The sequence below is a fragment of the Rhinichthys klamathensis genome, unplaced genomic scaffold, assembly GCF_029890125.1.
Source record: "Rhinichthys klamathensis goyatoka isolate OS25496 unplaced genomic scaffold, OSU_Roscu_1.1 h1tg000189l_1, whole genome shotgun sequence".
Classification (NCBI taxonomy): domain Eukaryota; kingdom Metazoa; phylum Chordata; class Actinopteri; order Cypriniformes; family Leuciscidae; genus Rhinichthys; species Rhinichthys klamathensis.
Genome location: NW_026606716.1, coordinates 1,124,531 through 1,268,709, shown reverse-complemented (window position 1 = coordinate 1,268,709; position 144,179 = coordinate 1,124,531). Strand labels below are relative to the sequence as shown.

At 38.4% G+C, this 144,179-nt stretch overlaps 6 protein-coding genes and 1 long non-coding RNA gene across 8 annotated transcripts in view; 3 read left to right on the top strand and 4 right to left on the bottom strand.

Moving 5' to 3' along the window:
• The window catches only part of LOC130095234 (coiled-coil domain-containing protein 106-like), a 3,943-nt gene extending 3,613 nt beyond the window's left edge, over window positions 1-330 (bottom strand). The window contains exon 1 of the mRNA XM_056261921.1: window positions 135-330. Within this exon, the coding sequence (XP_056117896.1) occupies window positions 135-330 (196 nt within the window). The remainder of the gene's footprint in view (window positions 1-134) is intronic.
• A 66,722-nt stretch (window positions 331-67,052) lies between these two features.
• Window positions 67,053-102,627, top strand: LOC130095233 (5-hydroxytryptamine receptor 3A-like). Its single transcript, XM_056261920.1, has 10 exons — window positions 67,053-67,118; window positions 70,838-71,043; window positions 71,127-71,171; window positions 75,605-75,714; window positions 94,849-95,021; window positions 95,145-95,311; window positions 100,000-100,210; window positions 101,856-101,987; window positions 102,365-102,513; window positions 102,619-102,627. Exons 1-10 carry the CDS (start codon window positions 67,079-67,081, stop codon window positions 102,625-102,627), a joined length of 1,242 nt encoding a protein of 413 aa, XP_056117895.1. The 5' UTR covers window positions 67,053-67,078.
• LOC130095260 (uncharacterized) lies at window positions 86,721-91,773 on the top strand. The gene is made up of 3 exons (XR_008808071.1): window positions 86,721-86,976; window positions 89,961-90,288; window positions 91,703-91,773. It is a non-coding gene; the product is annotated as an uncharacterized LOC130095260 (long non-coding RNA).
• A 10,697-nt stretch (window positions 102,628-113,324) lies between the features above and the next one.
• On the top strand, window positions 113,325-114,275 carry LOC130095268 (aerolysin-like protein). The gene has a single exon (XM_056261960.1). The coding sequence runs from the start codon at window positions 113,334-113,336 to the stop codon at window positions 114,273-114,275; it is 942 nt and encodes a 313-aa protein (XP_056117935.1). The 5' UTR covers window positions 113,325-113,333.
• Window positions 114,276-118,172: 3,897 nt separating this feature from the next.
• pycr1a (pyrroline-5-carboxylate reductase 1a) lies at window positions 118,173-128,211 on the bottom strand. 2 transcript variants are annotated; one of them, XM_056261958.1, is made up of 8 exons: window positions 128,067-128,211; window positions 127,782-127,854; window positions 126,502-126,572; window positions 126,251-126,430; window positions 125,337-125,558; window positions 123,998-124,090; window positions 123,726-123,889; window positions 118,173-118,596 (listed from the first exon to the last, which is right to left on the bottom strand). In XM_056261958.1, exons 2-8 carry the CDS (start codon window positions 127,846-127,848, stop codon window positions 118,431-118,433), a joined length of 963 nt encoding a protein of 320 aa, XP_056117933.1. In that variant the 5' UTR covers window positions 127,849-127,854; window positions 128,067-128,211; the 3' UTR covers window positions 118,173-118,430. The 2 variants fall into 2 exon arrangements, with proteins under 2 accessions (XP_056117933.1, XP_056117934.1); XM_056261959.1 differs by having other exon boundaries at window positions 127,782-127,857; window positions 128,067-128,208.
• A 3,732-nt stretch (window positions 128,212-131,943) lies between these two features.
• LOC130095266 (myeloid-associated differentiation marker-like protein 2) lies at window positions 131,944-133,663 on the bottom strand. Its single transcript, XM_056261957.1, has one exon. It carries the CDS (start codon window positions 132,949-132,951, stop codon window positions 132,040-132,042), a length of 912 nt encoding a protein of 303 aa, XP_056117932.1. The 5' UTR covers window positions 132,952-133,663; the 3' UTR covers window positions 131,944-132,039.
• Window positions 133,664-137,849: 4,186 nt separating this feature from the next.
• Window positions 137,850-144,179, bottom strand: part of notum1a (notum, palmitoleoyl-protein carboxylesterase a) — a 10,523-nt gene continuing 4,193 nt past the window's right edge. Inside the window, exons 3-11 of the mRNA XM_056261952.1 lie at window positions 144,128-144,179; window positions 143,542-143,602; window positions 143,351-143,409; window positions 142,381-142,483; window positions 142,108-142,299; window positions 140,116-140,213; window positions 139,879-140,026; window positions 139,726-139,773; window positions 137,850-138,580 (exon numbers count right to left, since the gene is read on the bottom strand). The exon at window positions 144,128-144,179 is cut by the window's right edge and continues 44 nt beyond it. Coding sequence (XP_056117927.1) covers window positions 138,274-138,580; window positions 139,726-139,773; window positions 139,879-140,026; window positions 140,116-140,213; window positions 142,108-142,299; window positions 142,381-142,483; window positions 143,351-143,409; window positions 143,542-143,602; window positions 144,128-144,179 — 1,068 coding nt within the window. The 3' untranslated portion in view covers window positions 137,850-138,273. The remainder of the gene's footprint in view (window positions 138,581-139,725; window positions 139,774-139,878; window positions 140,027-140,115; window positions 140,214-142,107; window positions 142,300-142,380; window positions 142,484-143,350; window positions 143,410-143,541; window positions 143,603-144,127) is intronic.

The following is a 144,179-nucleotide window of genomic DNA, read 5'->3' as shown; positions in this document are numbered from 1 at the left end:
GGTAAAACCTAAAGTGTGGTCCCGTTTCTGTGTACCAGTTAAAAATCTAAGGCACATATCTATATTTCAAAATTTCAATTGAGGAATGCTTGCATTCTCAGAATCAAGACCGAATACAATGATTAAACTCTTACCACTGGACAGAACCATCTCATCACACTGTACACTCTCCTCGCTGGACACATTATCTTCATCTAGCATGATCTGGTCTTCTCCATGCTTCTCTACTTGTTCAGCAACTTGTAGATCTTCTGTCACATTTTTGGGGCTCTCTACAATCTTTACATCCATACTTTTTTTCATTTTCTTTTTCCCTCTTTTGCTGGCCATGGTGGACCTGGGTCAGAATAAATAGTGATCCACACAGCAGATATGATATAAACCACATCATTAAAAATGTTTGGCTATGGTATTTAATATTAAAATCAGTGAATGTACTTTATTTTTATTAAAAGTAAGTATATGTATATATCTATCAAGATAGAGAGAAAGAGATAGATACATAGATAGAGATACACACACACATATATATATATATATATAGAGAGAGAGAGAGAGAGAGAGAGAGAGAGAGAGAGAGAGAGAGAGAGAGAGAGAGAGAGAGAGAGAGAGAGAGAGAGAGAGAGAGAGAGAGAGAGAGTCTGACCATTGACTGTAGTGGTTATCTGACATTGCCTATTGTAAAGTTTATAGTAAAGCAGTCAAATGAGACAATCCTAAACATAATTTAATACATCTCACATCAATATATTATCTAAATATGTACTGTATAGCAACAAAAACACTTATACCATACCTACAGTATCTTCTCGACTAGTACTCGTTTTGCAAGCGTCTCCAGACTCCAGACGATTCCTTTTTTTAAACGTTATTGTGTCACGTGGCAATGCGGTTGACCTACAGAAACCGCGCACGCGCAGGTTGGCGGCTAGGCGCGGCAGCGCGGGATTTCAAATATGGTGTCTGTACCATTGCCACAGCACAAACAAAATGACAAGATAAAGCTTATTAAATGGATGCAGCGAAATAAATTATTGGCCCCAAAAATGCGATGTGGACACTGCAGAAGAAAAATGAAGTTCGTGAAAGACAACAGAAAAGATGGATATACCTGGTAAGTGGTTTGAAAAAAAAAAGAGTCATTTATTTATTTTTAATTTACGGATCACTTTAGTACCATTAATCTTTTTCTATCTTTTTTTTAAAAAAACAGGGTGTGCAATCGCAAACAGAACCACACCCAAAGGAAGAAAAAATCAATCCGGACCGGATCAATTTTTTCAGGATCCCATAAAGAACTTCATCAATGGTTGATGTTTATTTACAGGTAATTCACACAATTATATATATATATATATATATATATATATATATATATATATATATATATATATATATATATATATATATATATATATATATCATTAAACTCCACAACATGCTTTAGAAGTCATCAGACATGTTTAGGATTTCCGTGGTTCTGTTTGATCAGATTTAAGGCCATATAAAGAGGATAAAATAGCTTAATTATTATAGCAAAATTCTTAATTATAATATTAAGTGTTATTAATTTTTCCTGCCGATGGAAAAACAGAGAAATGTCGATACATGTGATTTCCAAGTCAAAATGCTGCGATGTTGCACATTGTACTGGCTCGTGGAATTGTGTTCCCGTTTTTTTATTATTATTGTAATATGTTATATGGTTGTAAAAGGGCATATTTTATGTCCCTCGATCATCTGTGGTAAAAAAAAAAAAAAAAAAAAAACACGAAGAAAAAAAAGAAGACCATGTCAAAATAAGAGTCCCAGTGAATTTCTGGCTTGTTTACAATTATGCTTGCAGGTTTTTTTTTTTTTTTTTTTTTTTTTTTTTTTTTTTTACTGGATATTCTTTTGTTTATAAAATAAGCTATTTCTGTGGCTCCTCCCTGAGCCACCCCATTACAGGAAGGAAATACAAATAACATTATCTAACAAATTCAATTATATACAGTAGGTATAGTAGTATCAACAAAATAATCTATTTGTTGTGTTTCTTTAAACACAATTTTATACTAGGAAACTAAAATATCATCAACCTCTAATTAGTATGTATTGATGTGTTAGTACATAAACCAAGTTTATTATGTAAAAATAGAATACAAATGTCTTGAGTTACTTGCATTTACCTTGTTCTGCAGTTGAATGTATGCCCCAACCATAGACCCCAATCTGAAAGAATCTGATATATATGATTTATTTCCTTATTGTATGGGTTTGCTCTGTATGAACATGTGGTATTTATTTGTGCAGGCTTAAAAACACTGATGTTCTTGCTCAAATTAATTTTGGAACATTTAAAAAAAAAAAATCTAATAGTTTTTTTTTTTTTTTGCAAGCATGACAAAAATCTATAAATATATAACATGCCTCATAATTTAGGTTATTTAAAGGTACCATTGGCCTTTTTCAGTCATTTTATTATTGTTAATTTAAATATAAAATTAGGAATAAAGAAATTTCATTATGTTACTTGTGTGATTTTAACTGCTGTGTAAATGCATTTATGCAACATCTGGGCAGCATTAAACAATTTGCCACTACTGATGCAATTTTAAGTATTTTGTTTTTATATAAAAGATGGGACAGATACATTATATAATGTTAGTAAAAACAAATCCCCTGGAAATAATTTTCATTGGGAAAATGTCACAAACTTTAATTTATGACATTGGTAAGGTTTTCAATTTTGTAAATACTAACTTTGTTGTTTTATAGGTTTGCTCAAGGATTGAGACTACGCCAGATTGACATGATGGAAGATGGAGTGGCATCCAGTTCAACAACACTCTCAAAAATGAACAAAAAGCTCAGAAAGGTAAGCTTAAGTGTTAGTTTTGATTTGATTAGTTTTGGATTCTGTTCTGTTATCATGTAAATTCCCATTTCGTTGAATACAACTCTGGTGTGCATCCTGGGATTGTTGAAAAATTTGTAAACAAATCAAGTTTAGAGTACATATGCTTGAAACTAAATATGATGTTAATAGTTTGCTTTTTATGCTTTCTAACAATGGTTTTTAATTAAAAGGTGTGCACAAATGCATTGAGAAGGATGAAAAGAAAGCACCAATTCAAAATTGGAGGGCGATCGAGACATCGTTTCGTTGTAATTGATGAGTCAAAATTCACTCATAAAAGAAAGGTAAAAAATAAAAAGTCAGCTCAAATCTAGTTAGTAATTAGTAATTACTAGTAATTTAGCATAGCAGAACTGCATTTGGTTAAGATTTTATGTGTAAACGATTAAGATGTATTGTGTATTTGTGTATACATAACTGAAATTATGTATTTCTTATAGTATAACCGTGGACGTTATGGTGGTACTTGGGCAAGACATGGATGGGTGTTTGGCCTGTTAGAAGTACACCACAGTAGCCGAAGGCCTGTTCTTAAGCTGGTCCCTTCACGAGCACGCACAACTCTGATCCCAATCATTAAACGGCATGTTAGAAGCGGTTCAACAATCTACAGTGATTCCTGGCGGGCATATGTACAGTCCCTCACTACAGAAGGATATCATCACTATCCGGTAAACCACAAGAATAACTTTGTGGATCCACAGACTGGCAGCCACACTCAACACATTGAGAGATACTGGCAAACAATTAAAGGACAAGTGTGGAGATTAAGGGGGAACCGTACTGAGAAAATGCTGAAGAGCCACTTGAAGTTTATTGAATGGACATATTGGCTAGGAAAGAAAAGCAAGAAAGGCATCTTTGGAAGGCTCATTCACGACATAAGTCAAAAATACAGAGTATGAGTCCATTAGTTTTGACTTCTGTCCACTGACCTCAGTGGACTTTCAAGAATACACTTTAGAGTGTAGATTTCATTTATAAAATATGTGTTCTCATTAATGTTTGTGAAACATTGTACATTTTAGCAGTTAATTATATGTTGTATTTGAAGGGGGAAAATAAATTTAGAATTTGACTTGTAATTTTGATAATGTCACCTTTTGTGTGCAGGCAGGTGGGTGGAAAGGGTAACACCACATCAATTCAACTCTACACTATTGAGTTAAAATACAGTATTCTGTAATTGTAATGTAGTTGGGAAGCTACTGCTTGTATTTATGCTGTAAACTAGTGAGTTTACCCAAACGAAGGTACATATGAATAAGGTTAGATAGAAATGAAGTCCACTTAAGTACAGTCTTGATAAACTTTATTTTACGTAGCTTATACCTGTGTAATATTCTGTAGTTGCAATGTAATTAGGAAGCTATTGCATGTATTTAAGCTGTGAACTAGAGAGTTAATTCGAAATAAGGTACATATGGATAAGGTATGTAGATACACATGAAGTCCACTTAAGTACAGTCTTGATACACTTTATTTTACGTAGCTTATACCTGTGTAATATTCTGTAGTTGCAATGTAATTAGGAAGCTATTACATGTATTTAAGCTGTGAACTAGAGAGTTAATTCAAACTAAGGTACACATGGATAAGTTATGTAGATACACATGAAGTCCACTTAAGTACAGTCATGATACACTTTATTTTACGTAGCTTATACCTGTGTAATATTCTGTAGTTGCAATGTAATTAGGAAGCTAATGCATGTATTTAAGCTGTAAACTAGAGAGTTAATTCAAACTAAGGTACATATGGATAAGGTATGTAGATACACATGAAGTACACTTAAGTACAGTCATGATACACTTTATTTTACGTAGCTTATACCTGTGTAATATTCTGTAGTTGCAATGTAATTAGGAAGCTAATGCATGTATTTAAGCTGTAAACTAGAGAGTTAATTCAAACTAAGGTACATATGGATAAGGTATGTAGATACACATGAAGTACACTTAAGTACAGTCTTGATACACTTTATTTTACGTAGCTTATACCTGTGTAATATTCTGTAGTTGCAATGTAATTAAGAAGCTAATGCCTGCATTTAAGCTGTGAACTAGAGAGTTAATTCAAACTAAGGTACATATGGATAAGGTATGTAGATACACATGAAGTACACTTAAGTACAGTCATGATACACTTTATTTTACGTAGCTTATACCTGTGTAATATTCTGTAGTTGCAATGTAATTAGGAAGCTAATGCCTGCATTTAAGCTGTGAACTAGAGAGTTAATTCATACTAAGGTACATGGATAAGTTATGTAGATACACATGAAGTCCACTTAAGTACAGTCATGATACACTTTATTTTACGTAGCTTATACCTGTGTAATATTCTGTAGTTGCAATGTAATTAGGAAGCTAATGCATGTATTTAAGCTGTGAACTAGAGAGTTAATTCGAAATAAGGTACATATGGATAAGGTATGTAGATACACATGAAGTCCACTTAAGTACAGTCTTGATACACTTTATTTTACGTAGCTTATACCTGTGTAATATTCTGTAGTTGCAATGTAATTAGGAAGCTAATGCATGTATTTAAGCTGTAAACTAGAGAGTTAATTCAAACTAAGGTACATATGGATAAGGTATGTAGATACACATGAAGTACACTTAAGTACAGTCATGATACACTTTATTTTACGTAGCTTATACCTGTGTAATATTCTGTAGTTGCAATGTAATTAAGAAGCTAATGCATGTATTTAAGCTGTGAACTAGAGAGTTAATTCAAACTAAGGTACATATGGATAAGGTATGTAGATACACATGAAGTCCACTTAAGTACAGTCTTGATACACTTTATTTTACGTAGCTTATACCTGTGTAATATTCTGTAGTTGCAATGTAATTAGGAAGCTAATGCATGTATTTTAGCGGTGAACTAGTGGGTTATTTAAGATGGATAAGGTATGTAGATACACATGAATTGCACTCAAGTACAATCTTGATACACTTTATTTTATGTTACATACATGTAATGCTACAAAATGTACACATTTACCATGTGTAACTGCAGACCTTAGTAGCCTAATATATTTAAGTACTTCTTGTTACATTGTGTGGTACTAAGTACTTTCTTACATAATTACAGTGTACCAAGTTTGTAACACATATGTAACAGACTCGGCTTGTTACATATGTGTAACAGTAGCTGCCTATTACATGTGTGTAATTACAATCTGTAAGTACAGGCTGTACCATAACTTAGTTACATGTTAATTACATTTTGGTACATGTAATTACAACGTTTATTACTAAGTAATTAACTAAGTAATTACTCTGTATCAAGGACACCGTAAAATAAAGTGTTACCAAGTGTTGTTACCAATGTCCTGTTACACTTTTGTACTTACACATACCTTTCCGTGGGTTGTTACATATGTGTAGTTACACAAATATTACAGTTTTAAATACTATGTACCAATGTGTATTTACACTGTAGTTACATACTAAGTACATATCTAGTAACCATGTAAGTACACAGGTATTAGGGCCACTTAATATAAAGTGGGACCTTTAATTCTCCTCTGCTGAGATCTTCAGAGATTTAATGTCGTATTTTATCTTCAGTTGATTTCATCTAAGGCTGTGGCTGAAGTCATGCCCCATTTACACGAAGGGAAGACGCAGATATTTCCCTGCGGTTTGGCCTCTCATCTACACACACACAAAAAAAACAGTTTTTATCAGAAAATTATTATTTCTAAAAACTCCGGCCAAAGTGGAGATTTCTGAGAACGCCGGTTATGTGTTGCCGTGTCAACTGGGAGAAACGGGGTTTTAGGTTCTCAAACGTCACATTATGTGCCAGAAAATGCTTAACGTCATGTGAGCGCTTCTCTAAATACCCGGCTGTGTGTAAATGTGGCCTCAGTTGTAGTTCTTGTGTTTCTACTCATCTCTTTTTCTGTTCTCTTCAGAGGTGTAAACTCCAGGTTCAGAAAGTAAAAGTCCTACTCAGTATTTTGTTCCAATCACCTGGATTTGCTAATTAGCAGGTTTTCAGCCAGGAGACAGAAATCAGCTGACTGAGGTCATGGGTGGAATAAACATATGGCAGAACTTCTACATTCTGACCCCTGGACTGGCAAGGCAAGGCAAGGCAAGGCAAGTTTATTTATATAGCACATTTCATAGACAATGGCGATTCAAAGTGCTTTACACAGAAGAAATTAAAATAATCAAAACAAATAAGAATAATTAAAACAGTTTAGAATAAAAAATCTAATGAAGTAGTACTGGTCCACCCCTATCTGAGATGGAAGAGATTGAGCCGGTTTACGGTGCCACTGGACCTCTAGCCCAGGGACGTACTCTGCTGGGGTGGTGCTACACCAGTAATGCCCAGCGAGGCCCCCACAGAGCACGCTTCGTGTGCGCTGTCTGCTGCCGTTACCCTTAACGACGCTCTCAGCGACTTCTTATACAGCAGTATAACTTACTCCTTCACTCGCCTCATCGGAGTGAAGACTCTCCCGCTCTCCTTCAAAATCTCTTCCAGAGATTATAAAAATAAGTAAATAAATAAATTAGAAATTAGAAAACAAACAGACAAAACCAGAACAGTAAAAACAGTAAAAACTATAAACCTCTGAAAACAAAAGGACTACTAGACTCTCACTCCTAAGCAGATTTGGAGGTTTGGCCGATCACTCACTTGACACGCACACACAAACTTATCGTGACTGCTCTGTTTACTCAGTTTAACATCAAAAGGGTGGCACCGGAACATTTCTGGAAACACACATAACAATACATTATGGGAAATGAAGACCTGTTATTCTGTTATATTAAGGTTTATTCATTCTGCAGACAGTTTTATTCAAAGCGGTTAATGAGGAACATTACAAGCAATCTGTTGTAAGAGCCAATAGTATTAATAATAAAAAATGGCAAGTTTCAAGAGTAAGGTTAAATAATGCACAAGCTAAGATTTGCTGCCATTTTTTTGGAGTAACATACAGTAGCCAATAGTTAAAATGAAGATTAGTCTACAAAATGTATTACACATGGACAATTATATTCTGACCATGACGTTTTTAAACCAAATGAACATACAAAAATATTTCAGTTTAGTGTATAAAAACCTGTCAGAAATAACCTAAAAATAAGATTAGAATCTACCAAACAGATGTCTCATGATGTTTTACAAAAACAGGAAAATACAAAACCTGGACTCCCTAGAAATTGAATCAAGTATCAAGCATGTGTTTCACATATCATCAATGTTATTTTCCTAATGTCAAAATCAAAAACATTTATTTGAAGTTTACTAGATCTTTAAATGACCTCTTGCTCAAACAGGAACTGTGAGTTGAGATTACAAATTTCTGCTTTTTATTTCCACCAACTTTAATAATAATTTCTAATTATTATTAGAAATTATTATTAATTAATTTCTAATAATAATTAGAAATGAATTAATAATAGCCGACGGCTTGCTTTGGCTTGGTTTGCTTTTCCACTGCAATTTAGTATCGCTTCAAAAAAGTGGGTGGGATTATAGACTGATCGTTAAAGTTGCTGATAAACTTTTTCATTCCTCGTCACAATATCCATCTCCGCTCCTCGGCTACCAATGAGAGGAACGTCTGCACCTCGTCTGACCAGTCACCACGATTTAGCCATTTATTTTTTTAAGTTTATTATTGTATTTTTTCAAGCAAGTCGTTTAATAAAAAATGTGCGAACAAATAATACTGCAGTGGATTTTTTTGTGACTATTTAAATCTAGCGGGTTTGGTGTTGTAAATCCACTGCGTTCTGTCTACGTAGGCACGCGGAGCGTGTACTGGACAGAGCAGTGCCAAGGCTGGGTCTGCCTCCTCCGAGGGCAGCGCTTGCAGGTTCACCACCTGGTCCCGAAAGGGAGTGGTAGGAACCTTGGACACATATCCAGGCCGGGGTCTCAGGATCACGTGAGAGTTAGCCTGCCCGAATTCCAGGCACGCTTCGTCAACGGAAAATGCCTGCAGGTCCCCTACACTCAAAAAAATGATATGTTGCCATTAATTAACTTTTTTATGTACAAAAAAGGTTCCACATAACTGGGTTACGTTAAACAAACATAATGTGTTCATGTAACTTAAACATGTAGTTAAGTAATTCTAAGCGACCTAATTAAACTGAGCTGAGTGTTAAATGAACACTGAAGCGGTGTTAAAGTTAATGAGATAATTAAGTGAATAATTGAGTTATGATTGAGCATTATTGAAGACACCTGATGATAACAAGCAGAATCACTGAATGAGAAAAACAGAATTTAAAGTCACCATTATGGAGATCAGTGTGTGTTTTAGTTGGGCTCTTGACCCTCACATTGTTATCTTTAGAATTTGTATGGTTGCTGTACATGAGTTATAACAGCCAGATGAACAAATTAAAAAGATGATCTGGTGGTGTTGGTTGTGTTTTGACATAATCATTATTTCACAATCATTTTACCTGAACTCATATATAACCCAATTTCTGAGTTAAGTTTACCTTATTGATTATAGCAGCACTGCCATTATAGAGCATACCATTTTTAACCTTTTCAATGAAATCCAAATGATCAAATCTATAAAAAAATAAAAAAAAAACATTTGTATGCAAGCACACACAGACATCAATATTTAGCGTATGAATCTCAGCAATGGTGACAAACAGATCACCTCTAACCATAAGCTCATTATTTATTCATGCAGAAATGCATGATGGGAGCCATGAATGAGTTTTGATTGGTGGCACCCAGAATGCACTGCAACATGCTTTATAATTGTCACTATTGTTGAGATTCACAGTCTGATTCTTGATGTCAGTGTGTGCCTACATGATTTTCTTTTTTATTGATTTGATCATTTGGATTTCATTGAAAAGGCTAAAAATTGTATGTTCTACAATGGCAGTGCTGCTATAATCCATAAGGTAAACTCAACTCAGAAATTGGGTTCTGTATGAGTTCAGTGATTCAGGGCAAATGATAGTGATATAATGATTATGTTAAAACACAACCAACACCATCAGATCACCTTTTCTAATTGATCATCTGGCTGTTATAACTCATGTACAGCAGTCAAACAAAATATAAAGTTAATAAAGTGAGGGTCAAGAGCCCAACTAAAACAAACACTCATCTCCATAATGGTGACCTGATATTCCGGTTTTCTCATTCAGTGATTCTGCTTGTTAACATCAGGTGTTCATGATTAATGCTCAATCATCACTCAATTATTCACTTAATTATCTGCTTCACTGCTTCAGTGTTCAGTGTTTGTTCAATGTAACCCAGTTATGTGCATCCTGTTGACATAAAAAAGTTAATTAAAGCCAACATATCAGAACCTGTTGTCATAAAAAAGTTAACTAAAGCCAACATATCAGACCCTGATGACATAAAAAGTTAATTACAGCCAACATATCATTTATTTGAGTGTGTTGAAGTTACATGACCAAATTATGTTTGTTTAACGTAACCCAGTTATGTGCATCCTGTTGACATAAAAAAGTTAATTTATGGAACCTGTTGACATAAAAAAGTTAATTTATGGAACCTGTTGACATAAAAAAGTAATTTAAAGCCAACATATCATTTTTTTGAGTGTAGCCTCTTGATGGAGGCCAATGCAATCAGGAGCGATGTCTTCATCGACAGGAACTTAAGCTCCACTGACCGCAAGGGCTCAAAGGGAGCACTCCGCAGGGCAGTTAAAACCACTGAGAGGTCCCAAGAGGGAACGAGAGGAGGGCGAGGAGGATTTAGTCTACTCGCTCCTCTCAGGAACCTGATGACCAGGTCGTGCTTTCCAATGGACTTACCTTCAACTGCATCGTGATGTGCGGCGATATCGGCGACATACACTTTCAGGGTGGAGGGAGACAGCCTTCGCTCCAACCCGTCTTGCAGGAAGGAAAGCACGACACTGATCGGGCATATCCTGGGGTCTTCTCGGTGAGAAGAGCACTAGTTGATGAAGAGGTTCCACTTCAACGCATGGGCATGTCTCGTGGACAATGCTCTAGCGGAAGTGATGGTAGCCACCACCGCTGGTGGTAGGGTACTCAAACCTGCCTCGTCCCGTCCAGGAACCACACGTGGAGGTTCCAAAGATTGGGAAAAGGGTGCCATAGGGTGCCCCGTCCCTGAGAAATGAGGTCCTTCCTCAGAGGAATTGGCCAGGGAGGGTCTGTCGCAAGGAGTACAAGTTCGGAGAACCAGGTTCGGGTGGGCCAATGAGGCGCAACAAGAATGACCTGCTCATCGTCCTCCCTGATCTTGCACAGGGTCTGTGCGAGAAGGCTCACTGGGGGAAACGCATACTTGCGGAGGCCAGCTGTGCGCCAGTGCATCCGTGCCGAGCGTGCCCTCGGTCAGGGAATAAAACAGGCTGCAATGGGAAGAGTCGTGGGAGGCAAAAATATCTACCTGAGCGTCCCCGAACTGTTCCCAAATCAGCTGAACCGACTGGGGATGGAGTCGCCATTCGCCGGAGAGAGGCTGAATCCGTGAGAGCTCGTCGGCTGCACAGTTCAGGTGTCCTGGAATGTAAATAGCATGAAGCAACCTCAGATGCTTCTGACTCCATAGGAGGAGGTGGCGGGCGAGTTTCGACATACGGCGGGAGCGTAGACCATCTTGACGGTTGATGTTCACTACTGTCGCGGTATTGTCTGAACGGACTAGTACGTGTTGGTCCTTGAGCAAGGCATGGAAGCGGTGCAGTGCCAACCGTACTGCCAGCAACTCGAGGCAATTGACATGCAGAAGGTGCTGGGGTCCTGTCCAGGAGCCCGCGGCAGCATGTCCATTGCACTTGTCACCCCAGCCCGTGGTGGAGGCATCTGTTGAGACAACAACATGCCTGGAAACTCGATCTAGGGGCACACTGGCCCGTAGGAAGCTGAGGTTCGACCACGGGGTGAAGGTTTGACGGCAGGTCGGAGTAACTGGTACTCGGAGCGTGCCCTGTTGCCATGCCCACCTCGGGACTCGATCACGGAGCCAGTGCTGAAGCGGTCTCATATGAAGCAACCCGAGCGGAGTGGCTGCCGCTGCAGATGCCATATGCCCTAGGAGCCTCTGAAATAGTTTCAGTGGAACTGCACTCTTGCTCTGGATTTGACACAGGCAAGTCAGCAGTGACTGCGCGCGCTCGCTCGTAACCGAGAAAAGAGATCCTCTGCACGGGGCAAAGTTTGCTCTTCTCCCAGTTGACCCGAAGGCCCAGACGAGCTAGGTACCGGAGCACTAGGTCCCTGTGTTCGCAAACCTGGTCTCGAGAGTGAGCTAGGATCAGCCAGTCGTCGAGATAGTCCAGGACGCGAACCCCGTGTAGCGAAGCAGTACAAGGGCTGCCTCAACGACCTTCGTAAAGACGCGAGGAGACAGGGCTAGCCCGAAGGGGAGAACCGCGTACTGATATGCCTTCCCTCTCGAAAGCAAACCGAAGGAACGGTCTGTGTCGAGGAAAAATAGAGACATGAAAGTAGGCATCCTTCAGGTCGATCGCTGCAAACCAATCCTGTGGCTGAACACATTCGAAAATGCATTTGGGGGGGGCGCATGCAGCCCCCAAGAACCAGTCATCCAACCGCGAGCGCTCAGGACAGGGTGGAGGGTTCCATGCTAACCCGATGCTCGCGGCGGCCCGTGAGAGCATAGCTGTCAGTTCCGGGTCAGACTCGGACAATGCTGAGACGCCAGAGGGCGGCAGCACAGCCGAGCCTTCATCCCCAGAAGATTCCAGCTCACCTTGTGATGCAGCGATCGACATCACATCATCCTCTGGAGCCCCGAATAAGACGCGAGGCACATCAGGAGATGGCCCCGCGGCTGCACCCGAGGAACTCGCAGGTTGCTGCACTGGTGAGGGGGGTGTGGCCCGAGGAAGTATCGTCGGGGCAGAACTCCACATGGTCACCCTCAGATCACCCTGGCCACCAGCCGAAGTACCAGCTCTCGAGGAGGGGGGTAGATCGAGGTGTGGCAGAGGGGACTCTACCTCTTGTAAGGTCATGGAGTCTCGATCTCAGCGCAGCGATGGTCATGTTCCCACAGTGAGAACATGATTCATCCATGAAAGCTGCCTTAGCGTGATCTAAGCCCAAACACGCAAGACATCTTTCAAGCCCATCAGAAGATGAAATAGAACGACCGCACCCAGAAATACAAGAGCGAGACATCTTGAAAAAGACGTGCCCGTGCAAGCTCTTTTGTGAGAGTACGCTCAGCTGCCCGTGCTAAAGCGGCCAGGGAGAAACACACACGCTGGATGCAGACCACTGCACAGAACAGCAGGCAGGAATGTGAATCTCGCTGGAAAATCGCCTTTGCACCAACACAGACTGGAGAGCTGCTCGTCTCGAAGACACTCAATGACAGTCAGAGAAATCAGGCTTACAGGAGTGAAGAGGACCTCTTGGCTCCGAAGCAAAAACATATCTGCATGTTGCCAGTGTCCTTTGCCATTGGCTCGTTTTTTAACACTTGAAGGTGATAGGCTTCTAAGCGAAACCCCCATTTCGTCGTCATCCGACGTAACTCGGAGTGACTACGAAAGGGAACTATAATTCCCTGCCATGCTGGCTCACCTTCTGGCAAAATGTGTCCAATCAATAAGGGAAGAAATCTGAATATGGCCCAATTTTCATGTGCATTTCCACCTATAGTATTGCTAGTTTTGAATAAGCGTGATATTGGATGGGGGCGATTGGTTTTGTCCCCCCATTTGTACGGAAATGTCTGGATCAATTTGTTAAGGCCCTCAAGAGTGAAGTATTTTTTTGGAAATCAACAAACTGATACAGCGTGCTAGTTCAATGGGAACAACACCCTCAAAGAAGTCGTGCACAATATCAGGAGGATAGCCAGTGCTTACATGAAAATGAGAAAGGTGGTCTGTTAAAACACACTGTTTTTTTGACACCACAGCAAATAGTTGCATTTTCCTGAGCAGACTGGACATGAATATCATGGAGGTCTCTGGTTCTGAGTGTGAAAGCACCTGATTTGACATCTTTAGTCTGAAACTCTGATTTGTCTCCAGTACAAAACCTGCATATGGACCCACAAGAAAAACTCTCAACAAATCCACCTATTCCGTGGGCTCTGAGATTGTCAGCGCTTACACACTGAACAGTACCTTTAACAAACTGATCAAGCTGAGAAACAAAGACACCATGCTGTTCTAATGTACCCAAATCTTGCAAGAGAGGCTCTAAAACTTTTTTAGCCATAGGCCTTCACATCATCTGATTTGCATAAAACAGCCAAATAGATTGAGTTTAGTGTTGAATGGGAACCTGGTGGCAAATTACCTAAAACCCAGTAGACACCACAGAGTTTGTGTTTCTTTCGAGATGTCCCAAGAGGGTTACAAATCTCAAAATCATCCACATAAAGATTTAGTGCTATTCTCAAACCTTCATCAGACAGAAACGGATTTTGTTTATAGTACTCACCATCTCTTATGGTTCTGTACTCTTTTTGACCATATAATAGCTGGTTTTGTTGAGTTTTAAGATGTTCAAGGACAGCTTGATGAGAGAGCAAATTTTTGCAAAGATTGTAAAATAGGGCTGTATTGAAATGTCCTATTCCTCTGGGCATCTCTGGGCCAAATTCCATGATGAGCAAGATGGCGCCAGTGTCTATGGCCTGCCGTCTGTCTCTACGCACTCTGTTTGTATTTACGTTATTTTTGTCAATCATTATTGCAAATGTCAACTCTCTATGACCGCCAAATACTCTTAGACCTTCGACCCTTGATAAAAAATTCGGTGCCATTTGAGCATGATGGCCAAAAAACCTTCTGTCCTCCGTTTCTTACGGGAATACCAGCTCACCTTTGCCGTGTGTCAGTTCCCCCTTTGCGCAGAGCGCGCCGTAGACGTCGGGGAAAACGCGGTGGTTGGCTGGTGAAACTGAGGACCTGGCTGGCGTCTTCCACCATGACTTTGCATGAAAACCGGTTGAAATTACGTCGCCTCGCGCCGTGGCGTTTTGCGGACCCGATCGACTCTTGTTTGGTTCCAGTGGCTGGCTTGGATGTGGGGCTCCCTGCTTGCCGTGTTCAGGCTCCTCACCTCCGCTGGCGCGGGGTGAATTTGCAGAATCTCCGGCCGCTTGCTCGGACTACACTGGCTGAAAAAGCCCCGAATCCAGCTAGGTTTGCCCTGGTGAATGCTAGATCGCTAGCAAACAAAACTTTCATCTTGAAGGACTTCTTCGAGTCGCGTGATCTGGATTTTCTCTGTGTAACGGAAACGTGGATTCCGGTGGGTGAGTCAAGTGCTTTTTGTGAACTCTTACCGTTTGACTGTTCGTACTTTAACTCCCCGAGGACGTCAGGTCGTGGAGGAGGACTGGCAACAGTCTATAAAACAAATTTTAAGTGTAAACAGCTCGCACTCGCTGTATCCTTCCCCACCTTTGAGGTGAATTTGTTTGAACTGAACGGTGTATATCCAGTGCTGTGCGCACTCGTATATAGGCCACCCAAATACAACAAGGATTTCATCACTGACTTTTCTCAATTTTTGGCCGAGTTTGTGCCAATGTATGACTGTCTCCTTATTGTAGGGGATTTTAACATTCATGTGTGCTGTCCTGAAAAGCCAATGGCAAGAGCCTTTTTAAATGTCATTGAGTGTTTTAATCTTGTACAGTGTGTATCTGGCCCCACGCAGGAACGTGGGCACACTCTTGACCTGGTTTTAACCCATGGCTTAACTGTTTCTAATCTTGAAGTATGTGATGCTTTTTTCTCTGATCATATGCCTGTTGTATTTGAAATTTCCCTCTCTGGTGTCGTAGTTAAACCGTGTGCTCCTGTGCACCGTGGTCGGATAGTTAACCTTTCCACTGCTGATCAGTTTTCCTCTGTTTTTAATTTAAATCATGTCGCTCGTTGTCCTAATACAACTGTTGAAGATCTGTGCGCTGGTTTTAATGCTGCTTGTAAAGCAGCATTAGACACGGTAGCCCCCATAAAAACCAGGCTGTCAAAACCGAGACCTGATCCTTGGCTGAACGATGTCACTCGCGCTGCCAGACGCGAGTGTAGAAGGGCAGAAAGAATGTGGAAGAGGGATAAACTCCAAGTGTCATTTCAGATACTTAGAGAGAGTTGGTGTTCTTATCAAAGAATTGTAAAAGCTGAAAAGACCAAGCATTTTTCTAAAATTATTTCTTCAAATGGTCACAATCCTAGAGTTCTTTTTAATACCCTCAAAATTGTTCTTAATGTTCCACAAATTCAGTGTTTGGAAAACCCATCAAAAATGTGTGAGGAGTTTCTTCACTTTTTTATCCACAAGGTGGAGAGTATTAGGGCCCTTATTGGTCCACCTTTGAATGACCCTGGCATTTCTGTAACCTGTTCTGCTGTTTTGAACCAGTTTGAGCCTGTTAGCTTGCCTTTTTTAGAAAAAATTATTGGTAACATGAAGATCACTGGCTCCCCCAATGATGTGATTCCTCCTCGTCTTTTTAAAGAGGTTTTTCCTACAGTGGCGCACTGTATTCTTGATATTGTTAATGTCAGTTTAATTACTGGAGTCGTACCTATGAGTTTTAAACATGCAGTTGTTCAACCCTTGTTAAAGAAACCTGGTCTGGACCGACTTGAGCTCTCAAATTATCGGCCTATCTCTAAGCTCCCTTTGCTTTCCAAAATTATGGAGAAAGTTGTTTATCTGCAGTTAAGCACATTTTTGAATGACAATTGTATTACTGAAATTTTCCAGTCTGGGTTTAAGTCAGCCCACAGCACTGAGACAGCTCTGCTGAGGGTTTTTAATGACATTCTTCTGGCTTCAGACTCTGGTGATACTGTTGCTCTGCTGCTACTGGACCTTACGGCTGCGTTCGACACAGTCGACCACAGAATTTTATTGTCTCGGCTGGAGAACTACGTGGGCATTAAGGGGTCGGCCTTAGCATGGATTATGTCCTATTTGGAAGGCAGAAGTTTTTCAGTTCAGGTTAGTGATGCTATGTCCTCTTCGGCTCCTTTGTTGTGCGGAGTTCCCCAAGGGTCTGTCCTTGGGCCGCTACTTTTTTCAATATACATGCTGCCTCTTGGGTCAATCCTTAGAAGTTACAAGGTTTCGTTCCATTTTTATGCTGACGACTGCCAAATATATGTGCCGCTAAGCCAGTCAAAAACCCTTTTAGAGTGTCTGAATGAAGTGAAAGCATGGATGGCTATGAATTTTTTGTATTTAAATGAGAGTAAAACTGAGTTTGTGTTATTTGCTCCTAGTGACTCAGTTGCTACGGTTCCTGTTGATCTGGGTTGTCTAACTCGAGACAGTAGCTCTGTGGTTACAAATCTGGGAGTCAAGTTGGACGGTCGTTTAAAGCTTGATGCCCAGATTAATGCTGTGGTGAAGACCAGTTTCTTCCAGCTGAGGCAATTAGCTAAAGTAAAACCGATTTTATCTCGACATGATTTTGAAATATTAATCCATGCTTTTATCACCACTCGTTTAGATTATTGTAATGCACTTTATAGTGGTCTTGGCAAATCACTTATTGCACGATTACAGCTAGTTCAAAATGCAGCTGCTCGCCTTTTAACTGGAACTCGAAAGTTTGGCCATATCTCACCGATCCTCCGAACCCTCCACTGGCTCCCTGTGCACTTTCGTATTGATTTTAAAATTCTTTTATTTGTTTTTAAATGTCTGCATGGCCTGGCCCCTCAGTACCTGTCTGATCTGCTCGTGCCTTACACCCCCATTCGTTTGCTCCGGTCAACTGATCAGGCATTGCTGGTCGTCCCCAAGACAAAACGTAAACTTAGAGGTGACCGTGCGTTTGCTGTGGCAGCTCCGAGACTATGGAATGAGCTGCCTTTGGACATCAGATTGGCTGAGTCTCTTTTTGTTTTTAAATCCCGTCTTAAAACTTATTTATTTTCTTTGGCTTTTAATACAGTTTGAGGGTTGACTTTCAGTTTTGTATTACTGTTTACTGTTATTGTTTTATTATTTCTTTGTTGTGCCTTTGTTGTATGTTATTGTTTATAGATTGTGTTCAGCACTTTGGTCAACAGTGTTGTTTTTAAGGTGCTTTATAAATAAAGATTGGATTGGATTGGATCTAATATATACTCAATTGGCTCTAAAACACCAAAATGAGAGGTATAGTACTGTGCACGTTTATACGCAGTAGCAAGAGGGACATCCTTTGCAATAGCTATTCCCAAAGGATTGGATTTGCATAGAGCAGTTGAAACCTCATCCACTACTGACTCTTCAACTTGTAATTTATGACTCTGGAATACATCCGAAACAACAGATTTTATGACAGGCAAAAGATGCTATACTTAAAATGTAGTGCAGTTCAGAAAGGACCTCATCAATAACCACCTTTGGAATGTGAACAATATTTTCTCATTTTAATAAAATGCAACCAATTTTCTCGTCAATAAAATTTGGCTGGAATTCTGCAGCATCACCTGTTGTGAACTTTTTCTTCTTAAGTGTAGAAAAACTCAGAAGCGAAGACCAGGAGACTTGGGTGTATCTTTTAAGCAGGATTCTTTATTTGCTGTAGTCTGCTTCGTCCAAAATCTTACCCTAATCTAACTAAGGGAATTTTACATTGTAGTTTATATACATTTCAAGGGGGAGGGCTTAACATTGTGATGAACAAAGCATGTAAATGAGCTGAGACATGAGAACAGAACGGGCAGGATTTCCCGCACCGAGACAGAAACTCCAAGACAAATGGTCTCAGTAATAAAATAGCAGGTGTTCAAACTTGCTCAGCATGACTCTTCACCCGGTGAGACACAAGAACAAGAAAGGCATGGCCTTCTCGTACTGAGACGGGACAGTCAGGAATATCCCGCTGGGAACCCCTACCGTTTGCAGAGATTTCCTGGTCTCATCATTTATAAACTTTCTCAATATAAAATACTGTTGCATTGGAAATCTAAATTAAACATTTAAATAAAATTTGTAATCCTACACACCACAACTTAATGTTACATTTTATTATCTGCATCCACAGACTCTGTAGGCTCATATGCACAATTGATTGATTGACGTAACTGACTTGTATTGATGACATTGGCTTTAAAATCTTTCAATGAATGTTGGTTATGTTTCCTGTTTTTGTGTGTGTTGAATGTACTATGAACATTAGTTTTAAATGTGCATCCTACAAACATACAAGGAACCGTTTCATCATGCCTGAGATGTCCATTTATGTGTTGGAAAAAAGCTCTTTCAGTTGCTAGTTCTCTGCATGAGCACACGTGACACTGGAATGTAGACCCTTCTACTGGGTTTGGACATTGATGTTTTCCATGACTTTTAATAGCTTACTCCATGTATTAAAGGTACAGGGGCAACCCAGCTAACAAAAATAAGTTGTCAGAACTTTTTGCTAACATTCCCATTAGGTTAGGAAAACGTTATTTCGGAATGTTTTTTAAACATTGAAAACGTCCAGTTTTTTTAATGTATTAAGAACGTTTATGCTTGGTTAGTGTGAACGTTAAAGGAACATTCCATTCACTCATTCTGAAAATGTTATTGAAACGTTATTTCGGAATGTTTTTTAAACATTGAAAACGTCCAGTTTTTTTAATGTATTTAGAACGTTTATTCTTGGTTAGTGTGAACGTTAAAGGAACATTCCATTCACTCATTTTGAAAATGTTATTAAAACGTTATTTCCGAATGTTTTTTAAACGTTGGAAACGTCCAGTTTTTTAAATGTATTAAGAACGTTTATGCTTGGTTAGTGTGAACGTTAAAGGAACATTCCAATCACTCATTCTGAAAATGTTATTAAAACGTTATTTCTGAATTTTTTTTAAACATTGAAAACGTCCAGTTTTTTTAATGTATTAAGAACGTTTATTCTTGGTTAGTGTGAACGTTAAAGGAACATTCCATTCACTCATTTTGAAAATGTTATTAAAACGTTATTTCCGAATGTTTTTTAAACGTTGGAAACGTCCAGTTTTTTTTTAATGTATTAAGAATGTTTATTATTGGTTAGTGTGAACGTTAAAGGAACATTCCATTCACTCATTCTGAAAATGTTATTAAAACGTTATTTCCGAATGTTTTTTAAACGTTGGAAACGTCCAGTTTTTTTAATGTATTAAGAATGTTTATTCTTGGTTAGTGTGAACGTTAAAGGAACATTCCATTCACTCATTCTGAAAATGTTATTAAAACGTTATTTCTGAATGTTTTTTAAACGTTGAAAACGTCCAGTTTTTTTAATGTATTAAGAACGTTTTTTCTTGGTTAATGTGAACGTTACAGGAACGTTTCATTCACTAATTTTAAAAATGTTATGTAAATGTTAGTAAAAAACCTTCCTGAAATAATGTTTTAGGAACGTTCTTATAATGTATATAGAGTTAAAATACATTCTCGTAACGTTGAGAGAAAAACGTTCTTAGAACAAAGTTTTAAGAACGTGCTTGTAATGTTATTTGTTCTTGACTGATGTTCTCATAATGTTGAGTGAAAACGTTCTGTGTGGATGTTCTTCTGATCTTGTTTGGGTTCTTTTGTTTGCTGGTCTACATGGTTACCGGTCTGTCCGGTTACTAGTCATGGCTTCTCCATGAATTCTGTAAATTTGTTTTTGCGAACAAATTCACAAACTAAACCTCAACCCAATTTAACAAAATCTTCTACTAACTAACTCGCTTTTTCGGGTCCTAAGATTTTAAACTCAATGTTTTGTCCAACCTCTTAGATGAGTTCTGACCAATTAGGCACTGTCTTTATTTGCTAGGTGGCATTCTCTTCACCTCTCATCGTAAATCATGCGTTATCTGTGATCTCCTTACTCTAGCAGAGAGTTAGGAGGGAACAGTTTATACATTATTCCTATTATAAGAACACGAAACATTTTACACAGATCTTCTTAATTAAGAACGTATGATCGCACTGATAGGAAACAGGACACACTTTCATTCAAACATCTAATAGTTATAACAATTACATGACTTGTATGTGATAGTAGTAATAGGATACAGCAACTGTCAATTTGATTGATTGCAGGTGGGCGTGTCTATCCTTTGATCTTCCCCCGCCCCTTCCGGTTCCTCCCCTTCCTGTCCCGCCCCTTGCCCCGCCCCTTCCGGTTCCTCCCCTTCCGGTTACCTTTGACCTAGTTTCCGCCCCTTCCTGTTACAGCTTCTGTCAAAATGATGGATGATGACCTTAATCTAGTTCCGCCCCTTCCTTTTAAACTTTCTGTCAAAATGATGACAGTTTGTTTAATCGTTTGAAGTTAGTTTGAGATGTATTGACCTTGAATGTTAAAGTTACAAAACGATGGATTGTTACCTTTTATCTAGTTCCGCCCCTTGCGTTTACAGCTTCTGTCAAAATGACGGATGCTGACAGTTTGTTTAATCGTTTGAAGTTTGTTTGATATGTATTGGACTTTGTTGTTACAATTACAAAGCGATGGATTGTTATTTTTTAGCGCATCCCCCCGCTATGCCTAAGCTTATCATTGCAGGTGTGTGTGAAAGTGATAAGAAAAAACTGTTATAGTTTATCTGTTCTTTAAAAGAATATAAAATAAAATCTTACATGTTTAGAGAGCAGGGGTTTTCTTCCCACACGGTAGCGCCGGATCTCTCTGAAAACTATCTCCAATTATAATTTTTTTTGGACCGTAGGGAGTCGTTTGTGTGTGTGTGTGTGTGTGTGTGTGTGTGTGTGTGTGTGTGTGTGTGTGTGTATATGTATGTGTGTGTGCACGCGTATGTTGCAGGGGCATGGATCTCCTCCCCTCCCTCCACATTGCTGGGGACCTTGAAAGTTTATCTCACACAGAAGTTGAAAAAGCATGTTGTTCATTTAAAATCTTACTAAATTACTGAAGTTGAAAAGCATTCTGCTCTTTAAAAGTATATAAATTAAATACTTCACACTAACTAAGGTTGAAAACCATTCTGTTTATTTAAAATAAATATTTTACAAATTTACTGTAGCAATTATGTTAGATAAAAATAAAATCATCTTACATTTTTACCAGGGTTGAAGTAGCTCCTAGCACATAGATGTACATATTGACCATTTAAAGTTGAAAAGAACCCCCAGATTATTTCTCTCTGTCTCACACCAGCGTTTGACAGGTGTGTTCAGTGATCAGAATGAGACTGTGAATGTTTTGCTAAATTTATTTTCATAGTGTATAAGCATTAAAAGTTTTAAATAGACCCTTTTAAAAATATGATTTTAATTAAATTCAATGAATTCATAAAAAACAAATATGCTATATCGATGGTCTCTGGCGAAAACTTGACTATATATATTTATTTATCAGGCTGCATGTAAAAAACTTTGAAATGTGCGGCTCTCACAACTTATCACACACATTGTGTGAAATGTTTAATAATTCCTCAAGTAGTATCTGTGAGAAAATCCCCAACATATGGCTATAGTGAGAGAGCTACAATGAAGACTTTTAGAATCTGTGATGCCTCAGGCCGAGCCCCATTGATAGCCTGCTTATAAGCTCCTTCCGATCACCAGCACATCTTCAGAGAAATACGTTACTTTACAATAATGTTAGCTTCAGGATATAGGGTGACAGAGCAGATGAGCCTCTGTTTATCATGTAATGTTAGTCTGCTAACGCCTTTCCAGAGCCAAAGTTTTGTTCGTACTAAATTTATTTCAAAGCATAATCGGAAAAGTTTAAATATGATCTTTTAAAAATGAAAAGATTGTTTAAATTAAATCTTTATAGGTTTAATACATTCGTATGTTTTAGAAGATTACTGTAATGATTTTGTTTAACGGCGACCTAAAGTATAATTGTTATTAATATAGCCATAATGATTTTTGAACTGTAACAGTATATTCTACCCCGTACACCTAAACACGACCATCACAGAAAACTGCATTTTTTCATTGTTTTTTTTACATACTGTTTTGCACTGTTTCCATAAAATCAAATAAAGTATATAACTCAATGTATTCAAACAATTTAACCTTAGTTTTAGCTAAATTAATATATATAAAAATTATATATATAAATATAAAATATAAAAACTCCCTACATTTTCATAGAACTGAAGAAGTAGTAGAAACTAACAATTAGTTTTAGATGTCATAAACAAAAACCCTCCCAGATCCTTCAGGGATAAACTACAGGGTGAGATGAAGCTTCACACCCTCACAGAGACGAGAGGAGTGACAGTCCAGATGAGCCTCTGGGGTCACAATGCCCCAGCATATGCAATGCTAGTCTGCTTTTCAGAGGTTTATTCATATTAAACTCGTTTAAAAGCATAATCTTAAAAGTTTAAATGAGATCTTTTAAAATTGAAAAAACTGTTTAAATCAAATCTTTAAAGTTTTATTAAAATCGTATCTTCTATTTATCTTCTTAGAAGACTTCTGTATGATATAAATGATTTTCATAAAGCTATTATTTTTACTAAACATTGTTTGTTCAAAAAATAAAAAATGTTATAAATCAAGAACTGTGCTTAGGCGTCTTAGATCTTATTTCAAATAGTTTTTGTCCATGCGACATGAAACATGTTGTCAAAGTTTGTCACAAAGTTTTTGTTGTTTTAAAAGAAATCCCAGGACTCTACATTGCTCTTATTTAGATTAAGTTGTATCATTTAGAAAATCACCACACATTTTCAGAGACGCAATGTGCCTCTGTGCTCCATGACGTAGCATAAGTTTGTCTTGAGCGAATATTTAATTTTACTCGTCTTAATTCAAAGCATGTTCTTACTTTTTCTGCGGTAGCTACGACCTATTGTACGTATAAGATATATCATATTTACTTTTCTTGCATCTCTCAAACTATCCTTATTCATTGTGGAAGCACACAGGGTGAAACCCTTCACTGAGAATATACTATCGGTTATCTACTCAAAATATATGTAGAAGTTTAAAATGTTAGCATTTGTTGATGCGACAGGCCACATGAACAGACTTTGGGGAGAGCTGATGATACTATAGCAGGAAACATGCCCCTTTAACCTCCTCCATTTTTGTAGGCTTTTTGTTAAATACCCTATAGCTTAGTCCTTAAAAGGTACGCTGTGTAGGAATTCCCCCATCTAGCGGTGAAATTGTATTTTGCATTCAAACGCATAGTGCTCTCTAGCACTTCGCTTTTTCAAATGCATGTTGCAACTACGATAACCGCTATGTGCCAAGAAGCTACGACATGTCGTCCAATTGCACTTCATCGAGTTTAACTATACACGTTCTACCGTTATGTTGCCTATATAATGAATTACACAACCACGGAATGAAAAAGCTTGTAATTTAGACCATAACACTGACTTAACTGTCGACGAGAAAGCAGGACTTCAGTGTCCCTTTCAAAGTCTTTCTCCTTCATTAGCTCTATCCCCCTGGGAAAAGCTATCCCGATATTTACCGTCGTTTTGAATTTGCCGGACACGTTTCACTTTAAATTAATTTTTTAAGCTTTACCATGGCTACGAGGAATGCATTATGAAGTGCCGTGCAATCTTTCAAATTTGCCGGGGGAGTGACAAGCGCCTCTCACTGACCTTCTTGTGTCCGTTTCAGATGGTTTCAGTCAGCCGGCTCTAAACGAAAACGCGTTGAGGTAGCCTAGTGCTTTTTGTACCCCTCCGCTATTATAGTTTTTTCAAGATGGCGGAACGACATGAAGGCCTCCATGGACTTACCCGTCAGAACATTGGCAGAGCTAATTTTACACCAATGAGGTCATATTTATGAATAAAGCCATTGAGCTATAAAAATACTTTTTAATTCCCCTTAAAACCAAAGATTAAGTTTAATGACACAACGGTCCACCCAAAATCAAATACTTTATACGATTTGTATTACACTTTTCAAAGGGTAATCTTACTTTAAAGTTTGAACAAAAATGTAAAAGCGCTTCTTCATTTTTGCCGTGTTCTGACACAATGTCATTAATTGGTACTTTTTTCCTTTAAACTTCTTTTAAAATATACTTTTCTTATTTATACAAAGGTTCAATTTCAATTCATTTCCTAGCAAGTATAAAGTAAAAAATATGAAATATGATATGTCTGATGCAAAGTTTTTTGCAAAAGAAATATGTGCCGCAAAACACCAAACAGTTCAACTCAGACTAAAAATTCCCTTGGCTAGAAAAAATCTCTACAAAAGATCGTTTCTTCCTATGGCAGTGATTATCTTAAATCGTACAGTGTTTTAATTGAAACAATAGAGCAACTGTTTAACTATGTTATTTTTTGTATTTGTGTTGTTGATATGTGATGTGTCTTATGGTACAATGTCAAAGAAAAATTTCCACTCTGTGAAAACAGACTGGACAATAAAGTTCAATCAATCAATCAAACGTAAGGTGGTTTTCCAGATTTTCCGCCAAAAATCAAATACTGTATTAACCTTTTCAAAGATTAATCTAGCTTATAAAGTTAGAATAAAAAACCAAAGATATCTTCATACCTGTTGTGTTCTGACACAAGGCCATTAACCGGTTCTTTTTTCTTTTATAAATTTACTGTCTACAAATATCAGCCTGATAAATATGTACTTAATACACGATTAAACAAGATAATCATGCTACCAAATACGTCTGACACAATGTTTTTAAGAAAAAGCAGTGTTTTAAAATGCAACTAAACCAGATGATTTTTCTTTTGACAAACCTACAGAAATGCCTGTTGATTACTAAGTTTCAGGCATAGCTCAACCATGCAATGTTTGAGAAAGCTAATATTGGTGTAATCTTTGCTCGGTCTCACCCACAAACGCAAAACTTTGTGTTGGGTGATTCGGGCATAGCTTTTTACTAAAAGAAAATATTATGGAAGTCATTATCAAACTATTTTATTTATTAATATTAGGGTTTCCTGCTGATTTAAAGTTTTTGTTATTAACTAATACCTTTATTTTTTTACATCCAGCACAAATTTTTTCAAAAATTGTTCTCTGACCCCAAATAAACAGATAATGGAATGTTCACAAGTTACAGTTAGATATTCTCCTGCTTAGTATGTGTGTAAATAGTGGTGCTTAAATGTTTGGCTGTATTTTGTCACACCGTAGTGATGCAAAGTTTCACACTCTTGTAAAGACTATGGTCTAACTGTAAAACATAATCTTTATACATGAATTCAAAAGACCAAATCAATAAGAAAAGCACCGTTTATAATAATACATACACAAAAGTTCAAAAATGATGGTTTTATTACTATTACTATTCAGATACCAGACGACACTGGTTCACATTTTGAATGTGTGTCTGTTTTAGGTGTGACTTTTCTTTGAGAGCCGTCAACATTCATTGTTTATAGGAATAAATGACCATTAATTCCCCAGATTAATTAGTGTTTGTACTCTGATGTATTTCTGTTTGACTAAATTGCAACTTATCTACGATGTGGCATCACACAAAGTATTAACATGCTGTTAATATAAGCAAGTATTACTTGAGTTACTTACTTATAAGTAACTATTAACACGAAAAGCAAGCGCATGCTGTTTTACACGTAAACTATTACAACAGAATCACATATGACTATTGCACTGAGAGAGGCGTATTCATTAAGACTGTTAAACAAAGTTCGGTGTTTAAAATTAAAATTGCACAAAAGTAAATGCTAGTGATCAACTTGCTAAAAAGTAAATTCAGCGTGACCCAACAAATACGAAAAGCCATTCGTGAGCAGTTTTGAAAGTTTGTAATTGACATCATGTTTCTTTTTGTTTTTGTACAGTTTGCAAAAACTATAGTCTACGAACGTGGTCAAACATAGGAATTTATGAAAAACATGAACAGATATTTCTACATGAGATATTTATTTTAGAACATCTTTCAGCTATGTCTACGAAACATCGACATGAAAGATGAGTATTTCTGTTTTTCTGTTACCTATAAAACTATTATACTTCAAACTCGTATAGCTATTGCCCATTTCACAGCACAGTCATAGATACATCGTTATGTTGTGTATGTCGCTAAACAACGGTTAAGCTAATGAATAACCGTTGAAAGGCGGGATGATTCATTTTTTTTTTTTTTTTTTTTTTTTTTATCCATCTACACCGATACTTTGACACAAGAGTTTTAGGCAAGGGTCTTTTAGGAAAACAGACGTTGTGTTTTATGTCTTAATAATCGTTCTTCTTTTAATGAAAAGTAAGCAGTTTTGTGGCCTCATCATCAAAAATGTTTTAACATATTGTAAATATCAATTGTTATATAAATTATATGTGAAACACGCTCAGTCGCATTAGAGTCGGATTCTTGTTTATATTGAACATTGCTATTGAACCGCTAGTGTTCTTAAATTTTTTACCACGGTTTAATTTTTAACAACACTATCGTAACACTTTTTCGTATTTTGTACGATGTTTTCTTTACACCCATGGATATCCGTTTCCTACGGTTAGCTGTAATGTTAGTGAACTCTAGGCCTTCTCTTTTTTCATATACGACAGTATTTGCATGAATTGGCTTGATTTAATAAAATGATGGTTTAAACCACAGTGTAATTTTATACCATCCTAGTTTTTAAATATCTCTTACATTTTTTATTTTAACCCTTTATGCGAATGCGAATATAGAATACTGCACAAGGATCTCTGAAATATTTTTTTCGTGTAAAACATCTATGTAGGTCATAGATCTATCTATGTTTTTAAAAATACAAATACATCTTTCTCTAAGTGACCCTCAAAATCTGGGGATAGCTTCCGTGTAGCTATGATGATTGATCAGAAAATTACTTTTGTCGCTTTGTTTGAAGAAACACTTCAATCAGCTTGTGCTTGATAATTATTAAACAACCCTCAATTCGGTAATGACGTGTTTTACGCGATATTGATATCGCGTTTTAATTTAAACTCAATGAGTTAAAGTTCTATAACTAACTTAATATTGGGTAAAGTTAACTTAAAGCCTTGCTTTCTAAATGCTTTTTACAGAACTTGTCGCAAACAATTCATCCCCCTTTTTTAACCTCTTAATCTTTAATGAAAATATCATTACTGGATCAAGAGAAAATATTTGTCTTTGTCAGGAAAACAATGTTTCCTACATTTAGCCGTGATGCTAGCAAACTCTTGGTTTTCTCGGCATCTCTTTGCTTGTATACAACACTTGATATGCATTCATTTAAATAGTTTATTATCCTACTTTATTACTATAATTATATTTTGGGGCGGTAAGTGGACATCTCTCTGGCGGGAGGGTCTTTGAAATATTTTAAATGCAATTTAGATGTAAGGTTTTAATGAGATCGGACATGACTATAAAATGAATAATTTTTAAGTCATTTATTCATAAGTCATTTTTTTTATTTCAACGTTATACTTTTGAGTATACAATCATATATATAGAAGTAGTGAAGAAAATGACTGACCGGCATTACATCCTGTACATAATGTAAACACTAACGACATTTACAGGTGATCCAGCCACAATATAAAGTCGCGACACGCAATCATGTTTTGCTCCAGGGCATAGCTCACCATACATTCAACTATTTCATCAATATCTGTTTTAAAATTTTTTGACAGCAGTGACACACAGAGATCTGTTACAAACGTACACATACAGAGTAGTTCGTCGACTTGGAATTCCTCACGAGATTCAAGCATCACATCCAGAACTTTTCTGAGGATTACGCCGATCGGTTCTTTGCCGTTTAAAAACATGGGCGTAACATCTGTCCAGGATCCAACCAAGCCTCTTATGACATCCATTTCTTTTTTGAGATTTTTCACACGTTTGGTATCCCTCGCACAATCGTTATTCTCATCAAACGCAGCCTCGATAATCCTGTGCATCAAGCTAACCATCGGGCCTCTAAAATGATCTTTAAACATAGAGTCTAGCGTAGCTCTTAAACGACACTCTTTCCCTGTGGCGCACTCACACGCCGGATGACGCAGTGTCCCCGCTACGCCAGAACTCAACGGGGCCTCCATCAGCTTTTGCGTCGCCATTTCCGAAGTTTACAGATTTTTCGGTCCCCTATTCGATGGTGAAAGATTCTGTTAGTTCCTGGAATCTCCTGGAAGTCCTTACAACACAATCGTATAGACTTTGTGCGTTAACAAAGTTTTTGGGTCAGAAGTGTGAGTCGAAAAAGTGTACTTTGCGTCTGACAAACAAGAAGGTTGAAGCGGGGTTTTGACAGTCCATGTAACAACCAGACAATGTTCCTTCGACTTTTGATCGATGTTGCAGTAGCACAGCAGTCCGCGACTATTAGAGCTAGAGCCAGGGGTTGTGTGCGAAAAAAGAGGCTGGGCTCTGTGTAGAGTTTATCAGGACAACTGATAGTGCTCAGCCCGCCCCGTAGGAGGAGTTGTATAGGGGTGTTATCGTCATGACGTCGTAAACCGCTACGTAGGATTAAAGCCTCATTGAATCATAAGTAAAGTCATGGAGAAGTTATGCATATGCCGCCAGAGAGATGTCCACTTACCGCCCCAAAATATAATTATAGTAATAAAGTAGGATAATAAACTATTTAAATGAATGCATATCAAGTGTTGTATACAAGCAAAGAGATGCCGAGAAAACCAAGAGTTTGCTAGCATCACGGCTAAATGTAGGAAACATTGTTTTCCTGACAAAGACAAATATTTTCTCTTGATCCAGTAATGATATTTTCATTAAAGATTAAGAGGTTAAAAAAGGGGGATGAATTGTTTGCGACAAGTTCTGTAAAAAGCATTTAGAAAGCAAGGCTTTAAGTTAACTTTACCCAATATTAAGTTAGTTATAGAACTTTAACTCATTGAGTTTAAATTAAAACGCGATATCAATATCGCGTAAAACACGTCATTACCGAATTGAGGGTTGTTTAATAATTATCAAGCACAAGCTGATTGAAGTGTTTCTTCAAACAAAGCGACAAAAGTAATTTTCTGATCAATCATCATAGCTACACGGAAGCTATCCCCAGATTTTGAGGGTCACTTAGAGAAAGATGTATTTGTATTTTTAAAAACATAGATAGATCTATGACCTACATAGATGTTTTACACGAAAAAAATATTTCAGAGATCCTTGTGCAGTATTCTATATTCGCATTCGCATAAAGGGTTAAAATAAAAAATTTAAGAGATATTTAAAAACTAGGATGGTATAAAATTACACTGTGGTTTAAACCATCATTTTATTAAATCAAGCCAATTCATGCAAATACTGTCGTATATGAAAAAAGAGAAGGCCTAGAGTTCACTAACATTACAGCTAACCGTAGGAAACGGATATCCATGGGTGTAAAGAAAACATCGTACAAAATACGAAAAAGTGTTACGATAGTGTTGTTAAAAATTAAACCGTGGTAAAAAATTTAAGAACACTAGCGGTTCAATAGCAATGTTCAATATAAACAAGAATCCGACTCTAATGCGACTGAGCGTGTTTCACATATAATTTATATAACAATTGATATTTACAATATGTTAAAACATTTTTGATGATGAGGCCACAAAACTGCTTACTTTTCATTAAAAGAAGAACGATTATTAAGACATAAAACACAACGTCTGTTTTCCTAAAAGACCCTTGCCTAAAACTCTTGTGTCAAAGTATCGGTGTAGATGGATAAAAAAAAAAAAAAAAAAAAAAAAAAGAATCATCCCGCCTTTCAACGGTTATTCATTAGCTTAACCGTTGTTTAGCGACATACACAACATAACGATGTATCTATGACTGTGCTGTGAAATGGGCAATAGCTATACGAGTTTGAAGTATAATAGTTTTATAGGTAACAGAAAAACAGAAATACTCATCTTTCATGTCGATGTTTCGTAGACATAGCTGAAAGATGTTCTAAAATAAATATCTCATGTAGAAATATCTGTTCATGTTTTTCATAAATTCCTATGTTTGACCACGTTCGTAGACTATAGTTTTTGCAAACTGTACAAAAACAAAAAGAAACATGATGTCAATTACAAACTTTCAAAACTGCTCACGAATGGCTTTTCGTATTTGTTGGGTCACGCTGAATTTACTTTTTAGCAAGTTGATCACTAGCATTTACTTTTGTGCAATTTTAATTTTAAACACCGAACTTTGTTTAACAGTCTTAATGAATACGCCTCTCTCAGTGCAATAGTCATATGTGATTCTGTTGTAATAGTTTACGTGTAAAACAGCATGCGCTTGCTTTTCGTGTTAATAGTTACTTATAAGTAAGTAACTCAAGTAATACTTGCTTATATTAACAGCATGTTAATACTTTGTGTGATGCCACATCGTAGATAAGTTGCAATTTAGTCAAACAGAAATACATCAGAGTACAAACACTAATTAATCTGGGGAATTAATGGTCATTTATTCCTATAAACAATGAATGTTGACGGCTCTCAAAGAAAAGTCACACCTAAAACAGACACACATTCAAAATGTGAACCAGTGTCGTCTGGTATCTGAATAGTAATAGTAATAAAACCATCATTTTTGAACTTTTGTGTATGTATTATTATAAACGGTGCTTTTCTTATTGATTTGGTCTTTTGAATTCATGTATAAAGATTATGTTTTACAGTTAGACCATAGTCTTTACAAGAGTGTGAAACTTTGCATCACTACGGTGTGACAAAATACAGCCAAACATTTAAGCACCACTATTTACACACATACTAAGCAGGAGAATATCTAACTGTAACTTGTGAACATTCCATTATCTGTTTATTTGGGGTCAGAGAACAATTTTTGAAAAAATTTGTGCTGGATGTAAAAAAATAAAGGTATTAGTTAATAACAAAAACTTTAAATCAGCAGGAAACCCTAATATTAATAAATAAAATAGTTTGATAATGACTTCCATAATATTTTCTTTTAGTAAAAAGCTATGCCCGAATCACCCAACACAAAGTTTTGCGTTTGTGGGTGAGACCGAGCAAAGATTACACCAATATTAGCTTTCTCAAACATTGCATGGTTGAGCTATGCCTGAAACTTAGTAATCAACAGGCATTTCTGTAGGTTTGTCAAAAGAAAAATCATCTGGTTTAGTTGCATTTTAAAACACTGCTTTTTCTTAAAAACATTGTGTCAGACGTATTTGGTAGCATGATTATCTTGTTTAATCGTGTATTAAGTACATATTTATCAGGCTGATATTTGTAGACAGTAAATTTATAAAAGAAAAAAGAACCGGTTAATGGCCTTGTGTCAGAACACAACAGGTATGAAGATATCTTTGGTTTTTTATTCTAACTTTATAAGCTAGATTAATCTTTGAAAAGGTTAATACAGTATTTGATTTTTGGCGGAAAATCTGGAAAACCACCTTACGTTTGATTGATTGATTGAACTTTATTGTCCAGTCTGTTTTCACAGAGTGGAAATTTTTCTTTGACATTGTACCATAAGACACATCACATATCAACAACACAAATACAAAAAATAACATAGTTAAACAGTTGCTCTATTGTTTCAATTAAAACACTGTACGATTTAAGATAATCACTGCCATAGGAAGAAACGATATTTTGTAGAGATTTTTTCTAGCCAAGGGAATTTTTAGTCTGAGTTGAACTGTTTGGTGTTTTGCGGCACATATTTCTTTTGCAAAAAACTTTGCATCAGACATATCATATTTCATATTTTTTACTTTATACTTGCTAGGAAATGAATTGAAATTGAACCTTTGTATAAATAAGAAAAGTATATTTTAAAAGAAGTTTAAAGGAAAAAAGTACCAATTAATGACATTGTGTCAGAACACGGCAAAAATGAAGAAGCGCTTTTACATTTTTGTTCAAACTTTAAAGTAAGATTACCCTTTGAAAAGTGTAATACAAATCGTATAAAGTATTTGATTTTGGGTGGACCGTTGTGTCATTAAACTTAATCTTTGGTTTTAAGGGGAATTAAAAAGTATTTTTATAGCTCAATGGCTTTATTCATAAATATGACCTCATTGGTGTAAAATTAGCTCTGCCAATGTTCTGACGGGTAAGTCCATGGAGGCCTTCATGTCGTTCCGCCATCTTGAAAAAACTATAATAGCGGAGGGGTACAAAAAGCACTAGGCTACCTCAACGCGTTTTCGTTTAGAGCCGGCTGACTGAAACCATCTGAAACGGACACAAGAAGGTCAGTGAGAGGCGCTTGTCACTCCCCCGGCAAATTTGAAAGATTGCACGGCACTTCATAATGCATTCCTCGTAGCCATGGTAAAGCTTAAAAAATTAATTTAAAGTGAAACGTGTCCGGCAAATTCAAAACGACGGTAAATATCGGGATAGCTTTTCCCAGGGGGATAGAGCTAATGAAGGAGAAAGACTTTGAAAGGGACACTGAAGTCCTGCTTTCTCGTCGACAGTTAAGTCAGTGTTATGGTCTAAATTACAAGCTTTTTCATTCCGTGGTTGTGTAATTCATTATATAGGCAACATAACGGTAGAACGTGTATAGTTAAACTTGATGAAGTGCAATTGGACGACATGTCGTAGCTTCTTGGCACATAGTGGTTACCGTAGTTGCAACATGCATTTGAAAAAGCGAAGTGCTAGAGAGCACTATGCGTTTGAATGCAAAATACAATTTCACCGCTAGATGGGGGAATTCCTACACAGCGTACCTTTTAAGGACTAAGCTATAGGGTATTTAACAAAAAGCCTCCAAAAATGGAGGAGGTTAAAGGGGCATGTTTCCTGCTATAGTATCATCAGCTCTCCCCAAAGTCTGTTCATGTGGCCTGTCGCATCAACAAATGCTAACATTTTAAACTTCTACATATATTTTGAGTAGATAACCGATAGTATATTCTCAGTGAAGGGTTTCACCCTGTGTGCTTCCACAATGAATAAGGATAGTTTGAGAGATGCAAGAAAAGTAAATATGATATATCTTATACGTACAATAGGTCGTAGCTACCGCAGAAAAAGTAAGAACATGCTTTGAATTAAGACGAGTAAAATTAAATATTCGCTCAAGACAAACTTATGCTACGTCATGGAGCACAGAGGCACATTGCGTCTCTGAAAATGTGTGGTGATTTTCTAAATGATACAACTTAATCTAAATAAGAGCAATGTAGAGTCCTGGGATTTCTTTTAAAACAACAAAAACTTTGTGACAAACTTTGACAACATGTTTCATGTCGCATGGACAAAAACTATTTGAAATAAGATCTAAGACGCCTAAGCACAGTTCTTGATTTATAACATTTTTTATTTTTTGAACAAACAATGTTTAGTAAAAATAATAGCTTTATGAAAATCATTTATATCATACAGAAGTCTTCTAAGAAGATAAATAGAAGATACGATTTTAATAAAACTTTAAAGATTTGATTTAAACAGTTTTTTCAATTTTAAAAGATCTCATTTAAACTTTTAAGATTATGCTTTTAAACGAGTTTAATATGAATAAACCTCTGAAAAGCAGACTAGCATTGCATATGCTGGGGCATTGTGACCCCAGAGGCTCATCTGGACTGTCACTCCTCTCGTCTCTGTGAGGGTGTGAAGCTTCATCTCACCCTGTAGTTTATCCCTGAAGGATCTGGGAGGGTTTTTGTTTATGACATCTAAAACTAATTGTTAGTTTCTACTACTTCTTCAGTTCTATGAAAATGTAGGGAGTTTTTATATTTTATATTTATATATATAATTTTTATATATATTAATTTAGCTAAAACTAAGGTTAAATTGTTTGAATACATTGAGTTATATACTTTATTTGATTTTATGGAAACAGTGCAAAACAGTATGTAAAAAAAACAATGAAAAAATGCAGTTTTCTGTGATGGTCGTGTTTAGGTGTACGGGGTAGAATATACTGTTACAGTTCAAAAATCATTATGGCTATATTAATAACAATTATACTTTAGGTCGCCGTTAAACAAAATCATTACAGTAATCTTCTAAAACATACGAATGTATTAAACCTATAAAGATTTAATTTAAACAATCTTTTCATTTTTAAAAGATCATATTTAAACTTTTCCGATTATGCTTTGAAATAAATTTAGTACGAACAAAACTTTGGCTCTGGAAAGGCGTTAGCAGACTAACATTACATGATAAACAGAGGCTCATCTGCTCTGTCACCCTATATCCTGAAGCTAACATTATTGTAAAGTAACGTATTTCTCTGAAGATGTGCTGGTGATCGGAAGGAGCTTATAAGCAGGCTATCAATGGGGCTCGGCCTGAGGCATCACAGATTCTAAAAGTCTTCATTGTAGCTCTCTCACTATAGCCATATGTTGGGGATTTTCTCACAGATACTACTTGAGGAATTATTAAACATTTCACACAATGTGTGTGATAAGTTGTGAGAGCCGCACATTTCAAAGTTTTTTACATGCAGCCTGATAAATAAATATATATAGTCAAGTTTTCGCCAGAGACCATCGATATAGCATATTTGTTTTTTATGAATTCATTGAATTTAATTAAAATCATATTTTTAAAAGGGTCTATTTAAAACTTTTAATGCTTATACACTATGAAAATAAATTTAGCAAAACATTCACAGTCTCATTCTGATCACTGAACACACCTGTCAAACGCTGGTGTGAGACAGAGAGAAATAATCTGGGGGTTCTTTTCAACTTTAAATGGTCAATATGTACATCTATGTGCTAGGAGCTACTTCAACCCTGGTAAAAATGTAAGATGATTTTATTTTTATCTAACATAATTGCTACAGTAAATTTGTAAAATATTTATTTTAAATAAACAGAATGGTTTTCAACCTTAGTTAGTGTGAAGTATTTAATTTATATACTTTTAAAGAGCAGAATGCTTTTCAACTTCAGTAATTTAGTAAGATTTTAAATGAACAACATGCTTTTTCAACTTCTGTGTGAGATAAACTTTCAAGGTCCCCAGCAATGTGGAGGGAGGGGAGGAGATCCATGCCCCTGCAACATACGCGTGCACACACACATACATATACACACACACACACACACACACACACACACACACACACACACACACACACACACACACAAACGACTCCCTACGGTCCAAAAAAAATTATAATTGGAGATAGTTTTCAGAGAGATCCGGCGCTACCGTGTGGGAAGAAAACCCCTGCTCTCTAAACATGTAAGATTTTATTTTATATTCTTTTAAAGAACAGATAAACTATAACAGTTTTTTCTTATCACTTTCACACACACCTGCAATGATAAGCTTAGGCATAGCGGGGGGATGCGCTAAAAAATAACAATCCATCGCTTTGTAATTGTAACAACAAAGTCCAATACATATCAAACAAACTTCAAACGATTAAACAAACTGTCAGCATCCGTCATTTTGACAGAAGCTGTAAACGCAAGGGGCGGAACTAGATAAAAGGTAACAATCCATCGTTTTGTAACTTTAACATTCAAGGTCAATACATCTCAAACTAACTTCAAACGATTAAACAAACTGTCATCATTTTGACAGAAAGTTTAAAAGGAAGGGGCGGAACTAGATTAAGGTCATCATCCATCATTTTGACAGAAGCTGTAACAGGAAGGGGCGGAAACTAGGTCAAAGGTAACCGGAAGGGGAGGAACCGGAAGGGGCGGGGCAAGGGGCGGGACAGGAAGGGGAGGAACCGGAAGGGGCGGGGGAAGATCAAAGGATAGACACGCCCACCTGCAATCAATCAAATTGACAGTTGCTGTATCCTATTACTACTATCACATACAAGTCATGTAATTGTTATAACTATTAGATGTTTGAATGAAAGTGTGTCCTGTTTCCTATCAGTGCGATCATACGTTCTTAATTAAGAAGATCTGTGTAAAATGTTTCGTGTTCTTATAATAGGAATAATGTATAAACTGTTCCCTCCTAACTCTCTGCTAGAGTAAGGAGATCACAGATAACGCATGATTTACGATGAGAGGTGAAGAGAATGCCACCTAGCAAATAAAGACAGTGCCTAATTGGTCAGAACTCATCTAAGAGGTTGGACAAAACATTGAGTTTAAAATCTTAGGACCCGAAAAAGCGAGTTAGTTAGTAGAAGATTTTGTTAAATTGGGTTGAGGTTTAGTTTGTGAATTTGTTCGCAAAAACAAATTTACAGAATTCATGGAGAAGCCATGACTAGTAACCGGACAGACCGGTAACCATGTAGACCAGCAAACAAAAGAACCCAAACAAGATCAGAAGAACATCCACACAGAACGTTTTCACTCAACATTATGAGAACATCAGTCAAGAACAAATAACATTACAAGCACGTTCTTAAAACTTTGTTCTAAGAACGTTTTTCTCTCAACGTTACGAGAATGTATTTTAACTCTATATACATTATAAGAACGTTCCTAAAACATTATTTCAGGAAGGTTTTTTACTAACATTTACATAACATTTTTAAAATTAGTGAATGAAACGTTCCTGTAACGTTCACATTAACCAAGAAAAAACGTTCTTAATACATTAAAAAAACTGGACGTTTTCAACGTTTAAAAAACATTCAGAAATAACGTTTTAATAACATTTTCAGAATGAGTGAATGGAATGTTCCTTTAACGTTCACACTAACCAAGAATAAACATTCTTAATACATTAAAAAAACTGGACGTTTCCAACGTTTAAAAAACATTCGGAAATAACGTTTTAATAACATTTTCAGAATGAGTGAATGGAATGTTCCTTTAACGTTCACACTAACCAATAATAAACATTCTTAATACATTAAAAAAAAACTGGACGTTTCCAACGTTTAAAAAACATTCGGAAATAACGTTTTAATAACATTTTCAAAATGAGTGAATGGAATGTTCCTTTAACGTTCACACTAACCAAGAATAAACGTTCTTAATACATTAAAAAAACTGGACGTTTTCAATGTTTAAAAAAAATTCAGAAATAACGTTTTAATAACATTTTCAGAATGAGTGATTGGAATGTTCCTTTAACGTTCACACTAACCAAGCATAAACGTTCTTAATACATTTAAAAAACTGGACGTTTCCAACGTTTAAAAAACATTCGGAAATAACGTTTTAATAACATTTTCAAAATGAGTGAATGGAATGTTCCTTTAACGTTCACACTAACCAAGAATAAACGTTCTAAATACATTAAAAAAACTGGACGTTTTCAATGTTTAAAAAACATTCCGAAATAACGTTTCAATAACATTTTCAGAATGAGTGAATGGAATGTTCCTTTAACGTTCACACTAACCAAGCATAAACGTTCTTAATACATTAAAAAAACTGGACGTTTTCAATGTTTAAAAAACATTCCGAAATAACGTTTTCCTAACCTAATGGGAATGTTAGCAAAAAGTTCTGACAACTTATTTTTGTTAGCTGGGTTGCCCCTGTACCTTTAATACATGGAGTAAGCTATTAAAAGTCATGGAAAACATCAATGTCCAAACCCAGTAGAAGGGTCTACATTCCAGTGTCACGTGTGCTCATGCAGAGAACTAGCAACTGAAAGAGCTTTTTTCCAACACATAAATGGACATCTCAGGCATGATGAAACGGTTCCTTGTATGTTTGTAGGATGCACATTTAAAACTAATGTTCATAGTACATTCAACACACACAAAAACAGGAAACATAACCAACATTCATTGAAAGATTTTAAAGCCAATGTCATCAATACAAGTCAGTTACGTCAATCAATCAATTGTGCATATGAGCCTACAGAGTCTGTGGATGCAGATAATAAAATGTAACATTAAGTTGTGGTGTGTAGGATTACAAATTTTATTTAAATGTTTAATTTAGATTTCCAATGCAACAGTATTTTATATTGAGAAAGTTTATAAATGATGAGACCAGGAAATCTCTGCAAACGGTAGGGGTTCCCAGCGGGATATTCCTGACTGTCCCGTCTCAGTACGAGAAGGCCATGCCTTTCTTGTTCTTGTGTCTCACCGGGTGAAGAGTCATGCTGAGCAAGTTTGAACACCTGCTATTTTATTACTGAGACCATTTGTCTTGGAGTTTCTGTCTCGGTGCGGGAAATCCTGCCCGTTCTGTTCTCATGTCTCAGCTCATTTACATGCTTTGTTCATCACAATGTTAAGCCCTCCCCCTTGAAATGTATATAAACTACAATGTAAAATTCCCTTAGTTAGATTAGGGTAAGATTTTGGACGAAGCAGACTACAGCAAATAAAGAATCCTGCTTAAAAGATACACCCAAGTCTCCTGGTCTTCGCTTCTGAGTTTTTCTACACTTAAGAAGAAAAAGTTCACAACAGGTGATGCTGCAGAATTCCAGCCAAATTTTATTGACGAGAAAATTGGTTGCATTTTATTAAAATGAGAAAATATTGTTCACATTCCAAAGGTGGTTATTGATGAGGTCCTTTCTGAACTGCACTACATTTTAAGTATAGCATCTTTTGCCTGTCATAAAATCTGTTGTTTCGGATGTATTCCAGAGTCATAAATTACAAGTTGAAGAGTCAGTAGTGGATGAGGTTTCAACTGCTCTATGCAAATCCAATCCTTTGGGAATAGCTATTGCAAAGGATGTCCCTCTTGCTACTGCGTATAAACGTGCACAGTACTATACCTCTCATTTTGGTGTTTTAGAGCCAATTGAGTATATATTAGATCCAATCCAATCCAATCTTTATTTATAAAGCACCTTAAAAACAACACTGTTGACCAAAGTGCTGAACACAATCTATAAACAATAACATACAACAAAGGCACAACAAAGAAATAATAAAACAATAACAGTAAACAGTAATACAAAACTGAAAGTCAACCCTCAAACTGTATTAAAAGCCAAAGAAAATAAATAAGTTTTAAGACGGGATTTAAAAACAAAAAGAGACTCAGCCAATCTGATGTCCAAAGGCAGCTCATTCCATAGTCTCGGAGCTGCCACAGCAAACGCACGGTCACCTCTAAGTTTACGTTTTGTCTTGGGGACGACCAGCAATGCCTGATCAGTTGACCGGAGCAAACGAATGGGGGTGTAAGGCACGAGCAGATCAGACAGGTACTGAGGGGCCAGGCCATGCAGACATTTAAAAACAAATAAAAGAATTTTAAAATCAATACGAAAGTGCACAGGGAGCCAGTGGAGGGTTCGGAGGATCGGTGAGATATGGCCAAACTTTCGAGTTCCAGTTAAAAGGCGAGCAGCTGCATTTTGAACTAGCTGTAATCGTGCAATAAGTGATTTGCCAAGACCACTATAAAGTGCATTACAATAATCTAAACGAGTGGTGATAAAAGCATGGATTAATATTTCAAAATCATGTCGAGATAAAATCGGTTTTACTTTAGCTAATTGCCTCAGCTGGAAGAAACTGGTCTTCACCACAGCATTAATCTGGGCATCAAGCTTTAAACGACCGTCCAACTTGACTCCCAGATTTGTAACCACAGAGCTACTGTCTCGAGTTAGACAACCCAGATCAACAGGAACCGTAGCAACTGAGTCACTAGGAGCAAATAACACAAACTCAGTTTTACTCTCATTTAAATACAAAAAATTCATAGCCATCCATGCTTTCACTTCATTCAGACACTCTAAAAGGGTTTTTGACTGGCTTAGCGGCACATATATTTGGCAGTCGTCAGCATAAAAATGGAACGAAACCTTGTAACTTCTAAGGATTGACCCAAGAGGCAGCATGTATATTGAAAAAAGTAGCGGCCCAAGGACAGACCCTTGGGGAACTCCGCACAACAAAGGAGCCGAAGAGGACATAGCATCACTAACCTGAACTGAAAAACTTCTGCCTTCCAAATAGGACATAATCCATGCTAAGGCCGACCCCTTAATGCCCACGTAGTTCTCCAGCCGAGACAATAAAATTCTGTGGTCGACTGTGTCGAACGCAGCCGTAAGGTCCAGTAGCAGCAGAGCAACAGTATCACCAGAGTCTGAAGCCAGAAGAATGTCATTAAAAACCCTCAGCAGAGCTGTCTCAGTGCTGTGGGCTGACTTAAACCCAGACTGGAAAATTTCAGTAATACAATTGTCATTCAAAAATGTGCTTAACTGCAGATAAACAACTTTCTCCATAATTTTGGAAAGCAAAGGGAGCTTAGAGATAGGCCGATAATTTGAGAGCTCAAGTCGGTCCAGACCAGGTTTCTTTAACAAGGGTTGAACAACTGCATGTTTAAAACTCATAGGTACGACTCCAGTAATTAAACTGACATTAACAATATCAAGAATACAGTGCGCCACTGTAGGAAAAACCTCTTTAAAAAGACGAGGAGGAATCACATCATTGGGGGAGCCAGTGATCTTCATGTTACCAATAATTTTTTCTAAAAAAGGCAAGCTAACAGGCTCAAACTGGTTCAAAACAGCAGAACAGGTTACAGAAATGCCAGGGTCATTCAAAGGTGGACCAATAAGGGCCCTAATACTCTCCACCTTGTGGATAAAAAAGTGAAGAAACTCCTCACACATTTTTGATGGGTTTTCCAAACACTGAATTTGTGGAACATTAAGAACAATTTTGAGGGTATTAAAAAGAACTCTAGGATTGTGACCATTTGAAGAAATAATTTTAGAAAAATGCTTGGTCTTTTCAGCTTTTACAATTCTTTGATAAGAACACCAACTCTCTCTAAGTATCTGAAATGACACTTGGAGTTTATCCCTCTTCCACATTCTTTCTGCCCTTCTACACTCGCGTCTGGCAGCGCGAGTGACATCGTTCAGCCAAGGATCAGGTCTCGGTTTTGACAGCCTGGTTTTTATGGGGGCTACCGTGTCTAATGCTGCTTTACAAGCAGCATTAAAACCAGCGCACAGATCTTCAACAGTTGTATTAGGACAACGAGCGACATGATTTAAATTAAAAACAGAGGAAAACTGATCAGCAGTGGAAAGGTTAACTATCCGACCACGGTGCACAGGAGCACACGGTTTAACTACGACACCAGAGAGGGAAATTTCAAATACAACAGGCATATGATCAGAGAAAAAAGCATCACATACTTCAAGATTAGAAACAGTTAAGCCATGGGTTAAAACCAGGTCAAGAGTGTGCCCACGTTCCTGCGTGGGGCCAGATACACACTGTACAAGATTAAAACACTCAATGACATTTAAAAAGGCTCTTGCCATTGGCTTTTCAGGACAGCACACATGAATGTTAAAATCCCCTACAATAAGGAGACAGTCATACATTGGCACAAACTCGGCCAAAAATTGAGAAAAGTCAGTGATGAAATCCTTGTTGTATTTGGGTGGCCTATATACGAGTGCGCACAGCACTGGATATACACCGTTCAGTTCAAACAAATTCACCTCAAAGGTGGGGAAGGATACAGCGAGTGCGAGCTGTTTACACTTAAAATTTGTTTTATAGACTGTTGCCAGTCCTCCTCCACGACCTGACGTCCTCGGGGAGTTAAAGTACGAACAGTCAAACGGTAAGAGTTCACAAAAAGCACTTGACTCACCCACCGGAATCCACGTTTCCGTTACACAGAGAAAATCCAGATCACGCGACTCGAAGAAGTCCTTCAAGATGAAAGTTTTGTTTGCTAGCGATCTAGCATTCACCAGGGCAAACCTAGCTGGATTCGGGGCTTTTTCAGCCAGTGTAGTCCGAGCAAGCGGCCGGAGATTCTGCAAATTCACCCCGCGCCAGCGGAGGTGAGGAGCCTGAACACGGCAAGCAGGGAGCCCCACATCCAAGCCAGCCACTGGAACCAAACAAGAGTCGATCGGGTCCGCAAAACGCCACGGCGCGAGGCGACGTAATTTCAACCGGTTTTCATGCAAAGTCATGGTGGAAGACGCCAGCCAGGTCCTCAGTTTCACCAGCCAACCACCGCGTTTTCCCCGACGTCTACGGCGCGCTCTGCGCAAAGGGGGAACTGACACACGGCAAAGGTGAGCTGGTATTCCCGTAAGAAACGGAGGACAGAAGGTTTTTTGGCCATCATGCTCAAATGGCACCGAATTTTTTATCAAGGGTCGAAGGTCTAAGAGTATTTGGCGGTCATAGAGAGTTGACATTTGCAATAATGATTGACAAAAATAACGTAAATACAAACAGAGTGCGTAGAGACAGACGGCAGGCCATAGACACTGGCGCCATCTTGCTCATCATGGAATTTGGCCCAGAGATGCCCAGAGGAATAGGACATTTCAATACAGCCCTATTTTACAATCTTTGCAAAAATTTGCTCTCTCATCAAGCTGTCCTTGAACATCTTAAAACTCAACAAAACCAGCTATTATATGGTCAAAAAGAGTACAGAACCATAAGAGATGGTGAGTACTATAAACAAAATCCGTTTCTGTCTGATGAAGGTTTGAGAATAGCACTAAATCTTTATGTGGATGATTTTGAGATTTGTAACCCTCTTGGGACATCTCGAAAGAAACACAAACTCTGTGGTGTCTACTGGGTTTTAGGTAATTTGCCACCAGGTTCCCATTCAACACTAAACTCAATCTATTTGGCTGTTTTATGCAAATCAGATGATGTGAAGGCCTATGGCTAAAAAAGTTTTAGAGCCTCTCTTGCAAGATTTGGGTACATTAGAACAGCATGGTGTCTTTGTTTCTCAGCTTGATCAGTTTGTTAAAGGTACTGTTCAGTGTGTAAGCGCTGACAATCTCAGAGCCCACGGAATAGGTGGATTTGTTGAGAGTTTTTCTTGTGGGTCCATATGCAGGTTTTGTACTGGAGACAAATCAGAGTTTCAGACTAAAGATGTCAAATCAGGTGCTTTCACACTCAGAACCAGAGACCTCCATGATATTCATGTCCAGTCTGCTCAGGAAAATGCAACTATTTGCTGTGGTGTCAAAAAAACAGTGTGTTTTAACAGACCACCTTTCTCATTTTCATGTAAGCACTGGCTATCCTCCTGATATTGTGCACGACTTCTTTGAGGGTGTTGTTCCCATTGAACTAGCACGCTGTATCAGTTTGTTGATTTCCAAAAAAATACTTCACTCTTGAGGGCCTTAACAAATTGATCCAGACATTTCCGTACAAATGGGGGGACAAAACCAATCGCCCCCATCCAATATCACGCTTATTCAAAACTAGCAATACTATAGGTGGAAATGCACATGAAAATTGGGCCATATTCAGATTTCTTCCCTTATTGATTGGACACATTTTGCCAGAAGGTGAGCCAGCATGGCAGGGAATTATAGTTCCCTTTCGTAGTCACTCCGAGTTACGTCGGATGACGACGAAATGGGGGTTTCGCTTAGAAGCCTATCACCTTCAAGTGTTAAAAAACGAGCCAATGGCAAAGGACACTGGCAACATGCAGATATGTTTTTGCTTCGGAGCCAAGAGGTCCTCTTCACTCCTGTAAGCCTGATTTCTCTGACTGTCATTGAGTGTCTTCGAGACGAGCAGCTCTCCAGTCTGTGTTGGTGCAAAGGCGATTTTCCAGCGAGATTCACATTCCTGCCTGCTGTTCTGTGCAGTGGTCTGCATCCAGCGTGTGTGTTTCTCCCTGGCCGCTTTAGCACGGGCAGCTGAGCGTACTCTCACAAAAGAGCTTGCACGGGCACGTCTTTTTCAAGATGTCTCGCTCTTGTATTTCTGGGTGCGGTCGTTCTATTTCATCTTCTGATGGGCTTGAAAGATGTCTTGCGTGTTTGGGCTTAGATCACGCTAAGGCAGCTTTCATGGATGAATCATGTTCTCACTGTGGGAACATGACCATCGCTGCGCTGAGATCGAGACTCCATGACCTTACAAGAGGTAGAGTCCCCTCTGCCACACCTCGATCTACCCCCCTCCTCGAGAGCTGGTACTTCGGCTGGTGGCCAGGGTGATCTGAGGGTGACCATGTGGAGTTCTGCCCCGACGATACTTCCTCGGGCCACACCCCCCTCACCAGTGCAGCAACCTGCGAGTTCCTCGGGTGCAGCCGCGGGGCCATCTCCTGATGTGCCTCGCGTCTTATTCGGGGCTCCAGAGGATGATGTGATGTCGATCGCTGCATCACAAGGTGAGCTGGAATCTTCTGGGGATGAAGGCTCGGCTGTGCTGCCGCCCTCTGGCGTCTCAGCATTGTCCGAGTCTGACCCGGAACTGACAGCTATGCTCTCACGGGCCGCCGCGAGCATCGGGTTAGCATGGAACCCTCCACCCTGTCCTGAGCGCTCGCGGTTGGATGACTGGTTCTTGGGGGCTGCATGCGCCCCCCCCAAATGCATTTTCGAATGTGTTCAGCCACAGGATTGGTTTGCAGCGATCGACCTGAAGGATGCCTACTTTCATGTCTCTATTTTTCCTCGACACAGACCGTTCCTTCGGTTTGCTTTCGAGAGGGAAGGCATATCAGTACGCGGTTCTCCCCTTCGGGCTAGCCCTGTCTCCTCGCGTCTTTACGAAGGTCGTTGAGGCAGCCCTTGTACTGCTTCGCTACACGGGGTTCGCGTCCTGGACTATCTCGACGACTGGCTGATCCTAGCTCACTCTCGAGACCAGGTTTGCGAACACAGGGACCTAGTGCTCCGGTACCTAGCTCGTCTGGGCCTTCGGGTCAACTGGGAGAAGAGCAAACTTTGCCCCGTGCAGAGGATCTCTTTTCTCGGTTACGAGCGAGCGCGCGCAGTCACTGCTGACTTGCCTGTGTCAAATCCAGAGCAAGAGTGCAGTTCCACTGAAACTATTTCAGAGGCTCCTAGGGCATATGGCATCTGCAGCGGCAGCCACTCCGCTCGGGTTGCTTCATATGAGACCGCTTCAGCACTGGCTCCGTGATCGAGTCCCGAGGTGGGCATGGCAACAGGGCACGCTCCGAGTACCAGTTACTCCGACCTGCCGTCAAACCTTCACCCCGTGGTCGAACCTCAGCTTCCTACGGGCCAGTGTGCCCCTAGATCGAGTTTCCAGGCATGTTGTTGTCTCAACAGATGCCTCCACCACGGGCTGGGGTGACAAGTGCAATGGACATGCTGCCGCGGGCTCCTGGACAGGACCCCAGCACCTTCTGCATGTCAATTGCCTCGAGTTGCTGGCAGTACGGTTGGCACTGCACCGCTTCCATGCCTTGCTCAAGGACCAACACGTACTAGTCCGTTCAGACAATACCGCGACAGTAGTGAACATCAACCGTCAAGATGGTCTACGCTCCCGCCGTATGTCGAAACTCGCCCGCCACCTCCTCCTATGGAGTCAGAAGCATCTGAGGTTGCTTCATGCTATTTACATTCCAGGACACCTGAACTGTGCAGCCGACGAGCTCTCACGGATTCAGCCTCTCTCCGGCGAATGGCGACTCCATCCCCAGTCGGTTCAGCTGATTTGGGAACAGTTCGGGGACGCTCAGGTAGATATTTTTGCCTCCCACGACTCTTCCCATTGCAGCCTGTTTTATTCCCTGACCGAGGGCACGCTCGGCACGGATGCACTGGCGCACAGCTGGCCTCCGCAAGTATGCGTTTCCCCCAGTGAGCCTTCTCGCACAGACCCTGTGCAAGATCAGGGAGGACGATGAGCAGGTCATTCTTGTTGCGCCTCATTGGCCCACCCGAACCTGGTTCTCCGAACTTGTACTCCTTGCGACAGACCCTCCCTGGCCAATTCCTCTGAGGAAGGACCTCATTTCTCAGGGACGGGGCACCCTATGGCACCCTTTTCCCAATCTTTGGAACCTCCACGTGTGGTTCCTGGACGGGACGAGGCAGGTTTGAGTACCCTACCACCAGCGGTGGTGGCTACCATCACTTCCGCTAGAGCATTGTCCACGAGACATGCCCATGCGTTGAAGTGGAACCTCTTCATCAACTAGTGCTCTTCTCACCGAGAAGACCCCAGGATATGCCCGATCAGTGTCGTGCTTTCCTTCCTGCAAGACGGGTTGGAGCGAAGGCTGTCTCCCTCCACCCTGAAAGTGTATGTCGCCGATATCGCCGCACATCACGATGCAGTTGAAGGTAAGTCCATTGGAAAGCACGACCTGGTCATCAGGTTCCTGAGAGGAGCGAGTAGACTAAATCCTCCTCGCCCTCCTCTCGTTCCCTCTTGGGACCTCTCAGTGGTTTTAACTGCCCTGCGGAGTGCTCCCTTTGAGCCCTTGCGGTCAGTGGAGCTTAAGTTCCTGTCGATGAAGACATCGCTCCTGATTGCATTGGCCTCCATCAAGAGGCTACACTCAAAAAAATGATATGTTGGCTTTAAATTACTTTTTTATGTCAACAGGTTCCATAAATTAACTTTTTTATGTCAACAGGTTCCATAAATTAACTTTTTTATGTCAACAGGATGCACATAACTGGGTTACGTTAAACAAACATAATTTGGTCATGTAACTTCAACACACTCAAATAAATGATATGTTGGCTGTAATTAACTTTTTATGTCATCAGGGTCTGATATGTTGGCTTTAGTTAACTTTTTTATGACAACAGGTTCTGATATGTTGGCTTTAATTAACTTTTTTATGTCAACAGGATGCACATAACTGGGTTACATTGAACAAACACTGAACACTGAAGCAGTGAAGCAGATAATTAAGTGAATAATTGAGTGATGATTGAGCATTAATCATGAACACCTGATGTTAACAAGCAGAATCACTGAATGAGAAAACCGGAATATCAGGTCACCATTATGGAGATGAGTGTTTGTTTTAGTTGGGCTCTTGACCCTCACTTTATTAACTTTATATTTTGTTTGACTGCTGTACATGAGTTATAACAGCCAGATGATCAATTAGAAAAGGTGATCTGATGGTGTTGGTTGTGTTTTAACATAATCATTATATCACTATCATTTGCCCTGAATCACTGAACTCATACAGAACCCAATTTCTGAGTTGAGTTTACCTTATGGATTATAGCAGCACTGCCATTGTAGAACATACAATTTTTAGCCTTTTCAATGAAATCCAAATGATCAAATCAATAAAAAAGAAAATCATGTAGGCACACACTGACATCAAGAATCAGACTGTGAATCTCAACAATAGTGACAATTATAAAGCATGTTGCAGTGCATTCTGGGTGCCACCAATCAAAACTCATTCATGGCTCCCATCATGCATTTCTGCATGAATAAATAATGAGCTTATGGTTAGAGGTGATCTGTTTGTCACCATTGCTGAGATTCATACGCTAAATATTGATGTCTGTGTGTGCTTGCATACAAATGTTTTTTTTTTATTTTTTTATAGATTTGATCATTTGGATTTCATTGAAAAGGTTAAAAATGGTATGCTCTATAATGGCAGTGCTGCTATAATCAATAAGGTAAACTTAACTCAGAAATTGGGTTATATATGAGTTCAGGTAAAATGATTGTGAAATAATGATTATGTCAAAACACAACCAACACCACCAGATCATCTTTTTAATTTGTTCATCTGGCTGTTATAACTCATGTACAGCAACCATACAAATTCTAAAGATAACAATGTGAGGGTCAAGAGCCCAACTAAAACACACACTGATCTCCATAATGGTGACTTTAAATTCTGTTTTTCTCATTCAGTGATTCTGCTTGTTATCATCAGGTGTCTTCAATAATGCTCAATCATAACTCAATTATTCACTTAATTATCTCATTAACTTTAACACCGCTTCAGTGTTCATTTAACACTCAGCTCAGTTTAATTAGGTCGCTTAGAATTACTTAACTACATGTTTAAGTTACATGAACACATTATGTTTGTTTAACGTAACCCAGTTATGTGGAACCTTTTTTGTACATAAAAAAGTTAATTAATGGCAACATATCATTTTTTTGAGTGTAGGGGACCTGCAGGCATTTTCCGTTGACGAAGCGTGCCTGGAATTCGGGCAGGCTAACTCTCACGTGATCCTGAGACCCCGGCCTGGATATGTGTCCAAGGTTCCTACCACTCCCTTTCGGGACCAGGTGGTGAACCTGCAAGCGCTGCCCTCGGAGGAGGCAGACCCAGCCTTGGCACTGCTCTGTCCAGTACACGCTCCGCGTGCCTACGTAGACAGAACGCAGTGGATTTACAACACCAAACCCGCTAGATTTAAATAGTCACAAAAAAATCCACTGCAGTATTATTTGTTCGCACATTTTTTATTAAACGACTTGCTTGAAAAAATACAATAATAAACTTAAAAAAATAAATGGCTAAATCGTGGTGACTGGTCAGACGAGGTGCAGACGTTCCTCTCATTGGTAGCCGAGGAGCGGAGATGGATATTGTGACGAGGAATGAAAAAGTTTATCAGCAACTTTAACGATCAGTCTATAATCCCACCCACTTTTTTGAAGCGATACTAAATTGCAGTGGAAAAGCAAACCAAGCCAAAGCAAGCCGTCGGCTATTATTAATTCATTTCTAATTATTATTAGAAATTAATTAATAATAATTTCTAATAATAATTAGAAATTATTATTAAAGTTGGTGGAAATAAAAAGCAGAAATTTGTAATCTCAACTCACAGTTCCTGTTTGAGCAAGAGGTCATTTAAAGATCTAGTAAACTTCAAATAAATGTTTTTGATTTTGACATTAGGAAAATAACATTGATGATATGTGAAACACATGCTTGATACTTGATTCAATTTCTAGGGAGTCCAGGTTTTGTATTTTCCTGTTTTTGTAAAACATCATGAGACATCTGTTTGGTAGATTCTAATCTTATTTTTAGGTTATTTCTGACAGGTTTTTATACACTAAACTGAAATATTTTTGTATGTTCATTTGGTTTAAAAACGTCATGGTCAGAATATAATTGTCCATGTGTAATACATTTTGTAGACTAATCTTCATTTTAACTATTGGCTACTGTATGTTACTCCAAAAAAATGGCAGCAAATCTTAGCTTGTGCATTATTTAACCTTACTCTTGAAACTTGCCATTTTTTATTATTAATACTATTGGCTCTTACAACAGATTGCTTGTAATGTTCCTCATTAACCGCTTTGAATAAAACTGTCTGCAGAATGAATAAACCTTAATATAACAGAATAACAGGTCTTCATTTCCCATAATGTATTGTTATGTGTGTTTCCAGAAATGTTCCGGTGCCACCCTTTTGATGTTAAACTGAGTAAACAGAGCAGTCACGATAAGTTTGTGTGTGCGTGTCAAGTGAGTGATCGGCCAAACCTCCAAATCTGCTTAGGAGTGAGAGTCTAGTAGTCCTTTTGTTTTCAGAGGTTTATAGTTTTTACTGTTTTTACTGTTCTGGTTTTGTCTGTTTGTTTTCTAATTTCTAATTTATTTATTTACTTATTTTTATAATCTCTGGAAGAGATTTTGAAGGAGAGCGGGAGAGTCTTCACTCCGATGAGGCGAGTGAAGGAGTAAGTTATACTGCTGTATAAGAAGTCGCTGAGAGCGTCGTTAAGGGTAACGGCAGCAGACAGCGCACACGAAGCGTGCTCTGTGGGGGCCTCGCTGGGCATTACTGGTGTAGCACCACCCCAGCAGAGTACGTCCCTGGGCTAGAGGTCCAGTGGCACCGTAAACCGGCTCAATCTCTTCCATCTCAGATAGGGGTGGACCAGTACTACTTCATTAGATTTTTTATTCTAAACTGTTTTAATTATTCTTATTTGTTTTGATTATTTTAATTTCTTCTGTGTAAAGCACTTTGAATCGCCATTGTCTATGAAATGTGCTATATAAATAAACTTGCCTTGCCTTGCCTTGCCTTGCCAGTCCAGGGGTCAGAATGTAGAAGTTCTGCCATATGTTTATTCCACCCATGACCTCAGTCAGCTGATTTCTGTCTCCTGGCTGAAAACCTGCTAATTAGCAAATCCAGGTGATTGGAACAAAATACTGAGTAGGACTTTTACTTTCTGAACCTGGAGTTTACACCTCTGAAGAGAACAGAAAAAGAGATGAGTAGAAACACAAGAACTACAACTGAGGCCACATTTACACACAGCCGGGTATTTAGAGAAGCGCTCACATGACGTTAAGCATTTTCTGGCACATAATGTGACGTTTGAGAACCTAAAACCCCGTTTCTCCCAGTTGACACGGCAACACATAACCGGCGTTCTCAGAAATCTCCACTTTGGCCGGAGTTTTTAGAAATAATAATTTTCTGATAAAAACTGTTTTTTTTGTGTGTGTGTAGATGAGAGGCCAAACCGCAGGGAAATATCTGCGTCTTCCCTTCGTGTAAATGGGGCATGACTTCAGCCACAGCCTTAGATGAAATCAACTGAAGATAAAATACGACATTAAATCTCTGAAGATCTCAGCAGAGGAGAATTAAAGGTCCCACTTTATATTAAGTGGCCCTAATACCTGTGTACTTACATGGTTACTAGATATGTACTTAGTATGTAACTACAGTGTAAATACACATTGGTACATAGTATTTAAAACTGTAATATTTGTGTAACTACACATATGTAACAACCCACGGAAAGGTATGTGTAAGTACAAAAGTGTAACAGGACATTGGTAACAACACTTTTTCCACTACAGTAAGTACACATGTGTAACAGGCATTATGTAACTACATTTTGTAACAACAATATGTATTCACACAAGTTGTTCCACTTCCACACGCAGTCTTCCATACTGTAGTTACCAGTTAAGAACACACTGAAACCATGATGATTCCTATGTGTATACCATGTATTTACTATATGACCGGCAGGGCTTATGTTGAATTACAGCTAAAGTTTTCCCTTGTGGTACCAGTGTACATACATGGTAACTCCTCAGGAACTCTGCACTTGATACAATGTGTTAAACTGTCATAACTTACATGTATTATGCAAAACCCAAACCTCTGTGCAACTGTACTAACAGTGTACTAACATGGTAACTCCTCAGGAACTGTCCACTTAATATAAAGTGTAAAATGGTCATAACTTACTGTGTATTATGCAAAACCCAAACCTCTGTGCAACTGTACTAACAGTGTACTTACATGGTAACTCCTCAGGAACTGTCCACTTAATATAAAGTGTAAAATGGTCATAACTTACTGTGTATTATGCAAAACCCAAACCTCTGTGCAACTGTACTAACAGTGTACTAACATGGTAACTCCTCAGGAACTGTCCACTTAATATAAAGTGTAAAATGGTCATAACTTACTGTGTATTATGCAAAACCCAAACCTCTGTGCAACTGTACTAACAGTGTACTAACATGGTAACTCCTCAGGAACTCTGCACTTGATACAATGTGTTAAACTGTCATAACTTACATGTATTATGCAAAACCCAAACCTCTGTGCAACTGTACTAACAGTGTACTAACATGGTAACTCCTCAGGAACTGTCCACTTAATATAAAGTGTTAAATGGTCATAAATTACTGTGTATTATGCAAAACCCAAACCTCTGTGCAACTGTACTAACAGTGTACTTACATGGTAACTCCTCAGGAACTGTCCACTTAATATAAAGTGTAAAATGGTCATAACTTACTGTGTATTATGCAAAACCCAAACCTCTGTGCAACTGTACTAACAGTGTACTAACATGGTAACTCCTCAGGAACTGTCCACTTAATATAAAGTGTAAAATGGTCATAACTTACTGTGTATTATGCAAAACCCAAACCTCTGTGCAACTGTACTAACAGTGTACTAACATGGTAACTCCTCAGGAACTGTCCACTTAATATAAAGTGTTAAATGGTCATAACTTACTGTGTATTATGCAAAACCCAAACCTCTGTGCAACTGTACTAACAGTGTACTAACATGGTAACTCCTCAGGAACTGTCCACTTAATATAAAGTGTAAAATGGTCATAACTTACTGTGTATTATGCAAAACCCAAACCTCTGTGCAACTGTACTAACAGTGTACTTACATGGTAACTCCTCAGGAACTGTCCACTTAATATAAAGTGTAAAATGGTCATAACTTACTGTGTATTATGCAAAACCCAAACCTCTGTGCAACACTGCATTAACAGTGTACTTACATGGTAACTCCTCAGGAACTGTCCACTTAATATAAAGTGTAATTGTTAGGGTCATTGTTGTGTACCACAGTAAATGCAAAACACAAGGTTACGTAGTTGATAGTAAACTCTGAAATATAAATGTGATAGTTATGCTTTGATAGATTCTGGGATATTACGGCATAAGTTAGCACTTTTAAAGATTTATTCTTTAATTTAGATTTTTTGATTTGACATTGTGGTGACCTATTTGCCTTTACAGTAAATTACAGTGTTCTGTAAACAATAAACAAGAATAGCCTACACTTTAAAACCTTAAAAATACCTTGTTTAATCGTTTAACCATTTTGTAGTATTTAGTTCATTTACCGTGAGACACAAAAAGCGTTTTCTCCAATAAAACACAACATAAATTCACAAAAAAAACATCAATTGTATTAGCCTGATGTAATCCAAATCTTTAGAATCCATACGTTGTTTGCAAGAAACAGATCCAAATTCAGCCCTTTATGATCTTCATCTCCATTTCTCAGCAGCGACCGCAAACGTCAAATCCCGCGCTCAGGCGCGCTGGTGAGTGGTGATGAATTCAAATTCAAAAAATGCGCCTTCAAGAAGCTTTACGACATGTTTTACGGCCGTGATATCAAACGCTCATTGGCTCTCGCCTGCTTCGTCACAGATTGCGACATGCCGTGTTTCAGTCGGTGTTGTACATTTGAAATGGAGAAGCGCGCGCGCCTTCACAGAGCGAACCGAAACCGGATTAACATTTTCATGGATTAATAATTTATATTCTGATCTGTACCTCATACACAACTATTATAATACTGCCAGAGAGGACTGCGGCTGCAACGCATCATCATGTGAACGACTTTTGGTACCGGTTTTGACATTTTCGCAATAAACAAATTATTGTGAAATGTATAACGTTACTTGTCTGTCTGTTATGTTTTTATTTTCTTCATAAGTGTAGCCTACGTAGTTTTAAGGAATGGTTATGGGTAGGTTTAGGGGTATGAGTAGGATTAGTGGCTCAAAATATATTTTAATGCTATTGTTAATAAAACTATGAGAGGTTTGGGTTTGCTGAGATGGTCTCTGTTATGACCGTTTTACACTTTATATTAAGTGGACAGTTCCTGAGGAGTTACCATGTTAGTACACTGTTAGTACAGTTGCACAGGGTTGGGTTTTGCATAATACACAGTAAGTTATGACCATTTTACACTTTATATTAAGTGGACAGTTCCTGAGGAGTTACCATGTTAGTACACTGTTAGTACAGTTGCACAGAGGTTTGGGTTTTGCATAATACACAGTAAGTTATGACCATTTTACACTTTATATTAAGTGGACAGTTCCTGAGGAGTTACCATGTAAGTACACTGTTAATACAGTTGCACAGAGGTTTGGGTTTTGCATAATACACAGTAAGTTATGACCATTTTACACTTTATATTAAGTGGACAGTTCCTGAGGAGTTACCATGTTAGTACACTGTTAGTACAGTTGCACAGAGGTTTGGGTTTTGCATAATACATATAAGTTATGACAGTTTAACACATTATATCAAGTGCAGAGTTCCTGAGGAGTTACCATAGTACACTGTTAGTACAGTTGCACAGGGTTGGGTTTTGCATAATACACAGTAAGTTATGACCATTTTACACTTTATATTAAGTGGACAGTTCCTGAGGAGTTACCATGTTAGTACACTGTTAGTACAGTTGCACAGGGTTGGGTTTTGCATAATACACAGTAAGTTATGACCATTTTACACTTTATATTAAGTGGACAGTTCCTGAGGAGTTACCATGTTAGTACACTGTTAGTACAGTTGCACAGAGGTTTGGGTTTTGCATAATACACAGTAAGTTATGACCATTTTACACTTTATATTAAGTGGACAGTTCCTGAGGAGTTACCATGTTAGTACACTGTTAGTACAGTTGCACAGGGTTGGGTTTTGCATAATACACAGTAAGTTATGACCATTTTACACTTTATATTAAGTGGACAGTTCCTGAGGAGTTACCATGTTAGTACACTGTTAGTACAGTTGCACATAGGTTTGGGTTTTGCATAATACACAGTAAGTTATGACCATTTTACACTTTATATTAAGTGGACAGTTCCTGAGGAGTTACCATGTTAGTACACTGTTAGTACAGTTGCACAGAGGTTTGGGTTTTGCATAATACATGTAAGTTATGACAGTTTAACACATTGTATCAAGTGCAGAGTTCCTGAGGAGTTACCATGTATGTACACTGGTACCACAAGGGAAAACTTTAGCTGTAATTCAACATAAGCCCTGCCGGTCATATAGTAAATACATGGTATACACATAGGAATCATCATGGTTTCAGTGTGTTCTTAACTGGTAACTACAGTATGGAAGACTGCGTGTGGAAGTGGAACAACTTGTGTGAATACATATTGTTGTTACAAAATGTAGTTACATAATGCCTGTTACACATGTGTACTTACTGTAGTGGAAAAAGTGTTGTTACCAATGTCCTGTTACACTTTTGTACTTACACATACCTTTCCGTGGGTTGTTACATATGTGTAGTTACACAAATATTACAGTTGTAAATACTATGTACCAATGTGTATTTACACTGTAGTTACATACTAAGTACATATCTAGTAACCATGTAAGTACACAGGTATTAGGGCCACTTAATATAAAGTGGGACCGAATTAAACAACTCCACAAACAGCATTTCCAGCTTCACTTATTACTAACCAGACTGACTTTGTTTCTGTCAAAAGTTTTTATTGAGAGTTAACATAGGTTTAACTCTAATGTGTTTGTTAAAATCTTCTAACTGATTGTTTTAATATTGCTGGATCTCATGCAGCAGAAACACAGGATTTGTGGTGTGAATATATTTATGGAACAACACAACTGAGAGTTTTAGATTATATCAGTGAACCAGTCTATTTCATGATGACTATAAAACCATAGCCAGGTAACCATCACCTTCTGATCTGATTTCACTTTAGCTTTCTTTGCTGCTGCAAATGTGTTTGACAAACACACCATCACAGCAGCCATAAAGATAAAATGTAGAAGAAGAGTTAAGAGCCCAACTAATGGAAACACTAATCACTGTTCTGGTGACTTCAAATGAAACAGAGTTAAACCTCTGTTAATTCTCAATAAAACCTTTTGTAGAAGTCTGACAGAAATAAAGTCAGTCTGGTTAGTAATAAGTGAAGCTGGTAATGCTGTTTGTGGAGTTGTTTAATCCTCCTCTGCTGAGATCTTCACAGATTTAATGTCTTCTTTTCTCTTCAGGTGATTTCATCTAAGGCTGTGTCTGTTGTCAGTCGTAGTTCTTGTGTTTCTGCTCGTCTCTTTTTTCTGTTCTCTTCTTTCCTTCAGTGATTCTGCATGTTAACAGGCTTATTAAGGCTGAAATGACTCCATATTTAATATACACAGATTTTGTGGCTACTAGGTCCAGTTCAGGTTTATTTCTTTGCTCTTGGCTGGCATGTGGCATATGCAGAGGTGTGAAGTCCAGGTTCAGAAAGTAAACGTCCTCCTCAGTATTTTGTTCCAATTACCTGGATTTGCTCATTAGCAGTTTTTCAGCCAGGAGATAGAAATCAGCTGACTGAGGTCATGGGTGGAATAAACATATGGCAGGACTTCTTTCTGACCCTTGGACTATACACCTCTGTTTGGTTTATTACCAAATAAAAGTTATAACTGAACCGTGTAGTTGTCTTAAGGTGATGATACACAGGGCAACTTTTTGAGCAATGTTGCTGGGCAATCTTGACGAGCGATTGTTGCTTGGGCACTTTTCCATTGAAAATGGGCAATACATTTCTATCTGGATAATTTAGATCGGTCGTGGGCCCTGTGTCTCATCTGGTTGCCCGTTGACGGCAACATTGCCCAGCAACATTGCCCAAAAAGTTGCCCCGTGTATCATCACCTTTAGAGCTCTACTGAGAAGCAAAATGGGAAGCATCTGGAAGAGGTATAACAGTCGTGGTATTAGTTCATCTTGACGAGGTGAATACGCCCTATCAATGATAACGGTATACTGCACCATCTATCCATGTCATCAATAATAGATTTGATAGACAGGGTACATTTTGTAAGGATTCAGGGCGGATCTAATCCGTGGGGAATTTGCATAAATTAATTAATAATTGGTAATTAATAATTATTCATACATGTTTGGATTAGATCAATCTTACATTGAATTTACTCTCCCTCTAAGGGAGGATCTATCATTTTACCTGCATGCATACGTGTATCCTTGCATTTTAACTACAAGTTGATTGCATAGATCACGTTTTACAGACAGGTAAAATTTAATTAGCTCAATTGTCAGATTAATATTGGGGGAATCCCACATATCATCTTACTTCATAGGATTTCAGGAAACGCAATTCTCTGGCCAGAAGAACTGGGTTTTCTGCCCTATAAACACATACTCTATAAAGTATTTTTAATTTATAAAGCCGTAGCTTGATCTATTCATTTCAGAGACCTGGAGTATGAGCAGACACAGTAACATCAATCAAAATGAATATAATGGATTTAATAAAGGCATGACTACTTATGTATTTACTACGGTTACATGGGATATATGTATTTACAAACACATAGACAACAATGAACAATACAATAAGACATCAATGAACGAGAAATGCATAAAGTTTGGACAATGGATAACGTACACGCGTGAGCGAGTAAGAGAGAGAGGAAAGGGGATGGGGAGAGAGAGAACAGAGAAATTGGGAGAATTTCATTGGCAGGAAGACATTCACCTCTCTGATAACAACACGAAACATCATCTTAAAACTTCTTAGAAGCTCTATAAAGAGATATACTTGCGCAAGTTTCTTGGTCTCTCTGTATCGCGGAAATCCTGCGCGGCCTTGTCTGGCCGCGTGCGTGAGAGGATTCCTTTGTGTGTGAGGAAGCATCACGTGGGCTGCTTGGCGCGCGTGTTGAACGGAGGTTCACAGTCTTTGGGGTAACATTACCAAAGGGAAATAGTTCGGCTGAGTTCGTTTCACTTCGTAGAACGGAGGAATCACGAGGAGTTAATGTTCCATCTGTGCATGGCTGGCGAAGAAGCGCGTGCTTCGCTCGGTCCGGCGCGTCACGCGGTCACGTGCGCGTGTTTCTCCTTCAAAGCGAGCGCGCGCTCGTTTAAAGGTCCCTTGTAGATGGATTTGCTGAAGAGATATGTCACAGGGTTTTCTTTTCAATCGTCGATTGGAATTAAACACAGAGACTTATCTACAACTGAAAAACACAAACTAAACTAGAAACAAATAAAAGAAAGGCGAAGAGCTCGCCCGGAGGCGAGACGTTACATCATGACACGGCAGGAAGAGAGCGAGCGAAGGGGAGAAGCGTCATTTATCACTTTCTGAGAAATCCAGCCTCTTCCTGTTGGCTTGGCCAATTAGAGGGTTGGAAGTTTACAGGCGGGACTTTGGGTTTATGGCCCTTTGTCTCCAGAGAGAGACATCTGAAACCCTAATCTCGTCGGTTGTTTAAGAGAAGAATCTTCACAATTCTTATAATACTAATGTGTCACAAAGTTTAGCAAAATGTAATGTCAATTAACAAATGGGGAACGAAGATTGGAGTTTATCGAGACCAAACTTGCCACAAATGGATTTGGTTAAACATTAGTTGGCAAAGTTTGAACATTATCCAATTAAGAGTTGTCGAGAAACATAGACCAAACCACAGAAAGGCAACTCATGAAATAGGGAACTTAGATACATCGTTCATACAATTCTCAAGTGGATATATAATAGCATATATATATGAATACAGGATTCATTTCTCCTCCTTGGTTAGAATTCAGAGAGAGAGAGAGAGAGACATACTTCTCTGACATTCCTGGTGCGGTCGTAAATGCTGTTATCTAAGGCCCCAGGCTCTGACAGCATGTTAAGTTTTGGTTCTTACTGTCCCCAAAAGCTGGTGCACATAGAATCATAACTTTTACTGTAATTTCTTGTATCTGATTAATTCCGCTGGATCATGAGAATTAAAACAAGACCAAGAACGACGTATAACAATACTGGGAATAGACAGTTAAATGTAAAAATGCATAATGATAAAGTCACAGTTATTCCAATGTGACATGGGCAAATGGACACACATAAAAACACATCAAATATATCTGGTTGAATGTCTTTTAAAGAAAAGAAGTTCCTTTGAGACATTCCAAAAATGTCATAAAATGTCTTAATGTCTTGTAAGCGGACACCACGCTCTGTCCTGAGTGTGGGTGTCAGCTGTGGGGGAGGTGTGTGTGTGTGTGTGTGTGTGTGTGTGTGTGTTTTTTCAAGTTCCAGGCCTTTTGGGGCTAAAGGCTTTGGGATTTTAGCACGAAGGTATTTAGTTATTCAGATTCACCCTGGCCCAGTCCTTACAATTTTCATTTGTAAAGGCAATCCAAATTAGGTGAAATCTTTATTTAGATATGTAAACCCAGAAAGAGACCGCCTAAAAGGCAATGATACTTCCAAGCCCAAAGAGTGAGTGTCGTTTAGCGGCACCCCAGCTAACAGGGATCGTTCTCATGGCTAACCTTCTACACGGTTCTCTCAAAGTTATGAGCAAACGTTCTTCTACAAACATTAATGTTTTTTTCAATTTTATCTGGTTTTTAAAAATGTTCTCAAAAGGTTTGCACAATATATTTTCAAAATTTTATACATTGTTTGTAGACATTTTTTTAAAAAAAATGTTCTCCTCTTGACCCATTAAACAAAAGTATTCCTCAAGTTAAAACAATCTAACACTGAAAATAGATTTTGCCACATAACCCCATCCAGTGCCCTTCTTGACATCTGATGAAATGACTACACCCCCTTTTGTGCAGAGACCTGAGTAGTTAATAATATTTAGTAACCATCTAATATTATGGGATGAAGATCTCTTAAAGCTATGGTATACGATTTAAAAGATTGTTCATTATTAATATCCTCGTTTAGATGCTGGTTATGGTTATGTAGTACAATCCTAACAATATGAATAGAAAAAAGAATGAAAAAAATCCATTCACTCTATTGGCTGTACAGCTGCAGAGAAGTTGACCAATGTAAGGGGTGTGTGTGTGGAGGGGCGGGATGAGTTTTTTAAAACTTCCCTAACGTCTCAGGCTTTCTCGACCGATTTTTAACATCGTGTACTATAGCTTTAACGAAGCCCGTCTGATCTATATTAATAATAGTGGGAAGCACCAACTCGAGTTGAGTCTCTAAAATATTAGCTCGTATTTAAAATTCTACATTAAGTAAAGAAATAGGGCGATAAAACCCACATTCGTCAGTGAGTTTACCTTTCTTTAAGAGAACACAAACATTAGCTTCCAGCAAAGAACTAGGCAGATTGCCAGACTCAACATACACCGTAAAAAGTAAACATATGCAGTTGTTGCTTTAAGGAGGTATTTCTACCTGATTCTAAGTTCTAAATTTGTTGTTGTGACCTACTTCAATCAGTTTGATGTAACATATAACAAGGGAATATTGTTTTAACTTAGTTGAGTTACATTGACCCAGCAGACAATGTCCGTTCAAGCTCAAGATGGACACATGCACACCTGCTCTTTGCAATTACAATGAGAAATTGTAATTTGGAGTGATTAAACTCATTAAGATGCATCAAAGTATAAATCACAAACAGCACTACTCTTCAGCACAATGGTAACCAAAAAATACAATAACAGAAACCCCTCTAAATGTCCAACTGAACATTAAACATTAACATACCAAAAGCTTTCCCTTTACTGAAAAACACATAAAATAACACGTAATCCCTATATTTACTCTCCTAATGCAGTCCCCTTGAAAAACAAACATACATAAAGACTTTATTCAACAATCTTCGAACTCTGAAACGCGTCTGTTTTTACTACACGAATAGCGTATGAGTGACGTGGAAGCGAAGAGATTGTTGGATAAAGTCGTTATTTTTGTTTGTTTTTGTGCACAAAGATGCGGCGTTTAGCACCGAGGCTTCGAAAATTTCACATTGATGCAGTGTATCGGAGCTTGATTCGTTTTGCCATAACCATCTGTGACGTCCGAAGCTTCGTTTCCACACACAATCACGTGACTGCTTCGTATTCAGATTACCCAAAATAAAATCTCAGCTCCCCAGTTCACAAGCATTTTGATTATATATGCCTACATGAGCCTTGCCTATGAACTCGATTAGGACTGAGGCTAAAGTTTATGTGAATGAGGCTGTATTTGTTGATCAAAGCAGATTCATAAGAATTGTTTATTTAGGCCTACAAGTTCATTTGTCCCATTTATTATTTTTTTCCCCATAAATTCATTCCTACAGTTGTTGTGTAATATCTAACCCCAGATAGCAACATTGTTTCGGCCCAGATCCGGCCCACATGCAGCGTGGAATGACGGGCGGACCGCTTCTCAGATCTGGGCCATAGCAATTCCACATGTCAGCCAAGAGCAAAGAAATAAACCAGAACTGGACCTTATGTGAGCCACAAATCTGTGTATTAATATGGAGTCATCTCAGCCTTATTAAACAAGCAGAATCACTTAAGGAAAGAAGAGAACAGAAAAATAGACGAGCAGAAACACAAGAACTACAACTGACTTCAGACACAGCCTTAGATGAAATCAATATACACAGATTTTGTGGCTACTAGGTCCAGTTCAGGTTTATTTCTTTGCTCTTGGCTGGCATGTGGCATATGCAGAGGTGTGAAGTCCAGGTTCAGAAAGTAAACGTCCTCCTCAGTATTTTGTTCCAATTACCTGGATTTGCTCATTAGCAGTTTTTCAGCCAGGAGATAGAAATCAGCTGACTGAGGTCATGGGTGGAATAAACATATGGCAGGACTTCTTTCTGACCCTTGGACTATACACCTCTGTTTGGTTTATTACCAAATAAAAGTTATAACTGAACCGTGTAGTTGTCTTAAGGTGATGATACACAGGGCAACTTTTTGAGCAATGTTGCTGGGCAATCTTGACGAGCGATTGTTGCTTGGGCACTTTCCCATTGAAAATGGGCAATACATTTCTATCTGGATAATTTAGATCGGTCGTGGGCCCTGTGTCTCATCTGGTTGCCCGTTGACGGCAACATTGCCCAGCAACATTGCCCAAATGTTGCTGGGACACAGCCTTAGATGAAATCAACTGAAGAGAAAAGAAGACAATAAATCTGTGAAGATCTCAGCAGAGGAGGAATAAACAACTCCACAAACAGCATTACCAGCTTCACTTATTACTAACCAGATTTACTTTCCAGATTTACTTTATTTCTCTCAGACGTCTAAAAAGATCTTATTGAGAATTAACAGAGGCCAGATCAGTATTCCACAAGTGCCAGATGTGGGCCGGATCTGGGACGTCAAAATGTTGCTATGTGGGTCTGGAGTGTGGTGGCATAATCTAATAATTAGAAAGGGGGCTGGGTGACTCAATTTAATCACTAGCATAACTGAGGGGGCTGGATTTCGAAACTACACTCTGGAAAAGGATAGTGAAAGTGGGGCTTATTTAAGAGGAGGGAATGAATGTTTTATTATTTAGAAAATAAGTAATTTTGCTATAAATGTGATGTGTACAGTATTATTTCTGCTGGGTGTGACTTTGGTTTGACTTTTGTAAGCCTGAAGAAAGGCCTGGAACGTTTCATGCAGCAGAAAATTCTATTCTGAAAAGTCACATGGTACAAGACCTTTACCCAAAAATATCTATAGGGTGTTACCATTCTTGGAAAATGATGTATTGTATATGTGAGCTGAGCAAAGCTTTGGAGTAATCTTCTGCAGAAGATGCTCGGCTTTGTTGTAAAATAAAGTCTAATATTTCTGGCATCAAAGATCTCTGAGAAGTGATTTCACAAAAGAGAGAAACCACAACAATGGTTGCTATCTATCTGGGACCCTAATCAAACAAACCTGAACCAGCTAATCAATGTCTTCAGGATTAGAAAGCTACAGACAGTATAGTTTATCAGAGTTGGAGCTACACTCTGCAGGACAGTGGTCCTCCAGGACCGAGTTTGGACACCCCTGCTCTTGAGTGTGGAGTCAAACATACTCCCAGGAGAGTTCATTTGACACTGGAGTTTTTGCTGTGTAGAGAGAAAACGTTGCAAGAACAATGAATGTCCTTACACTGTTATTTTTACTTGATGAACATTCTCATAATATTGAGAGAAAACGTTCTTAGAACAACATTCTCGGAATGTCTTTGTGATGTAATTTATATTTGCTAAATGTTTTTTAGAATGGTTTAGTTGGACATTCATCTAACATTATTTAAACATTATTACTGCTTGTTTGATCATTAAAGAGAATTGAAGAGCACATGAAGTCACAAGACACGGTAAGGAACGACCAATAAATGCAAGTTGCATATAAAATATACAGGCAAGCAGAAATAATACACTGACATTTCAGCTAAAAATATGTTCTTAGAATGTTTTGCTAACATTCACATTCAGCTATGAGAACGGTATTTCTGAAGGATTTCTAAAAGTTAAAAACATCAATTTTTTTAATGTATTAAGAACGTTTTTACTCAACATTATGAGAACATCAGTCAAGTACCAAATAACTTCACAAGGACGTTCCAAGAACGTTGTTATAAGAACGTTTTCTCTCAACGTTATTTGTGTATTCTAATATTTAATGCGCTTACTTAGTACTCTGGAAAAATGTGTCTTAATACAGTTTTTTGTACTTAAAAATGGTTACTTAGAAATCCATACCTGTGGCCGTAAGAATTAATTCATATACATATAAAAAGAGTGCAGCACAGTGGCTCAGTGGGTAGCACGGTCACCTCACAGCAAGAAGGTCCCTAGCTTGAGTCCCCGGAGTGAGCAGGATCACTGCGTTTCAGTGTGTCTTTGTCAAAGGCATGCAGCAGAGGTAAATTAGCGATACTCGAGTGTCTGTGTGTGAGCCCTGTTCAGGTTGTTTTGAACACTCAGAAAAAAAAATTTCCTAACATTTTCAAAATGATAGAATGGAATGTTCCTAGCGTTCACATAAACCAGTGGTTCTCAACCCTGTCCTGTCCTATTCTGTTTGTCACCATTGTTGAGATTCATACACTGAATCTTGATGTATGTGTGTGCCTAAAACAAAGATTATTATTTATTTATCAAAACAACGTGTAAGATATCATTTGGTTTATTTTGAAAAATCTGGATATAATGTTATAGAATCACTGTGATGCTGTTATGATCATCATACATTTAAGTCAGAGAGTAGGCTTTAAATGAGTTCAGTGATTCAGGTCAAATGATGATTATGTCTAAACATGATCTACAACATCTGATCTGATCTCTTTGTTCATCCAGCTGTTAAAACAGCCAAACAAAATATTTAGTTAAACATTTAAAGGTCACCTGCCCAACTAAAGCAAACACTGATCACCATAACGGTGACTAAAATATAGATTTTCTCCTTCAGTGATTCTGCTAGTTAACATCTGGTGTCTTCAATAATATCTCAATCATCACTCAATTATTCACTTAATTATCTCATTAACTTTAACACTCTTGAGTCTGGATCCAAATAAACTCCCAGTAAAGTTCATTTAACACTGGAGTTGTTGCTGTGGGTGGAATAAAAATATGGCAGGACTTTTACTTTCTGACCCCTGGACTTTGTGATGTCCACGTATGTGGACAACCAGGTCTGAGGAGGCTACTACATTAATATATATATATATTTTTAAACTTGACGTTTTCAACATTTAAAAAACATTCAGAAATATCTGAAAATCGTTTTCATAACTTAACGGGAATGTTCGTAAAAAATTCTAAGTACAAATTTTTGTTAGCTGGGTAGTTCATCCAGTCCAGTGGTTCTCAACCCTGTCCTGGCGTACCCCCAACACTACACGTTTTCCTTGTCTCCCTAATCAAACACACCTGATTCAACTCATCAGCTCATTATCACATGGGTTAATGAGCTGATGAGTTGAATCAGGTGTGTTTGATTAGGGAGACAAGGAAAACGTGTAGTGTTGGGGGTACGCCAGGACAGGGTTGAGAACCACTGATCCAGTCTGTGTTTCCCAAAACCATAGTTCTAATGAACATGCGCAAACATCATCTCAAAGTTGTGTGGTTAGAACGACGGCTTTCGTCCTGTGGGTAGAAGCAGAGTTTCTTGTTTGCATGACATGTGGACTCAATAAATCCTTATCTGAGTTTTCTGACTAAAGAACTGTGCACTGAGCCTCCTGCAACATATCTCTTTACATTTTTTTTTTCAAATGGAAAACAAGTGTTATCATTGGAAATTTGCATTAATCAAGGTCCCAGACTTGGGCAGTTTAAGCTTTTTGGGGACAAGGGCACTCCCACCACAGTGAGCAAAGTATCTCTAAACTCTAAAAACCTTTATTACATTTGACATTTGTACCAGTCGCATTGAGACATTTCAAATGATACCAAACAAGTATAGTGATTTATGAATATTAGCTTTCCTGAGTGTAGCTCAAACAGCTGAGTGTTGGCGCTTGCAACGCCAAGGTCATGGGTTCGATTCCCAGTGAAAGCAAGAACTGATAAGAATTTAAATGTGTTCCCTGAAATGCAATGTAAGTCACTTTGGATAAAAGCACTTGCATAAATGTATTGATGATTGTTCACATTAAACCATATAGAGTTTTTTCAGGACATTTCAACATGTGCAGAGGAGAGATGGGAAATGAGATGTAAATTTAGACAATACTTGGGTGATCAACTGATTGTGTCTCGGATGGGAATGCTATTTTTGCGAGAGAGTTCAAATGTTAATTTCCTTTGTTTTCTCAGAGAGTCACCCTCTCTTCCAGTTTTTCCAGTTTCTACAGTCTTGCGGTCTGTAAATATCCATACCTTGTTTCCACTGAAAGTCAAACATTGATCTAGTTTTGAAGTCATTCAACCGCTTCAGAGTGGGGTGTATCATGGGATGCATAGGAAGGCAGGAAGTAAGACAGGAAATCCTCCACGCCGCTTATTGTTTGATGAACTTGGTGCCTTCACATGCTTTGTGTTGATTCATCCTCCCGTCTGTCTTCATCAGTTTTGATGATAGGTACCTGGAGGTCCAATTGGGTCAGCGTGTTTAATTGGCTCCTCTTCATTCTCAGAGTCTTTAGCATCTGATCACGTTTTCCCTAGGGCCTAGGCGCTCTTCTCTTACCACTTTGGTCAAAATGTGCAAGAAATGCTCTCCAGCTTTTTTCTTTCTTTTTGTCTCACACAGAATCTGAACACACGAGAACGAGCATCTCTACAACCTGAGCCACACCAGCAATGGCTTTGGGAAACTCAAATTTGACAGACAAATAGCCATCATAAGGCATTTGAGTACTTATCCCCATATTTCCAGTTAATCCACTGGTTGCAGTGGGCAGTGCCTCAAGTATGTGTCATAAAAATCATGATACACACACAACTGTAGTGTTTGAATTAACAAGGGGAATTAAACTTTTTCGAATTCAAGTGTCTACCATTTGCAGCTTTTTTTCACTCTCATTAGTTCATCATTTTGGTAAATTTTTACAATGCAAATTTTCAAAACTGTTACTAATATCCAAACTAATAACCAAAAAAGTCAACATATTTTTTCAAACGTTTAACCATACTGTAACATCAGACTTACTGAAACATGAGTTATTTTCACAGTATGGCTGATCATACATGTAAACGTTTTTGTAGGCATTTGTAACTTGGTAGGCACAATACCCAAAGGGTGGGCATGGGCACTATAGAAGTGAGTATTAGAGAAATGAATGAGTCTGATGTGTTGACTGAACAATATCAACAACACACAGACGCATCAAGATTCAGCATTTGCATCTCAACAATGGTGACTTGCTTCAATCAGCAATGCATACCTGAGGAGATTCCCCCTTCCATGTAAAGCGCTCTGAGTACCCAGAAAAGCGCTATATAATGTAACAAATTAGTATAGTATTATTATTATAATGCATGGTGGGAGTGATATATGATAATATGGTGGAAAAACTTCTGTGGTGTAGCCAAATGCCTATTTGTTCTCTTCGTATTTTATTTACCTTATTATTATTACTACTTTCATCTGCTTTTACATTTTTGTTATTCATGGTGCTAACACTCTAATGAGAATTAGTAGACATGAAGGTGCAACATTACTTTAAGTTAACAGAATGTGTGAAAGGGTCCATCAAAATAAAGTCAAACCAAACGTTTTAAAGAAAATGTGAATGGCATGAGAGGCAAAAAGCAAAAATGAAAATATCCTGGCTCCGCCTATGATTGGGTGTGAGAATGTGTTGCTCACTCGCAGTGTATAAATATGAACATATGATTGACTGTTCAAGAGTGAATCCTCATCCTATACAGGAGAAGTATCTCAGACACTTGGAATTTTTCCACTATTGAACATGCACCTGCACTGGCTAATAGTTTTTCTTGTCTTAACGGGTAAGTAAATATTGCTTAATGATAACACTTTACTATAAGGTTCAATTTGTCAACAGCAGATAATGCAATAGGCATCACAAATGATTTTTTTTTTTTTACAACACTTGTTAATCTAGATCAGTGTTTCCCAACGCTGCTCATGGAGGCACACCAACACTACGCATTTTGGATGTCTCCCTTATCTGACCCATATATTTCTGGTCTGAGCTGATGAGTTGAATCGGGTATGTTTGATTAAGAAGAGTCCAACAAGGTGTAGTGTTGGTGTGCCTCCATGAACAGGGTTGGGAAACACATATCTAGATAATATTAATTAATGGAGATTGTTCATTAATGTCTGTTAATAATATCTTAGTAATATATCTTAATAATATATAATCAATGCTGTTTTTACAATTTTAAATGTAAAAAATGTATTAGAAACCATTGTAACAATGTTAATGGATCAACGTTAACTGCATTGAATCAACATCACTGTTATACCTGCAATTAATGCTGAAATAGTGTTGAACTTTCATTTAAAAAATGGCTATTAAATCAATGTAACATTGTGATGTTGGTTCAGCATCATGCTTGCACTCTCAGAAAATGAAACACAACTACAACTGTGTACAACTACAACTAAAACACCACGCAGCATGAAATCAGCTGCAAATAAAATACTTTAAATCTGTGAAGATCTCAGCAGAGGAGGATTAAACAACTCCACAAACAGCATTACCAGCTTCACTTATTACTAACCAGACCGAGTATTACTATTACTGTCATATGTGTACAAAAACTTTTATTAAGAATTAACAGAGGTTTAACATTAATTAATTTTGATGTTTGATTAGATGTAAGCTTTGTTTGAAGTCACCATAATGGTGATCGATGTTCCCTTTCAAAAGCTACTCTCGAAGCTGCTGATTTATATTCAATGAGAACAACCTTGGTTTGACCAGTTGTGAAGTATGTGTGGCAAACATGCCACGCATTTGGCTTAAAATTATGTCTCTTCTTGTTCCTGCTTTCCTAACCTAGCTTAATGATCTGTTAACATACATGTGGAGAACGTCTGCCTGTCATAACGTCTAAACTAACAATGTGCATAGATGTGCATGTGACATGCGTGTGGGGAATGTCTGCCTGTCTTAACATGTTATTGAACTGTATTGAATCCACACTGAAGTGACTGAAAAAAATCACTTTAATGTCTTCTGTAGATCAGCTTTATATCAGAATACGTCTTATATTTGTTTGGATCCTTGATCATTATTTTCCTGTTCATTAGCCTTTTGTAAAGCCGTTTCTTCATGAAAAAAAATATCCCTTTAACCTTGATTTGTTAATAAATCAAACAAATAAAATAAAGAAACACAATATACTCTTAAAGGTGCTGTATGTACGTTTTTGACTGTACTAAAGCATAAAAATACCATAATATGTTTGCAGATATTTAGGAAACATGCTGAGTTCACACAATCATTTATCTGATAAACAACACTACAGCCAGTTATATTACTTTGAAATGTGTCCCGTGTCGGAATATCTGTCTTTGTTTTGGTCTTTGCGAATTCCGACCGTTGCCAATTTACAAGTATTTTGCCACCACAGGTTGCCAGTTAGCGGAAAACACAGTGTATTGCAAATATGGAAGTCAGTGAACTAACTGGGTCAGAGATCACAGATTCTACCCGACCTAAAAGGCCTCAGCACCCTTCTAAAAATCATTATGAACGGGAGCATATTAAAACGCGATATCAACTCATAAATCAAAAAATCAACTCATCAACTTACGGCTCCTCGGCTTTCATTGTCAATTGCGCTCGCTCCTGTTGCATGTCCTCGATCTGACAACCAATGTGAGTGTTGAGCAAACAACTCTCTCCAATATTTAGAATTTGGACTGCAGTGCCTATTTCAATGCTACATACTGCACCTTTAAATCTTAAAGGGGTCATTTAATGCCATTTTTGTACAAGCTAATATGATTCTTTAGGGTCTAAATTAAAAGTTTGTAATATACTTTAATTAAAAATTCTCATTAGTATTGTAAGAAAACACTTATTTTACCTGGTCAAAAACAGCTCTGTTTTCAGCACGCCGTTTCAGTGCATATGCCTTTAAATGATAATGAGCTTTGCTCACCCCGCCTCTCTGTTCTGTGCGTACACCGTTTGTAACTCAATAACACAATAACCAAAACGCGTTGTTCAGTATGAACGTGGGATTATGAATTATATTGAGAACGTCATAGAAAACATGCCGTAATGTACCCTGAGTGTAAACCTTAGACGCATTCATTGTGAAGCGTGCAGCTAGCAATTTGCAAAGATTAATATATTAATATAAAGTTTAATAAAACGTGACACTCACTTCTGTTCTTCTGGAGATTCAGCAGGAACACGAATATCTGGTACCGATCCTTTTTTCATGAGCAGCTTCTTAGCAAAACCAGCTTTATACTGATCCTCGTTTATAAAGCAGTCTGGTGTGTGAAATGATTCGCGCAAACATGAGAGCATTGACGTTGCTCGTGGGGAATATTCCCTTCGAAAACAAACTCAGCCACTGCGTCTTCGGCGGTTCGGATTTAGGAACATTAAAATGACTGTGTTCGTTATTACACCCAAGAACAGAACACCACAATCGCTTAGACGCCATTCTGCTCATAGACAGTGCTCCAGCATATCAACAATGACCGCGCCGGTCCGCGCAGACTATGATTGACAGCTGGCTCACGAGCGAGGGCGGGTCTGTGTTGAAACGCTCCTGTCAATCAACAATCGTGGGAGGGGCGTGCGAGCTTGTGACGTCACAGGCTCGAACGGCTCGATTTGTGGCAGGGGAAAACATATAAGGAGATTAAAACAAAACCACTGGATGGATTTTTATCATTATATGATGGTTGTGTACAGACACTGCCAACACACATTTCAGTACAATCAACTTGTAAAAGTGCATGTACCATTATATGACCCCTTTAAATGTCACAGATGCGGTAAAGAAAACTTTGTGACTCCATTCTATCTCCTAGAATGCACCAACGCATCACTTGCAGTCGCAATTCTCAAAGGGTGGTTGATTATGATTTCACTTTTCTAACTTTAGTTAGTGTGTACTGTTGCTGTTTGAGCATAAACATCATCTGCAAAGTTACAGCGGTCAAAGTTCAAAGCAAAGGAAGATATTTGCTTTTAAAGAAATCGTTTTTTGAGGACTGCAACAAATGGCTGGTAGGGACTACACGACATTCCTCCCGGGTTAGTGACATTACTAACCCTTAAATTTACATAAACCCCATCCCCGGGAACATGCAGTCCATGCTGAGAAGAGGAGTTGTTGTAGTAGAGCACATTTGTGAGTCTGCTCAAGCTGTTCCATTCGTCTTTTCACATTCAATACAGTATGTAACACAAATGCAAGAGCATGTCACTCTGTAGGCATAACAGTTCCCACACAAGCTATTTATAGATTATCATGACAGAATATGCTAATTGAAGATAGTGAACTCCACATCAGCAACATAACGAAACAACGCGTTTTTACTGACCCTCAAAAAGGGACGATTTTATCATGCTTTAAAAAAGTATCTGTGGGGTATTCTTGCAATATGTTTTTATTGAAGAGACATGGAATGTGAAATGTAGAAAGTAAATGTTTAAACATGAAATTCTTTTTCACTGTGTGCTTTGAGAATATATTCAGATGTGTTACTGAATGTCTCATATGCACAGGGCAGGAGTCTGATGCTGAAAACTGCAATGATACAGAAACAGCTAAAGCTAAAAAAAGACTTTTTGATCGTCTCAGCCTGAACGAGAATTACTCTCAGAATACTAGAATGTGGCCCTTGACGTTCCATGACGACCCCTTAGATGTCAAGTACTTCGACCCTGCCACCATTTTTGTGGACATATATGTGACCTCCATCACAAATGTGGTATGTGTCCAGAATGATTCAGATCATTATGGGATATCAAGCAGTTGTACTGTCATCTCTCAACACTTCTTTTTTATCTACAGAATGAAAAAGCCCAGAGCATCTCGACACAGGTCAAAATGATAACTGTAAGTGTTTTAAAAACCTATTTCATTCTCATCTCACAAAGTGTTACTCAATTTACAGAATTTTGTAATTAGAGGTTTTATTTGATTTTCAAGCATTTACACAGTAAAATCCCCGGTGTTGAATTAACACCGCTCTGTGTTCATATGGGAAAAAAACAGCATTGTGTTAAAGTAACACTGAAACAGTGTTAGAGTTAATGAGATAATTAAGTGATTAATTGAGTGATGATTGTTTGATTATTGAAGACATCTGATGATAATAAGCAGAATCACTGAAGAAAAGAGAAACACAAGAACTCCAACTGACTTCAGCCACAGCTTTAGATGAAATCAACTGCAGATAGGGCTGGGCGATATATTATGCGCATCTCATCAGTAAAGCCGGTTCCTTGATTAGTAGTAAATCACCTTCACCTGCTTTCAGATGGAGCGGCATTTACAACGCTATCTCACGACCAATTAGTCCGAATTTGACGAGTGATTAAAAGATGGCTAATTCGTAACAATTCGTACGACCTCATTCGTACGAATTTGTACGATTTGTCTAAACCCACGTGATGGGTAGGTTTAGGGGCGGGGTCAGGGGCAGGTCATTCGTACGAATTCATACGAATTGGGCAACTCGTCAAATATGTACTTTTTAGCAAAAATCGTACTAATTCGTACGAGTGAGGTCGTACGAATTGTTACGAATTAGCCATCTTTTAATCACTCGTCAAATTCGGACGAATTGGTCGTGAGATCGGGTTGGCATTTACTACAAAGAGCCGTAGTTAACTGACAAGCTGAGCCATATCGCATTAATATCGCGGACGTATCGCCAGCGATATTTAATGCGATATGGCTCAGCTTGTCAGTTAACTACGGCTCTTCGTACACAGCAAAAACTCCATTGTTAAATGAACACTCCTGGGAGTGTATATGAGTCCTCACTCAATATTGTTAAATATTGAGGAAATTTAGTGATTAATTGAGTGATGATTGAGCATCTGAAGAAGGAGAAAATCTAAAATTGTAAGCCACCGTTATGGCGATCATTGTTTGCTTTAGTTGGGCTCTTGACCCTTAGATTAATAACTTTAGATATTGTTGGCTGTTGTTTCTGAGTTATGACTGCCAGATGAACAAAGAAAAAAAGTGATCTAATGGTGTTGGTTATATTATGACAATCATCATTTGATCTTTATGTTTGTGATTTATATTGTTGGTTACAGCATAACTGTGATTCTGCATAAGTATCCAGAATTTTATATATGAATATAATAAAGGATTTCTTTAAAATTGTTTTAAAAAAAAAAAATCTTTCTATTAGGCACACACAGAGATCAAGATTCAGTCAATGCATCTCAACAATGGTGACGAGCAGAATATTCAATTAGGAAAAGTAAATTACATAGACAATTCAGATCATAATTTATTCATACCGCAATGCATGATGGGAGCCAATAATGAGTTGTGATTGGTGGCAGCCACTGCAACATGCATTATTATTGTCACCATTCTTGAGATTTACAGACTGACTATTGATATCTGTGTTTCTAAATAAATTCCTATGGAAGTGTACTGATCAGAACAATGATTATTAAATATTTTGGATTATAAGAAAAATACTGATAATAATATGCTGTAGAATCACAAAGCTGTTGCTAATGATTTAAACCAAACATTCTCAATACGTTTCATTTTTCAGATCACAGCATGATTTTGCCAAAACATAACCAACACTATCAGATCACACTTTTATTTGTTCATTTGACTGTTATAAACCAATAACAGCAGACAAACAAATTTAAAGAAGAAAGTATAAGGGTCAAGAGTCCAACTAAAGCAAACACTGATCGCCATAATGGTGGCTTACAAATTGTGATTTTCTTCTTCAGTGATTCTGCTTGTTACCATCAGGTGTCTTCAATAATGCTCAATCATCACTAAATTAATCACTTAATTATCTCATTAACTTTAACACACTTGCGTGTTAATTTAACACTCATAGATCTGCATCATATCTTCCATCTGAAAGCAGGTGAAGGCGATTTACTACTAATCAAGGAACCGGCTTTACTGAAGAGATGCGCATAACATATCGTGCGATTAATCGTGCAGCCCTATATATATATATATATATATTAGGGCTGGGCGATATATCGCACGATATTGTTATGCGCATCTCGTCAGTAAAGCCGGTTCCTTGATTAGTAGTAAATCGCCTTCACCTGCTTTCAGATGGAGCGGCATTTACTACAAAGAGCCGTAGTTAACTGACAAGCTGAGCCAAATCGCACTAATATCGCGGACGTATCGCCAGCGATATTTAATGCGATATGGCTCAGCTTGTCAGTTAACTACGGCTCTTTACACAGCAAAAACTCCAGTGTTAAATGAACACTCCTGGGAGTGTATATGAGTCCACACTCAAGAGTGTTAAAGTTAATGAGATATTTAAGTGATTAATTGAGTGATGATTGAGCATTATTGAAGACACCTAAAGCAGAATCACTGAAGAAGAAAACCGGAATTTCAGGTCACCATCATGGAGATGAGTGTTTGCTTTAGTTGGGGTCTTGACCCTTATATTATTAACTTTAGATTTTGTTCAGCTGTTGTATCCGAGTTATACCTGTCAGATGAACAAAGAAAAACAATGATCTAATGGTATTGATTATATTATGGCATTCATCATTTGAGCTAATTGTTTGTGATTTGTGCTGTTGGTTACAGCATAACTGAGATTCTGCATATATATCCAGAATTTGTGATATAATATAAAAGATTTCTTAAAAGTTGTAAAAAAAAAAAAATCTTTGTTTTAGGCACACACAGATATCAAGTTTCAGTCAATGCATCTCAACAATGGTGATGAACAGAATATTCAATTAGGAAAAGTAAATTACATAGACAATTCAGATCATAATTTATTCATACCGCAATGCATGATGGGAGCCATTAATGAGTTGTGATTGGTGGCAACAAGGATTATTATTGTCACCACGGTTGAGATTTACAGGCTGATTATTGATGTCTGCGTTTCTAAATAAATGCATTTGAAAGTGATTTGATCAGAACAATTTTTATTAAATGGTTTGGATTTTAAGAAACATACAATTATCATATGCTGTAGGACCACTAAACTGTTGCTATCAAATTAAACAAGATCATCTGAATGAGTTTCATTTTTCAGATCACAGCATGATTATGTCAAAACATAACCAACACTATCAGATCACACTTTGCTTTAGCGATCGGTGTTTGCTTTAGTTGGGCTTTTGATCCTTATACTTTAAGTTTAAATTTTGTTTGTCTGCTGTTATTGATTTATTACAGTCAAATGAACAAAAACTCATTTGACTGTAATAAATCAATAACAGCAGACAAACAAAATTTAAACTTAAAGTATAAGGATCAAGAGCCCAACTAAAGCAAACACTGATCGCCATAACGGTGGCTTACAAGTTTAGATTTTCTCCTTCAGTGATTCTGCTTGTTAACATCAGGTGTCTTCAATAATGCTCAATGATCACTAAATTAATCACTTAATTATCTCATTAACTTTAACACTCATATCTGCATCATATCTTCCATCTGAAAGCAGGTGAAGGCGATTTACTACTAATCAAAGAACCGGCTTTACTGAAGAGACGCGCATAACAATATCGTGCGATATATCGCCCAGCCCTAATATATATATATATATATATAGATATATATATAGATAGATAGATATATAGATAGATAGATCTATATATATTACAATATAACTGTGTTACCTGAACAAGAACCTAGCAGAGTATTGTACTTATTTTAGCACAGATACCGATCGCTATACAGAGCGCACACACTCGGTAGCGCGGTCTTGACTTCAGCTGCAAGTTATTATGGCCCTTCCACCGAGCGAAAACACTCTGTCTAGCGACCAACACAATACCAGGAAAACGAGAACGAACCCCCAGCATACATGTAAACAAACTCACCAGCAGAGTTATTGTTTCCTGATTGTCAGCTGTTGCTTTCTTTATTTTTTATTTCAATGGAATTCCAACTGAATCCGCTGCAGCCTCTGGACGACGCACAGTCACGAAACACCAACAAATGTTTTTTTTTTGCGAAGCTGTGAAGAACGGATTCCAAAGTTTTTTTTTCTTTTTTTTTCACATAATCTACAACCTGCAATATGTGCATGCGAGAAGGTTATAAGGGGAGCAGTCTGCAGGAAGTCACGGGGTTAAATAGGGAAGCAAACAAAGTCATCCTTGTCACGAGGGACAATGTTTGTATTAGACTCAACCTATGCATGTGCAACGAGAGATAGAATCCAGTGTGAAGCACTGCCTCTGGCGGTCAGGAAGAACGAAATAGAAAGGTGTTAATTCAACACTGGGGAATTTACTGTGCAAAATCTGTCTTATAATCACTCTGAACTTTATCTAATTTTCCAGGGTTGGCCAAATTCCAATATGACGTGGACTCCTGGCCAATATTGTGGAATCAAATCATATGCAGCCCCTAAAAATATGTTTTGGACACCAGACATTTGTATAATGGAAAGGTATAAAAACATATTTCTGTCAAAACCTTTTATTTAGCTGTTTTTACCTTTTAATGATAGATCAGAAAGATTTAAAAATTATGTATAAAATAAGGGTAATGGTATGACAGCGGAAATGACAGGGAATTTTAAAACCGATTCAAAGGCTTTGTTTATAGTGCACATAAAACAGCCTGAGATAAGTCTTGGCTGGTCCCTGGAGCCTACGATCACACAGGTGTGATTAGAATGTTTAATGATTCATGTCATCAGCTCAGCACTGTCATATATCAAGTTGGAAATCCACTGTCTCCTCAAAAGAGTCCGTTTGCAAGCAGCAGAAGTCCACCTTATGTGACACACGCACAGTAAACCTGTAGTGTTCACTCAACTGTGCATAATAGCAGCGAATTAATAAAAAAAAAACACAATATTGACCCACGTTCTGTTTTCTATCATGCGCCGTGCACGTTTGCGATGACGTCATATGCACGCAAACGCACCAGGGTTCGATATAATCAAGTTGTGTGTGAAACCAGACCAACGCTGCGGGGGGCGCCGGGAACAAACGCGCTCGGGCTCGGACCGCAGCAAACGAGCCCAGTGTAAAAGCCCCCTAAGTCTACCTTCTTTCACCTTCGTAATATAACGTGCTTAGGTTAGTTTCTGAATATCAGCAATGCTAAGACCCTAGTTCACGCTTTCATCACTTCACGGCTTGACTACTCTAATTCTCTTATCTATGGCTTACCCATTTCATCAGTAAATAAGATTCAATATATTCAGAACTCCACAGCTAAGGTCCTCACGTACACAAATAAATCTTGCCACATTGCTCCTATTCTACACTGTTAGACCGTACCAGGCCTTTTTACAGTAAAAGGCCTGGTACAGTATAGTACTGATAATTGCATAGTTCTTTAATGTAATCTACAGTATGTTACTGTTAAAATACCATGCACTAAATTAACATTTGAGTGAACTAATTTCACTTGCAGAAACCGACTGCTTTAAATTGACCAACTGTTGTTTTAAATGTATTGACTAAAATTTGCAATGCACTAATAATGTGAGCAAAGCATTGCCATGAAGTTTCATTTGAGACCACTAAAGAAATATTTTAAATAAAGAGAATTCAGCTGGATCAGCAACTACACAGTCACCGCCCATTAAATAAAGCAACACACAGCTTAACATAAATGTTTGTAAATTTTCTTCTGGACTGAAGCACAGGCTCTCCTCTTCAGCACAATGGTGGCCAAAAAAACTAAATTTTACAGTAAACTACTAACAGTGTTGCCACTATATACCTGTTTTATAACTTATAGTTTATTACTGTTAAAATACAATCAGTGGTGTGTCTTTTTATCTTACACTGTTAACCCTACAGGAAAATTCACACTACAAAGAGTAAAAAGTAACATTTATTCAGTGAGATATTGCTGTGTTGCAGTGAGATAATTAAGTGAATAAGTTAGTGATTGTTGAGCATTAGTGATGAACACCTGTCGTTAACAAGCAGAATCACTGAAGGAAAGAGGAACACAAGAACAGAAAAAAGAGAAACACAATAACTACAACTGACTTCCAGCCATTACACATTATTACACTTATTATTGACCAGTATGACTTTATTTCTGTCAAAGATCTACAGAAGTTGTTATTGAGATGTGTAGCCTCCTCAGACCTGGTTGTCCACATACGTGGACATCACAAAGTCCAGGGGTCAGAAAGTAAAAGTCCTGCCATATTTTTATTCCACCCACAGCAAAAACTCCAGTGTTAAATGAACTTTACTGGGAGTTTATTTGGATCCAGACTCAAGAGTGTTAAAGTTAATGAGATAATTAAGTGAATAATTGAGTGATGATTGAGATATTATTGAAGACACCAGATGTTAACTAGCAGAATCACTGAAGGAGAAAATCTATATTTTAGTCACCGTTATGGTGATCGGTGTTTGCTTTAGTTGGGCAGGTGACCTTTAAATGTTTAACTAAAGATTTTGTTTGGCTGTTTTAACAGCTGGATGAACAAAGAGATCAGATCAGATCAGATGTTGTAGATCATGTTTAGACATAATCATCATTTGACCTGAATCACCGAACTAATTTAGAGCCTACTCTCTGATTTAAATGTATAATGATCATAACAGCATCACAGTGATTCTATAACATTATATCCAGATTTTTCCAAATAAACCAAATGATATCTTACACGTTGTTTTGATAAATAAATAATAATCTTTCTTTTAGGCACACACAGACATCAAGATTCAGTGTATGAATCTCAACAATGGTGACGAACAGAATATTCAATTATGAAAAGGAAATTACTCAGACAATTCAGATCATAATTTATTCATACCGCAATGCATGATGGGAGCCATGAATGAATTTTGATTGGTGCCACCCAGAATGCACTGCAACATGCTATATAATTTTCACCATTGTTGAGTACACAGGCTGATTCTTGATGTCTGTGCGTGCCCCTAAAGTAATTAGAATAGAATAGCTTTTAAGAAATCTTTTGGATAATATTTAAATTTCTGAAAATGTTATACTGTGTAATCAAAAGGTTAAACTCTACAACTGATGATTATGTCAAAACATAACCAACAACAGCACATCAGCTTTCCTTGTTGTTCATCTGGCTGTTATAACTCATGTACAGCAGCCAAACAACTTCTAAAATTAAAGAATAAAGGGTCAAGAGCCCAACTAAAGCAGACACTGATCACCATTATGGTGACTTAAAAAATGTGACGTTCTCCTTCAGTGATTCTGCTTGTTATCATCAAGTGTCTTGATTAAGGCTCAATCATCACTCAATTACTCACTTAATTATCTCATTAACTTTAACACTGGAGTTTTTGCTGTGGGTGGAATAAAAATGTGGCAGGACTTTTACTTTCTGACCCCTGGACTTTCCACCTCTGACCAAAACTCGGGTCTTAGGAGGTTAATTGAAAATTGTTGGTTTAAAGCAGTGGTTCTCAACCCTGTCCTGGCGTACCCCCAACACTACACGTTTTCCTTGTCTCCCTAATCAAACACACCTGATTCAACTCATCAGCTCATTAACCCATGTGATAATGAGCTGATGAGTTGAATCAGGTGTGTTTGATTAGGGAGACAAGGAAAACGTGTAGTGTTGGGGGTACGCCAGGACATGGTTGAGAACCACTGGTTTAAAGTTACCATTGTAGAGATCAGTGTTTGCTTTAGTTGGGTTCTGGACTCTTGACTCGTTAACATTCCAAAACCTGAAATAGATTTAAATATATTGGAACTAAAAAGCGAATGGGAAGAGAGTGGGATAGGAAATTTGGTAAGTCAGTACATAAGTAGCAAATATTACAGTTACTTAGACATGTATACAGATGGATCTAAAGATGAAGAGGACAAGGTAGGAATATGAATATATATACCAACAATGAATATAGGCATTGGGAAAAGATTACCTGATCAGGCTTCAGTGTATATGGCAGAGATGATGGCGATTATTGACAGCAGTGGGTTGAGGAAGTAAAACCAGACAGAGTGGTGTGTTGTGTTGATTCCTTAGCAGCCCTTTATAGTATTCAAAATATGAAATGTAATAGAGAAGATTTAATGCTAGAAATACAACAAAGTTTATTTAGATTACAGAGACTATGGATAGATGCGAGATTCTGCTGGCCTGCCCACGTAGGTATTAAAGGGAATGAGGGAGCAGACAAAATAGCACAAAAAAAAATCAACCAGGATAAACAATGTCATAAATATACGCCTTGGAAAAGGAGAAGCTAAGGCGATAATCAAAAAAGAAATGATGAAGAAATGGCAGGACAGGTTAGCCTGACTTCGTCATACTCATTTTCTAGTCAGAATGTGAGTCTGATACTGCTCCATAGGGCTTTGATTATGAGGCGTGTCTTAACCGAACCAGGAAAAAAAAAACTCTGCATTCAATTGGATAGACCTACAACCAATCAGAGCAACGCAGTAAGTCAGCTACATAGTTGCATAGCATAATTTCAACAGAACTCAACTGCATGCACGCTGGAAGAAGTAGTAAAATAATGAGTGTTGCTTCTTTTACTTGGTCCTCCATGAGTGCGAGTGTGCGACCAAAGGAGAAACCACAATGACCGCAGGGTTTTCATTGCGTCCCATCTTCTTAGCGACCATTGGAGCCAGCTGATAAAATACTAATATCTCCAAAAAGTCCAAGGTTAAAGGCTAACGTTAGCTATCAAAATATTTTCGGGGGGAAGAGGGCGAAAAAACATACATTAACGGCTCAAATCTTGTTACAAACTATCTTTACAAATATTAAATGGACTATTCATATGTTGTATCGATGAGCTAAATTAGTTTTATTAAAAAATAAATCAAACGAGTAGGCTACTACGATTCGTTAAATAAAATTGAAGATAGCCACGTTTTGGCTTAAGTTCTTCACATGTTCTTCACATGTTTATCCGATACAATAAAGATGACGATAATGTCATCTTTACAACATATTGTTAACAGGTTTTCTCGTGCACTAACAAATGTGCTTTATAAACACAATGTTGGAGCAGCCAGAGAAAACATAACTATAAAAAATGAAAAGGAGCCCAACTACAGCAATCACTGACCACCATAATGGTGGCTTGAAATGAAAAATTCCATAAAACATTGCCGTCTAAACTTCTGTTGAATCTCAATAACTTTTGTAGATGTATGACAGAAATAAAGTCACATTGGTAATAATAAGTGCAATAATGTGTAAAGGCTCGAAGTCAGTAGTTCTTGTGTTTCTCTTTTTTTTCGTTCTTGTTGTTTCTCTTTCCTTCAATGATTCTGCTTATTAACATCGGGTGTCACCACTGATGGCCAATCATCACTTAATTAATCACTTAATTATCTCATTAACTTCAACACTGCTTCAGTGTTCATTTTTAACACCCTGTACAGTTGTGGTCAGAATTAATGGCATCCCTGGAGAAAAACAATTATTTCATAATGTGATTTCCCCCTCACTTTCAATTATTTTACTTCAATGAAAGGATAGATTTTTTTGAATGAAAGATCAAAAGGATAAACAATGCAGATTTATTTTTTTACAACAATTTTTGATCATACTTACCAAGGGTGCTATTAATTCTAACCACAATACAACAGCCAATCAAAATCTAAAGTTAATTACTTAAGGGTCAACAGCCCAACTAAAGCAAACACTGATCTCCATAATGGTAACATACAAATTACGATTTTCTCCTTCATTAATTCTGCTTGTAAACATCAGGTGTCTTCAATAATGCTCAATCATCACTCAATTAATCACTTAATTATCTTATTAACTTTAACACTCTTGAGTGTGGACTCATATACACTCCCAGGAGTGTTAATTTAACACTGGAGTTTTTGCTGTGTACAAAGAGCCGTAGTTAACTGACAAGCTGAGCCATATCGCATCAATTATCAGCGGTGATACGTCCGCGATATTAATGCGATATGGCTCAGCTTGTCAGTTAACTACGGCTCTTTGTAGTAAATGCTGCTCCATCTGAAAGCAGGTGAAGGCGATTTACTACTAATCAAGGAACCGGCTTTACTGACGAGATGCGCATAACAATGTCATGCGATATATCGCCCAGCCCTACCCTGTAGTTGGACCTATGTACACCGAGAGTGTTAATTTAACACTGGGAATTTTGCTGTGTACATTTTCCCACTCCTCAAAGTCACCTGCAGCTTTCTTGGGCGCGGGTCCTCCTGGAGAAGGTTGTCTCTCTCTGAGGAGGACAACATTCGGAGCTGGCTATATTTAGGCCAAAGGAAAGTTGCAATTTTTTGGAGTTCTTGGATCTCCACTTTACGCAAAATCCAACTGAGATGCTGCTCGCGGATGATGGCTTGATAGGGGCTGTCAGTCGTTTTTTTGTTGCAGTGACGCTTCAGTCGCTCAAACCACAGAAACACCAGGTTTATGGTTGGGTACTGGTCCCCTTCAAGTTCACGCTGGGCATCATAAAATGGTTGCAGGAACTCGACAAGAAAGTCAAGGACATCTGGAGATATGGTATCGATCCGCCAGCCCTCTGCACGATCATTTAGTTTTTCGCGTAGTTCTTGATAAACCGAGCGGACAGAATTTAAGGTCAGATATATCGTGCTAAACCTCGTGTCTGCCATTTGGATGACTGTTTTTGACAGCAAAGCTGCCATGCCCGACTTTTTGACATATTTGACCAGTGCCTTGGTAGCTTGCAGAGTGTCTGCAACAGTTGGAGCATCTTGGGCCAATTGTGTGGGGTCTAGGGTAGGGCTGGGCGATATATCGCACGATATTGTTATGCGCATCTCGTCAGTAAAGCCGGTTCCTTGATTAGTAGTAAATCGCCTTCACCTGCTTTCAGATGGAGCGGCAATTACTACAAAGAGCCGTAGTTAACTGACAAGCTGAGCCAACTCGCACTAATATCGCGGACGTATCGCCAGCGATATTTAATGCGATATGGCTCAGCTTGTCAGTTAACTACGGCTCTTTACACAGCAAAAACTCCAGTGTTAAATGAACACACCTGGGAGTGTATATGATCCCGATGAGGAGTGCATTGCAATAGTCCAGCCTGGAGGAAACAAAGGCGTGGACAAGTTTTTCTGCATCGGGGAAAGTGAGCATTGGGCGGAGTTTTGCAATGTTCCTGAGATGAAAGAAGGAGGTTTTACAAAGATATTTAATCTGGGCCTCAAAGGTCAAGTGAGGGTCCATTCTGCGCGAGACTACAGCTTGCCGTCTAAAAGACTATTTAGGTGAGTTGAAACAATGGCTAAGTTGCTAAACGCATCTTGTTCACATGTAGGGTCCCTGTTCATGTTGGACAGACATTTTAATTGCATTTTGTGTCTGTTAAGAGGCTCAAAAACGCTCTTTATGTCGATGCCCCCATAGCTGCCGTTTTAGCTGGGTGGGAGCTCTGGGCATTCGCGGTCGCAGCTCCGCGTAGCAAGCACCAATCCGGTTCGTTTTTTTTTTCCTATAGTCAGTACTCACAAAGGTCTAACGATCAAGATTAACTTAAAAATTGCCCGGAGTTCTCCTTTAAGAGTCCTTGTGAAGTTTCAGTGTCACTAACAGCCAAAAGTTAAATATAATAGTCAATTTACTCGTAGCCTTTGAACTGCTTTTCCTCAAATCTTCTCAACATGCAGATGTTTTATCATCCAAACACCTGGAAAGTTCACACATAGTCCCTCGTGAAAAAGAAGTGTCATTAATTGAATGCACTTGTAGTTAATTACTTCAGATCTTACAAATATATAGTTTTTTAAAACTCCACTTGCAGAAAATATAATATTATTGAAATAAAAGTCCAGAGACTCTGTCATGATTATTGTCACGGTTTAGCAGCGGTAAACGAAAAGACGAAAAAGATAAATGGAAAAGACTTTATTGACAAAGGATTAACGATAACCAAGCACAAAACGTTAATGAGAACCGACTAATGAGAACTGAAACACAGGCTTATAAATGCTAGAAGCAAACTAAGATAATTTGGATAAACACACACTGTAAAAAATAAAATCTTAAAAAAATGGTCAATGACTGTCAGCTACAGCTGCCAAATAAAAAGTAAAAGTAAAAAGTAAAATATCCTAATTTAAATAAAGTGCAAAAAACTTTAACAGAAATTAGGGCTGGGCGATATATCGCACGATATGTTATGCGCATCTCTTCAGTAAAGCCGGTTCTTTGATTAGTAGTAAATCACCTTCACCTGCTTTCAGATGGAAGATATGATGCAGATATGAGTGTTAAATTAACACTCAAGAGTGTTAAAGTTAATGAGATAATTAAGTGATTAATGTAGTGATGATTGAGCATTATTGAAGACACCTGATGTTAACAAGCAGAATCACTGAAGGAGAAAATCACAAATTGTAAGCCACCGTTATGGCGATCAGTGTTTGCTTTAGTTGGACTCTTGACCCTTATACTTTCTTCTTTAAATTTTGTTTGTCTGCTGTTATTGATTTATAACAGTCAAGTGAACAAATAAAAGTGTGATCTGATAGTGTTGGTTATGTTTTGGCATAATCATGCTGTGATCTGAAAAATGAAACTTATTGAGATAGTTTGGCTAACTTATTATTAACAGTTTTATGATTCTACAGCGTACGAATATCAGTATTTTTCTTCTAATCCAAAAATATTTAATAATCATTGTTCTGATCAAAACACTTCCATATGAATTTATTTAGAAACACAGACATCAATAATAATGCATGTTGCTGTGGCTGCCACCAATCACAACTCATTAATGGCTCCCATCATGCATTGCGGTATGAATAAATTATGATCTGAATTGTCTATGTAATTTACTTTTCCTAATTGAATATTCTGCTCGTCACCATTGTTGAGATGCATTGACTCAATCTTGATGTCTGTGTGTGCCTAATAGAAAGATTTTTTTTTTTTAAAACAACTTTAAAGAAATCCTTTATATTAATATATAAAATTCTGGATATTTATGCAGAATCACAGTTATGCTGTAACCAACAGCATAAATCACAAACATAAAGATCAAATGATGATTGTCATAATATAACCAACATCATTAGATCACTTTTTTTCTTTGTTCATCTGGCAATTATAACTCAGAAACAACAACCAACAATATCTAAAATTATTAATCTAAGGGTCAAGAGCCCAACTAAAGCAAACAATGATCGCCATAACGGTGGCTTACAATTTTAGATTTTCTCCTTCAGTGATTCTGCTTTAGGTGTCTTCAATAATACTCAATCATCACTCAATTAATCACTTATTATCTCATTAACTTTAACACTCTTGAGTGTAGACTCATAGACACTCCCAGGAGTGTTAATTTAACACTGGAGTTTTTGCTGTGACAAAGAGCCGTAGTTAACTGACAAGCTGAGCCATATCGCATTAAATATCGCTGGCGATACGTCCGCGATATTAGTGCGATATGGCTCAGCTTGTCAGTTAACTACGGCTCTTTGTAGTAAATGCCGCTCCATCTGAAAGCAGGTGAAGGCGATTTACTACTAATCAAGGAACCGGCTTTACTGACGAGATGCGCATAACAATATCGTGCGATATATCGCCCAGCCCTAATTCTGATACCAAGGTTTGTGACCAGAGAAGGTGATGCTGGTGATGGTGGATGACCGGGTCTGGTGCGGGGTGCCAACAAGAATGGCTTCCGTTTTTGAGCTGTTGAGTTGTAGAAAGTTAGCAGCCATCCACGTCTTTATCTCCTCCAGGCAGGTGGAAAGTGTGGAAGGGGCTGCAGAGGAGTTTGGGTTTGTTTTGATGTAAATTTGGGTGTCATCAGCGTAGCAATGGAAAGATATTCCATGCCGGCTGATGACATGACCAAGGGGGAGCATGTACAACGTGAAGAGGGTGGGGCCAAGGACTGATCCTTGAGGGACACCACAAGTGACAGAGTGTGTGTCCGATTTAGCAGCACCCAGGGCTACATACTCAGTTCTGTCCGTGAGATATGATGTAAACCAGGCCAGAGCAGTATCAGAGAGTCCAATGGAGGAGTGGAGGCGGTGTAAAAGAATATGGTGGTCCACAGTATCAAATGCTGCGGTGAGATCGAGAAGGATGAGAAGTGATGGGGAGCCAGCATCAGCCGTCATCAGCAGGTCATTGGTGACCCTGACCAAGGCAGTTTCCGTACTGTGGCCAGAGCGAAAACCAGACTGGAACTTCTCATAAAGACTGTTTGTTATGAGATGATTGTGGAGTTGAGCAGCAACTACCTTTTCCAGCACCTTTGACAGAAAAGGGAGGTTGGAGATGGGGCGGTAGTTGGCAGGTACTTCGGGGTTAAGGCAGGGCTTTTTGAGTATTGGCTTGATGACTGCGGTTTTCAGAGACTTAGGGACATGGCCAGATCGGAGAGACTGATTGATGATTTTGGTGATCATGGGACTTATTGCAGAGGAATGGATTTTTATCAGGGCTGAGGGAAATGGGTCCAGGTCACAGGTGGAGGGCTTCATCTTCCTTAGCAGTTCTTCGATGTCATGCTGAGTGATATCCGTAAAACGGCAGAGGGGCTGTGTAGTCCCAGATTGATGGTCAGTGGATGTAACTGTAGGATCAGAGGGGCTAGGGAGAAAAGGGAGCGGGTGCGAGGTAGCAGATACAGCGGGGGACTGGAGGGCAGGGGGGCTGGAGAGAAGGGAACGGATCTTTTCAACTTTTGTTTTGAAAAAGGAGATGAAGGTATTGCAACGCTCCTGCAAGTTCTCTGAGCATAGGGGGATCTGAGGTTTGAGGAGATGATTTATGGTTGTGAAAAGTTGCTTAGAGTTACCAGGGCTATTGTTGATTATGTGGGAGTAGAACCGGGACCGGGTATCACTGAGGGACTTGCTATGGGCCCTCTGATGTTCCCGGTACGCTAGCTTGTGAACAGCAAGCCCTGAGTCTCTGAAACGCCGTTCAAGGACACGCCCTGTTCTCTTCTGCAGCCGCAGCTCCCTGGTATATCCTGGCTGAGTGTTTGAAGGTGATGGTTCTGGACTTGACTGGGGCATGACGGTCCAGGAGGGTGCTAAGTGACAAATTGTAAAGATCCACAGATTCAATGACTGAAAGGGGGCTAGCAGCAGAGAGATGATGGAGGTCGATAGTCAGGGTGAGTGGGTTGATGTTTTTAAAGTTCCTGAAACTGATTTGTCTGCTAGACTTAGTGAGGGGGGACAAGATGGGACACTCCATTGAAATGGCCATATGATCGGACACACCCAGATCGTGCACTGAGAGATTGCTGATAAAGATGGAATTGGTGATCAACAAATCAAGAGTATGTCCTCTGGAATGTGTTGGGACATCGACGTGTTGAATGAAATTGAGACTGTCAAGAAGATTAGTGAATTCAGCTACCGAGCAGGATTGGGGATCATTCACATGGATATTAAAAACACCAAGTATGATGATATTTCCTGGGGTTGAGTAAAGTGTGGTGAGAAGATCATGTATCTCAGGAATGAAAGCTGGGTTCGATTGCCAGCTCACGGCACCGTTTTGACACAGTGGTGGGATCAGGCAGTACATCCTGCGCTGCCACTGAACCATATCTAGCACCGATGTTAATAAGCTGCTGGGCCAGCTCAATGAAACCCCCTCCTTCAATGGAACAAAATGGCCTAATGTCTTTACAGCAGTACTCAACGCACTTTTCAGTCAGTTTTTGTTTGGCCCGCTGAGGAATTTTTCTTGAGGAACTAGCACAGGCAGTGATGCTCGGCTGCAGTAGCCCAGGTAGTCTCGCGTAGCCAGACCTTCAGCTGAAGGTCTGGAACTCATAGCAGCTTTCTTTGGCCAAGGCCCGCCCATAAGGCCGTTTGACCGACATGTCAAACAACCAATTACAGTTCGTTTCGTTCAGCGTCACGTGGAAATGTCCCCACAACAACAGACCGGTGTGCAACAAGTCAGTCAGCATAGAAAATCAAAGGAGGAGAAGAAAACCGAACACAATACTGAATCGGCCAGCTGCGATGTCAGCGTCTGTTGTTTCATGTTTGCCCGCAAACGCGGCTGATATCCCCTTCACATGTTTTTTTAAACATTTTTTATCAGAGAATGTTTAAATAGCTAATATCAGCTTACGAGGGAAACGGTACACTGTAAAAAACAATTTGTTGAGTCAACTTAAAAAACTTTGTTACCCCGCTGCCTTAAATTTTTTTGTCAACTTGACTTAGGGCTGGGCGATATATCGCACGATATTGTTATGCGCATCTCGTCAGTAAAGCCGGTTCCTTGATTAGTAGTAAATCGCCTTCACCTGCTTTCAGATGGAGCGGCATTTACTACAAAGAGCCGTAGTTAACTGACAAGCTGAGCCAAATCGCACTAATATCGCGGACGTATCGCCAGCGATATTTAATGCGATATGGCTCAGCTTGTCAGTTAACTACGGCTCTTTACACAGCAAAAACTCCAGTGTTAAATGAACACACCTGGGAGTGTATATGAGTCCACACTCAAGAGTGTTAAAGTTAATGAGATATTTAAGTGATTAATTGAGTGATGATTGAGCATTATTGAAGACACCTAAAGCAGAATCACTGAAGAAGAAAACCGGAATTTCAGGTCACCATTATGGAGATGAGTGTTTGCTTTAGTTGGGCTCTTGACCCTTATATTATTAACTTTAGTTTGTGTTCAGCTGTTGTATCCGAGTCATACCTGCCAGATGAACAAAGAATAACAATGATCTAATGGTATTGATTATATTATGACATTCATCATTTGAGCTAAATGTTTGTGATTAATGCTGTTGGTTACAGCATAACTGAGATTCTGCATAAATATCCAGAATTTGTGATATAATATAAAAGATTTCTTAAAAGTTGTAAAAAAAAAAAAAAAAAAAATCTTTGTTTTAGGCAGACACAGATATCAAGATTCAGTTAATGCATCTCAACAATGGTGATGAACAGAATATTCAATTAGGAAAAGTAAATTACATAGACAATTCAGATCATAATTTATTCATACCGCAATGCATGATGGGAGCCATTAATGAGTTGTGATTGGTGGCAACAAGGATTATTATTGTCACCACGGTTGAGATTCACAGGCTGATTATTGATGTCTGCGTTTCTAAATAAATGCATTTGAAAGTGATTTGATCAGAACAATTTTTATTAAATGGTTATTTTATAAAAATAAAATTAAATGGTTTGGATTTTAAGAAACATACGATTATCATATGCTGTAGGACCACTAAACTGTTGCTATCAAATTAAACAAGATCATCTGAATGAGTTTCATTTTTCAGATCACCGCATGATTATGTCAAAACATAACCAACACTATCAGATCACACTTGTTTTTGTTAATTTGACTGTTATAAATCAATAACAGCAGACAAACTAAATTTAAACTCAAAGTATAAGGATCAAGAGCCCAACTAAAGCAAACACTGATCGCCATAACGGTGGCTTACAATTTTAGATTTTCTCCTTCAGTGATTCTGCTTGTTAACATCAGGTGTCTTCAATAATGCTCAATGATCACTAAATTAATCACTTAATTATCTCATTAACTTTAACACTCATATCTGCATCATATCTTCCATCTGAAAGCAGGTGAAGGCGATTTACTACTAATCAAAGAACCGGCTTTACTGAAGAGACGCGCATAACAATATCGTGCGATATATCGCCCAGCCCTACAATATATGGTGTATGTGCAATTGTATCAACATGCGTTTTCTAGTTGAAACAACAGTTATACTAGTTAATTCCACTTTTAGCTTAGTTGAGGACAATTAAACTTAAATGTTCTTGTTGTCTGGACAATTTCTACAAATTTAGTTGTGTCTACAAAAAAAAAAAAGTTGAAATGGCAATTATTTTTTACAGTGTACGTGGTGCTTCGGGGGCTGCTGGAGATGATTAGGGAGAGGTCTGTGCTCCTTTACCGATCAAAGCGCGCGCTGACACGGAGTATAATTGTTTATACTTGACGCGTCCGCACGAGCGCGGCAAAGATTACGCGTTGGGTGCGCAAGACCGGCAAGACCCCATTTCGCTTGGCTGTGTGCACAGCTTTTTTTGTAACAGCGCGCGCGGCGCCGCATCCGAGGATGAACGACTTCAAGCCGAATCTGCCCGAGCGAGCATGTACGTCTCACACAATCAGAGCGTAAAAATACGGGATATTTTACGGGAAAATAATAAAACGGGAAGACAGCGGGAAAAGAGCTAAAAGAAACCCGGAAAAAACGGGAGGGTTGACAGCTATGTAATAGATAGGAGGGGACACACAACTAGTAAAGTTGGATCTGCTGGGAATCCTTATAAATGCTGACAAAGGGTCGGCCAGGCTTGGAAAATAATACTCTTCCCAAATCCCGTCGGCAAACAGGCTAAAATATCTCTTTTTGTCTCCACTAAGTGCCTCAAACAAAACTCCTGGACATCTCTTAAAGAGTCTACGCCGTGAACCTCGCATACTTTTGAGAATCCTACGTTTAGCTGATCTTGATAAATGCTCATTGTCACTCATGTAAACACAACAGTTTTTCTTCCGCAATCACACGTCTGCGCTTTGTTTCCCGGCAGACCGAAAATAAACGCGACACTCGCACCCCCCGGAAATCCGATAAAATTCAACCAATCAGATGACGACTTCGACATTCCTGAAGTGTTTCCAGTTAAGTGTACCATATGCATCAGACGTTTAGCCAACGTTCCGTGGGCGTGACGTCTGAGGCTGAGACTATAGCCCAGGTGACTTACAAACTCTATCCACATGACGCTGCAGGGCGGAATTCCCGGTCCTCTTGCTGTCATATTTCATGAGAAATCCACAACTCTTATATTAAACATAACCAACATGTTCATCACTATCGGCCTTGACAACTATGTTGAAAAACTTCCACACAGTAGACTTTCCTTCATTTTCGGTGGTTTTAAAATCTCCTGAGGCCAACTTCTTTTTAACGTCTTCCATCGTTGCGCTGCCAGCCACATGTAGCCAAATATGCAATATTATGAACGCACGTGTTGCGCGTTGTCACAGCAACATAAACAAATTTCCGCACACATGAAGATGGAGGTTACACTCAAAAAAATGATATGTTGTCTTTACTTAACTTTTTTTTGTAAACAGGTTCCACCGGTTCCACATAACTATGTTTCGTTAAACAAACATAATATGTTCATGTACCTTCAACATCATGGAATTTGGTCATTTTAAGCGACCCAATTAAACTCTGAGCTAATGAGTTAATTAAGTGAATAATTGAGTGATGATTGAGCATTATTGAAGACACCTGATGTTAACAAGCAGAATCTCTGAAGGAGAAAACCGGAATGTTTAAGTCACCATTATGGAGATAAGTGTGTGTTTTAGTTGGGCTCTTGACCAATAACTTATTAACTTTAGATTTTGTTTGGTTGCTGTACATGAGTTATAACAGCCGGATGAACAATAAACAAAGGTCATCTGATTGTATTGGTTGTGTTTTAACATAATCATTATTTCATAATCATTTGACCTGAGTCACTGAACTTATATTAAACCGAATTTCTGAGTTAAGTTTACCTTATGGATAATAACAGCACTGTCATTGTAGAGCATACTATTTTTTTGTTTTTTTTCAATGAAATTCAAATGATCAAATCAATGAATAAAAAAGAAACTTCCTAAAAAATATCTTCAGTAGGCACACACAGACATCAAGAATCAGCCTGTAAATCTCACCAATGGTGACAATTATAAAGCATGTTGTAGTGCATTCTGGGTGCCACCAATCAAAACTCATTCATGGCTCCCATCATGCATTGCTGCATGAATAAATAATGAGCTTATGATCTGTTTGTCACCATTGCTGAGATTCATATGCTGATTCTTGATGTCTGTGTGTGCCTACTCTAAATATTTTTTAGGAAGTTTCTTTTTTATTTCTTGATTTGGTCATTTGAATTACATTGAAAAATCTAAAAATAGTATTCTCTACAATGACAGTGCTGTTATTATCCATAAGGTAAACTTAACTCAGAAATTCGGTTTAATATAAGTTCAGTGACTCAGGTCAAATGATTGTGAAATAATTATTATGTTAAAACACAACAAATACCATCAGATGACCTTTGTTTATTGTTCACCCGGCTGTTATAACTCATGTACAGCAACCAAACAAAATCTAAAGTTAATAAGTTAATGGTCAAGAGCCCAACTAAAACGAATACTTATCTCCATAATGGTGACTTAAACATTCCGGTTTTCTCCTTCAGAGATTCTGCTTGTTAACATCAGGTGTCTTCAATAATGCTCAATCATCACTCAATTATTCACTTAATTAACTCATTAGCTCAGAGTTTAATTGGATCGCTTAAAATGACCAAATTCCATGATGTTGAAGTTACATGAACATATTATGTTTGTTTAACGAAACATAGTTATGTGGAACCGGTGGAACCTGTTTACAAAAAAAAGTTAAGTAAAGCCAACATATCATTTTTTTGAGTGTAGGGTAATATTTTTAATTTATTTTAATCACAAAAACAAACATTTGCATCCAGTTAAACATTATAATAAGCTGTTTTAAAGGTCCCCTGACATGGGGTTATTTTATTATTTTATAATGTTTCCTGGGTTGCCCTTATAATGTTAGTAGGTTTTTTAGATCAAACATAGTCATAATTTAGATATAAAAGGCATTTTTCCTAGCCTGATTTTAGCCTCTGATTTTGAACGCTCTGTTTGAAGGGGCGTGTCTGCTGTGGGATTCAGTGTAACCGCCCACTGCTGTGATTGGCTGACTTGCTTACATATGAAATAGCTACATATTACATGTCAAACTCTCTCGAATACTTTTACTACAGCTATCTTATACGTTTACAATTACAGCTATCGAGATTAACGAATTGTGAGAAGTTTTTAAAGTATTTAGATCTATTCCCATCACATAAAATGTTGCCGTGACGAGCATTGAGCAGCAGATGACAGTGTGTTGATCGCGAGAATAAAGATCTTATCATTGCAATGCAGTTTCTGCCCTCTCTCTAATGCTTTAACCAATGCAAACACAATGATGTACATACAGTAAGAGCTTCGTTGTGCAGTGTAACGTGCGTCATTGATTTCATAACGAGTTTGGCAAGTGTCCAGATAAACTCGCACTGTGTGGAAAGATTGTTCTTTGATCGCTTTCTGTATATAATTTGTTCACAATTTAAATACGATTATTTTCATCCTACTAAAAGAAACGATGTGAAGTTGATATTTTAGTCACTGGCTTGACTTACTGATAAGTCATAAACAGTATTGAACGATTTTGAGAGAAAGATTACCTGTCTGAACCAGAGATGCTCACGAGTCTCTGAACTAGAGTCCAAGTCAAGTCTCAAGTCTCTGAACTAGAGTCCAAGTCAAGTCTCAAGTCTCTTGTGGTTATAATAAGTGTTGCATCACGTACAGCGACCCATCCAGGCTGCTTAGAACACTTCATAGCTATGTATAAGGAATTCAAAGCATGTAATGTTATTATGACTCCTTTATCTATTAGCATACAGTATCAGCTTTGATTTAGGTATATAATCAGTGTAAACAGGCTATTTCAACATGACAAAAACACCAAGAATGCTTTACTTTTAAGTTAACATCTGCATCTGTAAAAATTGAGGTTCTGAAGAAAAAGGACTCTCATGTCTGTTGCTGAATTATAATGAAAGGCCTTGGCTCCTATTGTGCTGGCTCTGTGGAGCTGGAGCCATAAGACCAAATATAGAAAATGTTATAGCCTACCTCACAGCACTAAAATTGACATAGTGCAAAACATCACAGTGTAGCTAAATCGAAAACACTATTGGAACCAAATTATGTGAAATACATGGTTTCTCATACGTTCATATATTTGTGGCGGCCCGCCACACATTGATTTTCGATTTTTTATTTTATTTTTACTAAGCCTATTTAAAATCGTATTTGATTGCAGAGCGCCGTAGCGCATTCGCGCCGCACTACCTCTCGCACGTCTCTCTCTCTCTCTCTCTCTTTCGTTCACCCATACCTCTCGCGCTCTCTCTCCCTCATGGAACACCATGAGGTGCACGCGCGCAGATACCGCATATTTTGCATTGAGCGCTTCTTTTATTTGGCCCGTCTTGTTTGAAGTTTTTAAACCCAAAGCTTACGATGAATGGCACAGCAGCGGCCGGTGCAGTCGACATGTTTGTTTGTTGTCCTCTCATGTGTGGCCACGCGCACGTAGTAAGTGTTATGTAGGCAGGTTTTAGGTAACGGGTCGGAGGGAGGGGAATAACAGAGAGCTCATCAGACGTTTCCTAAAAATAAACATTGTTCACGAGTCCCGCAGCTCCAGTCTGAGTCGAGTCTGAAGTCTTTCGAGGACGAGTCTCAAGTCGAGTCTGAAGTCACTGTGTGTGCGACTTAAGTCGCACTCGAGTCCGAGTCTCAAACTCGAGTCCCCATCTCTGGTCTGAACTTGAACAATTAGGCTACACATCAGAAATTGTTGCTTGGTAGCTCGATCGATTTATTTTCAGACGTTCATCGAGGCCAGCTCTGTATTGGCCCAAGTTGAGGAAACAGTCGTCGGTGAAATGTTTGGACCATACAAAACTTTGGGAAGTTGTGTCAGCGCATTTCCAGAGAAAATAAAATTAACCCATTGTTTCTTCATGAAGGAACTAAAAAATACTTTTGTGTTCATTTGTACATCCGAACACTGATCAACTGCCATGCTTCGTTCGTTTGCAAGCCATGATATCTCTCGAGGAAAAACTCTAATCGCGCGTTCGTACTTCCTAGCTCATTTTCTCATGGGTGAGCCAAATTCTCCGGGCGGGCAAAGCAGAGAAAGGGGAGGTAACCTTTCCTCCTTATGACGTCATAAGGAGGAGATTCAAGATCAGCACATCTGAGCTGCAGAGAAGAGAAAAATAGCCAAAGCTCGGTTTACACCGATTGAAAATTCTAGACACGAGGGGACCAAATACAGGCTAGGGGAACTAATATTAATGTTAAAAAACCTCAGAAAGTGAAAATTTCATGTCAGGGAACCTTTAAATTTCAAATGTTCAATGCCTTATCGCGCCGATGTGACCGAGCCCGACCCGAACCCGAACGTCATTTCAAAATATGTGTCCGAACCCGGCCCGGCCCGGCCCGGCCCGTCGGGTCCCGTCGGGCTCGGTTCGGGTATCCATCCTCTAGATAGCACACACACAGTTTGTGAATGATTGCGGTTATATTGATTATGATGACAAAATCATCATAAAGTCTGTTAATTTACTAATCTCATTCAGAGTTTAATCCTATATCAAAAGTGTTACATTACCACCACTGTGAAAATACAGCAATGAGTTACAATGAATTTTTTTTTAACAGATGCACAACCCAAAAAAAAACCAGAGCTACACTGTCTTATATAAACACAGAGATATCAAAAGTTAGCACATTAATCTCAACAATAGTGGCAATATTTTTTTTATTCATACTGCAGTGCATGCTGTGTTTTATACTACCCAGCATGCATTGCGATAAGAAACTTTTGATTTTCACCATTGTTGAGATTCATACGGTGATTGTTGATGTTGATGTCTGTGTCTGAGTCAAGGAGGAGAGTTAATTTATATTTTATCCATTTAGCATCAAGACAGATTTTGGAACAAAGGAGTCTCCATATGTGCAGTTGCGCAGTGAAGGATTTACAGTATCAACTGATGTTTTAGCTCTGACCACGGCCTGCAAGATGGATCTCTACAGGTTTCCCTTCGACACCCAAATCTGCAACATAACACTTCAGTCTACAGTGTATTCAGGTACATCTGAAACACATGAATCAGTTTTGACGAATAAAGCCATGTAAAATATAACATGGCTCGTTCTTCTAAACTATTTAATTTCAATATAAAATAATACAATTTTAATGTTTGTTCCCACAGATCAGGAGATTATACTTGATACATTATCTGATGCAGAGTGGGCGACCTTCAAGTCGAAGGAGGTCTTTCAGGCCCAGGGAGAGTGGGATTTCATTAGTATAAATAGTACTAGTTCTACCATTGGTGATGATATTGGAGAGTCTGAAATAAATCAGCTGATATATCAGGTACAGAGTACTGGGTAAGGAATGTAAACCAATATTGAATATATAAATACAATTTTAAAAAAAAAGAAAAAAGAACAACTAGTGCCAAAATTAAATTAAAATTAAATTATTCAATTTTTAACTCTTTAAAAAGGCAGGGGTATCAAATATCTTATAAATTAAGAGAGTACACACCAGAAGGTGCACAGATGTTGCATGGAAGCTGCAGGTGTGTGTACGTCTATCAGCATTAAATTATTCATTAATAGACCCTTTTACAGCATTCAGCCAAATATGTTTGAATCCTTTTCATTCATATTGATAAAAATATTTTAAGGATATTCAATCTTAATGGTTTCCGAGAAGTGGAAAAACATACCACAATAATGAAAACAAAATTAATCCAAAAACAAAACAACAAATTGTAAACACATTGGCTATACTAAACCTACAATAACAAGACTAAAAACAAAATAACACAATGACAAGTCATTAAAAACGGAAAAGGTTGGTATATTTTGCAAATGGAATACAGCTGATTGGATGAGACATCAATGAATCAAGATACGCAGAAAGTGCGTCAGGGTCGATTTGTCTGTGTGTGTGTGTGTATATATACACTCACCGGCCACTTTATTAGGTACCCCATGCTAGTAACGGGTTGGACCCCCTTTTGCCTTCAGAACTGCCTCAATTCTTCGTGGCATAGATTCAACAAGGTGCTGGAAGCATTCCTCAGGGAGTTTGGTCCATATTGACATGATGGCATCACACAGTTGCCGCAGATTTGTCGGCTGCACATCCATGATGCGAATCTCCCGTTCCACCACATCCCAAAGATGCTCTATTGGGTTGAGATCTGGTGACTGTGGAGGCCATTTTAGTACAGTGAACTCATTGTCATGTTCAAGAAACCAATTTGAAATGATTAGAGCTTTGTGACATGGTGGAAGTAGCCATCAGAGGATGGGTACATGGTGGCCATAAAGGGATGGACATGGTCAGAAACAATGCTCAGGTAGGCCGTGGCATTTAAACGATGCCCAATTGGCACTAAGGGGCCTAAAGTGTGCCAGGAAAACATCCCCCACACCATTACACCACCACCACCAGCCTGCACAGTGGTAACAAGGCATGATGGTTCCATGTTCTCATTCTGTTTACGCCAAATTCTGACTCTAACATCTGAATGTCTCAACAGAAATCGAGACTCATCAGACCAGGCAACATTTTTCCAGTCTTCAACTGTTCAATTTTGGTGAGCTCTTGCAAATTGTAGCCTCTTTTTCCTATTTGTAGTGGAGATGAGTGGTACCCGGTGGAGTCTTCTGCTGTTGTAGCCCATCCGCCTCAAGGTTGTGCGTGTTGTGGCTTCACAAATGCTTTGCTGCATACCTCGGTTGTAACGAGTGGTTATTTCAGTCACTGTTGCCCTTCTATCAGCTCGATCCAGTCTGGCCATTCTCCTCTGACCTCTGGCATCAACAAGGCATTTCCGCCCACAGAACTACAGCTCACTGGATGTTTTTTCTTTTTCGGACCATTCTCTGTAAACCCTAGAGATGGTTGTGCGTGAAAATCCCAGTAGATTAGCAGTTTCTGAAATACTCAGACCAGCCCTTCTGGCACCAACAATCATGCCACGTTCAAAGTCACTCAAATCACCTTTCTTCCCCATACTGATGCTCGGTTTGAACTGCAGGAGATTGTCTTGACCATGTCTACATGCCTAAATGCACTGAGTTGCCGCCATGTGATTGGCTGCTTAGAAATTAAGTGTTAACGAGCAGTTGGACAGGTGTACCTAATAAAGTGGCCGGTGAGTGTATATATATATATATATATATATATATATATATATATATACACACATTTTTAGTGTGTGTTTATTTAATCATCTAACACTAAACTAAAACTGCCAGTAGGTGACGGCAAGTCTTAATGAGTCATCCAGTCATTAATTTCGTTCAAACAGCTGATTCGTTCAGGAAAAGCAAGTGTCTGGCTGTGTCTGAAATCTCCCCCTATACCCTTAAATAGAGCACTATTTGAGGGGACAGCCATTTGTGGTGGTCCGAAATCATAGTGGACTTTTTCGACTGCACTCATTAAATCCCACAATGCACCGCAATAACAAGTGTACAAATGATGTAGGCTGCGTTCCAGTACAAAATTATCATGCTCTTCACTCGCTAACTTCCCTCCGTCTCGTTCACTCGGATGTACGTCATTGCTTACATTGCATGAGTGCCCACCACTGGCGGAACCTTTGCAATAGGCTGATTTGGAACGATAAGCCCTTGATAACGTAGAATCCACTGTGGGGTTGATTTATTTATTTATTTTCCCCATACAATTTTTTTTTTTCTTCAATAATTATGAGAAGTTCACAAGTGCGTGTCTAAAAGTGGACTGGAACGCAGCACTCAATGTCTAGAGAATACCCATAATGCACTATGAGAGTCACGGGCCGAATGAATTCCCGGGTCTGACCAGAAGATGGCGCCCACAGCTGTACAGGCTACAGTGTAATATCATACAGCTATAAATTCCTTTTTAATTGATTATTAAATTGTTAAATTAAGGTTTACACATGATAGTTTCCATGACAGAGTTCAAGATAAATACTTTCATTACTACTGGAGCTGCCAGTTTCAAATGATTATCAAACAGCAAACACAAACTATGCAGACGCGGCAGTCCTTCTTGGGCACTCAGTGTCTGAATTCACTCATTCGTTTTCGTTCACTCCTTCAAGTGGACTATATTAGTAGAGTAATGTAGGGAATAGTGAATGAGGGTATAGAGGGCAATTTCAAACACAGCCTCTGTCTTTATAAATGGGTCACTGAATCATTGACGATTTGTTCAAAACATGTGGATCATTCAGTGACGAAGCACTGCTAGAAAAGGAATGTTGCTTTTGTTAATCCAAAGATGTGCTTTAAAAACAAGACAAATATGGCAAAACATATCCTGCATTTAAGTTGAGAATTGGCAGTGTGTACAATACTCAATCTTTTTGTGATGAGATGACACTATGACCTCTGCAAAATTATCCTCCACAGTGGGGAAACCAAGTGTTCTCCTTCAGTACCACCCACAGATTAACAAGAGATTTACATGTTGAGTTTGAAAATGTAAAATAAAAGATAAAATGGGTAGCTCTTTACAATAATGTTTCATTAGTTAACACATTTAGTTAACATGAACAAAGAAAGAACTGCAATTATACATACATTAATATTGGAGAATGTTAATTTCCACATTTACTAATACATTATTAAAATCAAAAGTTGTATAAATGTTGTTAACATTACTTAATGCACTGTGATCTAACATGAACTAACAATGAACAGCTGATTTTTTTTATTAACTAACATGAACAAAGATTCATAAAAACTGTAATAAGTGAATTGCTCATTGTTAGTTCATTTCAATACATTAATTAATGTTAACAAATGACCTTATTGTAAAGTGTTATCATAAAAATGAAAAATTTAGTTCTAATCAAACATGAATCTTTGTCGCCATTACAATTAATAATTAATTTTATATTTAATGATAGGCAATATGACCAATTAAGTTCATATATCACCATATGAGTTGAACTGGTTGAACTGGTTTAAACCGAGTTTACTCCATGTTGCTCCAGGTGAATTGTCCCCTCCAAGTCCCCCGCACACTCTAAGTCGCTTTAAATAAAAGCTTCTGCCAAATGCATAAATGTAAATGTATGTCTCTTAGTGTTCTCAATGTTAAAGGGATAGTTCACTTTGAAATTAATTTTTGATATGTTTTAGCTTACCTCAAGGGCATCCAAGATGTAGGTGTCTTTGTTTCCACAGTATTTTCAATTTTGAAATTTTTAGGTCAAACCGTTTTATGTCTGTCAGTCATATAATGCAGGTATATGGGGTCAACCTCAAAGAGCATGCACAGAGAAGTCCAAATTAAACATGATTTAAAGACTCGTGATGGCCTAAGACACGAAACGAGTGGTTTTTGTGAGAAAACGAACAGTTTTTATATCGTTTTTACCTCTTGTAATCACAGTCACGTCCAAGTACTCTGAGGGCGCGGGCGCCTCTGTCTGCGCAAGCGCCGGAAAGCCCCGGAAGTGATCTCTCGCGCATGTACGTCACTCATTGTTTACACAGAGATTTCGGAAGTTTTACCTTTCACTGTGAAGATCTAAACATATTTAGATATGCCGAAATCATCTTCCATTGCGATTTCCTGTATATCAACAGACAACGTTCCGGGGCTTTCCGGCGCTTGCGCAGACAGAAGCGCCCGCGCCCTCAGAGTACTTGGATGTGACTGTGATTACAAGAGGTAAAAACAATATAAAAACTGTTCGTTTTCTCACACAAACCGCTCGTTTCGTGTCTTAGGCCATCAATGTGTACTTACATTTACGAGTCATTAAATCATGTTTAATTTGGACTTCTCTGTGCATGCTCTTTGAGGTGGTGACCATAGACCTGCATTATATGACTGACAGACAAGAACGGTTTGACCTAAAAATATCAAAATTGAAACTACTGCAGAAACAAAGACACCTACATCTTGGATGCCCTTGAGGTAAGCTAAAACATATCAAAAATGTATTTCAAAGTGAACTATCCCTTTAAAGTCCATCATGATTCTAATGTTACTCTCTCTCTCTCTCTCTCTCTCTCTCTCTCTCTCTCTTTTCATGGCAGATCACGATAAAAAGGAGACCTCTACTGTATGTAATAAACATTATAATACCTGTATTTTTCTTCCTTGTGCTGGATGTGATCGCCTCCTTCATTGACACAAGTGGAGCAGACAAAGTGAGCTTTAAAGTGACTTTACTGCTGTCTATTTCTGTGATGTTACTGATTCTTTATAGCACACTTCCCTCTACGGCTGAAAACATCCCTCTGATTGGTGAGTCTAACATAGACCTGATTATTTAATATTACTTAATTTAGGCTCATTTTTAAGAACGCAATCCTGTAATTGAATCGCAAATGAAGTCACAACAATCAAACAATATGCATTAAACTTAGAATATTCTCTTAAACTGAAATATAGTTGAGAATTAAAGGATTTAATTCTCAAACACGTTCTTCTAAGGTCAAGAAAACTGGACATTTTTTTATGTTCCCAGAACCAACACTGAATGTTTGGAGAACGTTTTTGTAACAAAAATCTGTTAGCTGGGTTAATGATGAACACCTGCTGTTAACAAGCAGAAAGGAAAGAGAAACAACAAGAACAGAAACTGCAAGCCACAACCTTGTCCCTGCTACAGACTATCTGATTTCGGCAATCCTATAAGATCATTACAAATCACATGCACTCTAATGTACGACATGGATCTAAAAACTTGGGTACGACGTATGTAGACTGTACGATGATGACACCTATTCAATCGTTGGCTATGATGCAAGACAGTATAGAAGAATAAAACGTCATCAGCATGCGCTAGTGGTAAACAAATAGAGCAAGATGAATCGCAATTGGGCAATTCTGGTTTTTATGTGCGCTGAAAAAATGATGGGGAAGCGAAAGATTAGAATATGGATGGGGTCATGGCTAGGGAAAAGAGGTGAACTTGCCATGCAAATCTTGCAAATGGAGCTTGAGGTCAGTAGTTTTAAGTTTTAGCGTCATGTTGTGTTGATCAATTTGCCATTTCATGTTGCGTTTTTATTGGCTAGTCAGTAGATGTAGGTCTTAACAGCAAACACACTGTGATATGATCAGGCTAAATCTCTGGACACTGTCAGAAAATCATTGCAGGCTATCTTTGGTCTCAAGACTGTGACAGCGGCCGTCTTTGAACCTCTCTCACTGTACGATGTAGGACCACTGTTTAGGAGCCACGACCACAGAAATCGCCACGATTGGCCATCCTTCGTCTGGGACAGGCCAAAATCGTACAATGTGTACTGGGCATTCGATGAAATCGACTGAAGATATAAGACATTACATTTCTCAAGATCTTAGCAGAGGAGGATTAAACAACTCCACAAACAGCATTACCAGCTTCACTTATTACTAACCAGGGCTGCGTTTTTTAAAAGCATCATAAGCCTAAGTTGAACATAAAACCAATTGCCAACAATGGTCTCTACGATAAACTTAGGCTTACGATGCTTTTGTAAAACACAACCCAGATTGCCTTTATTTCAGTCATTTTTATTTGATTGAAAATGGTTTTGTTTGAAGTCACCATGATGGAGATCAGTGTTTGATCAGTTAGTCTCTTGACCCTTGAATTTCTAAAATGTTTTTAAAGCACATTAGTTATGGCAAAGAAAATCAAGACCAAATGTGATATGGTGATGTTGGCTAGTTAGTGATGATCACATAATCATCATGAACTGGGCTGAATCACTGATCATTCAATCTAATGTTATAATTAAAATGGAGGGAAAAAAAAGTCATTTTATGTTGTTCATAATAGTGTTGTGGTAATCAAATATTATGCAGGATTTTAAAAATATTTAGTGCACAAAAGGTTTTCATCTACAGCATTACAGACACACAAACTACAAGAATGGTCATAGTTTCCTGTTTTTCACAGCGAGTTACTGCTGTGCGGTTTTCTGTCTAATTGGCATTGGCATCCTGGAAACCTTCCTTGTGAATTGTCTGATGGCTAGAGGAGCTGAGAAGAGATCAGCGGAAACAACATCTACTGTTAGTGGCCGAGATGGTAAGAGTCGACACAGCATCTGATTATGAGGAACATTTTCATGTATTTGATACTTTTACTTCACAAATTAAGGTTTAGTTGTGAAATTAAGTTTACGATTTTACTTTTGCAAAGAAATGCAGATAAAATTAATCTTTGAGTAAAGACTCGGTTTGGATAATGGATGGATGAAAATAGCATTTGAAGTCTGAAATTAGCAAATATAAAACCATGGAATCACATATTAAACAAGCCACCCCAAAACCACATGTGAAATTCATTTATTTTTCTATAACGGAGTATCAGCAAAGATTCCCCATAAAAAAAATCGTATATATAATTATGCAGACAAAACAGAATTAATCCGGACCTGTGCTTTGCATTTTTCCCTCTCACAGACGGTGAAAGAGACCAGAAGAGCCCTCCAGACTCAGTTAGAGATCAGAATGAAGAGTCTTTTACCCTAAACCGCCTGAAGCAGATCCTCACTGAGTGTTGGGCTGTAACTCCACCAAACCAACGAAAGAAGCTGTCCTGGACCAGAGTGGCAAGAATCATACATGTGACCTTCTTGGTTCTTTACATAATAACTATTATTGTGTTTATGTCTGTGCTTTGGAAGCTTTGGTTTCCATTGTGATGTCTTATATAGATGATATAGCACACAATATTAACTTTTATTCAGCGTTTATATACAGTTTAGAGAGTTTAACACACACGATGCAGACAGAAGACACACTCACTGTCAGACTTACATGAAATACCGACAGAGGTTTAACCAACTACACTAAAAAGACAGAAAAAATGGACATTGGATATCACAACGGCTGAATAACATGCAGATAGCGACGTTTTGACTAATGAAACAAAGACAATAAACACACGATTGCGGTGATATATCTGTGTTCTTCAAGCCATCTCAGGTATTTTCATAAGAATTATGTATAATGCAACGCTAATCAACATAGCCTGTATCATAGTATATCATTTTATAAAATAATATATTTTCTGTCTCACTCTGTGTTAAGAAGCAAGTTATTTCAAACATGACTGACATGTATATAGAGATTTTGGAGCAAAACGTGATATTAATCTCATAAATTGTCGTGTTTGACTCTATGCTATGAAAACAATACTACCTATCCCTTTTGCCAAGAGCAATTGTTTTATTTCTAATGTTGAAAAGAAAGTCCACGCAAGATCGTTTGAATGCTTTTTTAAGAAGGGCAAAAGCAAGGAAGGGAAAGTGAAAGGTCTGATTAAAGAAATGAGGGATTCAAATAGTATGAATAGAGAAGTGCCAGTAAAAAAAAAAAAAATTGTGGTACTGGTTAACATTTTAAAATTTTTTTTTTTTTTTTTCGTTCTACCGAGAATGTGGCGGGAGTCCAATGTGGCTATAGTAATGAATTACAGTGCACTCACTAATGCACTCTTTTTCCGTTGTTGTAATTTTTTATTTAAGCTTCGTACATTTAGTTTAACCGCATTTTTAAAGAGGACAAGCTTAAATTGTTCTTGCTTACATTGCAAAGCTCACAATTACATTCAATAAAATAATAAAACATTAGCGATTCATACTGATTCAAGATTATTGACTGTCAAAGCGAGGTTTGAATGCCCCTCTTAGGCACCCCTCTTCTAATTATGTATAAAAAGTAAAGTTATTGTTGATCATCTCTTAATGAATTACACTATTTAACACTATATGGCTGTTCATACAATCTTAACATTGATCAAAATCCATTTATACTGCAATTACAATTGCCTAAATAATGTAATGAGATTAATGTTAAAAAAAAAAACAATTTGAAAATAGAAATATGATATGTTGGGAAAAATGAAATTATACTATTATATATGAAACTAAAAGCGGCAAGTTGTAATAAGTGAATCATAGAATTATTCATTCAACCAATTCATTCAAACGGGCTGATTCATTCATGAAAGAAGCAAGTGTCCACTGACTTTAAGAACGAGTCATTGAATCATTCACTCACCTGTTTCGTCTAAGAAATGGTGAATCATTAAAAAACTACTTTTCTGCCTTATTTGGAACAAATTTTTTTTTTTTTTTTTTTAAACAAAAACAGTAAATTTTTGACAATGTTGTTTTCTAAAAATAGTCCATTCATATTATCAACTTATTCTATATAAAATCAGTTTTGCCCAACGATACTAACTAGGAAAAAGGGGGGTGAAGGGAACGGAACTTGATTTTGATTTGTTTGTATCTATATTATCAACATTGGCTGTTTTGTATTATTATTATGTTTTTTTTGTTGTTATATTTACTTTGATTAGCTGAATTGTAAGCATAAAATGTCTTGTTTAAGTTTCTTTTCAGTTTTCCTTAGTTTTAACTTACACTGAGTTGAAGATTGATGTTTATTTTGTTGACCTCAGTCATTTAAGTCTAGATATGATTTGTTGGAATAAGTTGATTAAGTTTGCATTCTTTATAAGTGGCATTTTTTCGATTGGTTGGTCACAATATAAAACCCATTTTTGTCACACATTTATAAACAATAGGCCTATATTAAGTTTATAGCAAATTATGCATATACAGTATATGCAAATATTTAGTAAATAGTTTGAGAGCATACAGAGATAGGCAGTTCCTGTAGAGTTATATTTGCTTGTTGTGGAAAATTGTAAAAATTCTTTGTATTCCAGTCGTCCCTTCTAAACATATCCAAAACAAAACCAATGCCTCTATTAAACCAGTAGTCCATAATAAAAATTTTTTAAGTTTCACAGTATTTCTTTGTATCTGTCTTAAGTTGTCTTAACAACTAGCAGACGCACATGTGATTCTGAAAGCTGATGGGCTCATATGGTTGTCTTTGATGATGATTGGTTACATATGTGATAGGAGGACAATCCTCTAACAACCATGCATGATTAAAACTTGCTTGAGCTCTTGTGTATGAAAGAACATTTAAATAAATGCGTATATTTCAATGGAATATTTAATTAAATACATGCTTAAGGCTTAACCTCCCACGCTTCCTCTGGCAGACCACTTCTAGTGTGTTCATGGTGTGTTTAACTTTTTTTTTTATCTCAAAAGATTCTCACAATAGATGCATATTATCAGTAGAAATTGATTTGCATATAATGAATTGAATTGCATATGTTGAATTGACTGATTTAGGTAGCATAAGTTAATACCTAAATAAAAACTATTCAATTCATGGGCCAGGGGCCTAACTTTATTTGTTGCTGCATTTTTTTTATTATTCTGTTAGTGGCTCTGCATACAATACTTTGTATTGTGTCTTTAATTCAGGAAATAGACTCTAATTTGTATAGCGCTTTTCACAACACACATTGTTCTTATGCAAACCCTTCTGTTACTAGATAAGAGCAAACTCTGTTTTCTTCATTACTTCATAATCTCAAGTTTTCAAACCTAGACATCTGCCTAGTTTCATTTCCCATATTTGTTATTTTTACATAGGCCTACAACATTCAAAAACATAGAACAGAACGTTTTAGTACATGGAGTTTCAAAGTCTTAGCGTGTTAAATAAGGTTAGATGTTAGAAACATGGTTAGTTTCATATACAGTTAAAATAATATTAAATGCCATATTATACTCAGTTATGTATTACAGTTTATTTCCATCACATGTTCAATCCACCTAATATTTCCATGCTGAGCTTCCCTAAAGCATCGTAAGCCTAATTGTAGAGCCTTTGTCACCAATGGTGTCTAAGATCAACTTAGCTCACAATGCTTTTGAGAAGCGCAGCCCTGGGCACTGGATCGGTAGTTCCCAGCATGCTTTGCAAAGGCCTGCATTAGGAGAATACATTTAGGATTAAGTGCTATTTTATTTGTTTTTAATTTGTTTTTCATTAAAGGGAAAGATGATGGTTTATGTAAATGTTTAATGTTCAGTTATGTCGGACATTTAGAGTTGTCTCTGTTCTGTTCTAACATTGTGCTAAAGAGCAGCGCTTGTGCTCAGTGTTTAATGCTCAATACTGACACCTGTCTTTACTTAGTGGTTCATACAGTTTACTTAGTGCATAATGATGAACAACACTGTAAGAAAATTAAGCCTCAGTAAATTCATTATAAATGTAGGATGACCCGACAAACACATCACAACACACACTCTCTGTTCTGTGGTCTCTGTGAGAAGAGACAAAATTAACCTCTAGCCCTATTTATGCATCTGAGCAACCATTTAAAGTACACAAGACATTTTTAGACATAAAAAGGCAATATATACTTTGGTAATATTCTTAATACAATTAAAAGAATGGATTATTCTTATAAACTATCATGCAGTTGATTTTGCCAAAGAAACCAGCCATTTAAAATGGTGCACAGGCAGCAACTTTAAACAACATAAATACGACATTCAAACTCACCAAGTGACTCAATACAGCATTAAAACCGTCCTTCGGATGAGACGTTAAACCGAGGTCCTGACTCTCTGTGATCATAAAAAATCCCAGGATGTCTTTCGAAAGAGTAGGGCTGTAACCCCGGCATCCTGGCCAAATTTGCCCAGTGGCCTCTGTCCATCATGGCCTCGTGATCATCCCCATATATATATATATATATATATATATATATATATATACATACCAATTGGCTTCATCACTATGTCTCCTCTCCACCAGTAAGCTGGTGTGTGGTGGGCGTTCTGGCGCAATATGGCTGCCGTCGCATCATCCAGGTGGAGCTGCACATTGGTGGTGGTTGAGGAGATCCCCGCCTTCTATGTAAAGCGCTTTGAGTGCCTAGAAAAGCGCTATATAAATGTAATGAATTATTATTATTATTAAAACATGTCATCCACCGATATTGATCAAAATGGACTTAATCTGTTATATTTTAACAATTTACTACAGAGCTCATTTGCAACATGTCTTTCTTCTTCTTCTTCTTCTTCTTCTTCTTTGGGTTTTAACGGGAGCTTGCATCCTTGACGTTGCATTACTGCCATCTTCTGGTTCTAGTTATTTCCCATATACTTTGGTCATCATATTCTTGTCATTAGTCCCGTTTTAGTCAGAAAACAAATACAATATTTAACTCCTACTGCAGTCCATTATACTCTTTACTCCATGTCCTATTGGTCCTATTTTTTCCATGTCTGTTATCATATCTATCCTCTGCAATTCATATTTTGAACAATTAATAAGCACATGTTCTACAGTCTCAGGTATTTGGCACTGATCACAAAACCCAGTTGAATGTTTCCCCATTAAATGAAGAGTGCCATTTAATTTAGTATGCCTTATTCTTAATATGGTGACAATAGTTTCTAGTTATATATATATATATATATATATATATATGAATAAATCTTATTTATCAGTACTGTATCATTCAAAATGTAAATGAATCCTTACGAATTCTATAATTTTCTCCTCCTAATATTTCCTGAAGTGCATAATTGCTTACAGTCCTTTCCTTTAGTGACAACTAATTTATGTCGTTCACTATTGTATGCTACTGTACGTTCACATAATATATGATTAATTGTTTCTGGATATCCACATTTATCGCAATTATCAATTTCATGTTTCCCTATTTCATATAAACTTTGATTTAGTGTTGTATGCCCAATATACACTCACCTAAAGGATTATTAGGAACACCTGTTCAATTTCTCATTAATGCAATTATCTAATCAACCAATCACATGGCAGTTGCTTCAATGCATTTAGGGGTGTGGTCCTGGTCAAGACAATCTCCTGAACTCCAAACTGAATGTCAGAATGGGAAAGAAAGGTGATTTAAGCCATTTTGAGCGTGGCATGGTTGTTGGTGCCAGACGGGCCGGTCTGAGTATTTCACAATCTGCTCAGTTACTGGGATTTTCACGCACAACCATTTCTAGGGTTTACAAAGAATGGTGTGAAAAGGGAAAAACATCCAGTATGCGGCAGTCCTGTGGGCGAAAATGCCTTGTTGATGCTAGAAGTCAGAGGAGAATGGCCAGACTGGTTCGAGCTGATAGAAGGGCAACAGTGACTGAAATAACCACTCGTTACAACCGAGGTATGCAGCAAAGCATTTGTGAAGCCACAACACGCACAACATTGAGGCGGATAGGCTACAACAGCAGAAGACTCCACCGGGTACCACTCATCTCCACTACAAATAGGAAAAAGAGACTCAAAACGCAAGAGCTCACCAAAATTGGACAGTTGAAGACTGGAAAAATGTTGCCTGGTCTGATGAGTCTCGATTTCTGTTGAGACATTCAGATGGTAGAGTCAGAATTTGGCGTAAACAGAATGAGAACATGGATCCATCATGCCTTGTTACCACTGTGCAGGCTGGTGGTGGTGGTGTAATGGTGTGGGGGATGTTTTCTTGGCACACTTTAGGCCCCTTAGTGCCAATTGGGCATCGTTTAAATGGCACGGCCTACCTGAGCATTGTTTCTGACCATGTCCATCCCTTTATGGCCACTATGTACTAGAGCCCGACCGATATATCGGCGCGCCGATATTAGGCATTTTCCTAACTATCGGTATCGGCCTTTATAATGGCCGATAAATTAATATTTTAAAAAATGCGGGTGCGGTGTTTCATGTAAGGGTGGCGCTGCCAATAAAGCACATAAAAGCTGTCACAAAGAACTGGCAAAAGTAATGATTGTGAATACATCAAATATAGCAAGGAGACATTTTTATTTTTATTAATAAACAAGTGTTTTCAGTCAGTGTCGCTGCAAAGTTGACGACGCTGACTCGCGATCTTCAGTGAACACGCCAGAGAGAAATGCACATTTCATACGGATTACAGCAGAGAGCAGTCTGTCTTTCGTTTTGAATTGTTCTGTTTAAAAGTAGACATTTCAATATAGATATATTTCTGCTGAGTTTTGGTTAATTTATAAGACGAGTTGCAGTTCACGCGCCGGCCGGCACCTCGGTGTCGAGATTATCTATTGTCTGCTATATTTACTTCTTATTTATTAAATCAATCCAGGCAATTGGTTGATGAAACATTGATTAAAATTAAGATACAATTAATACAAAACGAAATTCACTTTAATGAAAGGCTTTGTGCTTTCTGTTTTGAGGGCTCTGTGAAAGTTTTAAAGTCGTTTAGTGCCGCTTTCAGAGCTTGTCACGTCCGTTGTTACGAAAAATAAAATAAAATGAATATTTTATGTTCTGTTGAGAGCCAACCCTTCTTCATCCGGTGGGTAGTAGCCTATTACTTTTGATTTGCGCTGTGTAATTCACAGAATTGATTTCTCTGTCACGTATTGTGTTAGCTTGGGATGACTAGGGAAAGCGCGCAGCTGAGAAGTCCTGATTATATTGTCTGCTTGCTATATTTACTTCTTATGTATTAAATCCAGGCAATTGGTTGATGAAACATTGATTAAAATGCGTTGCGCGAGCGTCATATCTCCGACAGTAAACTGATGCCCCATTCTGCTTTGTAACGGGCGCTTTTTCGCGTCTCGGGTAAACAGCTGTTGCGACGTGAGCAATAACGGCCGCGGCCGGTGTAGACAGTGTTGAAGCTCATTCTGCCTATAACGCTACGTTACACAAGCAATACTTTATATAATTATAACACTACAGTATGTTTCACGTTAAGTACATTTTGCTTATACTACTTATTTAAAAATAGTATAAAACTACCGTACATATGTAATTAAAAACGTTTTCATTATGATAGTATTAATTTTACTTTAGTAAAAAGATCTGAGTTCTTCCTCCACTGGTAGAGATTAGAGGAATTAAGACTAAAAATAGAAGATAATATTTTACATTAAATTAATAGCCTACATGATTAACTAACTGTATTTTTTCTATGTACATTTCTGAAATGCACTTTCTGTAAAGCTGCTTTGAAACAATATGTATTGTGAAAAGCGCTATACAAATACATTTGAATTGAATTGAAAAATAAGGTTTTGTCAGTGACACTTTTGATATATTTATTGATATGGTATGTTTTATATAACGTGACTAAATTAAAAGACAAATTAGTTAGTGAAGATTATGCAACAGTATTTATAATATAACATGCAATGCAAACTAGTTTGGTTACAGCTCAAATGTATCATTCTCAATCTATTATTCACCCTGTCTCCATTACATATCTTTGTCACACAAGTGTTTGATCACCACATTTGAGTGATCATTGCAAAACGTTTATTTATTCTGTTTATACTGTGTATTCTATATACAGTACCCATCAAAAGTTTGTACACACCAATAGGAAAGTGTGTCCAAACTTTTGACTGGTACTGTACTATAATACACATACAAAATATTGCTACTGTATTATAATATACACATAAATAATATCGGCCGATATATCGGTATCTGGCTTTTTTTTTATCGGCATCGGCCCCTAAAAATCCATATCGGTCGGGCTCTACTATGTACCCATCCTCTGATGGCTACTTCCAGCAGGATAATGCACCATGTCACAAAGCTCGAATCATTTCAAATTGGTTTCTTGAACATGACAATGAGTTCACTGTACTAAAATGGCCCCCACAGTCACCAGATCTCAACCCAATAGAGCATCTTTGGGATGTGGTGGAATGGGAGCTTCGTGCCCTGGATGTGCATCCCACAAATCTCCATCAACTGCAAGATGCTATCCTATCAATATGGGCCAACATTTCTAAAGAATGCTTTCAGCACCTTGTTGAATCAACACCACGTAGAATTAAGGCAGTTCTGAAGGCGAAAGGGGGTCAAACACAGTATTAGTATGGTGTTCCTAATAATCCTTTAGGTGAGTGTATAATCGTGTCAGTATCACATCCTTTTTCCTGTCATAACCAGTTGTTCTTTCCACTACACAAATGCCTTCCTCTTATTTCACTGTCCTGTATCCTCTGCCACCTCTTTTTCACTTCAGTTCCGATCAACCCCTTGATCTCTGTTTTACTCATCTGTACTAAAAAAAAAACCCGATTGGGCAATTCAATAAATGTAAATGACGTCACTTAAACATAAAACTAAATATGTGCACAGAGACACAGGAATAAAATAGATTTAATTTATTTCAGGGAGAGATGACTTAAAGTTTGCTAGATTGGTCACAAAAACTCTAATCATTACATAACCCCCCTTTATACAAATGTGGTCACAGCTAAAAATACAATGCCCATAAAGATACTAAATGATTAGTAAACATTTATTAACATTTACAAATAATTAATATTTTTAACTTTAGATTGGGTACTATAACTATTTTATCACCATATGATGCACAGACATCAATAGTCGACATACAAAACACAACAATGGTGACGCAACAAATAATAATGATAAAAAAGATCAATTCTGAACATTATAAAATAAACAAACAACACAAGCTGCTAAAAGTGAAACAAAAATAAGTTCAGCAGCACAGATAAACCCGACAAGTATCAAAAAACTCCACAGCATCTATTCATGTGCACTGTGTGGGATTTACAGTCAAATACCCAGAACCAGATATGATGAATGAAGACCCCGAGTCAGAATTATAATAAATTAAAGAAAAGTTTTACTGAAGATAGTTTGCAGTTTCATCAGCAGAAGTCAGCTTCAAGACTAGGGTTGCCAACTGTCCCGAATTAGCCGGGACGTCCCGATTTTTGGGCCTAATTTATTTGTCCCGATCGGGACCTCTCTTGTACCGATTATTGAGTGCTGCGCTGATCTGACTGATACAACAGCAACACGACACGTAAATTAGTTCAAATCTCCTAGAATCTAGAGCTGCGCATGCGAGACAGAACATAGCCTACTGTATGTGCGTCAGCGCCAAACCGTGTAGCGCAGAGAGAGAGGGAGAGAGCGAGAGAGTGAGAGACCTTGCCTGTGAGATCCCCCCCCCTAACCGTCAACAAACCCGAAATCGCCAAAATATAGTAATATGTCCCGCATTTTTTCTTTTCGGAAGTTGGCAACCCTATTCAAGACTCACAAGGAGTTCGTAGGCCACCCCGCTTACAGTTACACAGCAGTTATACCCTACTCCGTCCAAGGTCTAAGCTGCGTCCCGAATTATCCTCATAAGCTAAGAAATATAAACATAGTAATTTTCCATACATTAACAGATAGACTGAAGCATATCTCCATCGATTATGAAGCTGACACTCGGACCCTGAAGTTAGGCACGTCGTGACCTTCCAGGTCTCAGATTTGGGTTACTGGGTGCCAGCATGTATGTCCCGAACAACAACTCAGTCAATCTCCAATAATGCAGTTGTTTCTTAACTTGTAACCAAGAAGACTAACACACACACCAACACACAGCTTTTCCAAGTTTGGATTCGGCCAGGCTCTAACTATAAACAGGAGAATCCTCTCAAAACATCAAGATAATACGTTCTTTCTCTCAAGGAGAGGACACTTTAGTCTAACTGGAAAGAAAGGCTTCAAATGAGAAACGGTCCCTTAAACTATAGACTTCAATGACCCCTGTATGTTTTAACACATGTTGAATAACCTTTCTCAAACACAAAACAAGTCCATATTTCATTTCTGGAAGCCGGGCTAAATGAGCAAGCACTGTTACAGCATTCAGATATCAAATACAGACATTAGAGAATACATGAAAAGAACATTTCAGTAATCACACACGCAACTTCTATAACAAAGTAAAATCTCATAAGCCTAGAGAAGTCATTCAACTCATTTGATTATTTAGAAGTAAACATATTGATTAATACCTTGATTATAATCACTCATTAGATATACATTTAAGCAGCAGTGGATTCCAGAATCCCCCCCCCCCCCCTCCTCCCCCCCTATGGTACCTTCATAGTACATGTGCACTGTAGAAATACAGTATGACATTGTGACATTAGTCAAAAGAAAAGTCCTACTGTGGAATTACTGTAAAAGTAATGCAATTATTCCCCCATAATATACTGTAATTTCCCACTAAAATGTTTAACACTTGTAGCGTCAAAAAGGTAATTTACTGCTAATGTTACAACTCATACCAGAACTTATTTATCCTCTAAACAGTGATTAATTTTCCAGAAAGAGTCATTTGTGTGAAAGCCCCTAGTAAAAGGGAAAGCAAAACTAAAAATCCTTCTCTGTCTCTCGAGGAGCTCTAGTGAATCTGGGTGTGTTTTGCCAGTAAAATCCAGCCCCCTTCAAATCTCATTTAAACCCTGGATGAACGAGTATCACTGTCACCAGACAAGCTGCTTTTGAAGAAGTTCTTTACAAGTAAGTGTATTTCACGAGGATCACATTTCAGCTTCTAATACTTTACATGTGGTTATTACAGAACTCTGCAATAGAGTAACAGTATGGTAATAATAACAGTGATAGGAGAGATATTTGTCATTAAATCTTTGGCTGATTCTGCTAATCTGTCATGCAAATTTCAGATCTAAAAGCTTCAAAGATGTCAACAACGCTGAACATAATTGGTGGTAATACAGGAAAGTGGTTTTCACTTACTGGCAAGAACAATGGTGCCAGTCTGCAGAGGATATGGGTATGGGTGGGGCCATGGCAGGTGAAGGCTGTCAGGGTCTGGCTTTCAGATGGGCGAAATGAAACCTTTGGATCACCAGAGGGACAGCACACGGAGTACATCTTCCAGCCTGGCGAGAGAATCACCTCACTGTCCCTGTGGGGCAACGGTAACGGGACACGCCTCGGAGGCATCAAATTCAAGACCGACAAACATAAAGAATTGTTTGTGAAAATGACAAGCTGGGGTTTAAAAACCGAATACCCTATCAATGTCGGCTCTGGGTTTTGTTTGGGCGTTAGAGGAAGATCCGAATTGGATATTCACTGCATTGGTTTTGTGTTTCTAAATAACATTCAGTCCGTAGTTCTTACCGATGTCAGCTATCCCACTATTAAGCAAGAGATTCCACAGGTGGCATTGGAAGAAATCAAATCCGTCACGTACAGAAATAGGAGCTCTGTCAGACAACAGCAAACAGTTGAAACTTTAAAGAAAATCATCAATAGAACCTCGTGGTCTGTGAGCGACAACATTTCAGCAACATTCAGTGTGGAAGTGAAGGCTGGGATTCCAGGGATTGGAGAAGCTTCCGCAGGATTAAGTACCACCGTCGGAGAGGAAAACACTTACAGTCAAGAGCACAACAATGAAAACACTGAAACTCTTGTCACCAATGTAGAAGTTCCACCAAGGAAGAAGGTGGATGTAAACATCACCGTTGGACGATGCTCTTTCGATCTGCCTTACACTGGCACAGTGAGGATGTCCTGCGAAAACGGCAGTGTGTTTTCTTTTCAAACCAAGGGTCAATACAAAGGTGTCACTTACACTGATATTAATATAGATACGAAAGAATTAGATCTTTGATATCAAGATTCAGCACATACTGCATATTCTTGATAGGATTGCATATATTGATGTGAAATGATATGGTTGTCATGGTTACTCATTGTCCCATTGACTCCTTTCACCTGCACTCAAATAATGAATGTTTGCCTCTTGTTCTATTGAATTAATTACAATAAGCTTAAAGGTTCTCTAAGCGATCCTGGGTGACGTCACTTCTTGTTGACGTTCGAACTATTGTCAAACAAAACGGAGGCTAGCTAGACACTCCCTCCTCCTCATCCGCACACTAACCCCCAAACCCTTCTTGGAGTTGGTCATTGGCTGGAACAGTTTGTTATGTTTCGGGGAGCGGGTCATTAGATTTTGTTGGTCATTGGCTGGAACAGTGTTTCGGGGAGCGGGTCGCCGCAGAGATCGCGTTTCTTTACAGTGTGTTCAGGGGACAGGCAGAGATGTTTGCTGTATGTGACAAAAAATGTTTTGGCCTAAAAAACGCGTGACATCGCTTAGAGCACCTTTAAGTAACATGATACTTTAACATTTTGTCACAACTCAATTTAATTGTGTTCAATCTTTGAACCTAATATATTTAAAACTGAAGTTTATATAATTCATTTGTGTAAAAACTACATGAATCATTTTTGTTGATTACTAACTGGGCAGTGGATCTGTAGTTCCCAGCATGCTTTGAAAGAGACTGCATTAGGAGGGTAAATTTAGGGATTAAAGTGTTATGTTGTGTGTTTTTCAGTAAATGGAAATATGTTGTTGGTTGATGTTAGTGTTTAATGTTCAGTTATGTTAGAAACTTAGAGGACTTTCTGTAATGTTTTTGAATTTTGTGCTTACCAAATTTTATTGAACACAAGTATTTCATTTTTTTTGGAAGTAACTGTAGAGTCAAGTTGCCTAAAATGTTCATGTTGTCAATTTTATAGGCAGGACAAAAATTAAACGTAGTTAACCTGACAAAACTTTATTTAGTAGGAATTACATTTTTTTCTGACTAAATTAATTTAAGTTCATACAACATAACAACAAATCATTTCAAACAAATTAGATTTTGTTGGAAAAATGCAATTCAATTTCATGAAAAAGTTTTCCTCAATTTAATTAAAGTTTGTTTATTTAAGTGTGCCCTTAGTTTAGGAATCATTACCCTGTGTATATAGCCCTGTTTGTTCAGATCTTTGTCTGCCGTTGTGTATAGCGCACACTGTTTGTTTGTTTTGCCTTCTTTGGATTATCTGCTCACTGTATTTTTGTTTTGATATATATATTAAAGTTAAAAGTGCTGCATATTTGATCTGTTTTGCCTCTTCCTGCCTGACTAAACTTCACAGTAATTTCAAAGGGCTGTGAGCTCCATTATTTCATGGAAAATGTATATTTAATACTGGGTTTTTTTTTTTTCCAGTACTTCAAATGTTCAATCTGCAATGTAAAAAGTGAACGTGTGCAGTTGTTGCTTTAAGGAGGATTTTCTACCTGATTCTACCTATAAATTAAAATTGTGTTATTGTAACCTAATTCAATCAGGTTTATGTAACATAAAACAAGGGAATGCTGTTTTAACTTAAATGAGTTACATTGACCCAACATTTTCCAATAAAGCTCAGGATGGACACATTCGACACATGCGCACTATGACGGCAGCAGACCTATAGAGGGCAGTGTAGTCATGACTGGAGTCCTCTACAGGAAATCTGCTCTGAAGGACAAAGAAGAAGAAAAGGTTTGTGTTTCTGATCGGCGAATTTTGCTTTGATGAGAAATTGTGATTTATGGTTATTATACAAATTATGTTGCATCAAAGTGAAAATCACAATTGACATTATAAAACAAAAAATACACTAATTCTTTTTTTTTTCCGTCACAACTTAATTTAATTGTGTTCAATCCACCTAATATTACCGTGCTGCGTTTCCCTAAAGCAGGGTTCGGCGACAGGCCCGCGCCTGCACATTATTTTTTCATCCTTCAAAGATTACCCCCATTTTATAAAACTAAAAGTTTCAAGATGTAGGAAAACTCACACTTATTTAAAAATAAAAAAGACATTAAATTAGCATTGTAACCAGTAGGTGGCTGCCATTTCCACTCCCAAATATATTTTTTTTTAATCGTTTTGCTTTTGAATTATTATTTTTAAATTATTAAATAAAACTGCTGCCCTCAAAATGTTAATCTGGAGCCTTGCAAACTTAAAATAAAACTGCACATTGTAATTTATGTAATTTAAGTCTATTTATTACCAAGGCGTTTGTCAGTAATAAACTCAAAATGGGGGGAAATGTGAATAACTGCGATGCAAGTTGATTTAAGGTGTGCCCCTAAAGCATTTGTCACCAATGGTGTCTAAGATCAACTTAGCTCACAATGCTTTTGAGAAGTGCAGCCCTGGGCAGTGGATCTGTAGTTCCCAGCATGCTTTGCAAAGGACTACATTAGGAGAGTATATTTAGGGATTAAGTGGTATTTTATTTGTTTTTCATTAAAGGGAAAGATGATGGTTTATGTAAATGTTTAATGTTCAGTTATGTCGGGCATTTAGAGTTGTTTCTGTTCTGTTCTAACATTGTGCTAAAGAGCAGCGCTTGTGCTCAGTGTTTAATGCTCAATACTGACACCTGTCTTTACTTAGTGGTTCATACAGTTTACTTTACTAACACTGTAAGAAAATTAAGCCTCAGTAAATTAATTCTAAACTTAGGATGGCCCGACAAAATGTAACAAATAATGTAGATTAAACTAAATTTAATTGTGTGTAAACTTTTCTTCAATTAAATTAAGTGAGAGTAATTAATAATTTTTTTGAGTGTATTTACATCAAGGTGGAAAAGGACTTTCATCTTATAAAACAAAAAATATGATCTCAAACATATTAAGTAATTTTACCTTGCTGGAGAAATCAGGTTATGTCTACTGACAGTTATGCTTCAGTAAAACCTTGTTTTTCAGGTCAGTTGAATTGAGTTATAATCAGTAATCTTAAATAATTTATTACATTTCAACAAAACCAGTTATTGTATGTTACCACATGAAGTACATTTTCTAAGTTGAACTGACTAAATTTTTTTTTTTTTTTTTGAGCAGTACATAATGTAAGTAGACAAGTGGTGAAGTGCAAAGACCGTGAGTGTGTGTATTGGGACACGCCCAAAATTCAGTTCTGAATGAATGGAAATCAACAGAGGCAATGCCAATTGTTTCATACATAGGCTGTAAAATTCAAATATAACATTTTGAGGTCGGTCAGTTTGCAGTTTAGTTTTACAGTTATTGAAGACAAGCCTGGTTTGCTAGTGTCTGAGTCAAACAGTTTGCTTCAAATAACAATGGGCAATCATGTAGAGAATTTGGCTTTTTTTCTGTTTGGATTATACAGAACTACTGAGAAATATAGAGATAAAGATAGGAAACACTTTAATTCATTTCATTCAGGTCAGTCCAGATAAGGCTTTGCAAAAACATGATGTGACATTTATTTTGACTAGATCAGACATTGTTTAATAAATCAACACACACTGTAAAAAAAAGAAAAAGATATTGTTCACCCAATTGAACTTTTTGAGTTATTATTTTTTTGCACTGACTCCGTAAAGTTCTATTTACTTAACATATTAAGTATGTACAACTTTTAAGTTTAGTTAGAATAATTGTGAAAGTAAGGTGAACTTTTTTACGTTTTCAGTGCAAAAGTTCACTGTAAAAGTGTTTTTGTTCACTCAACTTAACTTTCAGATTTATTCATTTCCACGGACTCAGTTAAGTTGTATTTAGAATATTAAAGTACTTTCAGCTTTACAAATCTTTAAAAGTTCGCATAACTAAATTTGTCAAGTTGAAAATACATAACTTTTTGAGTTATCTTTTTACATTTACTCGGAATATTAAGTTAAGCAAACTAAACATGTTTTTTACAGTGCAGTGCATGATGTACAGTGTATATCAAGATAAACTAACTTCTTAGAGCTGGTCCATACTAGCCAAAAAGGTAAAAAAAAAAAAAAAACAGAAAACAATATAGACAACTGAACAGCACAGGTTTTGAAAAAAGCTCGATAACAAGTTTATGAGAACAACTTATAGCATTTTTGGTCTTAGCATCTTGTCTGCAATTCTTGAAGTGGTCTCATCCTTGCTGTAAGCTGGATATGGTGGTGACCAGGTTCAGGTTTTCTTGTGTTTGGGGTTGGTGCTATTAAAGAGGTTGAGGCCGGTCCTGACCCCGCCACCTGCTGCCGTTGAACCCGACTGCTGAAGCACCTTGTCCAAAGTGGTCTTCTTTATGGCAGCTGGAGAAATCTTCTCCTGGTCAGCCAAGAACTGAAGCTCCCTGTCAGAAAAGAGTTTGCTTGAAATGTCCTTTTGGAGACAAAACTGTTTAAACAGCCCATCAAATTAAAATGGGAGTTTTGGGAATAGATCTTGTAAACAAGGTCACTGACTAGATCACTAGTAATTATAAGCATTTAATTTGTATTAATATCGGTTAAGTATGAATAACAAAAGAAAGCAGATTTAAGATAATTTATATTACAAATGTAAATCTAGAAAAAGAAATTGGCCAAATAATGTTCCCTTTCAGTCGAGAACGTCAGACGTAGTCGACGTCGACTAAATGGGGATCACGCCAGGGAGCCAATCGTCTTCGAGTACTATTGAACGAGCCAATGGAATTGGCGTGTGTGATTTGTAACACACACTCCACCCCCGCGGCGCAGGTATAAATACGGAAGTGGATGCACGCACTGGTTGCCTTTCGCTTCGGAGCTGATCGTTTGATGTATCTAAAGTGCTCAGAGTGCTGCTGTTTACAACGAGCGAGTGTGTCTGTGTTCTTCTGGAAGACTCTCCCAGTGCTGGTGGTTTCTACAGTGCGAGTGCAGCGGTGATCGCGAGCTTTGAGCTCTCAACTGCTGTTTTAACAGCAACAAATTTAGAAATGTTTGTGTATGTTGACGGCTGGTTAGAGGGGGCGGAAAAGTGAGTTCTTCACTGTTTCAGTTCACTGTTCAGTGTTGCCGCGGTCATTCCCCAGTTCACTGTGACCGTCAGACTCGGCTTATCGGCTCTGCTCAAGTCAGTGATAGGCATCACACTACGTGTTGAGCAGACATGCTCCTGAAAGCTCAGTGATATTCATCACACCTAGTGTTGAGCAGTGCTCCTGTCTTGTGCGCGCATATCTCTGTCCTACTGGCAAAGGACTTGATATAGTCGCTCCTCCAGCCGATATGAAGGCCAGTTGTTGTAAACTCGTTCTTTATGGTACCTATGTGGCGGGTCGTGACCATCTTGGCCCAAGTTGGTCTGCAGCATCTGACCTGAATGACATGTACTTCAGATCTCTACCTTCCGCACCGCAGGCCATCCTGTGTGTTGTGTGTGAGGGATCGAAGTATCAGTACAGAGTCCTACCCTTCAAGTGCTCCATAGCCAGTTGGGTCTTCAGGTCAACTGGGAGAAAGTAATCTCTCCCACGGGCTGAGTATCTCTTTTTCAGTATGGAGAAGGACTCGGTCCAACACGTCTCTTCAAGAAGAGAGTGTATTCAGCTGGTGCTATATAGAAGTGAGAAAGAGTCCCACTGAAAGAACTTTCAGAGGTTCCTAGGGCATATGGCAGATGCAGCTGCTTGGCTTCCTCCATACGAAGACCGCCTCAGCACTAGCTTCATGATCGAGTCCCCAGGTGACAGATCACCTCGGCCTGCCGCCAAACCCTCAGCCCGTGATCAGACCTTTCCTTTCTCTGGGCCAAACCGCTCCTAGAACTGTTAAACCTGAACCTAGAACCTGTTGCAGTTCACCTCGCTTTGAGCCACCGCTGCTCAACGAGCTGGTACTGGTCTGAAAAGATAACATCGCGACCGATGCGCTAAGCTTCCCTCACATGTCACAACTCACCTGTCACCTCCTCCTTGGAGTCAGAAGCTTCTGAGGTCGCTTCATTCCACTATTTATTCCGACCTGCTCAATCGTGCCGCCAATGAGCCTCATGACAGCTATGGCCAGGGAGAGTGGAGAATCCATCCCCTGGCGGTCCAGCTGAGCAGGGACCACTTCGGGGCCGCATAGTTACATCTGTTTGGCTCTCCAGATTCGTCCCTCTGCCAGTTATGTTATTTCTGTCTGAGTGGACAACCCTTGGACAGACACTGGCTCCCAGCTGGCCCCGGGGCTCCGCAGAAATCCGTTCCCCACTGTGCCTTCTAAAAAAACGGCTATGCGATTAATTGACGCTTGGCGCCTGCTCAAGTTCAATGATTTTCATCACACTTACGTGTTGAGCAGACATGCTCCTGAAGCTCAGTGATCTTCACATTTAGTGTTGAGCATTGCTCCTGTCTTGTGCGCGCATGTCGCTTGCACTTACTGTGCTAGGTCAGGAGTGGAGCAGGTCTTGATAGTTGCCCCTTATTGGCCCAACCAGACCTAGTTCCCCTCGACAGCCTTCCTGACTTCCCCTGAATACATTTCAGGGGCGGGGCATGATGGCACCCGCGTTCAGACCCCTGGAGAGATTCCAGGCCGGTCCTAAAAACTGGACGTGGAGGTTCAGGTGTCTACCGCAGGAATATGTGGTAGTTACCATCACTTCTCTGAGCACCCCCTAAAAAAAGGAAGTTGTGCTTACGCCAAATAGAAGTGGAACCTATTCGTTGAGTGAGTCTTCTCTCCGTGAGGAGATCCTGAGAGCGTTCGGTCATTTCAATGCTCTCTTCCCTGCAAGATGGGTTGGAGTAGGCTGTTCTCCTCCACCCTCAAAATGATGTTGCTTCTGTTTTTCTTGACGCACATCATATTGCTCGGTCAACGAGTTGTGCCTAGAATTTGGGCTGGCTAACTCTCACGAGCTGAGACCCCGGCCTGGATATGTGCCCAAGGTTCCTAACTCTGAAGGAGGGAACGGAGGACGTAGTCCCCTTGGCACTACTACTGGACCACCGCAGACTCCAAGTTACGCTCGGCTCCTCAGCGAAAAGCAACTAGTGCATTTATCCACTTCCGTATTTATACTTGCGCCGCGGGGGCAGAGTGTGTGATGCAAGTCACGCACGCCAATTCCATTGGCTCGTTCAATAGTACTCGAAGATGATTCAGTCGACGTCGACTACGTCCTCCGTTCCCTCCTTCAGGGAACGGTGGGTTGCATACGCAACCAGGATGTTTTTAGTGGATGAGGTCGGTTAGTCCCGCCTCCGGTAAGTGAGTTTGGAGTAGAGCGTGAAGAAACAGAATGAGAGCAGTAGAGAGTGACAAAGAAGGAAAAAGACCCAGACTGATGCATTTGTGTTCATAGCTCTTAAAAGAGAATTTAAATAATCTAAAAATAGTTTTATTTTAGTGAAAAATATCCTAAGAAGTCACGCTTCAAGGGTAATAGAAGCCGACTGAAAGAGAGATTGAGACAAACGGGAAAAGTTAGAAATATACATGAAAGACGGAAACTATCTGGATTAAGACCGAATCAAAAGAAAACTTTATTTTATTTTCCGATTTCACTTACCTTTTACTTGCCGAGTACCATTCTCGCTGTAATATATGTATTAAGTGGTTTTGAAATATTGAGAGTTATCTTTTGAAATGTAATGTGTAAGAAATGCATCTGAAAATGGTAATCTATTCTAATCTACAGTATATGTTCATAATAACTGTGTAAATAATGTTTATTGTTCAGAATATGTATATTTGTTGAAGTAGTTATTTTATTTATGAAGAAATGTGTTTCATGTGATGCTAGCTTTGCTAGCTGTGCACATAAGTTTCAATTTACTAAGAGTGAACGTGGTTGAGTAGCATGTATGTTAAGTGCATGAAATTGAGTGATGAAACAGACAATTTATTTAATTTAAACAGTTTATTGAACAGCTGAATTATTTTTGGCCTTGTTTCTGCAAGGCCGGGTTTTTCTTCTATTTCTTATGTCAACCTGTTTATTGCCCTATTGAATCCTGATCTGTCCCTGCCATGGATGCTCTGTCTGTGGTTTGGACATGGCGAGCCAATCATCTCTACCTGATCGTACCTGGCAGTAAAAAGAACAATCATTTGGCTGAACTGTTATAACCAGGTCCGGGGGAAGACAATCCAGCTCTCTGGGCAAAATAGGAATATGCTGCCCCATACGTTCAAATTTTTAAGAGAAAAAAACTCCAATTTATCACAATTTGACCCCTACTGTTGACTTAAGACAGGTGTAATGAATTAATATAGTTGACTCACCATTTAAAAGAGGACCTTTCTTGCTTTGGCTGTTGCAAACTCTTCAATTATCTTGGAGTAACGTTAATCCAATTTACGACAGATTTGGTGCTTAATTGAAATATAGAGTTTTCCTCTGTTTGCGCATAATAACCATTCTCCTACATTGGTTCTTTATTTGTTTTAAACAGCAGACTTAATATCCATTTCTGATCATAATTTGGGTATAATGAGCATATGAACTATTGTGCCGCTGCTTATATTTATCACGCAGTTAAAATGCCCAAAACCAGTCGTCTGTGGATGGGAGCCTGAAACCAGCACTGGTGGGCGGTTGTCCTGCTCCACTTCACAGACGCAGTGAAAGGAGGATTTTAGGAAGACGGGACACTCAATTATAAGACACTTTATTCAACAGGAACAACAGCTGTTTCCGCACGTCATACGTCGTTATGCTTTTTCTACGTCATTGCACATGTGCAGTCCTTTCAGTTTCGATTTTCAATCTGATTCTTCCTTTCGATCGAAATTAGAAAAGGAATAAACAACTCCTTTCATTTGGATAGAATTTTCATTCGGATCGATTAAGGTGTTTACAATAACACACCGATTGAGCCGTCAATCCGATTAGTAACGGATTATTTGGTTGCCTGTAAACGTAGCCTCGAAGATAGTTCTTCACAAGTTTGAGACGCCCGTGCTCGTCGCGCCCTCTAGTGTCTGGTGCCCGGGGGAAATTGCCCAGTTTGCCCAATGCTTCCACCGGTCCTGGTTAGGACAAAACACACTCACCTTGAACTGTGCTATTTTTTTCTCTCTCTGAATTTCCCTTGGATCAAGGGATTTAATTTACTCAATCAACAATCAATTTAATTTCCTAGTAATAAACAGTTACCTATGAGTCTGAGTTGGTTTCTTTTTTTTATTTTCTGTTATAAATTCCCTACACTCCAGCGAGTCGAACACATCTTCTGTAATCTGGTCCTAGACACAAATAGATCACATGTACCAACGTTATTATGCCATAAACGGGTTAGCTGCGGGTTACAATCTGCAGACATATATATGCAGACAAACACTTGAAAATAAATAACATAAATGGACCAACTTTTATCTTTAACGACTAACATCTATAGTAAACATGACTTATGCACTTATGTGTAGATGCATGTTTTTACATTATATTTGTCAAATAAACTGCAAGCTGTTGACCCTTTCTACAGCTGAAAATCCCACATCAGAAATGAAATTGCAGTACCTGGTTCTAATGCACGACGCCTCCACAGCGTTGATCAGGAGGCTGCGGAAACCGCCACTTTCCAAGACGTGTAAAGCATGGATCGTAGCACCTCCGGGTGAAGCCACGTTGTCTTTTAGCTCTCCGGGGTGTTGCTCCGAGTCCAGGAGCATTTTTGCCGCACCCTAGCAAAAAAAAAAAAAAAAAAAAACATTGTACTGTAAATCTTAGACACAGAAAGATTTATCATATTATCAATATGAGAAATGTTTCATAGACTGTCAAGCACTAACAAGCAGAGCCTGAGCTCCCAGTCGCACAGCCAGTCTCCTGGGCAATCCCATCTTCACCCCTCCGTCAGCAAGAGCGTCCACAGCGAGGAACGCCTAGGATAAAACAATACATAGATATTCACAGTCAGAGGTGCTTTTGGACAAAGGAAGCCACAAAAGAGCTCAACTCTTGGTCTTGCATATTCTTAGGGTGTTTGTTTTGTTCCAAAACAGGGACTTAATTTGTTACAATGTTGCATTTTTCTTCTTGGTATGGTTCGCTTTCACTAGGCAGCGTACCGAAATGTGTTCACGTAAGTCACATGCGAGCACAACTGTCCTCTTATTAGTCAAGAGTTTCATCTGCGTCATTCATCAAGATGATTGACAAGTTCGTAACTGTTGAGACACACGCAAACACTATACGAATGTTATAATGCTGCTAGAGCAGGAATCAAGGCAAAGACTAGAGAATTACACCAGACGCGTCACTCGTATTGTTTTGAATGGGGAAAAGTGCAATTTAAAGGGACTTTGATCAAGGCTTCATCACGACAGCATTCTCACACTGAGAAGCGCAATCACACAACACTGTGAGATGAAGATGTGCTCTTTTGGTTTTCAACCGTGATAACTAATGCTCTCACTCACAGAATCAGACACTATTGCTATGTATATAGCGCATTTCCCGTTATGAAATACAATATTATTTGGTTCGTTGGTCCGTTTTCCGGATTGCTTTCTCACCTCAAGCGAACCACCCCCGAGTTCGTTTGCAATCGGGCCGAGACCACCTTGTTCAGGCGATCTCAGAGCGACTGTTTTGGTGCGAATCCGAGCGCGATCGCTGTGTTCATATATATGCCTAAACGAACCGAACCAAGGGAGAAAACGCACTAGGTTCCGAAACAGACGCTCAAGTGTGAAAGCACACTGCCAAAAAATGCTTTTCTTACTTAGTATTTTTGTCTTGTTTCCAGTCCAAATATCTAAAACATCTTAAATCAAGATGTATTTACTTAAGCAGTAAAATGCCATAAGAAATTATGTCTTGTTTTCCGGGGGGAATTAATCAAAATTAAGTACGTTTTTTCTTAAAGCAAGCTAAATGATCTGCCAATGGGTTGAGAAAATTAATCTTATTTCTGTTTGAAATAAGATTATTTTTCTTGGCAGATAATTTAGCTTGTTTTAAGCAAAAACTCACTTAATTTTGAATTAATTCCCCCGGAAAACAAGACATAAAATCTTAAGGCATTTTACTACTAAAGTAAATGCATCTTGATTTAAGATTTTTTTTTTTTTTAGATACTAAAAATACTAAGTAAGAAAAGCGTTTCTGCGGTGTGCTGATGCTCACATAGGCTGGGCCGCTGCCGCTGAGGCCAGTGACGGCATCGATCAGGTCCTCCTCCACCTCGGTGCAGTATCCCACACTGGCCATCAGCTGCTCCAGGAGCTTCCCATCCTCCACCTCTGCATGGGTGCCGGTGGCGTACACCGTGGCCCCTTCACGCACCACCACTGGGGTATTCGTCATGCAGCGGATCACTTTAGGCGCCGGGCGATACTGCAGCAGTTTCTACAGGACAGGAACATGTGAATCGAAACACAGGATGAGCGATCACAGGATTGTGTATATTGTGTGCATTAAGAGGGCAGAATCCTGGTTTTACTGTGTTGAGCCTTTTGTTTTTAAATCAAGTGTTAGCTACATGATAACATGAAGCTGTTTTTGCCAGACTGATTCATTTATTATGATAACCTGGTTTGTGTTCATCAAGTTCAAATAAAAAGAAAAAAAATCAAATGAAGAACCTTTCATTTGAACTTCAAAAATGTTTTTGTTTTTTTACACTGCGCAGATTTATATAATATATAAATTATTTTGATGAATTTGCTTAAAAAAAATGATACGGTACCCTCACCTATTACCAGTTCACCTATATATTATATATTTATAATCTTTTCTCTTTAATTTTGCCTCTGTCCCAACTTTTTTGAGTGTCTTGTAGCCATGAAAATATATAGGCTTATGTATGATCTCATGAATAATTGTAACCACAGTTATAATACATTATAATACTTATCTATTCATTGAACACATACATAAAGCATTAAAACACATGACAATCAACACATTTCAGATGTGAAAAGGAATCTGCAAATATTATATGCATTTTAACTTGTGTTGCCATTATTTTTTCCTAACTGAAAAGTGTTGGACGTGTTAAAGCATCATCACTTCGGCTCGTGGATCGAGAGCTCTCAGACCTTCTCTATGGAGCTGATGGTGACTCCCGCTGCACAAGAGACGATGAGATGACGGTCCTCGATGTCTGGCCCGATCTCGTCCAGAACGAAGGGAATGATGTGTGGCTTGACCGCGAGGAACAGGACATCGCTCTTCTTCACAGTCTCTTTATTGCTGGTCGTGAAGGATGCTCCCATTTTCTGAAGTACAGAGAAAGTGTGTGTTTAAAGATGTTCATCAGACTCTCACATGTGTCAGATGAAACACTCACTCTTAGCCCGGCGACGGTCAGCAGGTCTTTGTCGGGAGAGCTCGCTGTTATCCTGTGCGTGGCGATCACACCTGATGGACAGGAGAGGGGAACGGAAAAGCTTCCTTAAAGTATTGATGAGAATGTGATTCTATGTTAAAGGGTGTATCTAGTTTTTAAGTCGAGGTACTACACGCATATATAGTCATAATAGCCGAAAGTTATAGTATATATTAGTTATATTACTGGTCAAAAGTTTGGACACGTTACTAATGTTTTTGTAAGACGTCTGCAATTATTTGATCAAAAATACAGACAAAAATACAACATATTGTGAAATAGTATTACAATTTAAAATAAGGGTTTTCTATTTGAATATATTTTAAAATATAATTTATTTCTGTGTCGAAAAGCTGAATTTTCAGCATCATTACTCCAGTCTTCAGTGTCACATGATCCTTCAGAAATCGCTCTAATATGATGATCAATGTTGAAAACAGTTGTGCTGCTTACATTTTTTTATTACCTATGATACTTTTTTCAGCATCTTTTGATGTATAAATAGAAAAAAAACAGCATTTATTCAAAATAGAAATCTTTTCTAACAATATAAATTGTTAACTCTAACTTTTTATCAATTTAACGCATATGTGCTGAATAAAAGTATCAATTTCTTATAAAAAAATAATAATAATAAAAGAAAAAAGACTGAGCGCAAACTTTTGAACGGTAGTGTAGGCTATTGTAACAAAAGATTTCTACTTCTTTGCATGCACATATAATAAGATAACATTTAATCATGTTAAAATAAGAGACTTCTAATTGTACTCTGCTTTGATATTGCTTGGGAGAATATAAACTTTTGAAAAATATTTTTTCACTAGCATTTTATTGGCGGTTTTATCATAAAAAGAGCAAGTGTGTTGATTTACATACATTAGGTTTTAGTCACTGATCTATATAGAAGACTTTTATGAGACTATTTTCTTGCTCTCTGTTTAACTATCAGTAGCTTACTTTATTAGAGACTTTAAATTAGAGTCTGTTTTCATTTTCATAAACAACTTTTTGAAAATAAATAGTTCTGATAATTACCAACTACCAAGACAGAGATCATTACAGTGTGTCTATATGATTTGATATAATGTGCTTATTTAATAAAACGATGCCTACTTCAGACATTTAAAAAATGAATAATGGGCATATTTAAGTGTATTTAATACAGAAAATCTTATTTTGTTCCAGATGATTAGTGTTTTGGCGCCTCTAGCGGTCGGTGTGTGTAAATGCTGTAACGTTACCTGCCAACGCGAAGCCCTTCACCAGCGCATGCGCCAACTGACCCGCTCCGATGAAGCCAACGCTCATTTTGACCTACTAACAACCACACGATGACCATTCACCAGCAAACACAAATACACAAGTTAACAATCATTATACAAACTCTAATATAGATCAGCTGAGGTAATATCTGGACAGAGTCTGCTTACTGAACACTTTTCTATTTCCTGATCGGACTGAACCAGCTGTGACGCAGCACAGACAACGAGATGAACACAGACAACTAAATGTTTAAACAAACGTACCTAGAACACGATCTTTTGAAGAACTGGTTCACATATATTTAGCTTGTTTCACGTTTGTTTATCGTGTTCACGTTGTCTGTTGTCGTTTAGTTAAACTGCCATTCATTCATGACGTGGAGTAGTAGAAGGCTCTGACCAATCACGGTAGAGCACTGCTCGTGCCTCAGCCAATCCCTGTACTTTATGTGTCCTGATAGGCCAGCTCTGCTGACAGAGAATGCTGTTGCGTCACTTTTTATGAGCACGTGGGCTAAAGTCAACAGCAAAGCTGTATCCACTTTTGCAGCGTTGTATTCGCATTTTGTTTGATAAATTCACCAGATTTCTTATTTACCATTTTTACTTTTCGTTGATATGTATATGTCAAGACTATTTTCTTGCTCTCTGTTTAACTATCGGTAGCTTACTTTATTGGAGACTTTAAATTAGAGTCTGTTTTCATTTGAAGCTAAATATAATCATTACCACAAACCCCTAATTTAAAACTCCTTCTATAAACCTTTACCCCAAAATAAAATGTTCTCTTCTTCAGATTTAGCTAGCTACTTAGGACATATAAATAAGCATTTTCATAAAAGTGTCGATTATAACCACCAAAAGAAAAAAAAAGTTGTGATAAATCATGAAAATAATATAGTTTACATTATTTTCATGATTTATCACAACTTTTTTTTTTCTTTTGTCAAATCAACTTTAGATAATTAATGTGGTTCAGATAACAAAGATAGTTTCTGTTGATTAAACCAATCTCCTAGATTGTATTAACTTTTCTTTTTTTTTCAATGAACTCTTAAGTCGGTCTTATGAACTCGGTCGCTTTTAAGGCAACCAGGTTACTTACTTTTTTAAGTTAACACCCAAAGTTTTTACAGTGCACCCACTCACACATATTTGTACAGAAAATTGTCTTACTTTATATGAATGGCCATTTTTGTGTGCTGTATTTGGAGGTGGTGAGAAAGAGAAAGAAACTGATATAGACACAAAAGAATCCAGTTTAATTACCAACATATTTTGATTTATTTAAATAGCCTATGTTGTGAATAAGTAACAATATATTGTTACATACTATACAAAAACATAACTTATATTGAAGCCTGAGTAGATTGACTGGATCTGAGCACCATGACAATTAAGGCCATTGATGAAAAAACTGCATGATATGTGGACAATACATAAAGAAGTGATATATTCCCTTTTTCTAATCAGAGGTCTCAGTTATCTCATGCTTAGATATTTCCATATACAAGTAATCAAATAATAACAATGCCTATAATTAAAATAACATTTAACAGTATGTATACGTAAATTAGAGGAAAATACACATTAATTTTACTTATCCATAATAACCGTACTAATCCACAACAATCTTAGTGTTTAGTAGACATCAAAAACAAATCTTAAAAAAAATAGTTCATCCAAAAATGTATACTCTCTCATCATTTATTCACCCCAACGTCATTCAAAAACTGTATGGCCTTCTGTGGAACATAAAAGAAGATATTTTGGTTACTGACCTTTTTAAAAATATCTCGTTTTTTGTTCCTCAGAAGGAAAGAAAAAAAAGTCATGCAGCTTTAGGACGACACGACAGATTTTTACTCGTTGGGTGTCCAAACCTGCTCCTGGGCTGCGTTTAACTCCACTATTAGACACACTTCCCTGATGAGGGAGGTTTATTTGGACAGACCCTCGACCCCTTGATTTTGTCCGAGGGAGTGAGTCTACTCACATGCACTTCAGACAGATCCAAAGACCACAATGCCACACGATTGTGACGTCACAACAGCAAGTGCTCATTTAATATACCCACAAGTGATCAAGGGCTCAGTGTGTCCCATTTAAACCCATTGCAAGTGAGCACTCGTGCAACGTAAGCAATGATGTGAACAAGACAGAGGGAATTTAGCAAGGAAAGGGCATAAAAAGACTTACGTCTACATTAATCCGGATACACTTAAAAACGCTCTCCGTCCACGAGCGTTTTCAGGCGTTTCCCAAAAGTCTCTCATCCACACTGAAACGGTGAAAAATGCTAAATTCATCTTTACTGTGCATGCGTAAAACCTCACTGAGATGATACAGACGGAAAAATAAATAATAAAAGTTATCGCACAATTCTTCTGACAGGATCATTTTATTTAGCAAAATATTCAGTGATGTGTCTAGGTCGCTCTCACTCATTATATGTTTGGTGTATAACGCGACTGCTCTCGTGTTTTGTCACAGGACAGCAAATGTGAGGACATTTTCTATCATCTTTGCAGGACTGTGATATGAAGAGTGTGCAAAGTAACATATTTTAACCAACTGTGTGAAAGTGAATAGCACAACATGAATATCTATTGGTACAATATGCGTCACATGACTAAACATGCATCAAAATTTCAAATTGATCCACTCTGGAGAGCAAAAAGCTCTGTTTTCATTGCTACTAACGCCGTCTCAGTGTGGACAAAAGGTGGAAATGGAGAGAAAAATATGCGTTTTCAAACGAAAAAGTCAGACAAGGCCTTAAACGCAGCCCTGGAGGGCCACTGTCCTGCAGAGTTCAGCTCCAACCCCAATTAAACACACCGGAACCAGCTAATGATGGTCTTCAACTATCATAGTATACACAAATCTATCAATACGCAGGGTGTTATCCGAAGGAACCGAAGGGAGGAGATAGTTTTAACCAGACTGAGGTCATAAAACATTGGCTGTGATGGGTAAAAGTCAATCAGATGAATGTTTGGAGTGCAAAATTACAGAAAATGCAGAGCATACACTGCTAGATTGTAAGAAATATAGAGAAGAGATGATTAAATTAAACCAAAAGATAAGTCAGGCAGGAAGGCAATGAAACCTTGAGGGTGTATTGGGAACATCAGGAGAAGGGGATACACAGAATGATGTTGTGGAGTATAGGGTTATATTATAAGATCTAGGGATATAAATATATGTGTAATAGTAAAATAGTAGGAAAGATTTTTTTTTAAAAATAAGTAAAGTAGATCATTGAATCATTACCCATATTGCATACTCCGGACCGGTACACTAGGTGGCGGTATGCACCTGATAAGTCGTGAATGCAGTCCGCCATAAAACTAAAAGAAAAGGAAGAATGATGGTCTTCAGACTCATAGATATCCATAATAAAGGCTAGATGTCTCGTCCGCGCTGCTGGCCAATGGAGGTCGACGTCCGCACCTGGCGGCCATCTTGTCACAGGCAGCTCGCTCACTCGTAACATTGTGTTTTAATGGTGCATGTACTTTTTAAATAACCATAACTTGCTAAATTTTCTACCAATTTTCAAACGGTTTGGTTTGTTATAAACGTCAGAGATGTAGTTACGACACTGCACACGTATGAATAATAAGTGTATCAATAAATAATCATCCAGAATTATTGCCACGTTTATTACGTTTGTAAGAAACTAAACCGTTTGTAAATCCGTCAAGATTTCAATGAGATAAGAGTATTTATGTTCGTGCTGATCACTCATCTTACATCAGGCACCACAGAGCCCGCCAGAAAGCTTGCCTGTGACAAGATGGTCGCCGGTGATGACCATAGAGACTCCGCCGTAAGACATCTAGCCTTTATTATGGGTATCTATGTTCAGACTCATCCAGGCAAGTGTGTTGGAGCTGATTACAGCTAAACTCTCCAGGACGTGGGCTTTGGATGGACACCCTTGTTTTAGGGTTACAGTGACAATGAATTGCAGAGAGGCATTGGCACAGAAGTTATTTCTACATTAGTATGCAACGAATCTACTAAGCAAAGTAACTATTCATTAACACAATGAAAAATTCAATCCCAGCAGTTCAAAAGTCCAAACATTTTCATTCTAACCAACAAAAATGACAAAAAAAACCCCAAAAAACAGAAATTATACTAGTACACACAGCTGTTTTAATTGGCATGTCTGTATGTAACTAATTTCCGGTATTCATAAATCCACCGGATTGGAGAAGAGATGGCTTTATGCTGATGAATGCGAGACGAACCGTATTCTTTGAGAGTACACCAGATCGGTGACGTACAGCACCAGATTGGCACTGGTGAACACGGCGATCACCAACTTGCTGTCCCAAGGGCACTTTCCTCTCGGACAGTCTCCCGGTCTCCCCGGGGATCCGTACTTCTTATCGAAACTGAACACCGGCCAGATCACGGCAGCGCTCAGATACAAAAGCACCGCCAGGAAGGTGTAGACGACCACGAAGCGGTCGAAGGGGAAGCGTAACGAAGACGTCCTCCCAGAAACGGTGAGCGCCACGACGACTACGGTCACGGCGAAGCACAGGCTGTAGACGACCACGCAATATTGAGTCGGGATGTGCCGGTTGTATTCGCTGTCGTTGGCCAGGGCGCCGAAGATAATGCAGGCTATGAAGGCTTGGACCACTTTAAGCAAGCCGGATACGGTGGCCATATATCCGACCACATGCCCCGGTTTGGCCCGTGTGATAAACACCTCGGCTCCGTAGGCGAAGCAACAGACGCTTGAGCAAACGGTGACTGCGATTCGGTAGTTCCTCACCTCGCATCCCTCGGATGGGCACTCCGACCTGAGGAAGTACACGGGATACACTATCGACGCCGTGACGTACATGAGAGTGGCGAGCATGGCGAAGGCCACGGTGAAGTTGTCCCAGGAGATAGGCATGCACCCGTGAAGCCTCGTCACGTCCAGGGTGAAGACCAACAGTGTGACGGCGAAGCAGAAGCACCAGACGAACATGCAGAAGGTGCCGTAGGTGGCGCTGAATCCCGCGCTGTGGGCCACCAGGGCCATCGTGGTGCAGCCCAGGAGAAGCTGGAGCATCCGGGCAGCACCGAGTCCCGACAGCACCGCTGCCTTGTTTAGGTAATGACCTCCTTGGGGGTCCATGAGCCGTTTTTAGGTGGATCTAGATGACCGAAATCCACAAACCTCGCCCTTTTGCCTGAGTCTTTATTTAGGGTGCCTTAATGACAAATCTCCTGTACTGCTTCCCAGCCCTGCTTTATAATTACTGTCGAGTGTGTGGGATCGGATTACAGCTGAAACTCTGGATGTGAACGGACAGTGCTTTTAGATTTCCAAAAGACAGACGAGCAAAATATAGCAAAGCAACAGTTTGAGCACAAGAGAATTGTCTTTTAAATTCAAATCAAATCATCGCTGTTGTTTACTTCCAAAGTTCCAAAGTTCCAAAGTTCCAATCAATCAAATTCAAACGGCTCCCTTACAGCTGGAGTCTTAACATAGTCACCTTCTTCTCGCAGGTCTTCTCTTGGTGTTTCTCAGTCGATCTATGCAGAAAGTTCCCTGCGAGTCGAATGTCACCTGCTACAGCTGAAGCGTCTCTTCATAATACAGAAGACGAGCAAGCTCCCGTAAATATCCCACATGAGATGGTCTCCGTAGGTTCCCAATTTCTTCAGACAACTTTTATCACTGATAACCTTTAGAACTCTTGCTCTCTCTCTCTAGCACTGTTTCCACTCTCACACACACACTGGCACTGGGCTTCGAGTTGAAGTGTACTAGGGAAAGCGGTTTTAATGAGTGTGTTCTGCCGAGCTCAGGGCCACGGGCTCCACCAGCTCTATAAATAGAGCCCTATATTCCACTGTGGAATGGGGTGGGAATCCAAATGTCTGCGTCAAGCAACAGTGCAGGGAGTCGTCTTTCATATGGTTGCAATCTGTGTGTGTATGTGTGTGTGTGTGTATTACAAGGTATAGGCCCTGGCACATCTGCCTGGCTCAAAGGAAAAGTGCATTGTAATGGCCCAAGATTGAACAGCTGATGAAAGATTGCTTGTCAGTTTTGTATAGGACTATTCAGATCAAAAACACAATTTTTAAAAAGTGCCTACAAAAACATTAGCCAATGCATTCTTTTATTGTATTTTATTGTATAAGTTGTTGCTTTTCATAATTAGATACTATATTTAAATGCTTCATCTACAGTAATCAAAATGTCCCAACAACTGTCACTGGCCCAGTATCATCCAAAAGGTAGTGTTGGGGAAAGTTAATTTTAAAAGTAACGCATTACAATATTGTGTTACTCCCTCAAACATTAACTTATCGAGTTACTTATTTACTCGGGCTTAGTTGCTTGCTTGTTTTTTAATAACAAAAAAAGTTTAGCAAATGTAAATTGCCTTTCACACCAAAAGTGAAATAAATAAGCCTCAGGCTGAAGGAAATGCACATTCACTCCTGTACAGTAGAGGGCGCCGCTCAAACAAACCTTTCAGATGTTCTGCCATTCTGGATCAGAGAAGAAGAGGATGCAGGAGAAGTTTAACACTCTTACTTTTGCAAATAAATAAATAAATAATAATAAACAAATGCGATGTTTATCTAAAGTAATGTTTGCTTATTTGTAAAGTTGAATTGGATCATTGAAAATCAATCAAGACAGTCGCTAATAAAGTGAGATTAAATGCATGAAGTATATTTGTGTAATTTCACATATTTAAGTATTGCAGGTATGCATAATATTCTGAGTTTGCTTTTACAGTATTTGGCAACACTTTATTTCGATAGTCGACTTTAATGACTGCTAGTTGACATGTAGTTATTTATAGTTAATAGAAGTTTAGAGTATTAGTCTGCTTTAAACTGTCTAGACTGTCTGCTTAATATCTGACATTGTACTGACTATAAGACACTTTACAAGTACATTGTAAACACCTAACCCTACCAGTCTACTGATACTCTAATGAGAGTTAGTTGACATGTAGTTGCAGTTACTTATACAGTTCGTTATTCATTTTGAGGAATACTAAATCTGTTTGAATACCTGCTCACATTATTGTAGTCTACATCTACAATAACCGTCATGTTCACACACAGCACACACAACGCCTAACTTACCCACGATATATCTCAGCATGGGGACAGGAGAGCTGTCAGTCAATACATGGGAGAAAAAACAATAACTTGTGTCAATTTGAAAAAGTTACTCAAATATTTTGAGGTAAATGTAAAAGTAATGTGTTAGCCCCAACACTGCTAATATCTACACTTGTGTACCTTTAAGCTACTAATAGATGCACAGTGTATTAGTTATTAAACCCTTTCTCTCCAAACACTTGCCTCCAATTACTGTTATATCCACATTTCACCATTCAATCAATCATAGAACAAGTCCTATTGCACTCAATAATATGATATATTGACCAATTTTGGAAGCAAAATGGGTTCATAATTCACTAACACCATGAGATTGGGGCTTTGGGAGTTAAACATGTTAAATGAAAAGGCAATATGAAATGTTTGTTTGGAATAACTGTAATGTTTTCTCTCAGGGACACATACATGCATTCAACACAAGGAAAAACAACAGAATTATTTACAATTTACAAAGAATCACTTCTCTGTGAAAATAGCATTATAAATATGATTTACATAAGAAAATAAATATTCAGCTTAGCCATGTAGATTGAGTTTTCTGTTAAAAAATATGTTACAGAACAAAATAGCAATTAGTAATACCTTCACATCTCTGTTGTTTTCTTTTCTCTTGGTTGGTTTATTTAGTTTTATTTATTTTTTTCCCCATAAGACCGCTACATAAAAATTATATTAAAAAGTAATTTTCTATTAAATATTTTAACAGTCTAGAATGTCTTCATTTGACAAGAGTCAGCTGTTAATAAAACCTATACATAGATACATAGCATCTCTCCCAATTGAGTGAGAATTTGCATTGATAAAAGTGTGATCAACCATCATCTTACTGTCATGTCAGCACAACGGTGGTTTGTTACATGAAGGGGAATTGCACCCGAACAGTGTCATTTTGCTTATTTTACCGATAAGATACTAAGAAAAAGATGTCCCAAGAGTTGAAGAAGATGAGTGAACTGAGCGAAACCCCCCTTTTAATACAATGTGAACAAGTTAAACTGAAGGTACACCAAAAAGGTTTGGAGACCAACCTGAGCAGGGTCACATTCAGGACATTGTGTGTCTAAAATGTGACTATGAAAACGAGGATCTGTTTGCGGGAAATTTACATTTCATCCAGGATTTGTGAGGATGTATGCATTTTGTTCCATAGAGAAATAGTTCTCCCAAAAATACAAATTCTCACCCTCATGAATCATTTTGAACAATGTACAACCTTCTGTTTTACATACAAACACAAGTGGATTTATACTGCCCAAAAGTCTCCAAAAAGGCAACAAAGTTGCCTACTTCCCTATATGACTACTTCCCTATTGTCCATGCCATGCTCCGTATTGCCACGTCTTTCACACTTGTGTTCATGTAAAAGGTTTGACGTCACTCATGCCAAAGGGCATTGTTTGCGGTGTTATTTTGGCCACAAGTGAGATTTGATAGCTACGGCAAAATGGGAATAAATGCCCATTCATATCAAGGACTATAACTATAACGATAAAGACTTATCGCTGGTTCTGGAAGATTTTTTTCCATTCATTTTCCCATAGGGATTTTAAAAAAAAGTCTTTGTTTAACTGTTATAAGCCATGCACCAAGCTATGAGGTGAATCATAACATTACAAACTTCGATGTTAAGACAGTATTTTGAAAATTGGACGAAATGACAAAAGGTACAAGACTGTGGACTTAATGCCTTTAGTGTGGGAAAGAACTATTTTGTGTCTATTTTGCACTCTTGATATGTTGGTGTCGCCCCTTCATTGCTGTGCATCGTGGCTGATATGTAGATTGTACACAAATAATTCTCTGTATTTTTGCCTATTTCCCATTCATTTCCCATAGCAGTCATTTTTGACCGCGAACACCACAAGTGTGGCTTTTTTTTTTTTAACAATCATTTAACTTTTTCAAATTAAGTCACATTAGTGACTGCCGCAAAGGTTACAATTATTTTTTACCATTCCGATGAAGTAGCGTTTTTTTTAATTTCGAAGAAATGTTTTTTCGCTCTAAAATGACCGAACACCAGCAGAGGGTTAAACACGATTATTTTAAAACTAAGTTGAAATATCGTGGTCTAATGGCTTCTAAATAAAAACCCAAAATAACATGGATTAACAACCTCTCCGCTCAAAGTAGGGCTGTCTTTAAAGGTTTATAAGTTATCGTTAAAAATCCATTTCCCTATGGAGAAATTGAATGGAGTTTTTACTTCTGAAACCCGACTGTATCGGTATAGTTATCTTTATAGCTATTGTTCTTGGTACTGTTGAATGGATTTTGGGATATAGTGTATGACTACTATGATACTTTTATTGTGTTCTTACATCCTTTTTGGCTTTTGGCAGTATAGATGACCAAACACTTTGATGATATTGAGAAACAGAAGCTTGAACATTCTTTGAAAGTTCTCCAGTTGTTTTCTACGGAAGAAAATCCATGTTTGGAATGGCATGGGAGTTAGTTAAAGATAACAGAATTATTATTATTATTAAAGGACTGACTATTCCTTTAAATATTATTATAATCAAGTCATATTATATTTGAAAATAACTTAGCCGTACCCCAAGAATGATGTTGGGTTTAGAGTAGGTGGGTTTAGAGTAGGTGATCCAGTGCTTTCCACACACGTGTGTGTCTGTCTGTCCCAAAGTTCCCGTTTATACGATTCTTTATAGTCTTGAGTAGATCCATATATATTTTACATGTACTTCATATAATCTGCGTTACAGATTATAAACTCTATATTCGATAATACATCCGTAACACTCTCTCTGAATGGACATATAAAACTCTAATAAACTGTGGCTAAATATATTGGTAACAAAAAGGAAATAAGATAAAAACCACAAAGCAAACAACACAGCTGAAGATCCGTAAAACTGGATTACATTCGTGATACTTTAATAACCAAAAGATAAATTAAGAGCAGAGATGCAGGTGTACCTTGTCCCGGTTTGCATGGTTTTCCTCAGTACTTTAACCCGTACTGTGTTGGGAAGGTTTTGAACAGTCAGCAGCCCATGGTTTAACTGAGGTGGATCTGACAAGGGCTCCGTTCCAAATCTCTGTTTTGGGCATCTCCACCGTCTCCAAAGCTGCTCAGTGAGGACAATTTGCATTGGAAATGCATACGCTGGACTTTTAAACGGATCATTAATGAGGGGATCTGGAGATGGAAGCCCATAGAAATTTGGCACAGAGCCCCGACTAAAGGCAAGGCTCAGCCTGAGGTCAAAGCTGAGGTGGGTGAAGGGCTTGGAGGTATCAAACGGACTGATGGGAAAGGAGCGAGTCCTTTTAGCATTTAGCTGCCGCTGCTGAGCATGCCCAGTAGTTTACTCGGGTCCATGCCCTGCTGGTGGGCCATCTTCTGCACGTCGAAGCCCATGTGCATGAGGAACTGGATAACGTTCATCTCCTGTCCCGTCGACTGGTCTCGGATTGTTGGGCACGTCGGGTTGCAGTGAGGCCATGGACAGCTGTCAATCAAGTGCATGGGACAGCCTTTGGGAGGGGATTTGTTATTTCTGCTGTTGTCCTGTAGACTGCGATCCCAGCAGTGGAGCGCTCTGGGTAAAGACGTGCCCTTGACTTGAACGTCGGTCCAGAAACTACAACAAACACAAGAGGGCAGAACTACTCAATGAGTGTCCCGTTCATTTGACTAGTGGGAAAAATAACACTTCAAATATGATTCAATGACTTTTCACCCTACTATTTACCAGGTATATCCTTTTAAAAAAAATATATATATATTTAAAGGCCCCTATTATGCTTATTTACAGGTTCATGGGCTTGCTAGAATATGTTTACATCATTTAATGTTCAAAAACAAATTTTTCGATTAATGTCGATTTACATTGTTGCAGCACCTGTTTTCACCCTCTGTCTGAGAAGTCTGTTTTTGTTTCAGTTTCTATAAAACCTGGGGCACGTTCAAGTTCAAAACGGTGTGCAACGTTTTGCTACGGTTTCCGGGTTGAACGTCATGTTTCCTGGAAACGGCGTAGCCTGACTACGTCAGACTTCGTACTTCCGCTCTATTTCAGTTCGCTTCTGTACTCAGTCTGAGACATCGACATGTCTCTCAGTTTTCCTCCGGCCTGAAAACAGCCGGCCAATCAACGAACAGAGGGCGGGCTGAGAGCCGTGACGTAGACGCTAAGCGCCGAGTTTAAGATTGGGGAAAACGACCGCTGATATGGAGACACGGGATGCAATTCGCACTGTTGTGGAGAATATTCCCGGCATTTCCAAACTGAAGCCCGAACAAGAAGAGTGTTTTGTAAACATTTTGAATGGAGGTGATGTAGTGGCCCTACTCCCGACAGGTTTTGGTAAATTTTTTATTTATCAAATATTACCGATCGTCAGTGAGAAACTGGGGAGGCCATAGTTGTAATTGTGTCCCCTTGGTTGCACTCATGGAGGATCAGGTTAAGGAGGCAGCAAAACTCGGTCAGCCATGTTCACTCCGGTATTTCACTCGATGGTTTCGTTATGTGATTGGCTTACGGGTAACCAATGATTTTATACTTCAGACAAGCGCCCCCCGCTTCAACTAGACCTCACCTCTTTATTTTGCGTATGCCTTGGGCGGGATGTTTTATCAAAGGTTTTATCCTAAACACAGTAGAACGTCAGGTAAAGTGTATTAATTGCACTTTATTTAATTTGAAAAGTGCAAATCTACTCCTGAACTGACAGCACACTTAATCTACAAGTAGAGATGCACAAAATCAAAGAGATCACTTACTTTCTTGTTATGAATTCGTGCGAAAGGCAAGCTGGAGCAAACATGGCACTGCAGGGGAAAAGCAGATCATCAGAAACAGCGAAAAAGTGATATTGTGAAGACCGCATGAATGCTCATTCAAAGTTGAGTCTCTGAAGGGCCGGTCATACTTACGGGACGTCCTTCAGAGTGTTCCTCAGCTCCGTCCCCAGATTCTGGATATAACGCCACTGGCCCTCTTGAACGGGCTGACCCGTCAGATGAATGTTGTCCACCGTTAGCTGGGCTTCATCAAACAGCCACTGCACTATAAACACTGGACCTGTAATAAAGAAACATCACACTGGGTTAAACAAAGCAACCAAACTCAATGGTGTCCGTAAAGAACTAGTGGATGGTCCCTGTACTCACGTTTAATGGTAGGATAAACTTTATACCCAAAGAAGCAGTTCCATTCTTTTCCTTCATAAGCCTGTCGGCATCGCTCCGGTACAACACCACCCCAGTATCTGTCGACAAGAAGTTCATGACTTTATATTTACCAATATTTGGTGTGATGAACATTTGAACTTGAATGAACGGCTGGTAAATTGTCTGTTCAGACGATACAAACATTTGCATGCAGTTGTATCCTGTGTTGTGTGATAAACAGCTCAGCTGTCTGAATGCCTGCTTGAAAACATGTAAATACTATTTTACTTTCTTCGCCGTGAAAAGCGAGTGTCCGAAACTGAAAACTGTGCAGCAATGGCCTTGTATAGTGCTCTATTTCAGGCTTTTATTCATAAGTATTTTCATTCAGCCCAATGCCATTTCTTTCCGCAATTTGCGGAAAGATTGAATTCTTGAATGTGATTGAATTGAATGTGAACAGGACTTTAGTTTGATCACTTCTCACAAGAAGTTGGGATGGTATCAAAATATTTTTTATTTCATTTCAGAGATTTATCCACTTTTAGTGATACAATAGTGGTACAAAGACATGAAATGTGCATGGTCTGTTCTGAAGGTGTGGAACGAGTCGAGTCCTCTTTAAAAATCAAATGTAAATACAGCACATCGTATTTCTGCAGGAACGATGTGACCCACCTCTCTGAAATTCTCAATGGACTTCATTTAGTCACTTGCAACAGCCCATCACAGTTAAAATCAATGGACACAGATAGCAAAAACTCTACAATGTAACCGTTCTTAAGGTTTGTTCAAACTTTTTGTTACTGGTTGAAAAACTCAATGCAGAGTTGTAGACAGACGTCAGTCACAGAGCAACACAAACAAACAGCAGCCATATTTTATACTGCATTCACGACATAACTACCATAATTAAGAGATGGCAACCCATGACGTTCTACCTGGAACTCGGATTTATCCGTTTTTATGTCAACACTGTCAATGCTGAAATTAATCTGCAGCAGTCAGGTGGCACAAGTAAGAGCTCTGTAAGTTGTTTACGTTCATTATTATTGTAATGTTACGTGCTTTCAGACATGAGGTAATTTAACGTAGTCTCTCGTCTCGTGACACTTTGCAGCCTCTGCTCTCATGGGCCCTATGTTAAGCATCTAAGCACATGGTATAAAGCGTACGGCGCAAGTGCACTTAGGACGTGTCCGAATCCACTTTTTCTAGTTTAACGACGGGAAAAATGGTCAGCGCCCCCGACGCATGCTCTAAAAGGCTTGTAGCTATTCTCTTAATGAGTGATGGGTCTGTTTTGGGTGTAACGTGCAATAAACCCATCTCCCATTCCCTTTTAAAGCCAGTTGTGCTCGCGCCATGGCGGATTCACTATTTACATGGAGGAATTTGATAGTGGAAAGACCGAACGCTTCTCCAGAGCGCAAACGGATCTACTCGTGCGCGAGGTTAAAGCTGTGTGTGTGTGTATGTGTGAGGTCAAAGCGAGCAAGGAGACCATCTACGGGACAAGCCGGAATCCACCATATCTTTATGTACACAACAATAATCTTTTACATTCTTATCCTTTTAGTTGTAATATTTGGCATGTTTGTGTGCTGCTGTTAAGCAGAGTGTATGCACGTTGTGGACCCGCCTAAAGGCTCATATTACTAACGCGCTCTTTAAATAACAAAAATAAAATATTGTGCCATTGACTTTAGACCAAGTTTATGTTGGTCAATGGCGCAGTCTATTTCAGTTGCCTCAAAATAGCAAAGTGCCATCAATGCGCTTGAACACACCTCGTTTTCAGACCAGGACGTAAAAATGAAAAACGCGTCGGGCTGAAACTAGCAAATAACACTCACGTCGCGCCTGGCGCTGCATTGCCCCATGGGCTTTGACATTGGAGACGCTCTGAAGAGACAATGGGATCTAATGCTTTCAAAGCTAACTTAGCGTCTCCGCCTACCCTACCTTTAATGACAAGCGTAATATTCTTACTTGATTCCTCTCTTGATGACCTCTGTGGGTGCACAGTTGATGGTGTCCACACAGTCAGTGCAGCGGTATTGTTTGTTGTCCAAGAACCAGCCCGAATCAGCCAGACCCCTGACCTGGATGTTTGTGTGACCCAACTCCTCCAGGAGCTCAGATACTGCGTCCACGTTCAGCAACACCCCAGTGCCGCCCGCGCTGTGCACACGACACACACACTTAGTCAACATCAGTCACAGACCTCAGAGTCAGAAACGATGGTCTGTATTGTGGACTCACCTGCTTCCCGCTAACAGCAGTATCTTGGCATTGTCCAGACCCTTGGTGAGCAGGTCCTTCACCACTTCCTTTATGATCAGTGAACCCATGAACGCATAGTCATCTGTACACAATAAACAACCCATTAATGAACGGCCAGTGCTAACTAGCTTATAACAGCTATAAAAAAGATCAGGTCTAGTTGTTAGATGGCCACTACATGAAAACTATAGCATCCTACTGTACTACTACAGCGATGGTATAAAGTGGTAATATATTGGCACTGGCATATGCAAACCAACAGTTTTGGGTCATTAAGAATTACAAATTATGATTGTAAAGTGCTTTGGGTGTACAGTAGTACATATGAAAGCGCTATACAAGTGTCTCATTCAAGATATTAATATTGAACATTTATTCAGAATCAGCAAAGATGCATTACATTGATCAAAAGTGACATTAAAGACATATATAATGTTACAAATAGATTTCTGTGTTCTTTTGAACTTTTCTATTCATCAAAGAATCTTGGTTCCCAGCGAAATATGAAGCTGTTTTCAACATAATGATAATAATCAGAAATGTTTCTTCAAATGCATCATCATATTATACTGATTTCTGAAGGATCATGTGACACTGAAGACTGGAGTAATGATGCTGAAAATTCAGCTTTGATTACAGCAATACATTACATTTTAACATATTCACATAGAATATTATTATAATTTAAAATAACTATTTTCTATTTCTATTTATATTATTCCAAACTTTTGAACGGCATTGTATCCATAAGTCTGGGACCACTAGTGAACATCTTATATTTGGCATTCCTATTATATTTAGTACATCATTTTTCACTACAGTTCTCTTGCACTCTTTTTTTCCAGGTTAAAGTACAATAATCTTTTCAATGTAGTTTAACTGCCATTTGGACCATACTATATAACATAGTACACAATATATAATCTTTTATATATATTTTGAATCTTACTTTGATCAGTTTTTGGTGTGGCCCCACTCCATACATCACTTGAGCAGTATGGGATGAACCTGAAACGTGATAAACACAAAGACTTCAGGTCCAAATTTGTGCCAACGTAACCGTCATGAAAACCACCCCGTTTCATCTCAAGCGAAGAAAAAGAGTATTATTTACACGAGTATTGACAGAGAGATACTCACACCATGTTGGCATTCCACCAGTGTGGGTTTTCCTCTGGAAGTGAAGACAGTATTCCTGTGCCTGAAGTTAAAACAAAGACATATAGAACTATGAAATAATGCAAAATAACAGAAATGAGAATGTTCTTTCTATAATGGTTTTGAAATCTAGTTTATGTGTGTTTATCGTGCCGAGAATTTGGCCTGAGTTCCAACAAAGTCCATTTAAGGAAAGTCATTTCACTCGGCGGCCATCTTTGAAACACCTCAGCTATTTCAGTCATGCGAGTACACCTTCAAATATCTCTTTGAATGCGGAAACATCACATTTTCCAAAGCTCTTCCACACAAACCTTACGATTAAATTTCATATTTGAAATCGACAATGAAATTTGACAACAACGGTCTCATCAATTTTGTCTTGATCATCCAAATCAAAGGCAGCCGCAGTGATGCAATGACATTACCAACTGGTGATTGGCCCTTTTATTTAGTAGACGGGGCTTATTCCGCCATATTGCATTTCTGTATAGCTAAAGTCTTTTGGTGTGAATACTGATACTATAAGCAATGAAACCACTGTTGACAGACTGTTGGCATTTCTAACCTGTCTTGGTTTGTGGCCATTTGGAGGAGCTCATGAGCCTCCTCATGGTCTC

Coding starts and splice junctions, on each gene's coding strand:
- LOC130095266 (XM_056261957.1), bottom strand. CDS start 132,951: ATGGACCCCCAAGGAGGTCATTACCTAAACAAGGCAGCGGTGCTGTCG.
- LOC130095233 (XM_056261920.1), top strand. CDS start 67,079: ATGCACCTGCACTGGCTAATAGTTTTTCTTGTCTTAACGG. Junction 67,119..70,837: donor AGTTTTTCTTGTCTTAACGG/GTAAGTAAATAT, acceptor TCATATGCACAG/GGCAGGAGTCTGATGCTGAA. Junction 95,312..99,999: donor TAAATCAGCTGATATATCAG/GTACAGAGTACT, acceptor TTTTCATGGCAG/ATCACGATAAAAAGGAGACC.
- LOC130095268 (XM_056261960.1), top strand. CDS start 113,334: ATGTCAACAACGCTGAACATAATTGGTGGTAATACAGGAAAGTGGTTT.
- pycr1a (XM_056261958.1), bottom strand. CDS start 127,848: ATGAGCGTTGGCTTCATCGGAGCGGGTCAGTTGGCGCATGCGCTGGTG. Junction 126,431..126,501: donor TGACCGTCGCCGGGCTAAGA/GTGAGTGTTTCA, acceptor TCTGTACTTCAG/AAAATGGGAGCATCCTTCAC. Junction 123,890..123,997: donor TGGGAGCTCAGGCTCTGCTT/GTTAGTGCTTGA, acceptor TTTTTTTGCTAG/GGTGCGGCAAAAATGCTCCT.